Source organism: Mesoplodon densirostris, chromosome 1 (genome assembly GCF_025265405.1).
Source record: "Mesoplodon densirostris isolate mMesDen1 chromosome 1, mMesDen1 primary haplotype, whole genome shotgun sequence".
NCBI classification, from domain to species: domain Eukaryota; kingdom Metazoa; phylum Chordata; class Mammalia; order Artiodactyla; family Ziphiidae; genus Mesoplodon; species Mesoplodon densirostris.
In genome coordinates, this window is record NC_082661.1 from 114,673,353 (window position 1) to 114,817,531 (window position 144,179).

Genomic DNA, 144,179 nt, shown 5'->3' on the forward strand with positions numbered 1-144,179 from the left:
ACCCAGGCAAAGTTGTGAAGACATTCAATTTCTCCTCACTTTATCAATAACCTATCATTTCAACCTAATATTTACAGAATGTCTACTTCATGCAAAGCATTAACACTAGGCATTGGGGAATATTCAAGACAGTTTCCTCTTCTTAATTTAAATTCGAGTTGGATAGATAAAACACAACACACAGAAAGAGAAGTACAAATTCCAGGCAGTGTATGTTAAGGGTTAAATACAGCTATTGAAGTTGGATCCTAAAGAGTGAAGCAAACTTGGAAAATGAATAGGAGAGAAAAGTAATAGGGAATCAGAATGTGAGTTCGATGGTATTGGGTGTGTAATGGAATTTCTCAATTTAAATAAAAAATAATAAAACCCAAAGCTACAGAGGAGAAAGCCCAGAGCAGGGACACCAAAACATGTCTCTCAAAGGAAACGTGGATAAAAATCAAGTAGAGACAAGTAGGAAGATAAGAACTGTGATTCCTAACAGAAAACAAACTACCAGCTGTTCAAGGTAGCTTACATAACTTTATTTGTATTTCTCGCTGATGTTTTTTACAGCCAACAGGTCAAACTGGCAGTCATTATGGGCACTTGCCTGAGAAGTTGGTTATTTCTGAACATCTACCGTGTTCAGAATTGTGCTCTATACTGCTGACATTTCCCCCGGGGTAGCATATAACTTAGAAAACAACAACACACAAAATTGGCAGATAAGCCGCAGTGGCTGAAGTCCAAGTTAGACTCACTGGATGGGGGCTCCGGGCTGGACTCAGTCCAGCTATACTGAACCCATTTCCCCCGGCATTTTATTTACACCCAAAGGTGTGGCAAAAAAAAAACCACCGGGATGCCTCCAAGTCAGCTTCTCTTTTATTGCACTGTATGTACTGTTTGGACTCTAACCCAAGGCAGACAAGGAAGCAGACCTTGAGAAATACCTGGCACTGACCCCGCTGAGCCGGGCGACCAGGGAAGGTCACAGACGGCCCCTCTGGCCACGTGGGCCCCTCTCGGCCATCGCCGGGTCGAGGCGGGGCCTGTGCGACGTCCACACCGGCCCTGGAGGATGGGGACACGCGGGCCGAGGGAGCAGAAGGTCTCTCCTTCTCTCTTCCCCATTTCCCGGCCCCCCAACCCCGGCGGCGGGGCAGAGGCGGCCAGATGCACCCGGAAATTTTGGAAGCACACACTTTACCCCCTCCCTCTCTGCTCGTTTCGCAGCAAGCCGCTGGAGGTTCGAGTCCCTGAGGCCGTGCAGGGGGCCCCGCCAGAGGAGCGGCCAGCACCGGACCAGCCACTAGGCCAGCGGATCCGCGAGCGCGCCCCGCACTCAGACGCAAGGCCGACGGCGACGCCAAGGGCGCGCGAACCCGGAAATGGAGGCGGACTGACTCCTCTCACTTCCCGTTTTCGCCCGCGCACGCGCGGCTGGGAACTCGGACAACGCGCCGCGGACGGAGAACAGCCTCCTGCGCCGAGCGTCCGCGACGCCAGTCCCGGGGTGAGTCGGAGGGCGGTCGCGGCGGTGGGCTCGCCGGCTGAGGAGGGGATGCGGTGTTTCTGGCCCCGTGTCAGAGTCAGACGGGCGGGACCGGCTCTGGTAGCCCCGTCGCGGGTCCTCACCGCGGAGCGTCGGGCTGGGCGGCGGGCAGTTCCCCGCGCGCTGCGCCCCAGGGACGAGGGATGGTCGGGAGTCGCGGCCCTCGGGCAGCCGGCGCTGTTCCCGAGGGAAGCCCTGCTGTCGACCACCGCCTCGCCCGGTGCTGTCTTCGCACCTGCTACCTCCCCGCCCGGGAGCGAGCGCCGCCTTCGCGCAGTGGAATCCGGGGACGTTTCCTTCCTGGTGTTTTAAATGACGGGTTCTTTAAATTTAATGACAGACCTCCGTGGCCCTCCCGGGCTCTGAACATCCTCTTGAGATGCAGAGTCATTTACTGCAGTGTGAAACGTTAGGAAACGTTTGTCCTCTGAATTGCAACAGTATCGTGATGGCTTCTTGGGAAGCGAACGAAGAGTTAATAACAGCAGGACCCGTGCCTGTGGATGTTTCTGGGAATGATTGGTTTCACGCGGGCCCGTGGCTGAAATTAGGTCACTCTCTACTAACGATGTAAATTATGAATGTGGCTATGGCATCTCTGTGTCCTTTGTTTTTGCTCTTGTTGATGCTTCCCGAGTTTGATGGAGCAAAACAGTTTTGAGGTTTTGACTAATGTGTAAGTTAATAGATGGGGTTACATTTATAAACCAAGAGGGATGCAGGGCTTTTTTTTTTCCAGCTTTATTCGGGTATATGTGACAAATAGAAATTGTATACATTTAGCGCATAAAACTTGATGTTTTGATTACACCCACTTATTTTCTTAGCAGATCTTAGATCAAAAATTAGGGGGACCAAAAATAAAATTAGGGGGACCAGGCTGAGTACTCTGATTAGGGTGTCACAAGGTGAAGTTCAGGTGTTATCCAGTTTGGGCTCTATTCTCTGGGGAAGAATCAACTTACGGGATACTTTAGTTTGTTTTCCAAGTTTGTTTCCTTCTTGCAGTTTCCGTGTGTGCCCACCCGCACTCCATCGAAATGCCACCAACAATGTGTTGAATCCTTCTCAGGCTTCAAATCTCTGTTTTCTTCTGCTACCGCATCTCTCTAGCTTCTTTGTTTATTAAGGGCTCATGTAATTACGTTGGGCCCACCAGTTAATCCAGGACAATCGCCCTATCTTGACATCAGCTGATGTTAATTACACCTGCAAAATCCCTCTTGTGAGCCCATCTGACATTGTTCAAAATAAAGTAATGAGGGGCTTCCCTGGTGGCGCAGTGGTTGAGAGTCCGCCTGCCGATGCAGGGGACACGGGTTTGTGCCCTGGTCCGGGAGGGTCCCACATGCCACGGAGCGGCTGGGCCCGTGAGCCATGGCCTCTGAGCCTGCGTGTCTGGAGCCTGTGCTCCTTAGCGGGAGGGGCCACAGCAGTGAGAGGCCCGAGTACTGCAAAACAAAACAAAACAAAAAGAGTAATGCCTGTCAAAGGCCACTATCAAGTCTCTTTCAGACACCCAAGGACTGAAAAATTACTGAAGACAAAAAGTTACAGATTCTCAGAAAAACCACATCCTATAGAAACACAGCAAGCCCGAATACAACTGTGGGCCAAAATAGATGTGAACCCACCTACTCTTTCCTGTACTTTGCCCTTTGAAACCCGTTAAAAGACTCAGACCGCCACCCTTCAGGGCCGATGCCACTCTATGTGTCTGGCCCCTTTCCTCCCTTGGAAAGTGAATAAAAACTTTCTTTTCTTCCCACGTTAATACTTCTGTGAATTCTTTCACAACCTGCATCTGCTCAGCTAACACCTCTTGCTGTAACTTAACCACTCAGTTTATGTCACATCCAGGGTTGGAGATGCAGTTTTTTCTTAATAGAGAAAAAGTAATAGATGTGATCAGTGCGTATTGCCCTTTGGTATAATGACAGAATTGGAGGAAGTAAAATGTCAGAAGCTTGAGTTTCATTTCTCTTTTGGTTCTGCTTAGTCTTCAAGTCTTCCCTGGAGCTGTTATATGTAGTATTGATGGGTACTTTTACCTTTAAAGGTTTTATCTTTTATCTTTTTTTTAGCCACATGGAAATTAACATTTGAGGCATTGGATTTTTTTTTTCCTTTTGACTTGTTTAATTTGGAGGAGGAAGAGCAATCCCTTCTACTAATAACAATAGATAAAACTTATAAAGCACGTACTATTCCATTGCTTTATTAATTCATTTAATCCGCAGACAAACCTGTGAGGTGAATACTGTTATTCTCATTATACAGATGAGAAAAGTTAAATGAATATCTCAGATAGCTGTACAGGAGTATTTGCTATTATTTGGTTTAATATTTTAATAGCAAGTTGTTGTTTTTGTTTTTTTTGGCTGCGCCGCCTGGCTTGCGGGATCCCTGTACCCCGACCAGGGATTGAACACGAACCACAGCAGTGAAACCACTAGGCCACCAGGGAACTCCCAGTAATAAGTATTTTTAATAAATTTTCCAAATTAGAAGTTTTCTACTGATGTAGTTTTAAAATCAATATTTCCTGTACTCATAATCCAAAATTATTTAGTAAAGTACATTAGATAAGAACTGGAGTCAGATCTTTGTTATAGCATCCTGTTATTTGGTAAATATCAGTAAAATAATTTATGTACTTAAAAATAGTTATGAAGAAAAATGGTGCTTATTTTTCTTTCCCTCTATTTTGATTTTACACAGGTCAAGTGCCTCAGTTTCAATCTGGGAATTCTTTAAATGAAACTTGTTTAAAATCTTAGACCATACCCAAAAGAGAGACCCCAGTCAGCAATAAGGTGGAAAAGAATGATGTTGTCCTTAAACAATCTACAGAATGTCGTCTGTAACCCGGTAAGTGATTTCTATAAAATCACTTTTTGCCTGTGGCAGGGTTGAGAGCAAGTCCAACTGGATAGTAATCATCCACTGCTGGCGGGTAGGGGCAGAAGTAAACTTCAGTAAACATAAAGCACCTGCTGTGTGGTGGGACTGCAGTGGGCCCTCACTGAAAACCAGATCCAGCCCTTGGAGCTCCACAGATGCTTAAGTTCCCTAGTCAGCCCTCCTCGGTACCCGAGGTTCTGCATCTGAGGATTCAACCAGCTGCCCATCAGGTGGTGTGTGTTTATTGAAAAAAAATCTGAGTATAAGTGGATTCAAACCTGCGCAGTTCAAACCTGTGTTGTTCAATCATCAACTGTATAAGACGATGAGACGTGTTATGAATGGAGGACAGTGGAGGGAAGGCTCAGACCTTCATAAGACATAATTTTCAGGGGAAAATGGATTTCTTTGTCTACACATTTTAATTTTCTTTTTTAATTAGACCTGTTCATGAGAAGTTAATTTCTCAGCTTTTCCCTCTGCCTTTCAAATCCTGCTTGGTAGTTGAGCAGAGGAATGTCAAAAGCCAGTGGTGAGATGGAGAATGAGAAAAACTAATGGTCATGTCCCAGCCTCAGGCTGGTCCAGGAACCCCTGAATGTAATTGCTGGAAATTTCAGTGTATGTCCTGGGAAGTAATGAACTTGTTCAGTTTCATGTGGTGTGAGAATCTTTAGAAATGTCTAGTTTCCATATGTCTGAAGCTGAATCCTGAATTTGGGTCTGAGATAAAGTTGCTGCTGTTTTTTTTTTTTTCTTTCTTTCTTGTAAACCCTTTATAGGAGATTCTTGGTAAGGCTTCAAGTAAGGCTTTAAACCAGTCTTATTAGTGTAAGTGGATTCAATTTTTTGTTATTTACTTTGTAGCTGTAGCTCTTTTTTCTTTTCCCTAAGGTTTACTGTCATTGTGCAGGAATGAGGCTTAGAAGAAATAGCCTTCAATTGTAGTATGTTTAAAAAGGAAGACTTGCTGAATTTGAAGTCAGCTAGACATTTAAAATAATTTTGCACATCTTAAGAGTTAAAAACATCTCAAAGTTGTAGACTGACTTTCTGCGAAGATTAAAAAAAAAAAAAAAAGGCTGCCTGTCAAGGGGGACTGAAGTAATGTTGGTGCAAGCCAGGAGGGATGGATGGTCGGGTTAATGCCCTTCAGCTCTGCTCTTCATCACAGAGATGTCTTATTTGAACATTATTTAGAAAATAATTCTATAGCTTAAAATTCCTGCATGTTTTGGTATTAGAGTGTAATGACGATTCCTGTAATTTCTGGGGTTAGCACCCTCAACTACAGAGTTTAAACAAAAATCAGCTGACGTTTCATTTCCTGAGGACAGGGGCCTGCAGAAGTAGTGCTGCTTTCGAGCAGTAGCTGCATTCAGGGCTCCTGGTGGCCTTGTGCTGTTCTGAGGATAGGTCATGATAACTTTACAAAGTAAATATTTTGTTGCATTCTGGTTATTTTGTTAGTGATCAGTTCAACAACAGGGAAGTGTTTATTGAGTTTCTGCTATACTCTTTATTAAGCCTTGTGAAGACAGGGAACTGCCATCTTTCTGTTTTTATTTCTTAATGTTTCCAAAGTTTTGGTCCACATTTATTGCCTCTTATACCGTAAAATGTTAAATTTTAGTTTGTATAACCCTGAATACTATTCATTAATATCAGTAAAAATCTTAGCTTTAGGGCACTTTTTTATTTTGAGAGCATGAAGTACAGAATGTGTCAATGATAAAGCTGAAGGCTCTTGCAAAATGATTTTTTAAATGAAATGCATAAAGTCTTTTTGAATAATATAGTATGCTCTATTTACTTATGTGATGTCAAAAGTGTAACTATTAAAAAAAGTGTAACTATTTTAACAATTTATTCCAAATACAAAAACAAACTGGATTACTTTGAGGATGTTGAATAGCATTCACAATGGCTTTGTTTTAGTTTGGTTTGGGGCAGCTGCCAACCAGGTAAAACAGTGTTATTAAAATAAATTCAATAAAAATGACTTAAAAATATATTTTAAAAATTGTGGTGGACAGAACGGTACGCGGGCCTCTCACTGTTGTGGCCTCTCCCGTTGCGGAGCACAGGCTCCGGACGCGCAGGCTCAGGGCTATGGCTCACGGGCCCAGCCGCTCCGCGGCACGTGGGATCCTCCCGGACCGGGGCACGAACCCGTCTCCCCTGCATCAGCAGGCGGACTGTCAACCACTGCGCCACCAGGGAAGCCCTCTGTCAGTATTAACTCTTGGAAAAGATAAATTGTATAACTGGCCTGTGTAATTTTTTCCTACTTAGTATATTTCATTGACTAGTTCAGTTGATAGAATTCCAAGACTTAAAAAAGTCTGGCTCACTTTTCTTTTCCTTTTTAAAAAAAAATTAATTAATTTTATTTTATTTTTGGGTGTGGTGGGTCTTTGTTACTGCTCATGGGCTTTCTCCAGTTGTGGCGAGTGGGGGCTACTCTTCGTTGCAGAACACGGGCTTCTCATTGTGGTGGCTTCTCTTGTTGTGGAGCACGGGCTCTAGGTGCATGGACTTCAGTAGTTGTGATGCGCGGGCTCAGTAGTTGTGGCTCATGGGCTCTAGAGTGCAGGCTCAGTAGTTGTGGCGCACAGGCTTAGTTGCTCCGCGGCATGTGGGGTCTTCCTGGACCAGGGCTCGAACCTGTGTCCCCCTGCATTGGCAGGTGGATTCTTAACCACTGCACCACCAGAGGAGCCCGGCTCAGTTTTCTTTCCGCTCAAATTGAGTGAATAATTTGGAAGACGGTATCTTCATACCAGAAATGCCCTCAGTGAAATCTCTTGTTTGGCAACTCAATATCTGCTTAAATATTTTATTATTGCTGTTTATAGAGTTAAAACGTGATTAAGTGTTAGTTAAGAAGTTATTTAGAAATTAAACGGATTGGTTGTCACTCCTAGTTAACAAACCACTTATTAACATTAATCCCACCTGGCCCTGAAAAGCTCATCGGTTCCAATTTCCTTCAGAACCTTACTTCCACACTGATCCTTTTTCCTTAGTATTCTAAGTACCTCCATTTCTACCTTGCAGTTTAACCTTACAACAGAAAACAATAAAATCTTTTCTTTTTAACCTCTGAAGGTCCTTCCCGGTCTTTGTTCCCTTGTTCTTCTTTTGCTGACTTCCCTTTTTTGTTTTTTTAATATTTAATTAATTTATTAATTTATTAATTTATTTATATTTTTGGCTGTGTCGGGTCTTAGTTGCAGCACGTGGGATCTTTTGTTGTGGTGCGTGGGCTTCTCTCTAGTTGTGACTAGAGTTGTGCGGGTTTTCTCTCTCTAATTGTGGGGGCGCAGGCTCCAGAGCGTGTGGGCCTTGTAGTTTGTGGCACTCGGGCTTAGTTGCTTGCCCCACGGCATGTGGGATCTTAGCTCCCCTACCAGGGATCGAACCCGCGTGCCCTGCCTCAGGAGCCGGATTCTTTACCACTGGACCACCAGGGAAGTCCCTGACCTCCATCTTGAGAGAGTCAGTTTCTGCTGCTTTAATTTCCTCACCATGGCTCTGCCCTCTGATTTTTTTTTTCTGAATCCTAATTCTTTTTTTATTCTAATTTTATATTGGAGTATGGTTGATTTACAATGTTCTTTTAGTTTCAGGTATACAGCACAGTGAGTCAGTTATACATATACATATATCTATTCTTTTTCAGATTCTTTTCCCACATAGGTTATTACAGAATATTGAGTAGAGTTCCCTGTGCTCTACAGTAGGTCCTTGTTGATTATCTATTTTATATACAATAGTGTGTATCTATTAATCCCAAGCTCCTAATTTATCCCTCCCCGCCCTCTGATTTTTTTTTTTTTTTTTTTTTTTTGCCGTACGCGGGCCTCTCACTGTTGTGGCCTCTCCCGTTGCGGAGCACAGGCTCCGGACGCGCAGGCCCAGCGGCCATGGCTCACGGGCCCAGCCGCTCCGCGGCATATGGGATCCTCCCAGACCGGGGCACGAACCCGTATCCCCTGCATCGGCAGTCGGACTCTCAACCACTGCGCCACCAGGGAGGCCCCTCTGATTTTTTACTGTCTTAATTTCTTTACCAATCTTGTCTTCAGTGTCTGTCTTTATTTCTCTGATGTCTTTACTGACCAGAATATGAATACAGTTTGCTTACAGTCTGCGTACAGTCTGCGTACAGTTCTGCCCTTTCACCCAGGGTGAATCTCCCGCCCTCTTAGATGCCCTGCCAGCCCTTGAAGACTGTGAGTTCAAAATGAAACTCCCATCTTCCTTCCCAAACCACCTTCCGTTTTGTGGTTTTCCATTTCTCTCAGTGTCCTTCCACGCTGTCAAGCCCCTAACAGTTTGAAGATAATCTGTCTTTAAATTTTTAAATTAATTGATGTCATCAAACTCAGTGGCTTTTCCTTTTTTATTATTATTTTAAAGGTATAAAGAAAATATGTGTAAATCATTTTTAAAAATTCAAGCAGTATTTAAGGGTCTCATTAAAACATGAATTTTCCTTCTACCTGGTGCTCAGTTGCCCTCCCTAAAGGCAATCATTTCCTCCCAGATTTTTGTATATCCATCCTGAGAATATGTGTGTTGTGTGTGTATGTGTTGTGTGTGTCACCTTTTGTATACCGTTTCCTTACATGCATGTATCATACTGTATAAACTGCTATACCCTGCTTTTGTTCATTTAACACATTTTGCAGATAACAGCATATTTAGAGTTTACTCACTTATTTTTAATGGCTGCATAATTTGTCCACTGTATGGATGTACTGTAACTTATTTAACCAGTCCCCTGTTAAAGAGCTATTTCCTTTTATGATTGTATCCAGTGCTGTGCTGTACATCCTTATAGATGTATCTTTCTTCGCATGTGCTAGTATTTTACAGGATAAATCTGTAGAAGTGGAATCAATGGATCAGAGGGTATGATATCCATTTTAGTATCATTTTGGAGGCAGCGGGGGGATCTTCCTTACTTTTCCATGTTAAAGACATTGACAGTCCTCCCGTTTTTGAAATCGACTTCCTTGATACGCCTGCCCTCTCTGATGGATCCTTCTCTCTTCTTTCTCTTCTCACCCCCTGCATTGAGGTCTCCCACACACCCTCAGTTTTGATGATTCACTAGCATAGAGTCACACCCATGGCTATGATATATCTCAGTGAAAGGATGTAAAGCAGAATCACAAAGGGAAAAGGCACGTGGGGCGAAGTCCAGGGGGAACCAGTGCAGGATTTCAAGGGTATTCTGCCAGTGGAGTCACACATGATGGACTTAAATCTCCCAGCAACTAGTTATGACAGCATGTGTGAAATGTTCTTTACCAGGGAAGCTCATTAGGGACTCACTGCCCAGGGTTTTTATCAAGGGCTTGGTGTGTAGATAACGTCTGCCTAGCACATACCCAAACTCCAGACTCTAAACAGGAAAGCAGGTTTTTAGCATAAACCATAGTGTTTGCACAGTTTAGGTGGGTAACCCACCCTTCTGACCTAGGGTGGTGGGTGCTCTCTCCAAATCCAAGTTCCTAGACAGCAGCCATGGGCCAGCCTTGGACGGAGGCCTTTCAAAGAGAGCAGCCAGGTCTGCTGTGTTAACTCTTTCTGCACACCCCCTAATCTGACAGCCTTTGAGGCTTTGCTCCTGACTTTTCCTCTCTCGGTTTATCTAGTAGCTCTCATTTTACTGAGTACTCATCTCTACTCTGACTTCTGAGTCTTGGCCATTCACTTACTGTTGGTCCCGAGTGTTCCACTCCTTTCAGTATGTTCCCTCGTAGATGTCCTGCCAGCCCTTTACACTAAAAGTATTCCAAGCCAAACTCAGCATCTCCCCTCTGAAATCTTTCTTTTCCAGTGTTACCATTGTAGGTGGTGGCCCGGGATAGACAGCTTCCTTTGAAATAGCTCGTGTTTATCTCCTGCCTCCCCTTCCCCCTCAGTGTCTGCCACCATCAGCCTGGATTATGTCCTTATCTCCTTGTTCCAGGCTTCCCGGAAGGAGTCAGTCTCACAAATAATCCCCTGCCCTCCAGTGAATTTTACCCCCACTGGATTGTTGTTCCCAACCCCCACTTTCCTTATGTCCTTCCGAAATCTGACCCTGACTCTGTCTGTCTTTAATTGCTCCCTTACTATTTACTGGCTCCCAGATACGTTTTGTCTTTTCCTGCCTCTCTGCTTTTGTAAACGGACATTTCTCCCTGAACTGGCTTCCTTCTCCTCTCTGCCTAACCATATTCTTCCCAGCTCAAATCATACCTCCTTCATAAACTTTGGCCACCTCAGTTATTATTCTTTATACATTTTTCTGAAGCATTTATTCGACACATACTTACGGCCCCATTTTTGTGGATGTTGAATTGGTCAGGGTTTGTGGTTGTGAAGACGGAAGCCAACCCCTAATTTAAGCAGGAAAGGAATTTATTAAGTGATACCTATCCGCAGGCGGGACTGAAGAACCAGGCTTGTCACCTACAGCATCGCAGACAACAGCCAAAATCAGGCTGCAGGGCTGTTCTCACTAAGAGACGTCTGTCGCCACCACTGAACAAACGTGGTGCTTCTTGCGCTGGCAACACCACCGGTGCCACTGATGCCTCTGACCCCAGATGTAGCTGCCGCCCCCTGGCCAGAGTGAATACTGCATGATTGTGGCTGCTGCTTGTCACGAGTTCTAACTCAGAGCCTGAGCTGGGGGTCCTGGTGGACAGATCTTCATCGTATGCTCTCGCCACAGTTCAGATGAGGTCTCATGTTTATAAGGTAGAGGATCTTCCAGCTGTGGAAGGAGATTCCAATTTGAACCGCTAAACAGTATCACATTTACACTCTAATCATCTTTCCATAGGTATCTGACTTCTTCCCAACTGTATCGGCTCCTCCCGGATGGACAGGACTCATGCTTCTTTCCACCTGCAGGCTACCTTAACATGACCCTGGTATAGAGCAGACATTTAATGAGTGACATAAAAAAGGCAAAGCAGTATGAATCAGCTAGGATGTTTGGGCAGGTAACACCAAACCTAACTAGGGCTTAAGATTATGGTATTGTCCCTAGTGTGTTCAGATCTGTACTTTATTGTTTTACATCAATTATTTTTGAAACATCAAAGCCTCAAAGCTTGGAGGTGCCTAGAAAACCACCCTTCTCCCTTTAATCAGGAGCAATGTTTGTGAGTAAGTGAGCGGGCTGTCGGGCATTTCTTTTGTTCACATGGTCCAAAAAAGTTGAGTATTGTTGATATGTTAGGGTACTTTCCTAAGTAGACAGCGTTAATATGGACAATTGAACAGCAAATGGCCCAAGTTTGCAGCGCAGTTGTTTCTCAGACTGGAACAACTCATTAACAGTTGTAACAATCTATTAGCAGTGATGGGAATAGATGGTTGGGCTCAAAAAATTCTTTGCACTTTGCTGTACAGCAGACGTGGGCACAGCATTGTAAATCAACTATACTTCAATTAAAAAAAAACTCTTACCCTAAAATTAAATATAAAATAAAAAAATCTGAGGTTATAAACATTATAAGCACTTATTATATAAATCTGGAAAATATACAACTATATGAAGAAGAAAATTAAAATGTCATCCCTCAAGAAAAGTGCTGTAACATTTTTGGCTTATTTCTTTTTTTTTTAACATCTTTATTGGAGTATAATTGCTTTACAGTGGTGTTAGTTTCTGCTTTATAACAAAGTGAATCAGTTATACATAAACATATGTTCCCATATCTCTTCCCTCTTGCATCTCCCTCCTTCCCACCCTCCCTATCCCACCCCTCTAGGTGGACACAAAGCACTGAGCTGATCTCCCTGTGCTATGCGGCTGCTTCCCACTAGCTATCTATTTTACGTTTGGTAGTGTATATATGTCCGTGCCACTCTCTCCGTTTGTCACAGCTTACCCTTCCCCCTCCCCATATCCTCAAGTCCATTCTCTAGTAGGTGTGTGTCTTTATTCCCATCTTGCCCCTAGGTTCTTCATGACCTTTTTTTTTTTTTCTTAGATTCAATATATATGTGTTAGCATATGGTATTTGTTTTTCTCTTTCTGACTTACTTCATTCTGTATGACACACTCTAGGTACATTCACCTCACTACAAATAACTCAATTTCGTTTCCTTTTATGGCTGAGTAATATTCCATTGTATATATGTGCCACATCTTCTTTATCCATTCATATGTTGATGGACACTTAGGTTGCTTCCATGTCCTGGCTATTGTAAATAGAGCTGCAGTGAACATTTTGGTACATGACTCTTTTTGAGTTATGGTTTTCTCAGTGTATATGCCCAGTAGTGGGATTGCTTGGTCGTATGGTAGTTCTATTTGTAATTTTTTTAAGGAACCTCCATACTGTTCTCCATAGTGGCTGTATCAATTTACATTCCCAATAACAGTGCAAGAGTGTTCCCTTTTCTCCACACCCTCTCCAGCATTTATTGTTTCTAGATTTTTTTTTTTTTTTTTTGCGGTATGCGGGCCTCTCATTGTTGTGGCCTCCCCCGTTGCGGAGCACAGGCTCCGGACGCGCAGGCTCCGGATGCGCAGGCTCAGCGGCCATGGCTCACGGGCCCAGCCGCTCCGCGGCATATGGGATCCTCCCAGACCGGGGCACGAACCCGTATCCCCTGCATCGGCAGGCGGACTCTCAACCACTTGCGCCACCAGGGAGGCCCTAGATTTTTTGATAATGGCCGGTGTGAGATGATACCTCATTGTAGTTTTGATTTGCATTTCTCTAATGATTAATGATGTTGAGCATTCTTTCATGTGTTTTTTGGCAATCTGTATATCTTCTTTGGAGAAATGGCTGTTTGGGTCTTCTGCCCATTATTGGATTGGGTTGTTTGTTTTTTTGATATTGAGCTGCATGAGCTGCTTGTAAATTTTGGAGATTAATCCATTGTCAGTTGCTTCATTTGCAAATATTTTCTCCCATTCTGAGGGCTGTCTTTTCATCTTGTTTATGGTTTCCTTTGCTGTGCAAAGGCTTTTAAGTTTCATTAGGTCCCATTTGTTTATTTTTGTTTTTATTTCCATTTCTCTAGGAGGTGGGTCAAAAAGGACCTTGCTGTGATTTATGTCATAGAGTGTTCTGCCTATGTTTTCCTCTAAGAGTTTGATAGTGTCTGGCCTTACATTTAGGTCTTTAATCCATTTTGAGTTTATTTTTGTGTATGGTGTTAGGGAGTGTTCTAATTTCATACTTTTACATGTACCTGTCCAGTTTTCCCAGCACCACTTATTGAAGAGGCTGTCTTTTCTCCACTGTATATTCTTGCCTCCTTTATCAAAGATAAGGTGCCCATGTGTGCGTGGGTTTATCTCTGGGCTTTCTATCCTGTTCCATTGATCTACATTTCTGTTTTTGTGCCAGTACCATACTGTCTTGATTACTGTAGCTTGGTAGTATAGTCTGAAGTCAGGGAGCCTGATTCCTCCAGCTCCATTTTTCGTTCTCCAGATTGCTTTGGCTATTCGGGGTCTTTTGTGTTTCCATACAAATTGTGAAATTTTTTGTTCCAGTTCTGTGAAAAATGCCATTGGTAGTTTGATAAGGGATTGCATTAAATCTGTAGATTGCTTTGGGTAGTATAGTCATTTTCACAATGTTGATTCTTCCAATCCAAGAACATGGTATCTCTCTCCATCTATTTGTATCATCTTTAATTTCTTTCATCAGTGTCTTATAATTTTCTGCATACAGGTCTTTTGTCTCCTTAGATAGTTTTTTTCCTAGATATTTTATTCTTCTTGTTGCAGTGGTAAATGGGAGTGTTTTCTTAATTTCACTTTCAGAGTTTTCATCATTAGTGTATAGGAATGCAAGAGATTTCTATGCATTAATTTTGTATCCTGCTACTTTACCAAATTCATTGATTAGCTCTAGTAGTTTTCTGGTAGCATCTTTAGGATTCTCTATGTATAGTATCATGTCATCTGCAAACAGTGACAGCTTTACTTCTTCTTTTCCAATTTGGATTCCTTTTATTTCTTTTTCTTCTCTGATTGCTGTGGCTAGAACTTCCAAAACTATGTTGAATAATAGTGAGTGAGAGTGGGCAACCTTGTCTTTTTCCTGATCTTAGTGGAAATGGTTTCAGTTTTTCACCATTGAGGATGATGTTGGCTGTGGGTTTGTCATATATGGCCTTTATTATGTTGAGGAAAGTTCCCTCTATGCCTACTTTCTGGAGGGTTTGAATCATAAATGGGTGTTGAATTTTGTCAAAAGCTTTTTCTGCATTGATGGAGATGATCATATGGTTTATTTCCTTCAATTTCTTAATATGGTGTATCACATTGATTGATTTGTGTATATTGAAGAATCCTTGCATTCCTGGAATATACCCCACTTGATCATGGTGTATGATCCTTTTAATATGCTGTTGGATTCTGTTTTCTAGTATTTTGTTGAGGATTTTTGCATCTACGTTCATCAGTGATATTGGCCTGTAGTTTTCTTTCTTTGTGACATCTTTGTCTGGTTTTGGTATCAGGGTGATGGTGGCCTTGTAGAATGAGTTTGGGAGTGTTCCTCCCTCTGCTATATTTTGGAAGAGTTTGAGAAGGATAGATGTTAGCTCTTCTCTAAATGGTTGATAGAATTCGCCTGTGAAGCCATCTGGTCCTGGGCTTTTGTTTGATGGAAGATTTTTAATCACAGTTTCAATTTCAGTGCTTGTGATTGGTCTGTTCATATTATCTATTTCTTCCTGGTTCAGTCTCGGCAGGTTGTGAATTTCTAAGAATTTGTCCATTTCTTCCTGGTTGTATCCTACTGTCCATTTTATTGGCATAGAGTTGCTTGTAGTAATCTCTCATGATCCTTTTCATTCCTGCACTGTCAGTTGTTTCTTCTCCTTTTTCATTTCTAATTCTGTTGATTTGAGTCTTCTCCCTTTTTTCTTGATGAGTCTGGCTAATGGTTTATCAGTTTTGTTTATCTTCTCAAAGAACCAGCTTTTAGTTTTATTGATCTTTGCTATTGTTTCCATCATTTCTTTTTCATTTATTTCTGATCTGATCTTTATGATTTCTTTCCTTCCGCTAACTTTGGGGTTTTTTCCTTCTTCTTTCTCTAATTGCTTTAGGTGCAAGTTCAGGTTGTTTATTTGTTTCTTAAGGTAGGATTGTATTGCTATAAACTTCCCTCTTCGAACTGCTTTTGCTGCATCCCATAGGTTTTGGTTTGTCGTGTCTCCATCGTCATTTGTTTCTAGGTATTTTATTTCCTCTTTGATTTCTTCAGTGATCACTTGGTTATTAAGTAGTGTATTGTTTAGCCTACATGTGTTTGTATTTTTTACAGATCTTTTCCTGTAACTGATATCTAGTCTCATAGCATTGTGGTTGGAAAAGATACTTTATACGATTTCAGTTTTCTTAAATTTACCAAGGCTTGATTTGTGACCCAAGATATGATCTATCCTGGAGAATGTTGCATCAGCACTTGAGAAGAATGTGTATTCTGTTGTTTTTGGATGGAATGTCCTATAAATATCAATTAAGTCCATCTTGTTTAATGTATCATTTAAAGCTTGTGTTTCCTTATTTATTTTCATTTTGGATGATCTGTCCATTGGTGAAAGTGGGGTGTTAAAGCCCCCTACTATGAGTGTGTTACTGTTGATTTCCCCTTTTATGGCTGTTAGTATTTGCCTTATGTATTGAGGTGCTCCTATGTTGGGTGCATAAATATTTACAATTGTTATATCTTCTTCTTGGATTGATCCCTTGATCATTATGTAGTGTCCTTCTTTGTCTCTTGTAATAGTCTTTATTTTAAAGTCTATTTTGTCTGATATGAGAATTGCTACTTCAGCTTTCTTTTGGTTTCCATTTGCATGGAATATCTTTTTCCATCCCCTCACTTTCAGTCTGTATGTGTCCCTAGGTCTGAAGTGGGTCTCTTGTAGACAGCATATATAGAGGTCTTGTTTTTGTATCCATTCAGCGAGTCTGTGTCTTTTGGTGGGAGCATTTAATCCATTTACATATAAGGTAATTATCGATATGTATGTTCCTATTCCCATTGTCTTAATTGTTTTGGGTTTGTTATTGTAGGTCTTTTTCTTCTCTTGTGTTTCCTGCCTAGAGAAGTTTCTTTCGCATTTGTTGTAAAGCTGGTTTGGTGGTGCTGAACTCTCTCAGCTTTTGCTTGTCTGTAAAGGTTTTAATTTCTCCATGAAACCTGAATGAGATCCTTGCTGGGTAGAGTAATCTTGGTTGTAGGTTTTTCTCCTTCATCACTTTAAATATGTCCTGCCACTCCCTTCTGGCTTGCAGAGTTTCTGCTGAAAGATCAGCTGTTAACCTTATGGTGATTCCCTTGTGTGTTATTTGTTGTTTTTTCCTTGCTGCTTTTAATATGTTTTCTTTGTATTTTATTTTTGATAGTTCAATTAATATGCGTCTTGCCATGTTTCTCCTTGGATTTATCCTGTATAGGACTCTCTGCTTCCTGGACTTGATTAACTATTTCCTTTCCCATATTAGGGAAGTTTTCAACTATAATCTCTTCAAATATTTTCTCAGTCCCTTTCTTTTTCTCTTCTTCTTCTGGGACTCCTATAATTCGAATGTTGGTGCGTTTAAGGTTGTCCCAGAGGTCTGTGAGACTGTCCTCAGTTCTTTTTATTCTTTTTTCTTTCTTCTGCTCTGCAGTAGTTATTTCCACTATTTTATCTTCCAGGTCACTTATCCGTTCTTCTGCCTCAGTTATTCTGCTATTGATCCCTTCTAGAGAATTTTTAATTTCATTTATTGTGTTGTTCATCATTGTTTGTTTGCTCTTTAGTTCTTCTAGGTCCTTGTTAAACACTTCTTGTATTTTCTCTATTCTATTTCCAAGATTTTGGATCATCTTTACTATCATTATTGTGAATTCTTTTTCAGGTAGACTGCCTATTTCCTCTTCATTTATTAGGTCTGGTGGATTTTTACCTTGCTCCTTCATCTGCTGTGTGTTTTTCTGTCTTCTCATTTTGCCTAGCTTACTGTGTTTGGGGTCTCCTTTTCACAGGCTGCAGGTTCATAGTTCCCGTTGTTTTTGGTGTCTGTCCCAAGTGGCTAAGGTTGGTTCAGTGGGTTGTGTAGGCTTCCTGGTGGAGGGGACTAGTGCCTGTGTTCTGGTGGATGAGGCTGGTTCTTGTCTTTCTGGTGGGCAGGTCTAAGTGTGGTGGTGCGTTTTGGGGTGTCTGTGGCCTTATTATGATTTTAGGCAGCCTCTCTGCTAATGGATGGAGCTATGTTCCTGTCTTGCTAGTTGTTTGGCATAGGGTGTCCAGCACTGTAGCTTGCCGGTCGTTGAGCGAAGCTGGGTCTTGGCGTTGAGACGGAGATCTCTGGGAGATTTTCGCTGTTTGATATTACGTGGAGCTGGGAAACCTCTTGTGGACCAGTGTCCTGAATTTGGCTCTCCTACCTCAGAGGCACAGCACTGACTCCTGGCTGCAGCGCCAAGTGCCTGTCATCCACGCGGCTTAGAATAAAAGGGAGAAAAAATAGAAAGAAAGAAAGAGGATAAAATAAAGTTATTAAAATAAAAAATAATTATTAAGAAAAAAATTTTTAAGTAAAAAACAAAAAAATGGACGGATAGAACCCTAGCACAAATGGTGAAAGCAAAAGCTGTACAGACAAAATCATACACAGAAGCATACACATACACACTCACAAAAAGAGAAAAAGGGGGAAAGATAATATATCTTTGCTCCCAAAGTCCACCTCCTCAATTTGGGATGATTTGTTGTCTATTCAGGTATTCCACAGATGCAGGGCACATCAAGTTGATTGTGGAGATTTAATCTGCTGCTCCTGAGGCTGCTGAGAGAAATACCCCTTTCTCTTCTTTTTTGCACAGCTCCCGGGGTTCAGCTTTGGATTTGGACCTGCCTCTGCGTGTAGGTCGCCTGAGGGCATCTGTTCGTCACTCACACAGGACGGGGTTAAAGGAACAGCTGCTTCGGGGGCTCTGGCTCACTCAGGCCGGGGGAAGGGAGGGGTACAGATGTGGGGCGAGCCTGTGGCGGCAGAGGCCAGTGTGATGTTGCACCAGCCTGAGGCGCGCCGTGCGCTCTCCCAGGGAAGTTGTCCCTGGATCACGTGACCCTGGCAGTGGCGGGCTGCACAGGCTCCTGGGAAGGGCCGTGTGGATAGTGACCTGTGCTTGCTCACAGGCTTCTTGGTGGTTGCAGCAGCAGCCTTAGCGTCCCATGCCCGTCTCGGGGGTCCACGCTGATAGCCGCGGCTCACGCCCGTCTCTGGAGCTCCTTTATGCAGCGCTTATAATCCCTTCTCCTGGCGCACCAGGAAACAAAGAGGGAAGAAAAAGTCTCTTGCCTCTTCGGCATCTCCAGACCTTTTCCCGGACTCCCTCCCGGCTAGCTGTGGCGCACTAGCCCCCTTCAGGCTGTGTTCACGCTGCCAACCCCAGTCCTCTCCCTGGGATCCGACCTCCGAAGCTGGAGCCTCAGCTCCCAGCCCCTGCTCGCCCCGGCGGGTGAGCAGAGAAGCCTCTCGGGCTGGTGAGTGCTGGTCGGCACCGATCCTCTGTGCGGGAATCTCTCCGCTTTGCCCTCCGCTCCCCTGTTGCTGTGCTCTCCTCCACGGCTCCGAAGCTCCCCGCTCCACCACCCGCAGTCTCCGCCCATGAAGGGGCTTCCTAGTGTGTGGAAACCTTTCCTTCTTCACAGCTCCCTCCCACTGGTGCAGGTCCCGTCCCTATTCTTTTGTCTCTGTTTTTTCTTTTTTCTTTTGCCCTACCCAGGTACCTGGGGGAGTTTCTTGCCTTTTGGGAGGTCTGAGGTCTTCTGCCAGCGTTCAGTAGGTGTTCTGTAGGAGCAGTTCCACATGTAGATGTATTTCTGATGTATCTGTGGGGAGGAAGGTGATCTCTGCGTCTTACTCTTCCACCATCTTGAAGGTCCCTTTTGGCTTATTTCTTTACAGTGTTTTCTTTTTCCCTTTTAATGTTTATTATTAACTTGGTTAAGACCATACTGTATGGGGTTTTGTAGGCCACTTTCTCATCGATAATTATATCACTGACATTTTTGTGTTATTAAATAATCTGCATAAATACAAGTTGAACATATAAAAAAATCTGAAGTTACAAAAACTGTTCTCATTTTATTAAGAGATTTACAAAATGGAACATGCTATTTATTCTTGGGCTGTGGCCAAGAGGAGTAATTGCTTCCACATTCTCTATACACAAAAACCATCCACTCTGAGGTGCAGCTGTAGCCGTGCTCTATACATCTATTATGTTTTTCGTTTTTTGGTCTGATAAGCTCTGTTCATGTCCCCCATGCTGCCCTCTGCAGTTGCCGTGACAGAAGATGACAACTGGATTTGGTGATTTCTTGTCTTATTGCTTAAGGCAGCAGCACTCCATTCAGCAGCCACTTAGTTGCTGCTCCTTTGCACATGTGAGGCCTACATGTGAGGCCTGCCAGAGCCCAGTTTCTGGGCTGGTGAGAGCTCATTCATTCACCAAGTGATTATTGATCATCTCTTGACCTCTGTCCTGGGGGTGGAAAGGTGATGACCCAGTCCTGCCCCATGCAGCTCGCAGTGTAGGCATATGTTTGCAAATGAACAGAGTACAGTGCCGTGATTGACCCTCAGAGGGCGGCTAACTCAGTTGGCCCAGGGAGTCTGAGCAAGGCTCCACAGAGGAGATTGTGCTTGAGCTGAGATTTTCAGCCGATGAGCCACTGATTTACAACTACTTTTATACAACCTCTCTTATTTCTTTCTTCTTGACAATCAGAGCTACCTTGGATCAATTTTAGCATAGATGTAACCCGGGTGAGCTTGGTATAAGGCATGGTGGTGTCTGGCCTGCTTGGTGCGGTCAGAGGCTCCCAGGGGGAAGAGGGAGGTGGTTGTGGTGCAGGAGATGCAGCCACATAGCCAGTGGCCTGGGAGGATGGTGGAGCACCTGGGAGGAGGGTGGAGCACCTGGGAGGATGGTGGAGCATCTGGGGGAGGGTGGAGCATCTGGGGGAGGGGAGTGACAAGATCTGATCATGTCAGGCCCCAGACAAAGAGGCTGGCTTCCAGGTGAGAAGGGGGAGAGGGGGAGGCCCGAATCCTGTGTGGGACCACCAGTCGGGTCCCAGGCCTGCACCCTGCCCCAGGCAGGGTATGGAGGTGCTGTGTCTTGAGAGATCCACAGGCACCCATAGCGCGTCCATCAGATCATGCAGGTCTCTGGTTCCTGGCAGTGCCCTGTGGGGTGCAGCTTGGAAGCCCAGCGGGGAAGGCGAGGCACGCAACCACAGTTGCAGCAGAGTGGCGGAATTTGGAGCACCCTCTGCAGGCAGTAAGTGCTTGTCATTATCTCTGTCAGCACTGGCCTAGGGCCTGGTCTCTTCTGGATCCTGCTGTTGGGGTCAGTGGAACTTCAGGAAAGACGGAGGGGTGGGGCATGGCATTTCACAGAACCCTCAGCCACATAAAAAGTACTGTGAATAATATGTGTCTTTTCCTAAAGAACTCAGAGTGGTGTGCAGGTGTTGCAAGTCTCCTAGCCTGTTGTTGTTCTGGTGTAGCTGTTTGAATGGTGAGGAGGACCTGGAAAATGCTAGGGTCTGAGCAGACTTGTGTGCAGCCTTTTTTTTTTTTTTTAATTTTTATTGGAGTATAGTTGCTTTACAATGTTGTGTTAGTTTCTGCTGTACAGCAAAGTGAATCAGTTATACATATACATATATCTCCTCCTTTTTGGATTTCCTTCCCATTTAGGTCACCACAGAGCACTGAGTAGAATTCCCTGTGCTATACAGTAGGTTCTCATTAGTTATCTATTTTATACAGAGTAGTGTATATGTGTCAATCCCCTCGTCCCAATTCATCCCACCCCCGCTTTCCCCCTGGTATCCATATGTCTGTTCTCTACGTCTGTGTCTCTATTTCTGCTTTGCAAATGAGTTCATCTGTATTGTTTTTCTAGATTCCACATATAAGCGATACTATACATTTGTTTTTCTCTTTCTGACTTACTTCACTCTGTATGACAGTCTCTAGGTCTAGCCACGTCTCTGCAAATAGCACAGTTTTGTTCCTTTTTATGGCTGAGTAATATTTATGTGCAGCCTTTAAGAATGTAGTCTTTTGATTTTGTAAATGAACATTTGTTAAAATTATTTTTTTTCCTAGATAATCCCCTATGTTGGGACCATTTCTGAGCAGCTGGAGCCTGGAACTTTGATTGTACTACGTGGGCATGTTCCTAGTGACTCAGACAGGTAAAGTCATTCTGTTAGATGAGAAAAGAACAAGAATAAACTTGTTGTGATTGTGGGACAAAAAAAAATCATGAGGGAGAGACCATTTGGATACTTGGAGGCCTGATTTTGCTTTTATAGCACCCCTGGCCAAGGTGCTGAGGAAATTGGAATGAAAAACTGAAATACAGGTTATTTGGATTTTTTGTTGCTGTAAGTCTGATTTTAGTATAAAGAATTAGAGATACGGTTAATGAAGGGAACTGTGGTCAGATGACAGGGACAGAGTCTAGTTACAGTGTCCCACACCATCTCTTAAGACCTGTTCTGGGTGGTTTTATCTAATGCTTGCTTTGGGTAAAGTCTGGACGAGGCTGTATCAGCTAGAGTTGGGCTTGGCTCTATGTGGTGGATACCGGAACAACAGTGGTTTAAATAAGATGTGAACGTGACATCTAAAGGGGACAGTCCAGAGGGCTGAAGGGCATGCCAGCGAGCTGCTGGAGGAGTGGGCCTCTTCACGCTCTCACCCTGCCATCCCAGGGTGAGGTCCTCTTTCTCATGGTTCCTGGAAGCTAGGACTCTGGTCCTCACGTTGTGTTTGGGTAGCTGCCTGGGACCATGTGCTATTTGGGGGGAAGGGGTGGGGGGTGGACAGAAGGCAGATGCCAACTGACTTTTGAGACCGTTTCCAGGAGTTTTCCTTGCACACTTCACTTCTACCCCATTGGCAGAGCTTGGGGCACCTGGGTGAACCCACCTGCGGGGGGACTGGGCAATGTGGGTGCTTGTGGTGGACCGCCACCAAAAGCATGTGAGTGAACAGAGGATCCGTCAGCTGTCACTCGGCCTGCGTTTCTGCGCTGCCGGGCCTGTGAGGCCGCCTTCCTTCCTGAGTCCTCACGTGGCCTGTGTTTCTTCCCCTCCTCAGGTTCCAGGTGGACTTACAGTGTGGCAGCAGTGTGCAACCTCGAGCAGACGTGGCCTTTCATTTCAATCCACGGTTCAGAAGGGCCAACTGCATTGTCTGCAACACTCTGAAAAATGAGAAGTGGGGCTGGGAAGAGATCACCTATGACATGCCTTTCAAGAAAGAAAAGTCTTTTGAGATCGTGATCATGGTGCTGAAAGACAAATTCCAGGCAGGTTTTGGAGAACGGGTTAGATCCTTATTTGTGAGAATAAGCACGAGGGAAGCTTTTCACATGAGTGAACTCACCCTTGCATGTTCTAAATCCAGAGGAAGAGTTTGCCTTTATCATGTTCCTCTAGAGGAGGGCCCATCGGGGACCTTGCTGTGAGTGGGGCACAGCCAGCGTCCCTGCCGGGGTCGCCGTGCCGATGGAGGGTGGGGCCAGCGCAGCCGGCTTCTGTTAGCTCATTGCGCCTTGCAGGGCTGAGCTTCCTTCTGACCTGGCACAGCCTTACACTCAGGATGGGAAAGTAACCCCGGGCAGCAGGACCAGCAGGGTTGGGGAGTCTGAACTGACAGACAGATGGGATCCCGGCATAGGAGTTGGGGTTTGTAAAGTTGCGTCCTGCCGCGGCCTAGTCATGTAGGATCTTGAGATCCTAGACCCAGAGGAGCTTGTAGCAACCCCGCTGCGTGTCGTCAGTGCTCCCTCGGGTGTGTGTGGTCCTGAGGCGCCTCCACCCCCTGGCCCGCGAGCCTGCGGAGGACTTGATGGCTCAGGTGGAGACTCCCCACCTGAGGTGCAGACCCCACTGACCCTCAGAGCCTGCTCCCACCAGCACTTCTCCCCTAAACCTCCTGTCTCCCCTCATCCCTCCTCTGGCCATTGGAGTACTTGGGTCTGTATCGTTCTTTTTAATGCTTGTCCGTGCTCTTGAGCTTTGGTTTTTTCCTGTTTCTTTTGCCTGCCAATGGGATTTTCAGCTCCTTGAGATCAGAGACTGTACTGTGTTCGGTGTGTCTTCCCAACACTCCTACAAGTACTGACATCTGGCGGGAGAGGGAGGCGCCCCGTGCACTGGTACCCGCTAAAATGCATTTATTAACTGTTTTATTCGGCGGGGGGGGGGGGCCTGTCTTCTGTATTTGTCCAGGTGGCTGTCAATGGAAAACATACCCTGATCTACGCCCACAGGATCAGCCTAGAGAAGATTGACACCCTGGGCATTTATGGCAAAGTTATCATTCACTCCGTGGGTTTCAGCTTCAGCTCGGTCAGTGCCCTTCCATTGGGGGCGGCAGGGGGTCTTTGGTGATGTTTTCTTGAAAACTGTGTAAATATGTTCCTTGTTAGTGTGTTAATTTCTTGGAAGTAAATCTTTCAGACTAGTAGGATGCTAATCATTGACCAGGGCTTGCTTGTCCGTAGGATCTCAAATCTAGCATGGTTCCAACAAAAACCCAAAACAGCAACAACAAAACAAACAGCCTTTACAGCTGGAGAGGGGTTGTTTCCTTGATACAGGAGCATAGTGGAGCAGTTCGCTAGGATTGTTTCCTAGAAGTGGGATGTCAAAGGGTACCTGCGTTTTAAGTTAGGGTTGAAATTGCTAACCTGCCCTCCAAAGAGAGTAAAACAAAGTAGTCTCAAGATCTGTATTCATTTGCTCACATTCTTTTTTTTTTTTTTTTTTTTTTTTGTGGTATGCGGGCCTCTCACTGCTGCGGCCTCTCCCGTTGCGGAGCACAGGCTCTGGACATGCAGGCCCAGCAGCCATGGCTCATGGGACCAGCCGCTCCACGGCATGTGGGATCCTCCCGGACCGGGGCACGAACCTGCGTCCCCTGCATCGGCAGGCGGACTCTCAACCACTGTGCCACCAGGGAAGCCCCTGCACATTCTTCTTGACATTAGTTCTGATTTTAACATTTGCCAGCTTGATAGAGGGGAGAAGGATGCTAATGTTCATGCATTTTTGGATCATAATTTTCTGTCATATTTTCATGTTTAATACCATTTATAATTTTTTTGGATATGTCAAGCAGGTTATATTTAGAATTCTGATGGATGTTAAATATTAATCTGAACTTTTCTTCAGGATTTAAGAAGTAGCCAAGCATCTACTCTGGAATGGACAGAGATAAGTGAAGAAAATGTAAATATTAAATCTCTTCATGAACCACCAGTTTAAAAATGTTTTTTTAGTTGCCATGTAAATTAGGTGGCAGGCAGGCTGAGTTTTTTTAAAAAAACTATGTTTTTAATATGAAAACTAAAGTTTTTAGTAATTAATAGGCTGGAAGTAATCGTTTGAAAATTGAGGCGTATACTTCAGGGTGCCGGGTGCTGTAAGTTTTGCTGTTTAGACTCTCAGTGGATCTGACCACTACGCACCAATCTTCTGTACAAAGAACTCTCTGAACTGCTGAATAGGGCTGTCAGGAGGTGTTTATAAACAGTGAGCACAGCCAGTGCATGGGCAAATGAACTTCCACGTGTATCTTCTCCCCCTGTGGAAACAACTGTGGTTCAGACATTTTTTGCTATTATTAGTGTGGAGAAAGTGAGGCCTTACTGATCTCAGCACATTCCTAGACAGACTAGAATCTCAGCATTTGGGGAGCACCCTGGGAAGAACAAGGAAAATGTGTTCGAAGCCCACATGTGGCCTTCGGGAAATGCTCAGCTTGTGGTGGAGGTTACAGGATTCAGATGAACAGGACAGTCAGTCTATTCCCAGCCTGAGTGGCACTCTGCAGCTCCAAAGCACTCGGTCAGAGAGCACTGGCCACCTGCATGTCCCCGCCCACCCCCGGAGTGGAGCAGGCACCAGCAGCCCAGGCCCTGGGAGGTACAGCCAGTAAGATCCAACTGCTCATGTTATAAAATGTATTTCCTCCCTGTCAAAAGTCTTTATTTTGTCTTTCTCTTCCAATAGGTACAAAAGTCTGGCGTGTCACAGTTTGTAAGTATTTCTGCTATAACATGTGGAACCTTTTATAAGATTGCCCAGGAAATGAATAGTTGAAGCCTTGGAAGACAGGTTCATTCATTCCATACCTTATTGCAGAACTGTTTCCTACAGCCTAGTAATAGAGGAGACATTTCTAAAATCGTCCCCAGAACTGTCTACACCAAGAGCAAAGGTTCGCCGGCCAATCATACTTTGACTTGCTCCAAAATACTACCTATCGACTGTTTGTCAAAGGTTTGAAGAGCCAAAATTTTCTTAATTCTAACAAGTTAAGTGTTAGTTAGCTGATATGTGTAACCGCTACCCTCAGTACAAGCCCAAAGCAGCCACTCTGTGTTTGCACTGGTGTCCTGGACGGCTATCAGTCAACCGGATGTCAGGTCCCTGAGCCATTAGTGTGTGTTTCTGTAACTCCCCCTACCTCAGCCGCTTCCCCTCCAGGCTGAAGGCAGCGCACGCTTCAGGCCAGCCGAGGTGACTTTCTCAGAGGGCATTTCACTCAGGCAGAGGATGTCAGGTCCCTCCCCACATCCATTCATTTCATTGTCTGAAAAATGGAGTGTTTGCTGTGAGCCAGGGACCCAGCTGGGATCAAGGCAGACTTGGTCTGTCCCTTCATGGGGTTCACGGCCTTTAAACATTTCCCAGTGTCTTTCAGCAGTTTTCCCTCAAGATCCCTTTTTGCAGGCTTCCTGATGCTAACTGGGGTTTCTTTGCAGACTCTGCCATTCGTAGCGAGGTTGAGCTCCTCAATGGGCCCTGGACGGACTGTCGTCATAAAAGGAGAAGTAAATACAAACGCCAAAGGGTCAGTATCAGTAAGTGGCCGTAATAATGCAGCAGCTGCTGCGTGTCTCTCTTACAGCTGTAACCCTGTCAACAATCTCGTGAGGTGTAAGTCGGGCTAATGTCATAAGCTTCATTTGAAAAGTGAGACTGTTAAAGCCAGAGGAAGTTGGACTGCTGACAAGTAGTTGGTGGCACCTAGGCTTTTTGTGGCCAGACAGGAGGGTGGCATTTTTGTCCACGAGGCCCACCCTTGTAGAACTGCAGGGCAGCTCTGTGAGAGCAGATCACTTTTATTAGGGCTCGTTCCTTTTGCCATGGGTCTTATAAGATTCCTGCTTTTAGAACCTTTTCCAGAGGTGTTCAGAGTTCTGAAAGCTTGAAATGAGAGCTATTTCCTAGCAAGTAGTACACTTTGAAGAAGAACAGGGCACTTGTAAATGCTGAAAGACTTCCTGCTTGGAAGGACCCTATTCTTGAAGCAGACGTGATCCTTTGGGTCACTTGCTCTAACCGTTTAATTTCTTCCTGTAGCCTTAAACGTGGCTTTTAAAGTTCTTCGTATTTCTATTTTGCAAATAACATACTTATACCAACAGTATGCTGACTCGGAATTTTAAATGTCACCTCATCGGCATTCCTGGGTCCTTGTGTGTACATGTTTTGTGTAATCAGTTTAATTCTGATTGTTGAAATTGCAGAAACTGGACTCCTCTCTTCTACTTGGCTAATTAGTTTTTTAAAATTCTCTCAAAAGCTTTGCTGTTGATCTACTATCAGGAAAATCCAAGGATATTGCTCTCCACCTGAACCCACGCCTGAATGTTAAAGCATTTGTAAGAAATTCTTTTCTTCAGGAGTCCTGGGGAGAAGAAGAGAGAAATATTACCTGTTTCCCTTTTAGTCCTGGGATGTACTTTGAGGTGAGATGATTATCTTTTTTGAAAATAGGACAGGAAAAAGAATCCTGCGGGCAGGGGTAAGATGCAAGATAAATGGTCCATTTAAATTGAGTCCAACTTAATATGTGGCAATTGTGTGTGGCTTTTGTTTATTTGGAGATTTTGAATGCCGTCTTTTATAACGCAGATGATCAGCATAAACGGCCAAGCCAGTCGAGTGCCATGTTATTTGCGTTGGAATTATCTGACGTTTGTTTTCATAATGACCATTTCTGTGTAGCCCTATATTAGTTAATAGGAATTTCAACAGGAACCTTGTCTCAGGGCGGGAGTAGCGTGTTTAATCCTAAGTAGTCATGAGGAGGTAGGAGCCACGAGACTGCCGGTGCTATCCATCGTCTCGGTGACACACAGCTTAGGTGGCAGTACTCTCTTCCAGGCAGTCCTGTTTGTATATATTCAAAGAAAGACACATTTAGACCACCGGGACTTGAAGGCATGTAGTCCTGAGCCCCCGGAGATGCAAATATTCTAACACAGCCTCTCCCCAGATGTGCTTCTGGGTAGCCTCGCCATGTGGATGCTGCATGGTAGCGGCTGGGTGCCCTCACCAGCTTACGTGACTCACTGCTCATGTGGTCATTTAGGGTCACTGATTTCGGTCATGCTCCCCCAGCATTTTAAACTGTCACATGCTCTGGACCGTTGGAGCTCGCAAGACTCCTCAGAGTTGTTAGAAGCGTGAACATCAGGCTGAATAGAAGGTGGTGACTTGGCATTAATATTTATTCATAAGTTCCTGTCTAATGCAGTGCCCTGGTTTGGGGAGTGACAGACAGGAGCGAGCTCATCACAGGTTCCCTGGAAGTGGTGGGTACTCGTTTGGAATTCAGAAGGAGGTGTGGGGGTAAAGGTAATCTGGGTTTTCCAGATTTGGGGGATGATACAGACAAGTCACTGGAGGTGGGAAGGGCAGCACAGGGGTTGCTGACCAGGCGGCAGTCGGGGTGTGAAGGGTGACGTGGGTTCACTGGAGGGAGAGGTGGCTGCTCGGCAGGAAGCTGATCCTTGTGGTTGGTGACTGGAAACTCGTGACCTGTTTTTTGACCTACTTGAGGCCCAAGTTTGGGACTACTGTATTAAAATAAAAGAGGAAAACAACACATTCTCTTAAATAATCTTTTCCTTTTGTTAGTTTTCTACTTCAGGAGGAAGAGTAGTTGTCCTCATGTTGGATCATTGTTGTCAATTTTTTGGTAGAGATAGCTTTTTTCCAATAGCTTTAAACTCCTGCCTTTTTAATAGGCTTTCATTTGAGATTCTCAGATCTTTGCATTAAAGCCATTGCTCTGCTTTTAAATAGTATCTTCTGTTCCTTGGCATTTCAGATTCACTTATTAGTTCCAGCTGGAATCATTTAAAAAGTATCTTTCGGTTTTGTAATTTCATCTGTGAGCTCTTTATCAAATTCATGTTTTTAGGAGCTGTTCAGGTGGTTGAGGGATCTTGGTGTTCCACGTTTTCATGTATGTACTTTTCTTTTCTTTGTTTTGCAACAGTGTGTCCACTAGGCTGCCTGCCATTTCTCTTCCATTTGTAACATAAGGTGCTGGCTCTGCACTTGCTCTGACTTAGTCTAGAGAACTCTTTTCCCACTGCATCCGTCTAATGCCAGTTTGTTTTCCCTTCTGAGCATGAGGCTGTGTGTTTTGTGTTCTCTTGAGATTTTGTTAAATGTCTATCACCAAAGGTCCCTTCCACCTGGTTGAAACTGGGATTTCCACCATTGTTGTGGGCATATAATCCCCAGTTATGGCTATTTTCCCCAGTTCTCTGTATAGCCCTGCCACCTTCATCTGTGTCAGTTATTGCTGTTATCCATGGAATTTCTCCCTCTTCCTAATCTCCCCCAGCAGCCATTTCCACTAGTCCTAGCAAAAGAAATAAGACACTCAGTTGGCTGCTTTGCAGATCCAGATTTTGTGCCTCAGTCTGGCCTCCGGGGATGGAGGTGGGGAGTGCCGAGGAGAGCACAGTGTGGGTTCACCCAACTGGCCTGTGCAGTGTGGGTGGGAAACAAATGGTAGTCAGTGGCCAGACTGGCACCGGGAACGTGGTAGCAGAAGTAAGAGGTTTAGGTGTACGAGCGATTTAAAAGGATAGCAGTTAACTCTGAAGGGCTAACACCAGTGAGGACTCTGAACTGAATCTCTGCCAAAACTCACAGGTTCATAGAACACTGAGCTTTGAAGAGCTTTGGAGAAACAGACACGAGGTGCTGAGCTGGGATGGGAATCAGGGTCACCAAGCAGCTCTGCAATCCCTAGCAAGTGCCCTAAACTTCTGAGATTTCATATTGTCTGAGTTGCCCAAGACCCTAGAGTTTGAGGCAGCAAAGTGAGGATCCGAGCCCCTTGGTTCCCAGCCTGTGACTGGGAACCAGCTCTTCTGTGAACGAGTGTCACAGTCAGCCATTTTCTCCTTCCCAAGTGCCGGCGAGGAGGGTGGCTTGCCACTTCCCCAGGAGCACGGGGCAGGAGAGGGCGCATGCAGAGGACAGGAAGCCAGCAGGCCCTGGGGAGTGTGAGGGTCCAGGCACGTGAGAGTCACTTCCCGGAGTGGGACAAGGCAGAAAGTGCCACTACAGATACACGTTAGTCAGGTCCTGGAAACTGCAGCAGGGAGTCGGCGGTGGCAGGCTGGGAGAGGAAACCAAATGGTTTACTTTTTGACACGCCTGTTCGTGTGCAGGAAGGAAACTCTTAAGCCCAGGGGCACCACTAATGTTGTGTATACTTTCCTTCCAGATGATAATTTATTGTGATGTTAGAGAATTCAAGGTTGCAGTAAACGGTGTACACAGCCTGGAGTACAGACACAGATTTAAAGACCTGAGTCATATCGACACGCTGCAAATCGACGGCGATATCCACTTACTGGAAGTAAGGAGCTGGTAGCTGACAGGTGTGCTACAAACACTGAAATACACATGACTTCTGTAACACTGCCCTTGTTAAAATGCATCTTACTCTCATGATATGGTTTATATATGTTGTTAAAATGAGCTGAAGTCCTACTGGGTGTCCTCAGTCCATGTCACGCAGTGAGGCTTCGTCAAGCAAAAAGTGAGGCCATTTGAGGCAACAGCAGCTTATAGCCATTCTTAAAATAGGCCTTTCTGCTCTCCTGCACCCTGGCCGCCTCCTTTTTAAACCTACTTCACATTCAACAAGTGTTTACTAAGAGCCTGCTGTAACACAGTAGCCACCCTGCACGGAGCGCTTGCCTTTTGCCAGCACTGTGCTGGGAGCTGGGAGGACACAGTGGGGCACGTACGTTCCCTGTTCTGTTCAGCTCAGAACCTTCCGTGCTTTGCCACTGTGCCATTGTTTCTCCTCCATGCACTACGTAAACTCACCAGGCACTTAGAAGAATTATTCTATTAGATCATCACCTAAGGACACTATAGGCGACACCACTCTTCCTCCAGCACTGCCCTTCATACCCAGTGTTTGATCGTATCCTGTAATTGAGAGGATTGATGTTGACCTACATCTGGCAGTTTTCTTTAGCATAATAGCTAGCTCTTCTAGCTGTAAGCATTACCAAATAATTATCATTATGAGGTCTGAACACAGCACAAGATAGAGGCAAAAAACAAAGCAGAACGAACAAAACCAAATGGTGCTGAAATTAACTTGATGTCAGTCTCCAGGCCACTGATCTTCTGTACCAGTAACTGCTTATTTTAGAATATTGGAATTCAGGGTGACTCAGAGGTCTCCTCTGCACATACTCTATAGAAAGCTTAAGGTAGACGAGAGATGGATTCAATTTGTAAAATGTTTGCAGGTAACAAAGCAATGCCAAGATTAGACGTGATGACTGATCATAGAACAGGCCCATCCGAGACCAGTGAAGTAGAGAGAGGCCGTGTGTGTCTGTTGCTTGTCCGCACGCAGACCAGCACTGCCTCTCCTCTTCTAAGACGAGCCCGTCACCGTTAGTGACTGAGATCAAAACGCTGTTCTCCCTTCAGTGATTAAAATCAAACCTGTATCAGCAAGTTAAACTGTTGTTGCATTTCTGTAATTTTTTGTTATTCTTTGAAGTGAGTTGGCAGAAGTTCTTTGTAGAATCCTTACAGGTCAGATCTTGTCACAGGGAATTTCAAAGCCTTGGGAGTGGGAAGGTAAAAAGCTAGATCAGTCAGATCATTTTATATTAAATCACTGGGCTGAATTCTGCCAGGATTTGGGAATATTTTCACAACAGCTTTTGGTTAGGTATTATCTGTATCCCTATAGTGGAAGAAATACTATTACCAGTCTTACTTTTAAAAAGTACTCAGTGTAGAAACTTCTAGCACTTAATTCTTTTCCACCTTTTCATATTAATTTATTATGCTCAGTCTTGCCAAGCTAAAACAAACAAAAAAACACTGGTGGAGGAGAGGATGTTGGGAAAGCTGTAGAAGGCAAGAAGGATCTAGTATCCCCCAAGGGGTTTTTTTCCTCTGGAAAAGAACATCAGAGGGCCTGGCAGATGGTGGAAACTGTGGACCACTTAGGAAAAAAGAAAAGCCCACTTACCTTGTTTCCTGTAAGTCTTAAACATAGTTCATTTTCATTTTATGTGGATGATACTAAAAAGTCAGACCATTTCTTTGACAGAATAAATACAAAATCTTAAGATTTTTTTTGAAAAGACGCTATTAGCATTTATTAATGAATCCTGTTGAGATGTTTCATAAAGAGAAACACGCATTCCTAGCAAGCTCTGTCTCCAAACTGCACATCAGCCTTTCGCTTGTCACAATTCCACACTAAGTTTCTGTATTAAATTAGATCAAGGGCTTTCAGACTTGATTTTGAACACCAATGGAACAGTGCTTAGATGCCTTAAATTTTAAAAAGGGATAAATAAATAAATAAAATGCCTTAAACAAAATAAAGGCAGATTTGTTTACTTTTATTTGGGCCCTCACTTTGCAGCTTCATCATGACATAGTATAGAGATTAGAGAACTTCAAAGCTTTGAAAAAAAATCTGTTGTTTACTTTTTTCCTCATAAAAGTAATCCTTGTTTAACCACCAATAGAAATGTGAGCATTTCTAACCCTGAAGGGGCTCCTCCTTACCACCTGGTGTTTCTGAGCCCTCCTTATTTCTGGGAGCAGTCAGGTGTGGCTGTGTTATAAACAGCCTACTGCCTCCACCCCCCCGACCCCCAAAAGACTGAAGGATAAAGGAGAGACGATCATAGTCCAGAGTAGAAAATGCATTCCAGAACTACTCCCCTCCATGAGCACAAGCAAAAATTAAGACTGAAATGTCATCTACCCAAAATGAAAAGTAAAAGTCCAAATGGCTTTACAGTTGAAACCATTCTTGTTGGGTGCTGAATAACTCTCATTTTCTTGAAGTAAAGAGCTGCTTTGAGTGAAATCTCTGACACGGATACCACGTACAAAAGATAGTCCTTTACCAGGAAAGTTAAGGCTTTACAGTCTAAGTGGGGGTTAGCTTTGGGTGCTAAAATTAATCATGTATGTAATGGTAATAACATCACTCAGAAAAGACCATAATCGATGGTCTTAATTAAACAAACAGCAGTCTGTATAAAAATACCATGTATCATTCACTCTTTCTGTATATTCTGTACAACTGGCAGGAGAGGCTTATGTGGTAGCACAAACCAGGTGGGAAGTCCAAGTAGGTGTTAACGGCACCAAAAATAATATGGTCCTAAACACCCAAAATAAAAATATGAAAAAGTAAGTCTGACCTCTGAACAGTATGAAATACCAGAAACCAAGGTTTTAGAAGTAGCTCTGGAGCGGCTCTCCCAGGATAGTTTCCAGCTGCTGAACAGTCTTCTGGCACTGATGCTCCACCTCTTCACATTCATCTAAAAACAAAATCAAAATGAGTCAATCTTCCTGCCTCAGTTCTCAGAGCCTGGTTCTTCACATCTCGCATTCACTGGCCATCGGTCAGAAGAGAGAAATGATGCACAGTACTGAGGCGGAAGGCATCCTGGAAACCCCTCCTCTGCCTTCCTCCTTCCTGCCTTCTCTCCCTTCTTTCGGTCTAGGACTTGGGAAGCAGAATAAGACAGACCCCAAGAGAGTGGTGCACAAATGAAAATTCCAGATGCCTAGCGATGCCACTCTTTTTAGTAGTTCACACAGCCCCTCTCCCATGGAGGGAGGAAACAAAGGTGCAGGCACCTGGTTTTGGATCAGCAGTGAATCGCTAACGTGAAGGCATCTGTCTGCTCGCCTCCATCACCTCGCTGATAAGCTGCACTGTTATTTCTTCGGCTGCGTGGTGGCACAGTGTTCGTTCTGCCGTTGGTGCAGAACTGCACAAACCTGGACTTAAACCCCAGTTCCAGCTGCTGTCACACATTTTTATCAGCTAGATTACTTAATCTCTTAAAGCCTCTAGTTTTTTCCTTTATAAAAGGGGGATAACAGCATCATCCACATAGAGCACAGAGTAAGTGCTGGTCATGAACAGGCAGCCACCCCATTGCAGCCTTAGTGGCACTGGATGTTTTAGTATAATAACCCTGTATCTGTGGACCAAAATACTCAATCATAGACATGCATGAGGTTAAAGAAAAACAATATCATAGTCTGCACTGTCAGCAAAAAGCACAAAAGTAAAGACAGATTATGCTATAAACAAATCTCAAATGACAATGAGGCAGCCCCTGCGCAGAGTGCTGGAGACACGAGCTCATCACAGGCTAATATCCACGTGTGCATTCTCATTGGGCACATTCCCACAGAAGTTCACTCTATTTCTCAATAGTTTGGGAATTACCTTCCATCAATTCAGCTAAGAAAGGAATGGATTCTGGTAACAAGACGATATAATTCTCTCTTAGTTTTTCAGCCAGTGCCAGCACTGTAATCAGAGCAGCAAATCGAACCTGAAAGGGATAAAAAAGGTGAAGAATAATTTAAAAAAAACAAAAACTAGTATTCTTGGTATTACTTTATGATCTAACTAGAGATGAGCTCTGAATTTTAAACTGTTAACCTCACGTGAGTTTATTTCACTTTCTGGCCAACTTTCATCTTGGAATACCAGTTTGTTTAACAATTTGGGATCCGTCTATAATAGGGGCAACCTTATAAATCAGCGCTTTTCAATCTGTGTTCTAGAACTACAAGCCTTTCATGTGAATGTCTTTTTATAACATTTTTCTTAAACCAGTAAAAATGCCACCTGCAAATTCAAGTGTGTCATCAAATGTGACTGCACTGGAGCCACCGGCTGGCCTGGCCGCTGGTGATGCTGACCTGGCAGGACCGCGTCCCTGGCCACTGCAGGCAGGACTCCCGTCCTCAGGACCCTGACTGGGGTCACCGTGTGGTTGTGTGAGGGACCAGGCGCCGGCTCTAGCCGCACCCTCACCTCAGCCTGACTAAAAAACACACTCATTGTGTCATAAATGTCCTAGTTTTGGAACTTAAAAGATTGGAGTGTTGCTCACATGACTTGTCTATGACAAGGAATGCAACCAGTTGTTTGTTTCGTTAGTGATTCACTTTGAAACAAAAGCTATGTTAGTCTTCTTTCTGGTTTTGGGCAATTCTGGTAAATAATATTTGGATAGAGCAAAGTGAGTTGTTAAAAAAACGTTTGTTACTGCCTATGTTCAATCAGGATTTTCTTGATACTGTACAATCAAAACAACATATTATAAAACAACAAATTTAATGCTGCAACTTTGTAAGATCCTACAATTTAAAATTTGGGGGTTCCCTTCCATATATCTGTGAAGAAGAGTTAGCATAAGAAGAAGAAAAATATATTTTGTTAATTACATTTTACTTCCAAGATCTTTCAAACCAATCTAGAAAAAGAAAACCTTGGGCACTTTGATCCTTTCATGTGTAAAAAGGAAACTGAACTAGAAAAAATTAAAGTAATAACATTAATCTGAAAAAAAAATAAAATTTTGGGGTTCATCGAAACAGCCTCATTGTTTTCATTACTTCCTAATAAAGAAATGCTGTGAATTTCAACTAATAAATTTATTAACAAAATTCTGCTTCAGTCTGTTTGATCCACTGAGGTTCTAGTGTGATAATTAGCTTGAGGAATGGCGATTCATTGCTAGAACAGTTTGAAAACTTCCAAACTTCCGCTCATCCTCCCACCCCCACGTTAATGGGCATCAACCGCTAGCCCTTACCGTGCGTTACTCCACCAAGTCCTAAGCCTGAGATCGATACACAACAGGGATAATACTCTGCTCTAACTCAAAGGAATGTTCTGTAGACAAAGCATGCTGTCTCTGGGAGCACACTGACATTTAAATGGTGCATAAGAAACATGAGGAATTCAAGTCCTTTCAATATGTAAAAGTGTAAAGTATTTTAGTGCTCGTGTCTAGCACACCATGGGGGTGGGGGAGGACTGCCATCATTATTTACAAATGGCCTGTAAGTGAAAACCAAGTTTCTCAGCCCCAACCTTCTGCCTGACACAGCCGAACCCTGGTGCTAGAAGACACGCAGCAGTGCTGACCGGTGAGGCCCCAGGGAGAGCGCACAGCATCCCTGCTGGCACTGCGGCTCCTAACCTTGGGTGAGGAGTCCCTCATCTTCAGCAGGATCTGGTAGTTCAGTGGTTTCCAAAGCGAGTCGTCTGCCATGGCCACTGAGAACTGTGCAAGGCACGGGATCAGGTGCTTCGTCACCCGTTCCTGGAACTTCTCTTCTCCTCCAAGCCTGTTTTCCAGCTGTTAACAGTGAGACAAGGACTGAGCAACGGGTCTCACTGCTGTTTGAGAAAATACTCGATGTATATAGTACTTTACTACCCTTCCTGATATCAGCAGGCTCAAAAACCAAGGTGCTGTTTATTCTCAAAAACCAGGTACTGTTTGCTCTCGAGAGAGAGAGAGAGAAAGAGAGCAAATTTATTACCTTATAAAAACTTAAATGGAATCACAGCCCTTAGCATCATCCCTTTCCCCCTGCAGAACCTCTGAGAGGAGGGCAGCCAGACCCTGACACATTCTCAATGAACCCAGTTTTTAAGAATTAAAAACTTAACTAATATACCTTACATCATATCTCTTACTTGAAAAAATTTAAAGTAAAACTCGGTAAATGCCACTACAAAGATAAGTGATTAATACATCCATGAAAAATGAGAAGTCAACTTTGAAATAAAAATTTCATGAAAAGGAAAAAAACACCAGCAAACTGTGGTTCTGGTTGATATAAACCCTGCAGGCATGTAACACTGATGGCTTCCTTATCTTTTAACAGAAGATGATTCACTGGTTACCTGATCCACCAGGGGCATCATCAAGGCTTCTGCTCTCTCTCTACTTAGAAAATGCTGGGTGTCAAAGAGGAAGATTTTATATAAACAGTTCAGAATAAACTGCAGTAGCAAGCAGCACTTTTCAGGGTCACTTTCAGAGTCAAAAAACGCTTCATCTGTAGATAGGGGAGAGAAAATAATGGAAACAAAAATAACAAAAAAAGCTGAATTTCACAATTTAATCTCCAATGTTTAACTTCAAATCGCTATTAATAGAACTATAACCAGAAAGTTATTTCTAAAATGATCTAGAAATCACAATCAGGATGAAGGCAGAGCACAAATTAAATGGACGATCTCTCGGGGGAGTGATTTGTTCTTTCACAGTTGTTAAGATTCCTGGTTATTAAGATTGCTTAGTTTGGCAAGTGGACTGCTTATTAGCATTAAAAAATAATCCAATCGGGCTTCCCTGGTGGCGCAGTGGTTGAGAGTCTGCCTGCCAATGCAGGGGACACGGGTTCGTGCCCCGGTCCGGGAGGATCCCACATGCTGCGGAGCGGCTGGGCCCGTGAGCCGTGGCCGCTGAGCCTGCGCGTCTGGTGCCTGTGCTCCGCAACGGGAGAGGCCACAACAGTGAGAGGCCCGCGTATCGCAAAAAAAAACCCCAAAAAACAAAAAAACAATCTTAATGTTTTAGAGTTACTTCCCAACACAGGACTGCCCATTTATTCTTCCTCCCAAGTGAGTCAATTAATAACATGCTAAAACGCTTCAGTGTCTGGCAACTGACTATAAAGAATTCACCTTCCTTATATGTACTGCATCTTGTGTAAGGTGCACAGAGCAAGTGTGCCAACTGACCTGGAGTCAGCTACCTACCTGTTTTGGAGATGTTCACCTGGTTCAAGGTGTCAGCGAAAGGCTTCACTAAGTGGCCAGCAAACAGGGTAAAAAGCCCTTTCAGTTTTTCAGCAATGCAATCTGCCAAGTTGTAAAATGTCAACAGTCTGTCCTTTGGGGCATCCTCTGTTTTAGCCCAATCAAACAGCTAAAAAGACAAAGTAGCATTAGTTTCTTCTTCAGATCTTATAACTGATACGTGAGTAAAAGGAGAAGTAGAGGAAAAGAGCTCACCTTGAAGAACAGGGGTCTGAATGTGACCTCAGAAAGTTTTACAACCATGGCCATGAGACAGTCAATGATGTAATTTTCCGTTTTTCCAATTTCCTCCAGATCATTCTGAAAACAGAAGAGCTGATTTGTTAGCCAGAGTAGTGACATCTAGCCCTCACTTTGGCAAGTACAACAGGTCTGAGTCAGGTGAGAAGTTTAGGACGGGGGGTCGGGGTGGGGGAAACACGCCTACCTCAGAGTGCTGGGCGCGGAAGTCCAGGGCCTCCAGGAAGAACGTGGTGAGCTGGGGCTGGTGGGAGGCGAGCTCCTCCTTCCTCATCACCCCAATGTGCTCACGCAAGACACTCATAAATGGGCCCATGAGATTCTGAAAACACAGTCAAGAGACACGCCAATTGTTAATATTCCTCTAGTTCATTAATGCATTTATAATGGAATTAAACCACCATATTCTTCTTTAAGTGAAAATCTAAACATTTCAGTACCACATCTCCCTCCTCCAAAGTCTAATACCCAGTACGATCTAACCTTCCAGTTCTTCTCAATCTGCTTGTATGTCTTGTTGATGGCTGGCAGTAAGACTCGGGGTGACAGCGTGGTAGCCAGGGTCTTTTTAAGGGATGTGAGATGGACATTAGCCTGGGAGGCAGGAGCTATTTCACTAGTGATTTTCTCCAAGTGAATCACCTGTAGGAATATAACAACAACCATCAAGGCCACCATGGGTCCTCGCCGGGAGCATCTGTCTACACACTTACAGAAAGTCCTGGTAAGGATGGAAAAGCCAGTCCAAACGCTGGTGACTGGGAAAGCTCAGTGCACTCACTATCAACACAGGATTCCTTTTAATGCCAACCCCGAATGTTAAAATAAAATAAATAAAAATAAATATTTATTTGTAGTATTTAATATAAATTAAATAGATAAAAATGGACAGATGCCTCTTTCCAAGAGGGAGTCAGGGATGCAGGCAGATGGTGGAAGGCAGGACACAGAGCACCCAGAACGACGATCTTAGAGAACAGGAATCCGGGGCCCATGAGGAGAGAGAGTCACGTTCTCCTTTGCTAAAGAATCTAGAAAGCTCCTCAGATGCAGAGGTCCCTTTCTATAAGAAGTCTACCTTCAAGGCCTGGCTGGAGAGTATGTGGATCGGTTAAGTCATCTGCATCACGGCACTTAAGGCTCCTAACCTCGTGAACGGCCAGTGATCAATGCAACAGCATGGGGTGGGGCGGGAGGCCACTCTCGGGCATTTGCATTCCGTCGGAAATGCCACCAGCCCACCGTCTGGACTGCAACACAGGCATTCCGCTCGGACAGATGCCTCAGGGATAAGAAACCTTCACGTGAGGAACTAAGTGGGCATGCCTGTTTCTACAAGAAGCTCTACCAGACCAAGGCCAAGGAGCTCACGGGGGGGAAAGCAATAAAATACATCCTGCAAAGTCAAAAAAGAGAAGAGCCTCATGACAAAGTGACACCCATACCAACGTCACGACTGAACAGGAGGGATGATGGCAGTGAAAAAGGGACACATTCACTAAAAACAAGCACCTCTTTTCAGAAATAAGAATCTTCCTGCCAAACGCAAAACGTCAAGCACAAATAAAATGATCAAATCTGTAAGCTTTCCCCTTCCCCCCCTGCAGTCACCAGCTCACCTGCAACAAGACACCTTCCAGGTAGGGGCTGATGAAGTGCGGCAGGGTCTCAGCCACCTTCTGCAGGGCCACCAGGGCGCTGAGCAGGTAGACCTCGCCCGAGGCCAGGTCGCGGGTGCGCCTCATGGTTGTCAGCAATGGCGGCATCAGGCTGGAAAGAAAGGGCACAAGTTTCTTTGAGGAGAACGGAGCAGAAGTCACTCTGAAAAAATCCAAAGGACCGTGTCCGTTACATCTCTGACGTCCCACAAAACGTCTACACGGTTTATGTGACCGAGAGCGAGAGCTCTCCCAGTGCCCACAGTACTGACACAACGTCACCTTAAAGCATAACGCCACCTTGCAGTTTAACACTTGCTGCGTGTCGGGCAAGAAAGCCCTGCACGCACTGCCCCGCGGGCATCCTGTGAGGTTGGCGCTACCTCGGTTTGTAGACGGCAGAGCTCTAACAGGCTGCGTAACCCTGGCGAGCTGGCGAGGCTGCACGCTGGCAAACACCAGAGCCAACGAGAGAGCCAGGAGCGGCCACTTCTGGCGCGGCCAGCACCTCGCAGCTGTGGCCCAACCGGCTGGGCCCCTCTACGAAGCAGCGTTGTCACCTACTGCTTCCGAGGGACGCTGGTCAAAGGGGAGCAAAAACTGGGGGACAATACGCATCAGGTAAACGAGAATGGTATTATTTTCCAGTTGGAAGAAAAGGTCACTTCTCTAACTAATTTTATGAAACTTCTACTGACACTCGGGAAAAAGTCACGAAGGTTTTTCTTTTCCAGCTGATACCAGAAACCTCGTGCGGTGGTCTTGTGTCCGGTCCCCTCGACATACCTGGGGAGCTGAGGGATGGCCAGGGCTTCCAGCGTGGAGATCACCTCGGCCACACACAGCAGGGCACCCCCCAGGACGTTCTTCTCCTCCTTTGTTCCTAGAGCAATCAGCCTCACGGCGGTGTTCAGCACAGGGACAAAAGGCTCTGGATTTTCTGCACCAAAATTCTTGCATAAAAGCTTTAAGGTGTATAAAGCTGTCTGTCTGTTTATTGGTTGTTCTTCTAATGTCTTTCTTTTATGCTTCACCATGGCCACAAGGACTGGGACCAGTTCCAGGAAATGGTAAACCTGAAAAAGACAGCCAAACTTCCCAAATAATTAAAGCCGCAAACAAGATGCTAGTCCTTTTCTCCATTTTTACTGCTTGAGACTGCCTAAATGGAGATCAGACCAAGACGTCCTACGCCACACGATTAAACACAAGCGACCTTTTCTCCATCTGCTTTATTTACCAATAAATGGACGCATGTGCTTGCGACCAATTCTGTATTTACATAAAGCACCCTACCCGTGTGGAGTGAAAGAGGATTAGAATTGTGCTAGTTAAGGCAACATATGGTCCGTATTAAGCAAGAATACTGCTAGGGTGCAGTTCCACTCTAAGAGCTCTTATAACACGTATATACATGGCTCCTATCAGAATTAGCATCACATTTTAAACACACACACATCACAGCACTGTATTTGGATAATAATATACTTATTTAAATTGTACCACTGGAGAAACTTCAAGCAGTTAAATGCAGCTCTGATAAAGCAAAGAATGGGAAATGGGTCTGTAGCACAGTCTTGACTTACAATTTTCTTCTTCCAGGAAGTTTTCTGCTGCAGTTTGTTGTTCAAAAGATCCAAAGCTTTCCGGCGAACAGACGGCAGTGGGTTCTCCAGCAGCCCTCTGATCACAGGGATGAAGGTTTCTGTGGGCAGCAAGGCATTGACCTACACAGCAGTTTTACATTTAACAAAAAAGGAAAATAAAAAATACAAAAGGAAGATGACTCATTTAAGACAGACTTCCATTCGCTGCACACCTTCTAGGTACGAGGCATTTTCACTCACTATCTAGTTGTTGCACTAACCTTTTAGGGAGGCATTACTAACCACGTTTATCAAACAAACAACAACAAAAGGATGCTCACGCTAAGTGAACTGCTCAATGCCATGGAGCTAAGCAATTCAGCTAGATCTTAAACAGTGGTCTTGGCCAGTGATTTTACTGATGAACTAGAAACTCCTCTGAATAGGTATCTTTTATTCCACTTGAATAAAGTGAACATTATATAGCAGGACTTGAATCAATATTTAAAGCATCATATTTATTGAGGCACATATTCTCATAATTGGTAGGGAAACAACTGTTTTCCAGATAAAATGATCTCCAGTCATCAAGAGATTCTTTTCCAAGAAAAATCTGGGCTGCTTTCTGTTAAGCTATTGCTAAGTTTACTCTTAAAGTAAAACTTTCTGTTAAATAACTTTATAATGACATTGAACAGCAACAAAACACAGAAGACAGGGAGAAATAAACACCCACCTTGTCCAGCATGTCATAAGCTTTACTGAGGAGTGCTCGCCAAAACTTCCCAGTGAGCTTGTCCGCGTTTCTTTCCATGGACTGTGCTACAGCATTAATGTAGCCAAGAACCATTTCTAGCAACCTGAAACACAGGAGACCCATAAGAGAGTCTTGTGTACTATTCTTCCAGCTTTTTGATTAAAAGTTTGAAATTATTTCCAAATACGAATTTTAAAAAGTAACATACCTCTGTTCAAGGCCTGTCAACACCTGAGGACCGCCACTTTCAACTACCTAATTTTTAAAGAAGGCATCATTAGAACAATGTGACAGCCGATGATGAAAAATCATTTGAAGTGCAACGAAACATCGGAGACCGACCAACTCACTCCCCAGTGTTTTCTGACATTACAATTTAATCAGGTCCAGATCACCCCTGTCATACTGTAATAACTCCATTTCCCTTAATTTAATTAGTCCTTTCACTTATTTTGATTACATTCTGTAGATATTCATACTATCTGTAAAGTACTACAAGGATTCAGAAAAATACAGCAAACGATTAACACCTATTAGTTTTCTGAAGTGCTAGTCTTTCATTAGCCCATATCTAATTTTAAGATATTAAACTTAAGGACACAGCTGTAGTCCCCTCTGTATCGTTCCCTAATCCCAATCTCCTTCCACCCCAAGCCCCACAAACTTGAATCTGTGGCTGACTGTTATCAAAGAGTAGGTATCAGCCGGCAACATGCTTTCTTGATTATATTAGACTGTTGAGATCTATCTATGGTAACTTATGTTGTTCTAGTTCATTCATTTTAAATGCACACAGTATTCCTCTCCATGTACCACGACTTATTTATTCATTCCCCTCTCTTGGTAGATATTTAGTTTTATGGCCCTTTTTTCCCCCTTTAGTAACAGTGCTAAAAAAGAACTTTTCTCCTTGAGCATCTAGGCAAGTTTTCGTAGAGAAAGGAAACTGCCAGACAGCAGGGGTGAGCATCTTCACTTTGAATGGACACTGCCCTGCACTTTCTGAAGTGGCTGTACCAACTCCTGCTACCCATCACTGTACAGAAATGACTGTGTCCCCCCAGCTTTGCCGCTTCTTGTATTAACAACTTTAAACTTCCTGCCAGTTTGATAACAGCATGGAGGTATCCTCTATAATCTGAATTTTCCTTCTTACTAGGGAGGTTGTTCCGTCACATTGGCCATTTGTGATTCCTCTTCAATGAATTCATATTCTTTGCCAGTTGTTCTAATGGAAACGGATGCTTCTTGATTTATAAATATTTATAAATAGCAATACCCTTCTTTTAGTCTGTGGCTTTCTTTTCATTTTGTTTATGGTGGCTTTTGGTTGAAGTTCTTAAGAAATTCTTTTCCACCCTCCAGTTACAACGATGTTTTTCCCTTGGTTTTCTTCTCAACGTGCTAAGTACTTCTCTTCACACTGAAGTTTTTAATCCACCTAAAACTGTCTTTTGTTTATATATGAGATCAGTCTTTCTTCCCCTCACTTGGAAAACAAACCGTGCCAGCTCTAGTTCTTGGACATTTTTCTCTCCCCACTGCCATGTGGTGCTACCAGCCATGGAGCACGTTTCTTACATCGCATGGGTGTGTCTGCCTGATGTCCAGTCACACTGATCCACCCACGTGCTTGGGAAGCACCACCATCCTCGGCAAGCCTGCTTGACACAGAGCAATGTCTACACTGATCACTCTCAAGTGAGCTTGCTGAGCTAATTACCAGTTCTACAAGTTCATCAATTCTCTTTTTTTCTGATTCTTACACTTCTTTTGCTGAGTAGGAATAGTGACAGAGGGCACCTTTGTTCCAGACTTTAACAGGCACATGTTAATGTCTCATCATGAAGTGTGCTGTAAACCACAGGCTTCTGACGGATGTCTTTATCAGGCCGAGGAGTTCTGTCCATCTCACAATGGTGAGGATTATTTTTCTGAAATCACGAATAAGCGCTGGATTCACTAAATTCTTTCTCTAAATATTTCAATGATCATAGGTTTCCCCCTGGATCTGTTCATGCATTGTATCAGAAACAGAATACAGATATTTGCATGCTCAGCCATTCTTACGTTCCTGGTCATGACCCTGGATCCTCCTTTCTGTTTCTTTATTTCTTCATTTTGTTTCTGTATTTCCTTCTTTCTCTCTCTAGTTTAAAGTTTAGCACACAAACAGAAAGGTGCACAAATCATGTGTGTAGAGTTCACTATACTTGGGTAAAGAAACAGCATGTTATCAGCACCTCAGAATCCCTCTCCTACTTGACCCTGCCCTTTCCTCCTTCCCAAAGACAGACACTGTCATTACGTCTAAAACCACAGGTGTGTTCTGCCTGTTTCTGAACTTCATACAACCGGAATCACAGGATGCACTCCTGTGTCTGCCTTCTCTCCTTTGATGTTATGCTGATGAGAGTCACCAGATGGCTGTGTGTCACTGAGGTTCACCCACGTCCAGCTATGACGAGACGCTCTGTCCACTCCACTGATGATGGACACTTGGGTTGTGGCCAGTTCTGGGCACCATGAACAATGCTACCACAAACATTCTTGTCGATGTCTTTTGGTGCACATGTTCACACACTTCTGCGGGTATACACCACTTGAGAACAGAACTGCTGAGCCACAGGGTTCACGTATATACAGTCTTAGTAGATCGTGCCCAATGGGTGTTCATGTTGAGGTGAAGGGCACTATCTGTTTCTATTACAGGCATGCCTCACGTTTTCATGAGAGACTTGCCAAGCTGTTTTTACTAGCCTAAAACACAGTTCCTTCAGAAAAAGCAAACACATTTAAAGAACATCTCACCTTTCTGATAAAATTATTGGAAGCCAGGAGCTGAGACATGAAGGACACTGACAAAAACTTAAAATGCCGCAGCTGCTTGCTAGTGTGAGCATCTATGTTAAAAACCTGGAGCATTTCTTCTTGTGATTCGCTCTTGTAAGATACTGATATGGGAAGGGTTTCTGAAAAAGAGCAACAAAACAAGTGTCCTCACTCATCTTCGACCTGATTCTTTGGTATATAGGTACAGACATAATGAGCAGGGTAATTTGAATTTGAATTCAAATTTGAATCCCACATTCAAATGCATACAATTTTTAGAGAGAAATTTGTTACTCTGTTATACACATAATATACAATATGTATGTTATTATACATATGCACGTGTATATATAATTTGTTATACCCAGTTCTTCCTCTTCTAAACCAGTGAAAGATAGGAGTATATTTACCAAGAAAGTACCCAAACAGCCCTGAGAATAGAGTATGTAAGACAAATCCAAACAAACAAAAAACAAACAAATAGAAAACAAAGATACTGCAAAAGGAGTCTGAACTGGCTCCATGCCCCATTTCCAAAGCTGCAGAGACATTTACTTTCATGGCCCACAACAGGCTAAAGGAGGGTCATCCCTTGCCTTCAACATTTAACTCTAAAAGCTGCAGATGTCTGTCCTAAAACTCTGTAGAATCCCACATTCAAATGTATCAAATATGAAAGGGGTTGGGGTGCCATGGCTGGTGGTCCGTGGTGGGCCACTTAAAAACCACCGTCCTAGAGAGTGACTCAGAATGAAGGCTTCGTCCTCAGCACGTCACCACACACAGCTCACCGGCGCCTCGCAGCTCTGTCCCTCCCAAACCCGGCCAAGCAGGGCAGACAAAGTAAATGACCGGTCACCCAGACAACAGTCCCTGTGGAGTCTTCAGACCCTGTTTTTTTTTTTTTTTTGGGTACGCGGGCCTCTCACTGTTGTGGCCTCTCCCGTTGCAGAGCTCAGGCTCTGGACACGCAGGCTCAGCAGCCATGGCTCACGGGCCCAGCCGCTCCGCGGCATGTGGGATCCTCCCGGACCGGGGCACGAACCCGTGTCCCCTGCATCGGCAGGCGGACTCTCAGCCACAGCACCACCAGGGAAGCCCAGACCCTGCTTTCCAATGTACCTCACTGTTCTGCTCCAAAGGGCGGAGAACTAAGAACAGTCAACACGCCAGCCCTTTCTTAAGCCAACCTCATTGGTGCTGCAATTAGTGGAATTTTCTTCGAGACCCCTACGTGGTAAAATTTTCAGATTTAGTTACCACTGCTGTGGTACCTGTTTTGTTTTTCTTCTTATAAAGGTCTTCACGGGAACTCCCTGGTGGGCCAGCCGTTAGGACTCTGCGCTTTCACTGTCGTGGCCCAGGTTCAATCCCTGGTTGGGGAACTAAGATCCCTCAAGCCACACGGCATGGACAAAAAAAAAAAAAGCTTCACATTTTAAGGGGAAACTAAGATACAGCTAGTAAGATGCTGCTAACTTGCTATCACTTTACCATCAATTCATCCCAGACACTTGGAACACTCCACAGCCCACACATCAGCACAGAGGCACGGAGGTCTGAAAGCCAACATGTGAGGAACAGCAAGCAGAAATCCCACTTACTGTTTTCCATAAACATTTGAGAAGGTAACAACTGTATGCCCGAATAAAAATTACTAACTTACTTAAAAAAAAATCCTTCTAGGGCTTCCCTGATGGCGCAGTGGTTGAGAGTCCGCCTGCCGATGCAGGGGACACGGGTTTGTGCCTGCCCCGGTCCGGGAAGATCCCACATGTCGCGGAGCGGCTGGGCCCGTGAGCCTTAGCCGCTGAGCCTGCACGTCCGGAGCCTGTGCTCCGCAATGGGAGAGGCCACAACAGTGAGAGGCCCGCGTACCGCAAAAAAAAAAAAAAAATCCTTTTAAAGACGCACCATGGGTTCTGAAGACAAGCTGCGTTACCTTCTGCCTCTCTCAAGCTTCCAGATTAAACAGTAATTAACATCGGACTTAATGCCCACCTTCTTTTTCCTCTGGCAGCTTCATTAAGTACTCAAGGATATTCATCAAGCTTTGGATCTGATGCTGGACACTAAATTCACAACAGACTGAAATCCAAAATTCAGTGTCTGCCTCTAAAATAGCATCCTGTGTAGAGGAGAGAAATAGGTCATAAACTGTACCACTCAAATTTATGTTACTTAGTAAGTACAAATAAGGGAAACGTTTTAAAAATACTTCTTAGCACACAAAGCCACTCCACGCTGTTCCTTATGGTCACGTGTATGACCAGAGGAATCAGGTACTGAGCTTCCTACATAAAAAAGCCAATTTATGAGAATTATGAGGCATAATTCCAGGATAAACTGCATTATGATATCTGGCAGAAATGAACATATTACTTTACTTGGAGTAGGTTCTAGATCTATTCCTGGATCCCACGTCTAAGAAGCCATTTAAAAACAGCCCTGGACGTGTAACTTCTGCCCTCATCTCTCTTCAAAACAGGGCTCTTCAAAACTGTCACCTGCATCTCACTGACTTCAGTGACACCGACCCTCGTCCCCTGCCCCCTAAAATGCCTTCAAAACCATGTTCAAGAGACAGTTTAATTCCTGTACAGCTATACTCTTTGGGGCTTAATTAAAATACACCCACCCAGCACGGCACCAGCCTAGTTTCTTAGAAAAGTCAAGTCACCCTCAGGAGAAGCCCTGTTGCTCCTGAGGGTATTCAGTGCCTCAGGCTCTGGAAGCAATTTCAAAGAATGCTAGAAACACCGTTAAAAGCCCTTCTGAGCACACACTGTTAAGTAGTGCACACTAAGCATCACCAGCCTCACGTTTCAAGTGGAAAGTAACACAAAATCTGTGTGAAACACCCCCTTTTCCTGTCGCTGCGTCCTACGCTCTGACCTTTTCTCCGAAGGCAGCCACCAGCACTGTTTTAGTGACATACTGTTCAAAGAGCAGGAGGAGGAGAACCCAGAGGAATCTCTCTGCGCCCAGTGTGCCAACAAGCTGGACGAGGACAGGCAGGCGCCTGTGCTCGGGCACGTGGGGCAGCGCGTCCACGAACACGTTCATGATCTTGACCACGATGTCCTCCACGTTCCTCGTGACTTCTGCAGAGTCGCCACCATCAGACTGCAGGACAGCAAGCAGGGACAGTGAGTAGAAGCAAATAACCCTACGTGAGACAAGCTATAAGTAGACACGAAAAGGCCTTCAGATGTGCCCCCAAAAGCTTATCAAAGGAATTCTAATAATCAAAGCCCAATCGGTAAGTATTCAAGGAGTATATAGATTATGTCCTGGGCACTCTGTGGCCCTGAGGGGACTACAAAGTGCAAGGCATGAGCACTTCCCCAAAGGAGATGTATCACCTCCACGAGACACAGTACACTTGTGAAAGGGTAACAGGAGGCACTAGATGGCAGATGCCAGAGACGGGCCCTGAGAGCAAGGCTGCTCTCGGGCCGCCCTGCAAAAACCAAGCAGGATTTGAGTTGGGCCTCGAGAAGAACGGTTTAATCTGAAAAGCGGAGTGTGGCAAGGCCATCAGCTCCCAGCTGCTTTCAGAATAAAGTTCAAACCACCTGGTATGGGCGCTCAGAAGATAACAGCCTAATGGATGAAATGATGAAGGAACAGACACCTGCATGAATGGCTAGCCCGGTGCCCCTACTTCCACCCGCTTCGGCTCTCCACGTCCCTCACACACACTGCGCACGCCACCCCCAGGCCGGGACTGCCTGCCCTTTCAGGGGGCAAATCCTATCTCCTCTTCAGACCCATTCGAAGTCCACTCCTTAATAAAGTCTGTGTGGTCATCCTGGCCCACGTGGACCTTCCCCTAACCTGAACTCTTCAGTGTTTATCAAATTCCACTGGCATATACCATATTAATGCGTATCGTTATTTTCCTTTTTATAGACGTCTCCTGTAGTGGCTAACTTGCTGGACAGAGAATACCAACCTTATACCGAGATTAAAAGGAGGAGGTGCTGGGTATGGTCATCGCTGAAATGGTCAACAGCACGAGGAAAGACAGTGACAACAGTTGGGGTAAACAGAAAACGCAAGTGGACAGCCAGGCCCATTCATGTTCAAGGCTACTTTTTAGTTTCAAAGTCTTCACTCCTTGCCGAGACTAGTCTGGCAGAGACCAGGTCTCACTCATCTCTGCGTACTGAGCTCTCAAGGGAATGCTTCGTAAATGTTTGTTGAATTGTATGTTAACACATTTGCTCTAAAACTTCCTATTTCATCGACTTACACAGGGGTCTTATCAAACTGACGCAATGTCCTGAGATACACAGTAAATGTAAATTCACTTTGTCAGAGGAATGTTAAGGCGCTTGTATAGTTATACCCTGGCAGTACAGCAGAACCAGCTCGGCATGTTTATAGGTATTTCTGGAAAAGACATTATTTCCAAGATTACTCCTTAGCTTCACCACTCTAAAATTTAAGGGGCATAAATACCTGAGCATTTCAGAAAGGCTTTTCATGTCATGTATTTACCACTACTTGAATTTCATGCTATGTAAAATCTTAAAAATCAGAAAAATAACACCAATGATGGTGGAAAGACAGCTTACCTGCAAAAGTGCTGGAATTACCATTTTCACTGTCTTGTTAATAACCTGAAAACTGTAAGTATCATCTAGACGCATCACATTGGCTCCCATAAATGTAAAAATAGACATGATATTGTGTAGAACTTTATCCTGAAAGAAAACACATTTTTCAATATTTTCCATTTTAAGCACATCAAGTACCAAGATTCATTAAACTCAGCAATAAAAAGAAATAACTCAAATTAAAAATAGGCAAAGAATTTGCAAAGACATTTCTCCACAAATAAACAAACGGTCAATAAGCACATGAAAGATGATCAACATCAGTTATTAAGAAAATGCAAAATCCAAATCAGAAGACACCACTTCATACCCACTAGGATGACTATAATAAAAAAGACAGTAACAGCTGTGAGGGAGTGGGAACATAGAACCCTCAGACACTGCTTGGTGGGTACAAAATGGTACAGACGCTCTGGCAAATGGTCTGACAGTTTCTCAGAAAGTTAAGTTGGCATATGACCCAGCAATTCCACTCCTATTGAAAATACTGAAAACATGTTCACACAAAATCTCCTATACGAGCGTTCACAACAGCGTAATTGTTAACAGCCAAAAAGTGGAAACAACTTAAATGTCCATCAACTAATGATAAACAAAATGTGGTATACACGTACAATGGTATATTATCCAGCCATAAAAAGAATACTGATTCAAGCTTCAAAACCGATGAACCTTGGAAACATTACATGAAGTGCAAAACAGACACAAAAAAGGCCACGTATTATAAGATTCCATTTACAGGAAACGTCTAGGATAGAGAAGGTAGATCAGGGTTGCTGGTGGTAAAGGAAACAGGCAGCGAATGCTAATGCATACGGGGTTTCTTTCTGGGGCTGATGAAAACGTTTAGGAAGTACATAATGGTGATGATTGTACAATTCTGTGAATAAAGTGAAACCACTGTACACTTTAAATGGGTGGCATTTAACTATATATTCATATGGCATATGAACTATATTTCAATAAAAACAAAAGAAAAATATCAATGATTCTTAATTTTTTCTGGATTATCAACCCCTTTGAGATCTACTGACTCTACACCAAGGGGGAAAAAAATCCATACACATTAAATCTTGCATATGATTTTAGTAGATTAAGAGACCCGCTAAAGGTCATGGAGAACCAACTCCAGGTTAAGTACATCTGACCTAAATCCCCTACATGAAAATAATTTCAATCTCTTCAAAAATATTTAAATGACGTATTTCTATAAGGAACACGATTTCTTTAAGTGAGGTACTTTATAATCAAATTAATTTTAAGTCACTGGTTGAAAGCTGTGTGAGGATTACCTGAGGATTCACGGGACTTTTTTCCAAATAACACTAATACCACCACTTATTGGATAGCTACATTGCACCTAGCACTGTGCTAAGTGCTAACAATAAATTATCCAATCCCATTCTCACAACAATCCTACAAAGAAGGTTACTATTATTCTCCACTTCACAAAAAGGGGAACCAAAGCTTAGCAGGATCAACCAGCTTACTGTCTCAGCTATTAAAGAAGCAGGGCCAAGAGTCCCATCAGCGCTATAAGATCCAAAATGTCCACTGAATTCAGAACAGTGCAGGCCTACGCATTTCCACAGAAAAAAAAATATCTGCGTAAGTCTTAAATTAACACTTACAGGAAATATTCCAGCAACAGTACCCAAAAGTAAAAGGGCATGGTGATGGGTCTGAGGCATCTCGGAAACGCGGATGCACTGAACTATCAATTCCACGTTGAACTTCTCCTCATCGAGAACATCTACAGGGCGAGAAATAAAATATCTCTAAGTGGTAGGCACATTCATACTCAGAGTAGATAAACCTTCCCCCCTTTCCTTCCAACAAAGTACACACCTTTTGGTATTTTGCCGCCATCTAGAGAGAGTTTTTGGCAGATGTTAAGCAAACAACTTAGAATTAACTGTTTGGTGTATTCCATACTTCCCTGCTCCGGTGGCAAAGGCTCTAAACACCTTCAGGATGCCCGGAAGAGAAATGATGGGAAATGAAAGAGTTGTACAATTTCAGTGCTGCATTAATGACCACTGTCCAGAACACATATTAAATAAACATTTAATTTAAAATAAAACATTAACATTAAACATTTAATGTTAATAAAATATTAACATTAAACATCAAGTCTAGAGCCTGCACTCTAAAGCCCACGAGCCACAACTACTGAGCCCGCATGCCACAACTACTGAAGCTCACGTGCCTAGAGCCCCTGCGTGCCACATCTACAGAAAGCCTGCGAGCAGCAACCAAGACCAAACGCAGCCAAAAATAAATAAATAAACTTATTAAAAAACCCAAAAAACATCAAGTGTATAAACATGATGTAAGATTTCTAACTCTGATTCTTCTAGTGCAGGCAGGCGCTTATGTCACATTACCTCTCCTCTCTATTGCACCTTCCATCAACCTATTTTAAATCTCCTTAGAGGACAACCTTGAGAATTACTTTCCTTTTGGACGAGAGCACACATCCGCGATGCAATGCATACACTATAGCTATCTAATAACGCACACCTACCGAAAAAATATAGCGGGCGTCACACTATATCTTTAAATACAAGTAATGATGCCCCCGGGGACATGGTGTTGAAAGTGAGGAAGGAAAGTAGGCTGGAGAAAGCACTCATTTATTACGTAATACAGGATGAGGGTTAGTTTCGGGCCCTGGCAACGGGTTCCTATAACCATTCTTTAAATCTTTCAACTACAGTATTCAACTTGCTCTATTTTACAGACTAGCTAAGCAAGAAGAGAATGTGAAAAGAGAATGTTAAATAAAATAAGATGGGCAAGAATTAGAATCTCATTCTCTCACAGATCAAAGGCAAGTGTCATTACCTTGAGAGTAGGTTAAAAAGAGTCGGTATCAATATCTGAGGACTTTTGAGTTTCTTTTTGTGCTGCAGTAATTCTAGGATGAGGGTTGCTCTTTGCCAGTAAGAACCTCCAACTTCCTGAACAGATTCTAGATCTTGTGATTTTCTGGGAAACAGACAAGACAAAAAGTTAGAAGAGCAAACATTATCAACGCTAATAAGTAAAAATTACTGTATCCGATTATGCCCAATTGATGGCTATCAAAAAATCACAATGGTTCCAAAACATCCAAGGCCTGGGGGACAACAATGTTCTCACTGCATTCATAGCTCTTACTTCTGCTGCATTTTCTGCCTCCTTGTTTGCTGAATTGTGCCTAAGGACTTAGTTTTATCTGGTGGCTCCAGTTCTATTCTGACTTGTTCAGCATTAACGGAAATCTGCAATATGAAGGAAGAATGGGTGATAACAGGATTCCATGGGTTAAAATTAGAGCAGTTTACGTTGATTCAAACAGATACAACGAACATGTTTCTGTCCACTTTGTCCCCCTACAACCCTACAGCCCAGCCCAATCCCCAAAGACAAACATCATTGACAATTTTTTATGTATTCTTTGGGGAATTTTCCATATACCAACAGCTCTATAAAGATTAAACACAGACACATACACACACACACACACACTCTCTCTCTCTCTCTCTCTCTCTCTCTCACAGAGGAGCATATTATGTACACTGCTCTGTGCCTTAATTTGTTCCACTTAACTCATCTAGAAACCTAAGTAATTATGTTAAAATTCTGAAAACTGCAGAATCTGGATACTAAGACTTTACCACACTATTATCTATTTTTGTGAAAGTACTTTCCTAAAAAAGCACAACAAAGCAAAACACTGAGTAACTAGGTGGTTATTCTGATCTACAGCTAGGTTTCAATATACATATAAACCAATGAGCAGATTCTCAGTTCCATTCTATATGTCATTAAACGGCTACTGAAATCAAGCAGAACAGTCCATGACCAGCTGAACATGAAGCCGCCGTTCACTCCTGTTCTTGCATAAGAGGGAGATCCTCCCTAATGAGTAAGATCCAACCTAACATACACCCTACGTGTTCAAGACTATAATTATTTCATACAATAAAAATAATGATGAAGACTTATAACGTTGATTTTGCACTTCTCTGTGACCTCCTTTTCCATGATTCTGGTTGATGGGAACATCTGACTTCCTAAAAGCATTACAAAATGGAGGAAGCTTAAACATGGTGTTACTTGGAAGAGAGTAAACATCAATAAACAAATGGCAGGAAGTTTGCAACTCACCCCTTTAAAAACACTGCTAACAGTCTGAGCACAATGCGAGTTTCTACAGCTCACCAATAAATCAAACAATGTGCACAAAAGCTTCTGCTGAACCTTTTCATCTGAAATAGCTGCAAAAAATGGCTTCGTAATCTAGAGGCAGAAAAAAGGCAACTGAGATAAATGAACAAACTTCAATTCCAAACATGATCTTTCTATCATTCTCTTTTACAATGTGAAATTGGTCTCCATTTTGTCAGTTTAAATGACTCATGTACATCATTCAGTTTTGCAAAATGGGTCAAATATATTATATTCCTTTAAGATATGCCCAGTCTATTTTCTTGAAGTAAAACATTACAGATTTTTGAAAGCCTGAACGTGCTTTAGTTTCTGATAGAAATCACTGACCTTTTCGAGGGCTGTAATCTGAACGGTTGGCATTCCTGTGCAAAGTTCCTTTGTTGTGTGCAGAGCTTTTATAAATATATCTAGACTCTTCGGGTCCTTATGTAAAAGGGAAGCTGAATACTCATTATATTTTCCCAGAATGAGATGCAGAGCAATGACCTCATCTTTCAGGACAACTGTGGGTTCCTTCTGGATCTTTTCTAACAGTTGCTCAATCATAGGCAACAGCTGAGAAAGCACCATCTAAAATAAAGTTTGGAAAATTTATTAGTAAATAGTTATCTATATGGATACAAGTTTTTGCTTGCTGTACAAAGATATCCAAAGATATGCTGCAAGACTGGAAGCTTAGCCTGGAGAAAAAAACCCAATAAAATAATGACCTCTTAAGACACAGGGATAGCTATTAATCCAACTAAAGCACCCAGGTCCCCTCTGACAGTTCAGTCTATAACAGTCAAAAGCTCCAAACCCTTTAGAGATGACAGGAAAAATAATCTGTGAGCATCCTAACACTTTCTGAAAACAGGAAATACAAACTAAAGTTTTGGATTATAAAAATAAATTTTAGTTTTTCTACACTACATTTCCAATGCTGTGCAATTAATATTAATTCAAATTATGTATCTGAAGTCTTTAATAACTCAACCAGGAGTCAGCAAATTATGGCTTGCAGGCCAAGTCCAGAGGATCATCTGTTTTTGTCAATTTTGTTTACTGAAACACAGGCATGTTCATTTGTTTACATACTGTCTGAGGCTGCTTTCGCAATACAATGGCAGAGCTAAGTGGCTGCAACACATTCTGTATGGCCCACAGAGCCTAAAATATTTACTACTTAGTTTTTTACAGACCAAGACTGTCAATTCCTTGTTTATACCAGGGAGGACACAGAGCTGATAAAGGCCATCTGTTTGCTTACAACAGGACAATATAATCAAATGGCTTTTACTCCATTTGATCCCTCTTTTAGTTCTTCAAGTTGAAGTCAGTCCAAGAACGGTAAGGTCCACGGGCATTTTTGGAACACGAGGATGAGAAGCAGTTTTTCTGTACCAGCACAAAGCACCAAACAAACATGTGATTCACAACCTCTTCCTTTTGAATCATAGGCTTCCTTGACAACATAATGAAAGCTTTGGATTCTCCCCACAGAAAAATGTACAGCCACATACATTTTAAAAATGAGTAAATGATTTTGGAATGTGCATAGACTTTTATGTTCAAATATATTATTTTGTGGAGGATTTTCACCTGAAGAACAAACAAAAACTAACAATTTTTCAGCAGTGCATCGCCAGAGTTTTTCCCTGTGTAACTGTAAAATTCATTTAAAATCACATCAATGATGAGACAGGGATAACACACAATTTTAAAATGGAAAGAAACTCACTAATATTTGCTTTTTGTATCCTGTATTTTTCTCCACCTCAACTCTTCCCCCTCCCAAATTAATAAAATGTTCACGTCTGAGTGTATATATGCAACTCTCACAAAGTCTTACACACACATGAGCAGTTACAATAATCTTTAGTAACATCACATGGATTGGACAGCCCACTTAAATTGCACATACCTCACTGCTGACTTCCTGAAGTACTTTCATCAAATCTTTTGCAACATAAGATGGGCAACTATATACACAATAAAGTAGGTTTTTCAAAGTTTCAGACAACTTCTGATGAGATTTCAGCTTCTTTTCTCTCTGTAGTTCCTCAAATAAAGTAGCCAAATCCTAGTATACAAGAAAAAGAAAACCGGATTGGAAAAAAAAAAAGTTACATGTACTACTTATGGAAGATTCTTTCCCAAATGATGTGACGCTGCTCATGGTTTTCAATACCCTTAATAGGAAAGGGTGTCACTACCTATCAGGTAGCTTACTATCAAAAGCTAAACACTGGCCTTTTAGCCAGTAAAAAGATAGCAGAAATGAAACATGGCATTGTTATCTTTTTAAAATGGGGGAAGAAAGATGTGCAGACATTGACATATCAATTTCTAAATTCAATGACTTAGTCAATAAAAATCCCTGCAGGGCTTCCCTGGTGGCGCAATGGTTGAGAGTCCATCTGCCGATGCAGGGGACGCGGGTTCGTGCCACAGTCTGGGAAGATCCCACATGCCACGGAGCAGCTAGGCCCGTAAGCCATGGCCGCTGAGCCTGCACGTCCGGAGCCTGTGCTCCGCAAAGGGAGAGGCCACAACAGTGAGAGGCCCGCGTACCACAAAAAAAAAAAAAAAAAAAAAAAAAATCCCTGCAAAGCGGAGTGTCAAGAAAGGAGAAAAAGGTTCATGTGTCCACATGGGCATACACACTCTCAATCTTCTTTGCTACTGAGTTTACCTGAGCAACACAGGTGGCATCTGAGGTGATCTCCTCTGCTTTAGGAACCACATGATCTATGACCAGATGAAACTGGGATGCCACTCCGCTGAGGGCCTGGAGACAATGAATGGCAGCCCTACGTACTTCTTTTATGGGGCTTCCCAGATTAATGAGTAGAGATGTCACCACTAAAACCAAAGGGAAAAAAATTTAAGTAACGATTCAAAACATTGAAACAGTATAGAACTTCAATAGTACCAAAGGGTGCATGATGCAAGTTTACCTCTCAACTCAAACTCCCTCTCTGAAGACCAGTCACTGTTTAATTATTTGCTTTCTATTCTAGAGAAGTGTTAGACATTTTCTGTTATATTCTTTTGAAAACACACAAATGAGACCACAGCATACATATCCTGTTCTGCACCAATGGCTATCACATCTCAATGTATATTGGAAGGGTTTTCCATATAAGTACATACATATCTACATTAAATATCCTTTCAAAACTGTATACAAATGCTCCATTGTATTTTACTTTACTGGTTACTCTATTTTACCTTACTGGTAAAAGTTTAGATTGTTTCTAGTCTTTTGGCATTAAAACTGCTGCAACAAACACCCTGTACATACATCCTTGCACAAGAGTGCAGAGGAAGTAACCCATTTGTGCATGATACTTTGCAGATATTTTGTCCTGAACAGATGTTTGTTTTCACTTTCTTTTTGATGCGGAAATTTTATAGCTTTATAGAAGAATTTTTCTTCTAGTTTTACATGCTGCTTTGAAAGGTGCTCCCCACTCTAAAAGAGTTTTAAAAGTATCTACCTCTAGTATTCTACATTTTCTTCTAACACTGAAACGAAGTTTTTTTTTAATGTGAAATCTTTAGTTCAGGTGAAATTTTTGTCTAAGGAATAAGGTTGGAGTCAAGCTTCTTTAATGTTTGCAAATGGCTAGCAGATGTCCTGTTTAACAGTCAACCTAAGAACCCCACAGATCTGGGATGTCAGCTTTGTCATTCATACATCTCATCCGTATCTGAAATGTATCCATTTTTGCCAACTATACTTCTAGAACCATGTCCAATAAAAATGACGAATTTAAAAAAAAATAAAAAAATAAAAATAAATAAATTAAAATGATGAATTTAACAGGAATGCTTTTGTTTCGCCAATTACGTGGCAAAAATACTAGCTTTTGACTTGAGAAGTATTTTCATCATGTTACTCCTACTCTGCTGTCACTTAATTAGGAGTAATTACTGATTTTTATCTCATGCCTTTTCAGATCTTTGGACATGATTATATGGGTTTTCTCTAGCCAATTATATAATAGAATACCTTGTTTTGAACCAACTTTGTATTTTTGGAATGAACTCTGGGGAAATGTTTATTTTCTAAAATAATGTTGCTGGACCCAGCAAGTATTTTATTTAGAATTTTTGCATCATTATTAAATACAGCCATCGCCTTTTATCTGTAAGGATGTTGTGCTGGTTTTAGACAAAGAATCTGGAAGCTTTCCTTGGTTCTATGCCCTGCCCACTTCAATAACATTGAAATAACCGGCTTCAAGGACCTGGTAGAAATCAAGTGAATCAGGGTTTTTTGAAGAAAAGTCTCCAGGATAAAGAGACATCTAAATTCCTTTTATGGTAATTAGTTATTTAAGCTTTATTCCATACTATTTACTGGGGCAAATTTTGGTGATTTTCATCTTACTAGAAATGATCCATTCTACATACACTACTTCTGGAATGCTAAGAAAGAGTGTGACAAGCTTTCATACTCTTCCAAGCAGATCATATGAAAGCTGGAAATCCTTCCTGGTCTCCATGACATTAATTTATAAAGTAAAGCCAAAAATGAACAGCTGAGAAGTTGAATGCATCAGGCCAAGACATCTGTTTGCTAAAATTCCCAGTAGAGTGGGGCAGAGCTTTCAGAAAAAGCCAAATTCAAAAACAAAGTACTAACTACTATGGTTACTATGTTCAAGTAAGTTACTGGAACCCAAGGGGGGTTAAACTACATTATTTAAGCAATCAGCTGTTAAGTATGTCCTTCCACTTAAAAATCTATGTGACTACATTCTCCCAAATAATTTTTTTCACATTTGAAATAGCATATTTTACATAAAAGCTGAAAAAAATACTTGAGTTTTGCTTTTAAACATGTAGATAAACTTACTATATTGATAAGGCGTAACAAACCAACAGCAGCCTCCAGCTTACAAACATTAAACTCTTATTCATTTAGCAAAGATTTGCTCTATGCAAGCCTGAGCTGGAATACATATTTGCACAGAAAGTAAAAAAACTGGTTAGATTCCCAAGCCACTGACAGAAAGTTAACTCATAAAATTACATTAATATTGCAAACCCTTTTTCTTTTGCACAGCATAATATTTTCTTGTAAATGTATGAAAACAAATACCAGCCAACACTTCCTAGACTCCTAAGGGAAAAGGTATGGCTAGAAGCTCACTGTGGATTCACAGTGGAGTGCTCTGAGGACAGGTGCAATGAGGAAGCAGCCCTTTACTTGAGGCCCTGGGGGACTCTAGTGGTCCTTGAGCTTCCATGAAGAACAGAGTGCATCTCTCCTGTTTTCAGTGGAGTAACTGTGACATACCTAGGCAGCATAAATGCAAAAGTACTTCAGGAAGTGGGGAGATGACAGAAGGCGAGACAGCAGGAGTAGGAAGGGAGCCCGTCTTGCAGCAATACCAGAGGAAAAGTTAGGTCCTTTGGTCATGCTACGTACAAAGAGGCATATATTCCTCAGAAGCCACTGCCTTTGATGCCAAAGGATAGCACATTTCACACCTAATTAGAAAATCTAACTACTTATGACTTCGTATTTTTCAAAACTCGTAAGTTTAACAGTAGACAACTATTTTAATAAACTATGGTATATCCACACAAAATATTCTGCAGACATTTAAAAAATACATATAATTCTATATTTATTAATATAGAAAGATGCTTACAATGTATTCATTCAAAAAGTTTAAAAAATGCCCAGGACATATACCCTGAGAAAACCATAATTCAAAAAGAGTCATGGGGCCTCCCTGGTGGCGCAAGTGGTTGAGAGTCCGCCTGCCGATGCAGGGGATACGGGTTCGTGCCCCGGTCTGGGAGGATCCCATATGCCGCGGAGCGGCTGGGCCCGTGAGCCATGGCCGCTGAGCCTGCGCGTCCGGAGCCTGCGCGTCCGGAGCCTGTGCTCCGCAACGGGGGAGGCCACAACAGTGAGAGGCCCGCATACCGCAAAAAAAAAAAAAAAAAAGAGTCATGTACCACAATGTTCACTGCAGCACTATTTACAATAGCCAGGACATGGAAACAACCTAAGTGTCCATCAAAAGATGAATGGAGGGCCTCCCTGGTGGCGCAGTGGTTGAGAGTCTGCCTGCCGATGCAGGGGACACGGGTTCGTGCCCCGATCCCGGAGGATCCCACATGCCGCGGAGCGGCTGGGCCCGCGAGCCATGGCCGCGGAGCCTGTGTGTCCGGAGCCTGTGCTCCGCGATGGGAGAGGCCACAGCAGTGAGAGGCCTGCGTACAGCAAAAAAAAAAAAAAAAGATGAATGGATAAAGAAGATGTGGCACATATATATAATGGAATACTCAGCCATAAAAAGAAACAAAATTGAGTTATTTGTAGTGAGGTGGATGGACCTAGAGTCTGTCATACAGAGTGAAGTAAGTCAGAAAGAGAAAAACAAATACCGTATGCTAACACATATATATGGAATCTAAAACACAAAAAGAAAAGGTTCTGATGAACCTAAGGGCAGGACAGGAATAAAGACACAGACGTAGAGAATGGAGTTGAGGACACGGGGAGGGGGAAGGGTAAGCTGGGACAAAGTGAGAGAGTAGCACTGACATATATACACTACCAAATGTAAACTAGATAGCTAGTGGGAAGCAGCTGCATGGCACAGGGAGATCAGCTCGGTGCTTTGTGAGCACCTAGAGGGGTGGGATAGGGAGGGTGGGAGGGAGATGCAAGAGGGAAGGGATATGGGAACAGATGTACATGTATAACTGATTCACTCTGTTATAAAGCAGAAACTAATACACCATTGTGAAGCAATTATACTCCAATAAAGTTGTAAAAAAAAAAAAAAAAGTAAATCCACCTAAAAAAGGGACTGCAATATTTCAGTAAGTAGTGGAGAAAAAATTACATTCATGGGATTTTATTGTATAAGTAAAACTTAAAATTGTATATCTATCTCACATATAACAAAATTTTGGTTACAACTGTAATTATGTGCTCTTTCAAGGAGCTAATAAAAGATAAATATTGAGAAATTGTTCTGGGGAAAATGTACGATCATTCACTTTGCTTTCATAGAACATTTATAACAAGTGATTTGGGAATAAAAAACTTAATCAAGAGCATGTTCAGGGCTTTCCTGGTGGCGCAGTGGTTGAGAGTCCACCTGCCGATGCAGGGGACACGGGTTCGTGCCCCAGTCCGGGAAGATCCCACGTGCCGCAGAGCGGCTGGGCCCGTGAGCCATGGCTGCTGAGCCTGTGTGTCTGGAGCCTGTGCTCCGCAACAGGAGAGGCCACAACAGTGAGAGGCCCGCGTACCGCAAAAAAAAAAAAAAAAAAGAGCATGTTCAAATTCTTCACAGGCCACTCTCATTCCTCTGATACTTAAATGATTCCATCATCCTCATCAACTTTCTCATCTTCAATCACTATAGGGTCTAATTCTGATAGATCCTCTTATTTGTCAATAGCTTTGCAAGTCAATCCACTTCTCAACAGCATGTTTATCAACTTCAGGAAATTCTGCATCTTTTGCAAAATTTACAATTTACTTTATAAAAACAGAAGTTTTATTTTTGGGTGTTTCATTAGTGAGCGCCCAACCTGAAAATTACTTTATACCTGATAAAAGAGATAAATCCAGGAGGGTTGCTTGAATGGAGACCAATTTAATAATTAATCAGTTGAATGCTGAATTGTATTACGATGGTTTGGCTTCCCTAGACAGCCCAGTTACTATTCAAAAAATGAACAAGATGGATATTAAAAACCCATGATTAACCACCTGCCATTTTAATTATCTGTTTTGGTGAGATTTTGCCATTGATGTTTAGAACTTAAAAGCAATACTTAGAAGTAACCAAAACAGTCTACAAATACACAAAAATACATATGCACACAAATACATACATACATAGACAGAAAGAGTGTGCACCCACACTAATAAAAAAATAAAAAGAAATTCTCCAAACTACAACCTTCACACACCACACGTGGAGAAAGCATTACCATCAGGTCACGACGGAACAGAACGCTGCTACTTGTAGTACCTGGAGAAGATGCGGATGCCAGCTGATGTTTACACTGAGCTTTCTGAGAAGAGAGCATTGCACAGCCCGCATAAAGAGCTTGAGTCTGCAGCACTGTTGTCACCCTGCAGTTAAGTGGATTTGAAAGGCTAGAACCATAGGTCCATAAAACAGAAAAGAACTTGAATAACTGGAAAACATCTTCTAGATGTACCTAAATTAAAAACAAAACACAGTGAAGTTTAATTTTTACTCACATAAGCTGGTCCCAAATCCTCTTTCCACTAGTGTATAATTACAGAAAACAATTTATTGCAACGTTTTGCTTTCTCTAGTCACTTAAAATTATTCTCTGCTTGGTACTTTAACCGACTGGGAAGGGTGTGCAAGAATTCAGACGACTCACTATCATTTTGCACTAGAACACATTTAACAACAATGGAAAGGATGAGGTTGCCAAGCAGAAAACCAAGACAAAAGTGATGTCGGGAAGCCTCTACGGAAGTACCGTGAGGGTGGGGTGAGCAGTGTCAACTGCGTCAAATGCTGTCGAGAGGGCAAGTAAGACAAGAGCGAAGAACTGACCACTGGGCGTGGCCGCACGGAGGTCACGGTGCCGTGATGCAATCTCTTCACTGAGCGACTGCATATCCTAAATCACCTCTCTGAACTGCAGTTTCTCGTTGGTAATGACAGTAGTCAACTCAACATATCTGGCCATCGTGATTATTAAACACCTGAGCAGGCCTAACACATGAGGAGGCCGGCAGCAATGTCAGTCTCCGTTCAACCTACCGACGGGTGTCACGAATCAGCACTGCTTTACAGGGTCTGCATCCATCACCACATGCTCGTCACTGTCTAAAAGTCTACTTTCATGTTCATTAAAAACTGTCATAACTCAAAGATCTACAACATCTTCTTCAAGGGGAGAGTCTGCCTGAAAAAGGTGAGCTAGTACCTTCATAAAAAGTTTCATCAGAACCCGAAAATGGACCGTGTCAGCACCATTGAGAACCATCTCGAAGAGCCCGATGAGCAAACACAAGTAGTCTCTGCTGTCTTCTTTCAGCTGTTCAGGATTCCACCAGGTATTGTCTACGGGGATGTGAAGAGAAGGAGAAACGGTGCATAAATTTATGCGAATACACCGCTGGGAACTTCTCATTCAAGACAAAGAACAAGTTGCGGAATCAATAACTCAGTTTTCCACAGTATCACATTCAAAAGATTCACAGCTTGTCCTACCTTTAGGAAAAGATTTAGGAGCCTTTAGTGCATGAATAAAATTTTTCAGTGAAAACACGAGTAAAACTGAGTCCTCCACAGCAATCCTCCGGGCAGTCTTGAGCTGTTCTACATAATGTGCCCACAGCTCCAATGGTATCCCTCTGTCCATCATCAGCTCAAAATTCCATTCTGAGGGGATCTCCTAAAATGTTAAAGGAAGTAAAAATAGCACAAGTTTAAAGGGGTTCTGAACATGGGTTATACAGATGGACTGCAATGGCTATATGACTGGGTAATTTGCAAAATTTTGTCTACATGTATATTTGGGTGGGGAGAGGAATAATAGTTTTAATCAGATTTTTAAAGAGATCTAACCATCACTATTCACAAGACACAAATAAGTTCATCATGGCTTCATTTTATCTATGTTTTCTTAAAACACCGTCCCTAAAAACAAATGTTATTCATATAATTTATCCTTGTCAAATAAAGGGTAGGCACGTTTCTAAACAGAAAAATAAGGTACTGGATTTCCAAGAGATCCTTAAAGGGACTTTTCTCATTTCATACTTTTACTGCTTAACTGAAGAAGGTACATGGTCAAATCCCCAAACTTGCAGATGATTCTAAACAAGAAGCAAAACGTTAAGGTGTTTAGATATTACACTACAAGCGCCAAAAGCAAGCATGAGAAATGGTGCAGGAAAACAACGAACGAGACTCCATAAAGGTGAGCGCAGAATAATAACTTGGTAGTAAAATAACCCAAAGCCAGACTTTCAAGATAATGTCTCTAGTGAGGGATTTCATTGGCTCAAAGTGCTGCTACCGCCGAAAAGATGCTCGGGCCTCTCAGAAAGGGCATCAAATATAAAACCACCTGTTATCTACATGTGTATAAAACACTCGATTTGGCCACACTTTACCACTGAGAACAAATACAGTCCAGGTCACCACAGTTTCAAAAAAATAAAGAAGTTAGGAAGGGCTCATCTGGGTATGTGGGTGTGTATGTATGTATTTATTTGCCACACTATGTGGCTTGCAGGATCTTAGTTCCCCGACCAGAGATCAAACCTGGGCCCTGGCAGTAAAAGAGTGCTGAGTCCTAACCACTGGACTGCCAGGGAATTCCCTGGGTTACTTTTTAAAATATGAAGATTCAGTCTCTTAAAGTTTACATAAATTTAGCTATAATGGCTATGACCAGAACTTATAAAATCCTGAGAGTATAAGTGAACGTCAAAAAGATGGGATTTGTTGAGCATCTCCTACAACAAGGAACCCTCTGAAGTCTGGAGAACAAATAAAAACAAGACACTATTAAATACAAGACACTATTCTATGGCAGATATTAAAAGAAATAATCTATAACCCCAAGGTGTGGTGTTTGGTAAAAATATCAAAAACTGAAACATGTTCCTTAGTAAGACTGTCAAAGATAATAGTATGCTGGCAAAATCCAAATTAAAATAATACAAAAGATCTATTCTAGTAAACAACAGAATGAAACAATACTTTATTCAAGCACTAATATATCTAGTGAATTCCTCACCACTAGATATAGTTAAGTATAGCTTGGATAATTACCAATAAAGATGATACAGGGGAGAGTCAACTATCAGACACAAACACCACAAATGTGAAATTCCATGATTCAATTAAATTTCTTGCAAAAGGAAGACAGCACCTAACCCACTATCTACTGCTACCCAAGGCTGCCTCACATTTCACCCCTAGAATCCAAAGACTCAGCATCTCAGCCCCCGATTTTCGGTTCTGCTGTGATTAACAAGCCAGGCAGTCACTTTTCTTCTAACATTCAACTTTCCAGAGAGTTTGCACTCCTTACCACTGTAGTTACGACACTTTCGAGCTTCTTTATTTTTTTCTGCAACAAACTGAAGACTCTTGTCGCAAATGGAAAATGAGTTTCTTTTAAAGACGAACAGCAGGAGACAAGTACAGCCATGATCACGTGAAAAGTCACTTTCTGCTTCAGGCTAAAGGACTCCTTTTCTCCAACACTTATTAAATCCTCCACCTTGAAAAACAGACAGACTCCGTGAATGGTAGCTCTTGGTTTGCATAAGAACAATTTTTTTCTACCTCTGCCAATCTAGGTATCATGTATTTCATATTTAGAGTGAAGTGATAAATACAAAACCTTAAAAAAGTAGTAAGCATTGATTTCTGGGTAACCAGAAAAATAAGTAATTTCAGAAATTATAACGAACACAACTGCACTTGCCAACTGGATGTTTTTATGCCCTTAAAAGATTTACTAAGGCAAAAGAAAATTTCTCCTCTTTTAGATTATATTTTGCTATTTTAACAAAAAATATGACTTTAATATTTTACATGAGAGGAAAAAAGGTTAAAAAGTAGACATTATATTCCTACTGGTCCAATATACAACCAGGATGAAATAAATTACATAAAATGTTAAGGATTTCAGACAATCTGCAAAATATATACTAAACACTGTGTTTTTAAAACAAAGTACTCAAGAATGGAAAAGTTATTTTAAAAAAAGAAGAAGAATCTAGTAAAGCAAACACTGAGAATCCAATAAGATTATGAGAAGGAAACCCAGGGGGTTGACTTTGACAACATACCTACCATCTTTAACATTGAAGAGGGATCCCCTGAATTTATATTGTTAGCCAGCAACTCAATCATCTTCTGACTTGCTACACCAATTAGTTCTCCGGACTTTGTGCTTTTAATCACATTTTCAAGAGCTGTTTAAAAAAAAAAAAAAAGAATTGAACACCAGAGGGCCCTTATGTTACTAACACTCACCTAAATATCATGTCAAGTAAAGAATGTAGGCAAAAGTTTTACAATTTTCCTATGAAGGTTTGCTTTTTATTTTTCTTTTCATAAAATTACAAATTCTTCAGTGGGTCACTGTCCTTTTCACTGTATACTTGCCATATTAGCAAAAATTTTAAAATATCTTGCTGGAATGTAACACAATGAACAATTTCAAATAACAATCACTGCCAATTTTTAATTATGGTTATCTTTTTTTAAAGTGTCACCTGCTCACTTTTTCTAAAAAACAACTGAATTTCTTACCTTCTTTCCAGCCTCTTAATAAAGGATGCAGAGAGCAAATTCCTGATTTTGATAAATATATAGCCATTTTCATCTCAGCAGATTCCATATCATCATTGTTGATGACCATAAATGGCAGCAGGTGCACCACCACCTGATTCGACAACTGATCATTTTCACTCAGTATCTCTGCTTTAATTAGTATGTCTGCTGCTATCTCAAGCACATTGTACCTAAAAGATACATAAACACATTTAGTTGAGACACATTAGAGACTTCAGTTCAGCAAAAACTCGTTACATTTTTCCAGCTCAACTGACACCATCCTGGTCTCTTTACCAAACACATTATTGAGAAACATCAAAATATCACTTAAAATCCATGCTAAGGGCTTCCCTGGTGGTGCAGTGGTTGAGAGTCCGCCTGCCAATGCAGGGGACACGGGTTCGTACCCCGGTCCGGGAAGATCCCACATGCCACGGAGCAGCTGGGCCCGTAACATAAAACATATCACACTATACATCTCAACTCCACTAGAAATCAGAGATTCACTCATTAGTTCAAAAAATATTATCTGAACATATACTATATCCTAAGAACTAAATAGGACACAAAAACCTGTAAGACATGCTCTCATCCTCTAAGGAGCTTAGTCACTTTTCCATGCAAAAAGCTTAGGTGCCAAAAATGAAATAACAAAAGCTCATCAAAACATTACAGAAGGTATCATGTGCCTCTGAGCCTATTTTTTACTTAATATATTTGTAATTGTTTTAATTATAAAGTGTAATATATTATCCTTGTAAAATAGAAATACATTATATGAAGTAAAAAATTAAAGCTCCTTCCCATCCTACTTCCCAGATCTCAGTATTATATCATACATTATACACTTCTTTTTCCATTTTATTAAGAAAAATTTCAAACATAGAGAATATTACAACAAATCCATACAAACCCAAATAAAAGTGAACTTGATATAAGAATTTCAGGCACTTCCCTGGTGGCGCAGTGGTTAAGAATCCACCTGCCAATGCAGGGGACACGGGTTCAATCCCTGTTCCGGGAAGATCCCACATGCCATGAAGCAACTAAGCCTGTACGCCACAGCTACTAAGCCTGCGCTCTAGAGCCCGCGAGCCACAATGAGTGAGTCCGTGCGCCCAGAGCCCGTGCTCCGCAACAAAACAAGCCACTGCAATGAGAAGCCCGCTCGCCGCAACTAGAGAAAGCCTGCACCCATCAACGAAGACCCAACGCAGGCAAATATAAATAAATAAATAAATAAATATGTTTATTAAAAAGAAAAGAATTTCATTAATTTATTTGTATAAGGAGATACAAATACATACCATGCCCTATTTTTTGAAAGTTCTGCTCTTTGAAAGAGATTCAGGAGATTTGAAACTGTCACTTCTGAACTAAACTGTTGTTTGAAAATCTAGAGAGAAAAAAATACCCATAAGTAAATCTTTGCTTGCTTCAAATATGGTGCTTGTTAAACAAACTTTAAAAAATTATGAATTATAAAGAATTTATCTCCCAACAATTCCAGCATAATTTAAAAGTTCTGAGAGCAATTTCGCAAAAGTGCCATTCAGGATCCAATTTCCCAGGATCCCTACGTATTTACTACTGATAAAAATTCACAAAGCACTTTTCCTTTTTAAAAGAACTTCCAAATATATAAAGTTGTATAATCTAATTACTCCCATGTGCTTTCCCCAACCAGGCTTAAGTCTGTGCTCTCAACAGAACAAATTTCCAGTGAAAGAATAATTTCCAAATATGCTGCTGCCTAGAGCAGAGATTCATGTGAGAAGGGTAAGTAAATATTTACAAACAAAACATGCATGTCAATGAACAACAAATTCACTCACCTCAAATGCACTTATAGCTGACAAGACAACATCTATGCTATCATCACCTAATCGGGTTAAAATAGCTTCTTTAATGAAAGACTCATCGATACTCTCCTGAGCAATAGAAAAAAATATTAATTTTTTTAGTTGTTTAATTTAGTTGTTTAATTTAGTTGTTGCTAAAACCTCTGAAGACTTTACATTAGAAAGGAAGTATGGTTTTGTGAAAAGCACTCCAGAATTCCAGTTAAGGAACACAGGTTCTGCTGCCCTGGATGCGAATTCAAAACTAAGCACACTTGCGTTGAACTAGGCAAGCTCTAGAAGTCCTTCTTAGATGAATAATTGTTTGGTACAAAATCTTTCCAGTTTCCATTGAAAATATAATAAGATGTGCAATTAAAATACAATTTTTGCATTAATGAGCTCATCTTGTTAAAATGAGAACCTAGATTTTGGGAGAGCACAAACTAAAGAACCAGAATGTCTAAGTTTAAATCCCAGTTCCACCACTTACTAGCTGTGCGACCTTGAGCAAGTTACTTAACCTTCCTAGGTCTCATTATTCTCATCTATAAAATAGGGCTAATAATAATACCTACCTCAAAGGGTTGTTACAGGATCAAAAAATACATATCAATACTTAAAACAGTGCTTTAGACATAGTAAGCAGTGTTAAAAGTTAGCTTTTAATTTTCAAGGTTTTTACAAGGATGATGACACGTGCTGATGACAGTGAAGTCTGCCCCCAAAAGTTCATATTTTTCTTTTAAGTAACAAAAGAAAATAAAGCATAAAATCATTCACAATAACAGAAAAATAAGACTGCTAACCAAACTGAATATACCTCTACCTGTAGGTGGTGAAAAAAAAAACAAGTAAATAATCCCACAGAAAATAATGTAGGTCAGAAGGTTGGGAGACAAAAAGTAAAATCCCTAAAATTCACAAAACTGAAGTCCAAGTTTAATGCCAAATGCCAAAATTTTCTCAAAAGCTCACAAGTAGCCAAATAGCTCAATCTGGAATTCGAGAACAGAACAGAACCTATGTCCATACATTAACAGAGAAGGGAAAAGGAAATCAAAGCATGCAAAGACAGACATTAACTGCAATTACAATACTAAAGCCTGTACGTTGAATGTATACATTGCCCTTCACTGAAAAAACTAACAAATCCAGAGGAGGACAGGGTAGGACGGGATTAAGAGTAAAACCAGGAAGGATAAGAATGGTTTCAAGAATATTAGGAGATTCCAGGAATCTCGCTTTTTATTCTAGGCACTGAAATCTTCCTATTACAACAAAGAACAGTATTCACTGAGTTTAATTATCCAACAAATCAATGAGACAAACCTACCAGCGATTTATGAAAGAAACACAATTTGTACCAGATCAGAAATGAATTAAGCCAAGCAATATTTTTCAAATTTGAATACATCTACCATTTTAAAAATGAAGTATAACTCTTCAAAAATATAAGAGAAAATATTTTAAAAATATTTTTTAAATTACCAATTGAAAAGCAAAAAAACTAAAGAAAAAACAGTAAAATTCAAAATTAAATAAACTTAACGTGGTAATTATGATTAGCTGAAATTAAATTCTACTTGTAATATGAATCTGGTTTTAATGGCCATGACACAAGTTTAGAGTTCAGTGTGTTTATATTACTATGTGCTATGGAGAAACTAAACTCTGGTAGCATTTTTCTCTAGTCTAGAAATTTTCCAAATATGCAAACGGTAGTACATGAGATGATTTTAGATGTTAACAGATGAACATTCTTATTTCAAACTGTATTACCTACAGTAAAATGTACATACAATTAGCACTTCAAACGCATGATTTAAAAGCTACGTGAAATAGATGAAGAGAATAAAGAAGTATAAACTACTAGGTATAAATTAAGTTACAAGGATGTAATGCATAGCACAGGGAATATAGTCAATATTTTGTATTTACTTTGTATGAAGTATAATCTATAAAAATATTGAATTACTATGTTGTACACTTGAAATATTGAAAATCAACCATAACTCAATTTAAAAAAAAGAAAGCTATGTGAAAAAAATGAGTCCATTTAAAAGAAACTAAAGAAAAATTTAAAAAAATAATAACATCAGTGGTCAGCTAATATAGCAAAAAATTTGCTTGAATGACTAAAGTTTGGAAAATACTGCTCTATCTGAATCACTGCAATGTCTTTGTAAAATATCACTTTGTTATAAAGGCTTTATTTACAAATTAAGTCAGCTTCTGTACTTACTATTAGGAGCCACCAAAATTTTAAAGCCAAATGCAACTGGCAGGTACCGAAATCATGAACAGGGCTCCAAAAGCTATCATTCTGATGTCCCCAAATACACTCATGTTAAACTTAAGACTATCAAATTCAAATTTCAAAACTAAAAAATTCTCAGATAATTTATGACCCTCTGTAAATTAATCTATAAATCCCAGGTTGAAAAACTCTCAACTAAAGCTAACCTAATCATCTGCAACGTGGAAACATATACAGGTTAAAATGGTGGCTTCTGGCATGTATGGTCCTAAATCTTTGTCCAATGAATGCCCATATTCTTTATTAGGCTTATCTCTATAATTAAACAGTATTGATTCTAGGTGGTAAATTCAATTTCTTATTCTAGAATTACACTGCTCATCATAAGGGTAAAAACATCACAAATGAAGGCTATCTGACACAAACCTTTGATGTTGTCATGACATTTTTCAGATGATTAATGGCCAGAAGTCTCACCGGAGCAAGTGGATGATTCAGACTGAGCATCAAGGAGGTATCAGAATCTGCTAAAAACTACAGGATTCAGCACAATTACCACATGATCTCACCATTCAATCTGAGGAGCACATGATCAAGAAGAACCAGAGAAAACCACCCCGAGCTGCCCAACTTATTCAATAACAACCATCTAATTTCAGAAACCAAAAAGTACACCAAACTGAAAGTAAAAAGTAAAGCAAAATCTTTGTCTCCAGAACATAGTATGAGTAACAGCAGATAAAAATTTGTTTTGTGAATGTTGTGATTTCATGTATACTTGTGTCTACATGTAGGTTTAAATTAGTGAAGTAATTCTATGCAGTAATTTTGTATTCTTTATGTATATCTGATTCCAAGGTGAAAAGCACCTAAGATAAATCACTGTATTAGCGCCTAAATGAAAATATAAATCAAAAAAATTGATCACTGAAGAGAATGCGATTCATCTAAATGATGTTAACAGTGACACTCAAATTAGTGACAACTTTATTTATGTATTGATAACTAGACTACAAAGGAAGTCTATCAACATATGGTTTTGGAAATGAAATACCATTAAAGACGAAAGTCTAATTATGGAAGAGAAAAACCCAAACAACCATATTTCTCTTCCTAACATTTATTTTCAAGGCTAATTATAAGAACTACTTAAATGTCTAACTTCTAGTATAAAGACTTAGGGTGAATCACCAGAACATTTCTTAAGTTCTAACATAATCATGAAACAAAATCCACTTCCCTTTTCCTAATCAATGACTTAAATAGCCACACGTGGCTGGTGGGTACTGCACTTGAAAGATAAGGGTACAGGAGAAAGATAAGAAACACTAGAAACCTAAGTTAGGCCATGTTTTGGTGATTGTTAATGAGCATCATATAAAAAATTTCCAAACAATGCTTTTCCAGAAATAAGTATCAGGTTCACAGTTATCTAAAAATTACTGTACTTAATTCCTTAATTACTTAATTCCTGCCTCAGAGTCTTACTTCAGCTAACTAGGCAAACTGTATAAAATCTTCTCTCTCTATGAAACTTCCCAAACAGAAGTAAAGTAGCAAATTTCCTTCCGGAGCTCTTCAACTAACCACACAAATACCCGTAAGTGTCATAATTCCCCTGAAAAAAAAGTTACCTGATACTTTCCACCACTTGTAGAAAGAGAGATAAATTGGTGGAAAAGCTCCTGTTTTTTTAGGTCTGTAATTTCCTTTAGGCGTTCCTCTAATACGGCATCTAATGTTTTGGGATATCTGGGATGAAATTAAAGAGTTAGTTCATTATTCTTAACAAAGTTATTAACCCCACACACTATATATGTATAAAAGAAAAAAATATAATTTTTTAAATTACTGAGATTGAGACTTAAATTTTTGACAAATGGAATACGTAAAACCAAATGATATTGATCAAGTTTGTTACTATGACTCTTTCAACAACAAAAAGTCTATATAAAAAAATTATACTCTCCATAGTCCCCACACAACCCCTATTTTCCCTTATATTTCAAATATATTTAAATCCTATAATTGTCCCTTCCTGAAAAGTAGAAAAGAAGAACAGTACCCTTACAATTCATTCACTATATTAAGTTGTGACTTGTGAATCATCTCTTTATAAAACAAGAGGTACACATTAAGAAGGGCACAAACACACACACAACTCACCTGCTTTCTACAAGTCTGATAAGTGGAAGAAACTGCTCATTAAGCAAAGATACTTTATTAGAATCGATTTCTTCCTGTGAGCTATATGAAATATACTCCTCAAAAAGAAGGCTGCAGAACAAAACAAATACCACAGACATGAGTTACTATTTATTGAATACCTACTACGTTCTAGGTGCTTTAGAAATATTCTCTGTCAGACCTCTACAAGATAGAAATTAGACTCATTTTACAGATACAAAAGCTCAGACTAAGAAGTCTTATAATTTGCCTGAGGTCAAACAAGAACAGCAACAAGAGGCAATGCTCAGTGAGCCCTATTGAGCCATAAAAAGTAGAGCAGGTTTTCCACCCGTCTGACTCCAGAGCCAAGCTCTCAACAGTACTTTGCATAGTTAACCTCATTGGATTCACAAGCCAACCATGGCAGCAAGAGACACAAATGACACGCCCACCAGGTAGGTACCTGCCCAACGACACACAACGGCAAACCGAGGTCCACGCAGCCTGTCAGAACTTACTATTCTACTAGCCGGAGGCGCTAAGATTTAAACCTACATCCGACCACCACGACTACATTCTGTTCAATGCATCGAGCTGCCCTTCAAATAAGAAAAGAAAACGGGAGGCCGAACTATCTTTACTTCATGCCAACCCTCAATATTAAGTTTCTAATTGATATTTACTGATTACCAACTGTGATGTATTGTTTCAGGCATTTTGGTCCACTTAGTACTAGGGAATTTTAAACCACCACAAATTACATGTAGTATAACCCAAATTTAGTTTCACTATTAACTTTCCATGACCACATAGAAGCACTAAAGACAAACAAGAGAAATTACCTTTTCTGTTGCCACAATTATTGGATTAAGTACTTATAATTAGATGAAATGGCATAGACAAAGCAGGAAATACATTATAAAGGGATACTGGAAAACTGTTAGCCAACCCTGAAAAGAATATTAAGCCACAAAAATACAAATCAAAAGCATGTCAAAAGTAACAGCTTACCTAGCCAACAAATGGTCTAAGTTGTTCTTCAGGTATATATTTGTAAGTATGGCTTCTAAGAGTCTCCTATAGATTTGACCGTCCATCTCTTCAGTTTCTTCTCCTTAGCATATATAACAAATTAAAATTGATTGGGGAAAACTTTTCCCGCATGGGTATGCTATTAAGTTTTTTTACAGCAGAAAATCTTTCTACAGGAATAACTTTAAAACATATATATAATGACATCCAGCTTTTTACCTATTTTCAAAAGTGTACTTCACCTGTTTAGTCATTTATATCTTTTCAAACCACTTTTGTATACATCACCCTCATTTATCCTTTACCTGAAATTCTCTATATTTTTTTAAAAACAAGTACTATCATGACTCTCTCGTGAACGAAACAGAAGTCCAAAGAATATAGTCTTTCCCCAGGCCATACTACAAGCGGTGAAGTTGGGACCTGAATCTACATCTTAATAAACCATCCTGAATACAGGCTAAACTTCATCTCAAAGCGTCCTTACAGAACCAAGAGTGGTCATCTTCCATCCCACATTTATGAATGAACGTGAGCCCTGGCTTTATTACTCATCACCATCAGAACAGGAAAAGTACACTTTCATTCGTGCTAGTCATGTTTCTGAAACTCACGTTTAAACTGAGATGGAGTTAAGCAAATCCTGTTTTCCAGTAAATGGATATAACTTTAGAAATGACTTTCTTAGTATGTCTTTCTTAGTCCAGTAGCAACACTACCAAGTATTTCTTCCTTGTCTTTCTATATTTATTGAAGGGTGAAAAACGTATAATGCAAATAATCACCTTCTAGTAACTTTTGGGCTTTTTTTAAATTTGGATTTTCATGCATGAGATTTTCTTGATCTTATATTTTCAATGACTCAAGGGAGAAAAACTGTTTTGGCAACTGGATATTTACTGTAAATGAATCACTAAAGTTCATTAAATACCTAAATGAGAAGGGAAAGTTTTACTGAGTAATGTGTTTTGTTTTAAAATAATTCCAGTCTTTTTCATGTAGAGACTGTGTGAGAACACATATTAAAAAAAAAAACAAAACACTGAGCATATAACTCATTTAACAAGGATTTCCTTTAAGCCTGCTCCCCACCTCAAATGTTTCTCTATTCAGAAAAATAGATACATTACACAAAAACAATTAGCAGAAACTCTAAATATCTTAAAGATATTAACAAGGATGTGGTTCCTATTTTAAGAGAATCGCATCTGAGAAAGGAAGTTTCTGGACACAACATGTAAAACCACATACCTGTAACATGATTAACAATGGAGACAACCAGATGGGGAAGCATGTAACGCAGAAGAGGACTGATGTCGTATGTTTCAGAAATCCCGTGAAGTAGTGTAACAAGATCAGGAACAGTACATAAGTGTGGAAACGGCCTTTGAAGAAGCAAGACATAAGATGTTGACTTCACAAGTTAGACAATGAATGGTAATTTTTAAAAATAGTGTAATATTTATCTTATGAAAAAAAGTATTCAAAATAACTTCATTCACTTGTAATTAATATCACTGTCAATTCAATTATACGTACTTTTTCCCCAGGCTCTCTGGCTTCTGTCTCTGCAGGAGCACTATCAAGCAACCCAATCCATCCTTGATCAGAGAGGGAATTCTGGTCAGTGTTTTGATGATCTGTGAAGCCAAGGAATTGACGAAGGTATCTTCCAAGGTCACTTTCACTGAAATCTGACATATTATCATGTACGTTGCAGCTCTGTAATCTGGTAAAGATGATTTCAATCCCTAAATATATTTTAAAATATAAGGAAAAAATGACAAACCGTGTTATTTTATCCTACTTAAAATGTTACTTTACTTTGACAAATTGGAAACGTCATAAATTAGAGATTAATACAACCTAACACACACTGAGAATCAACACTCCTCAGAAGTGAAAAATCAAGATGTTGGCCCCTTTTCCTGAGGGGACATGGAAATGAGACAAGTCTCTTGAATAACAGAAGTGATCTCAGAAGGCCTCCCAACTCAAACCTCCACACATCCTAACAGGAGCCAAGGAGTCTTCTTTTAAATGAAAACATCCACCTGTGTAAAGGAGATTTCAATCAGGAACAAAACAGTGCCTGATTAAAGACAGTAATTTTGGGACACTGGTGGGAAGCAAAGCAGTTCCTCCATCGGGAATCTGGGACAGTGGGAGGCAATGAGGCACTTGGGGAGAAGAAACACTGAGAAGCAGAAGTCAATGCAAACAGAATGGTAAGAGAGCCTCTGCTCTGAAGAGATTTTCTAATCCATTCTCTTTCCACTGAGGTAACATGACTGCTAAGAAAACAGATCTGGGAGAAGATGGCAGGGCCAAACAGCCAACATTCATCCCTAAGGAGCCCTAAGATCCCACTCTGGTAAGTTTTTAAGAAGTCATATTTTTTACCTATAAATTAAATCTCATTAAACATCTGAAATAAGTTGTCAATGTAAAAACATTAATGTCTAAGTGAAATTTTCAAAAGCCAAGAAAATTCCTTCAGGTACAAAATAATCTACTTTACACGAGTGGGGCCAACCTTTTGAACATACGGGAACAGCTTGGCGACTATATTGTCGGATAAGTCCTCGGCGGTGACCAGAGCAGACACGATGGTAGAAGCGTAGAAAGTTAAGAGCACCCTCAACTGAGCTGAGCTCCCAGGATACTCAGCAAAAACCTGGGGAAAAAAACCACAAACCACACACAGTTTTAAGAGTGAAAGGCCCATCAGATGAAAGTATGAAAATATTTACAGCTCTCCTCAACTACTTCAGGCTGACACTTTAATTTTCCCATATGTAACATTACATAAACACGTCTAATAGTTCTAATAGTTCAATTAAATATGACAAGAATGAACAACCTTCCTGACATTTTTAGACTGTGTCTTTGTTTAAACAGTCACTGTAAATAGAATCTGGCAAGGAAGAGAATAATTTATTTTTGTAGAAAAACAGCTTTGGTGATGAAAGACTGATCAAGCTGCTCATGCTCCAAAACAGCAGATCCTTTAAGAAAAGGGCACTTCTTCAAAGTCCCACTGTTACTAGAGAAGGCCTTCAATTGTTTTCTTTATGAAGAGGAAGCAACCTTCTAATGGAATTATATGTTCATGAAACAATTTACTACTCACCTTCACAGATTTTGTCACCAGACTACAAATGAAATCCATGAATCCAAGATCTTTGTAGCAGTGGGTAACCAAAGTTCCTTTAGCTAAGGGCACTCCAGATTGCTATTACAGATGGAAAGAACCAGCTATTACTTAGGACATTCATCAACTCATCATTATTTTTAAAGTACCTACCAAAGTAACAGCTTCAAACTGCTGCAGTTCATAAATATGAAGTAGTCTTTCCTTATCGCTGTTGGTAAAGATGAAATTAACACATAAAATTGTGCAAACTTTAGAAATTCAAGAGAAGGCCAAGCAATGAGTGTGGATGTACTCCATGAAAAACGTTTACTTATCACGTGTTGCGTTTTGATATGTATTTATCTAAATCTGGATTCTCTAGATTCTTAGTAACTCTACTGGTTAAATTTGGCTTTTGAGCCAACGTGCTATGGATCTGTCACTGCTTCACAATAACACTAGTAATAGAAACAGAGGAACACGGTCAACTTCTACTGCGCTTCCCACTGCCTAGCACTGTGCATGGCATGTATTAGTGCTCAATAAATTTTGAATAAATCAATGAAAAAATAATTTGAAGTGAAATTTAATAGGTATGGGGGTTTGGATACCTGAAACAAGTGTGCCTAGAGAACAGCAGCGTCTGGGTGTAGACTATAAGGGGAAAAATAATTTTGATGTTATTAGCAGAGTGAACGTTGAGTAGTTGGATTAAGAAGCTTTATTCTAGGTTGGCCTTCTCTTCTTGAACATTCTTTAAGTTCAAGTGCTTTACATTCAAACACTTAAATTTTTCTTCTAATTAAAAATTCCCATTCCCTTTCTTTTTACTAATTCTGACCATGGACCTCCTGTCATCACCCATCAAGTTAACTCATTCCACAGGCCCAGCCTGTTTACCTACTTTCATCCCCATCTGCCCTCCTGCTGGCCTGAATCGCCGTGCTCAACATTCAGTAAATTTCTTGCTAACAACATACATCTACTTTCCTCTACTATAGATGCAAACAAAGTGATAATGGCAAGTCAGGTGTTTTACTACAAAATCATGCTATCTGATCTCAGCCAGAGCTATCCTGTAAGACAACTGTACTATTATTCATCTGTAAATTAATTTTCTAGCATCTTCTTCACAACTTTAATAACTTCTGAAGTCCTTCAAGTTATCCTTATCCCTTTAATTTTTGTAAGTATTTTATGCATCTTCACCTCTAACTTGTTTTAAGCTTCTCAGTTCCAAAATTTAAAATGCCAGACAGCATGGTATAGTGGAAAGACAAGCTTTATAATCAGATCTGGATTCAAATCCCAACTCTGCCACTTCAGAGTTACATGAACTTTGGCAAGTAACTTAATTCTCTGAACCTGTCCTCATCTGTAAAAATAGAATTTTGTGAGAATCCAAGATAATAAAATACAAATTGCCTATCTTGATATCAGGTACTAAATGAAGGCCAGCTATTATTCATAACAGTTTCAACTGGAAGTTAGGAAATAAAAGTGATGGAGGTAATACTTGGTCTACCCTCAGGAGCACCAAAGACTTAATTTTTTCCAAATTATACCTTTAATGAAGGTTTGCAATGATTATAGATACGTGTCATTCAACAATCATACCTTAATTGGCAATAACCAGAACCACTTGTGCTTTGAATTATTAATTTTTAGAAGCTGTATAACCCGCACAAATATTCTTGTCTCGTGGTATGGGAGAACACAGGCAATGAGGCTATCCTGATTATAAAGATGGATATGGAACCTGGGGGAAAAAAAGCAAACAATTCTAACTGACACAAAACTTATAAGCGTGTATTTCCTTACGTGTCCAAACGGTGTTATCAATGAGCTAAACCCACTTAAAGCAACCATACAACTATAAGCAAGGTAGAGCACACTTAAAGCATAGGCATGAAAGTACTCAACAGGGTTTGCCAATTCTCATGCAGTAGCATTTTAAAATATTCACTATCAAAACTGACATCCATTCACCGTCTCTCAACTTTTTTTAAAATCCATTATTACATTAACGTGACTTTGGGATCACTGCAGTCAAACCAACAGAAAACCAAACTGGTCAAGTAGGCAGCAACACTCAGCTTCTCTCCATGCTCCAAAGTTCACCTCCCACAGCTTAGTTTCCTCACCTCACCTAACTATCATAATCCTAAAACCAGAAGACTAATTATAAAGAAAATCATATTACCTTCTCTGAATAAAAAAAAAGATCAAATTACAACCATATTTAATTTGTCCATGAACTTTACAAAACTTGGTATTGGTCATGCCACCCTAATAACATAAGACAGATTTATTAATTCTGTCAGATCCATTACATCCTGTCTAGCCTTTAAGATCTAGCTCAAATGCATTCTTTTTCAAGATGCTTTTCTTAATTCTCCCAGCCAAGTGATCCCTCTTACATCTGTCTAAACTCTCCTATCCTTTCACCTGTACCTTTCTTACAGCACCACACCCCTTGACTTTTATTAGTTCTATAATATGGCTTTAGTACTAGCCAAGACATCACTTTCTCCATGAAACTTTCCTCAACTACTTCAGGCAGCACCACGTGCCCCAAACTCTGTATACGCCATTATTGTGGCATTTCTTTCAAAACAGTAAGAAAGGGCAGCCTATTCATCCTTGTATTGAACTTAATGTTTGCTAAATAAATAAGTTACATGAATAAATAAATGCAAAACCAAACGCAAAAAGTACTCCTTACAGTAATGATCTATTTGGGGTAAATTAAATGCTAGAAGACAGAGGGAAATAGTACAGGTTTGATTTTTTTTTTTTGTCTGATGAATCTAATGATACGATAATGAGAAGACCCAGGTTACACTTGTTTTCTCAATGATTCACTGGCTTCCCTTACCCCCAAGCCTCTAATTAATGAAGTGGAAGCCTTTCTACTTTTAAAACATACATAGGAGAAAAAATTAAAATGTGTCAACTATGATGTAATACCAATGTAATACAAATAAATGAGAAAATAAACTGAATAAACTTACTGAGACAATTTCCAAAGTAGAGTAAAGATCAGACCTTGGAAACAAAATTTGCATCTCTGCTTACCAGTCATGTGACTCAGCCAACTTAACTCTTCTACACCTGTCGTCTCAACTGTAAAATGGGGATAAGAGAAGCATCTCCCCACAGGAATGTCGTGAGTGCTGAGATAATGCACACAAAGTGCTTACCACAAGGCCTGGTGTACAAATGTTCAATACATATTAGCTATTATCGTTTTTCTTAAGTTATGGTATTTTAGAGAATACTCTTACCCTGTTCCCAAACCATTTTTTTGTTATTTTGGCAAGAAGTTCAATAACACCCTTTGCCCCAAATATGCAGTAACAATTTGTAACAGCAAACTGACACAAGCCCCTCAGAACTAATGAGGCTAGACTATTTACTCAAGATCTTCAGTAGTTCTACTTCTCAGTATCAACAGAAATGAGGTCAACAGTAGAAGGGCATGCTTACCTCACCCAATACAGATCGTATTAAACTCTTAATACACCTGATTTTTCTTTCAACTTTAAACTTTAAATTTAAAAAGATCAATGTTATTAGCCCATAATTATTTCCATAATTCCATTTGCTACCTGTGGATCAACCACTCCAGACACTTCTGTGCCGGCTTCAGCAGGAAGTAAGGAGACAGGTGGATAAGAAATAATGAAATGTTTTCATCCAGCTGTTTGTTCACTGCTTTGGTCTGAACGCTCCGCTCCAAGGTTTTTGCTAGCTGGCTGAACAACGGTGATTCAAAACGCTCAAAGGAAGGATCGATACCAAGCAGCTCTTCCAGGCCAGTGCATCCTAGAAAAAGGCCACTTTATTTAAAGTCTTGGCGAGCAAACCCATCTCACCCCTCTTTTACAGTGTTACTTTCGCCTAAAACTCTATGAATTCTTTTAGCATATATAATCTGTAATACAGTCCCAAATATAGATTTCTAGTTTCCAACATAGAGAATAAATCTCATCTCACCAACGAGGAGAACCGAAAATACCTTCTGGCAGGGGGCCTTTTTTCTTTTTTCAATACAATACAATTTCAATACAATAATTAGGCCAGTCCTAGGAAGACTCCTCCCCTACCCTCCAGCCACAGCCTCCCGCCCCTTTTGACTGTTCCTCCTCTCTACAGCTTAGATGACCCCCCAACCTTGTTTATCACCTGTGACATTCAGATGCCGCTGCCTATATACATTTCACGCATCTAGCGCATGGCTTTTTGTTATTCTCTTTCCCCTTAACAACGTAAGTCAGCTGAGCAAGTTAAAAACCGCTAAGGAAGAGGGCGGGTGAGAAAAGAAAACAAGAAAATACACCAACATCCAGGAAACACACGCTTCCCAGAGCTTTCCTAAGTCAAAGGGTAGCTCACCAATGGCAAAGGCGGTGTCCCTGTCAATGGTGGCCGCTTCCTTGGGGTCAAACAACAAAGAGGCAACTTCATCTCTATATAAGAGGCTGGGATCACTTTGAGGGAGGGCGAGTCGTTGGAGCTGCTGGGCTAAGGACGTCATCTTTCAGGCCAGCGGATTTCTAAACACACAGGCTAAGAAACATAACCCCGTGAGAAGCCTCTACAAAATTAAAAGGTGGCTTAACGGTAAGCAGCAAATGCCTCACGTACAAGCAACTTTCCTCCGTACTCAACGCGGCCGCGGACACATCACCTGCTGCCCAGGGACTCGCGGACGCCGGAGGTGCAAACACTAAGGCAACAGCGGTAACAGATAATTACAGCCCCGGGGACTGCGCCGAACGTTTCTCAGCCCCGACTCCGCGGAGACTCGAAAACCCACGGACACCTTACGCTCCCCTGTACACCACCCCGACCCACAGCTCCTACTCACCCGGAGCTCGACTTGGGGCAGGACTCAGAAGCCAACGAATCTTCACAGCAGCTCCCACGTGTTACCAATAAGTCCAGCTCTCTCCCGGAAATGTGGAGCACTCCTCGGGCGAATTTCCGGTTTCAGGCACTACGGCAAGTGAAGAGGTACAAGCTTGCCGGAATGAGAAAAGGAGACTCCGCCCCCAGGCGGCGAAGCCCCGCCCCTCCGCCGAGCGGGACTTAAGGCTCGGGATCTGCTGTCCGCTAGCTGGGAGCTAGTGGTCTGTTTTTGGCTTGTGGCTGGAAGTTTCAGTTTCTGGGCGGGCCTTTTGTGTGCTTTAAGGTTCTGTAGCCGGAATCATTCATTCAACATATACGTATCCAGCTTTTACTAGGTACCGGCAGCATCGCGCAGTGGTTAAAACTGTGAGCGGGCTTCCCTGGTGGCGCGCAGTGGTTGAGAGTCCGCCTGCCGATGCAGGGCACACGGGTTCGTGCCCCGGTCCGGGAAGATCCCACATGCCGCGGAGCGGCTGGGCCCGTGAGCCATGACCGCTGAGTCTGCGCGTCGGGAGCCTGTGCTCCGCAACGGGAGGGGCCACGGCAGTGAGAGGCCCGCGTACCGCAAACAAAACAAAACAAAACAAAACAAACAAAACTGTGAGCTGTGAAGTCACAGCCCGGGTTCGTATACCCGCGCTAACGCCTTTGGGCGGTGTGAGCTACACCGAATTCTCATCTCTCTGTTTCTTACCTCCTCTATAAAACGAAAAGAAGCTGAGAATTTCAGGCGATGAGCTACTGATCGCGGTGTGAGCCGCTCCACAAATTCTGGACACAACCGTCCTGGGGCTTGGGGGCCATCCCTTCCTCCACTTTGCATTCTTGGAGGCCACGCATTGTTTTTTGTTTGTTGGTTGGTTGGTGTAAACTAACCCTGGTGAGAAGTAATTTACAAACGAAATCACACACTTCAGTTTAGCAATTCGATGAGTTTTAACAAAAGAATAAGCAGGTAACACTATCTCCCCATTCAAGACATAGAAAGTTTCCATCGCCCCTAAAAAGTTCCCTCTTGCCCCTTTGCTGTGATGCCCACCCCACTGCCGGCATCAGGTAACCATTGGTCTTCTTGGTGTCACTATAGATCGATGTTGCTGACGAGTGTCCCATATGGATATACCACATTCTGTTCCCAAAGCAGCGGTATGTGCCCAAATGGAGTGAACTGGCCTCTCCAAGAAGCTGCACAGGACACAGGAGTGAAACTGGATATCCTACCTATCTTTTGTGGATGCATTCGTTTCTCTTAGGATGTGGAGCTCTTCGATGCCAGGGTATCAGTCTTCTTCCTTGGAGACTGTTGGAAACAGTTACAGTTTGGGGGGCTCACTTCTATACTCCGTGCCGATCTCTCCCTTTTGTGAACACAATCTTCTGTTGTGCTTTGCTTTAACAGCATTTAAAACAACCAAAAAAATCTTTTCAGTTATTTCTACAGAGAGTTTTGCATGGGGTGTTGACTGCCTTGTGTGGTTTTTCAAGTTCTGGTGGTATCTCTTTCATCCTTAACAACAGATCTCTCAAAGGAATTTTTTTTTCTTTACAAAAGCAGTCAGTTTGGGGAGAAGTGAAAGTAGTGAGAAATGAAAATCAGGCCTATTTTTATCCACAAAGACATATTTGATTTTTTGCCTAAAAAAATCCTCATATTTTTAAAAGCTTCATCAAAGTGAAAATAAATGGAAAGTTACCACAAGTATTTGGTTCAACCATTTTTATGTCAGTTCCAATGGTGTATGGGCCCGTCTGAATTTTACTTTAGAAGCAAACTAGCAGGGCTTCCCTGGTGGCACAGTGGTTAAGAATCCACCTGCCAATGCGGGGGACACGGGCCCGAGCCCTGGTCGGAGAAGATCCCGCGTGCCACAGAGCAACTAAGCCCGTGCGTCACAACTACTGAGCCTGCGCTCTAGAGCCCGCGAGCCACAACTACTGAGCCCGCGTTCCGCAACTACTGAAGCCTGCACGCCTAGAGCCCGTGCTCTGCAACAAGAGAAGCCACCACAATGAGAAGCCCGCGCACCGCAACAAAGGGTGGACCCCGCTCGCCGCAACTAGAGAAAGCCCACGCACAGCAACGAAGACCCAACACAGCCAAAAATAAATAAATATATTTTTAAAAAAAGAAGTAAACTAGCAAAGTAAAAAGAACAAGTCAGAGATCCATAAATGTAATATGCGTTTCAAAAAGCTTTGATTTAAAAAAATATGCCATGATCTTGAGTTACATCTTTTTCTCCAGAATTTCTCTAGAATTCTCATCTAATTTCTCCAGAATTTAAAAAGAATTCTTTTGATATATTCCTGATTGTTTTCTGATTATCACCTCCTCAGTTTTTGTGATTATAAGCCTGTCTCCCGGTTTGATTATTCAGCCGAGGACCAGAGCAAGCGTCCTTTCTCAGTTGTTACTTGAATTTAAAATATTGGTTATAGATCATCTGTAGCTCTGCAATTCCTCCTATCTTATCATCCTTTTAATGCCTTGTGCCATCTTACATTCATTAAATCCAAAATTTTAGTTGTAGTGATACATATTTCTTGATGCAAGTGTAAACATTGTTTTCAGAGACAGTATTTTAACCATGCATTCTTACATCTTATGGAGGATGTCATATGGCAGAGGGATGATTCTACTCCTTGTTTCAATCACTGTTCATAGCAAGGACACTACCCCAAAAAAGCAAATTCATAAGTGATTTGAATGAATGAGTTCTTTTTAAAAGGATTTTTAAAAAGGACTTTTAAAAAGCCCTTCCTCACCCCACTCCCCTTTAATCCAGAGCATGGATACTTTGATTCATTCCATGTGTACTTTATACTAGGCTAGGCATATGGTGGTGAACAAGACAGGTAAGTTCTCTACTCTTGTGGAGCTTACATCCCACCAGGAAGAGACAGATAAAAGGCAAACAGATAAATCAGAAAACCATCAGGCAATGTAATAAGGGGTCTGATGACAATAATACAAAGCCATATGATAGGGGTCACAGAGGGAGGTCATCATTAGTCTGAGTGGTTGGAGAAGGACCCTCTGAGGAGGGAACATTTATGCTAAGACCTGAGTGACAATTCTTGATAAAGTGGAGATATCTCAGCTAGGGTTGATCTTGACATTTAATCCAATCACAAGAGGGCTAATTTCTGCCCATCAAATACACCAAGCTTGTATTTTCCTCATGTCACTTATGGCTACCTGAAATGATCTGATTTGTTTGCATACCTATTTATTTCTTGTATCCCCTCACTAGAATACTGCCTCCATATAGGCTGGCATGGAGCCTGCCCCTATGATATTGGAGCCAGGGCAAGGAATCAGAAGGACACACACCTGTCAGTCTAAATACTTAAGAGTTATAAATCAACCTAGCACACTGTTACCTCGGATATGTTAAAACCTCCAATTTTGACAAGTAAACAATTATAATGATAAAATGAAAATGTTTTCATACGGCTGAAAGACAGCAAAATACAAAAGATGGCAGCATTTACTTACCATTGTAACTGTCTGCGTACAATATTGATTGGCTGATGATTGTGGATGAGTAATAAAGATATGTAGAGCTAATACATATCCTGTATATTTAGCCCATAAAATTTTCCCTTCATTTCAGCAAAATTACCAATTATGTTGTTTAATCCAGACTTGCACTATTTGTGTTCTATTGGCAAAAATGATCAGAGATTAAAAATATAATTTAATTACATTCAAAGTGTACAAAATTTGAATATATTTTCATAAAATATAAATTATGTAAAAATCAATACATTATATTTATTTTTCACTTGTTTTCAAGAGAATTATCTTCAAGAATGCAAAAGTACAGATTATAATGACAACATTTTAAATAAAATTAAATTAAGTTAAAGTTTTTTTTTAATTTTTTGGAAAATTTTATAACCTTATTTCAATAAAATATTTTCATAAAAAATTATTCACAAGTTTATTAATCCATGTCCTTCTAGTTGCCAGTGTAAAGAATCAGTATTACCCTTCATTCATGTTATATCTATATCTACCTATTTTTAAATGTAAGAGTCATATGAATTGTTCAATATGGTTAAAGGATCCTCAGCAACCACATCCAATTTTTGAAAACATGTAGTACAGTAATTCCTGAGTACCTCCAGAACCATAAATTGGAAAACAAAAGGAAACAAGATGGGCTTCCCTGGTGGCGCAGTGATTGAGAGTCCGCCTGCCGATGCAAGGGACACGGGGTCGTGCCCCAGTCCGGGCGGATCCCACATTCCGCGGAGCGGCTGGGCCCGTGAGCCATGGCCGCTGAGCCTGCGCGTCCGGAGCCTGTGCTCCGCAACGAGAGAGGCCACAGTAGTGAGAGGCCCGCGTACCGCGAAAAAAAAAAAAAGGAAACAAGAAATTACATCTTTGGAACTACTTAGAAATAATACTTTTTTTTTTTTTTTTTTTTTTTTTTTTTTTGCGGTACGCGGGCCTCTCACTACTGTGGCCTCTCTCGTTGCGGAGCACAGGCTCCGGACGCGCAGGCTCAGCGGCCATGGCTCACGGGCCCAGCCGCTCCGCGGAATGTGGGATCCGCCCGGACCGGGGCACGACCCCGTGTCCCCTGCATCGGCAGGCGGACTCTCAATCACTGCGCCACCAGGGAAGCCCAGAAATAATACTTTACTATGCAAAAATCTAATGTTTACATGCAGTCTGAAAGGAAGATTGTGACAAGTTCATCAATTTATCCTTTCTCTTATCTAAGCACTTCCAGATTCAAATCATCCCCCTGCTCTGAAGCAGTGTCCAGAAACAGTACAATCCACAAACCAGAACATTCAAACAGGCTTTTTTCTTTTATTTGAGGACACAGGTTAAGAGACCTGTTTCCCTGAAATTTAAATACAAAAATCAGAGACTGGAGGTTCAGAGTTATAGGATGTGCAGTCCTAAGTGGCAGTTTTTGAGGGACAGGCTTCCACATTAAAAAAAAAACTTATTTCTTATGTATTTGTGATATCCATGTGCAGACCTTATGCTGGTCCAAGGATGGTGTTGAAGACAGGACTTTCTCAAATTTATGGCTGAATCCCTGCTACACAGTAAAGTGCATGGTATATGGTTGACAATAAATATTTATGAGATGAACAAATGAATGAATGAATGTAAATGTGTGTAAGCTCTATCTGTATCTCCTTCCTGTTCAAGAAATATGTATCAGAATGCAAGTAAGAGTAGCATTGTTACAGGAATAACTTAGAATTATTCTAACTATAATAAAAGTAAACCATTCAGAAAATTCAAAATTGTATTTTTAGCAGACTATTTGCATCATATATTACAACTGATGGCATACTGTCTCCTTGAAAATGTATCTATTGATGACAAACCAAGTAAGATGTACCTAATTAGCACTGTAAATGCAGCATGTGAAATCTACATTTTAGTCAAGTACAACAAATACATGACTAGTTCAATGACTGAGAAGTTAAGAATTTGTTTCTTCATGTTGTGTCCCAAACAAAGTAATCTACATTATTATGAGGTTGAGCACTGTGGTCTTGCCATCCAAAATTGCAATAATTTTTCTGGTTATTTTGAAAGCCATTGGTAGGGAGCTGGGAGTTGAAAGAAATGGTTTGGAAATCAACCAGAGCAACTGGTATATCTTCAGGAACCAGCAGATGGCACCAGAGCATTTTACTGACCCCGGAGTGCATTCAGCTATACCTCCATGTACCTTCCGTGGAGCAGCAGTTTTCAAACTTTTTAAATTTGAAAATTATGTACAACCATATAAAAATTGGTTCATTAACTCTTCCATATATTATAACATGTAATAAAAATAATGTTTTTCAACATTATTTTAGAGAACCACGGGACTTTAAAATGTTTATATTTTCTTAGCTAATGAGAAGCACTCAAAGTCATCTGTTTGATAAGTACACTAAAGCCTGAATCCCCCCCGCCCCTGACCCAGCCCCATCCTAACTTAAATCCCATTGAATATTTGCCACTGGAAAGATTTTTTTTTGTTGGTTAGGGTAATGGTGAAGTAGAGGACCAAGAAAGCCAGCAAAGTGGAATTAATAGGGTTATCAGAAAATCCAGGAAACTTTGGGTGGTGCTGGTGGGGGAAGGACTTGGCTCTACGTGAGCTGGACTTGAAGAAGAATGTGGGGCAGAGAGAGGAGTTTTGGGGATAAATTGAAGAGCAGTTTCCTGTGTGAGATGATATTAGATAGACAAGAAGTAAATAGAAAAAATAAAAATCTTTTGCTTTGTGTTACATTCGGATTCTTCCTTTGGTGTTTTTTTGTTTTGTTTTGTTTTTTTGCCGTATGCCGGTCTCTCACTGTTGTGACCTCTCCCGTTGTGGAGCACAGGCTCCGGACGCGCAGGCTCAGCGGTCATGGCTCACGGGCCCAGCCGCTCCGCGGCATGTGGGATCCTCCTGGACCGGGGCACGACCCCGTGTCCCCTGCATCGGCAGGCAGACTCTCAACCACTGTGCCACCATGGAAGCCCTCCTTTGGTATTTTTAAAAGGATTCTATGAAGATTTCAATTTATTTTCAGTTCAACTTGGGATCCAGACTAATATTTCTTGTAGTGTAACACTACGCTATAGCTAGTTTCATGACCATTTTATGGAATTATTTAAGTATTGTAAATAAAGTGACAAAAATACCATTATTTCCTAGTGACATGATTATATACCTAGAAAAGTCAAGGGTTCAGTTCTAAAAACTACTGGATATAGTATGGAATATGGGAAGCCAGATCAGTGCAAATATATACACACAGACACACAGGCATACATGTGGTGTCAAGAACATTTTATCTGTAATTGTAGGAAAACAAATTGACAAAATAAAGGTCAATTTCCAATAGCAAACACATACACAGAAGTACCTGAGAGAAAACATATTCACAAGATCTTTGTGAAGAAACTATAAAAACCTTCAGGAAATTAAAATGAAAGATTTGAATGAGTGGTGAAGATTGATAGCTATATTAAGCTCCTGGATAGGAAGACAAATATTATATAAAATTTCTGTGGGCCATCCTCAAGTTAATTTCCATATTTAATTCAGTCTTAAGAAAAATCCCAGAATGGTTTTTTAAATTTGACAAAATGCCTCTTAAACGGATATAAAAGAATAACAGAATAAAATTAAAAATTCACAGAGGAACACTTAATGGAAAAGTATAATAGGGAAGATTAGCATGCATTATCACATATTAAAAATATATGACAGGGTTTCCCTGGTGGCGCAGTGGTTGAGAGTCTGCCTGCCGATGCAGGGGACACGGGTTCCTGTCCCGGCCCGGGAAGATCCCACATGCCGCGGAGCGGCTGGGCCCGTGAGCCATGGCCGCTGAGCCTGCGCGTCTGGAGCCTGTGCTCCGCAACGGGAGAGGCCACAGCAGTGAGAGGCCCGCGTACCGACAAAAAAAAAAAAAGACAAAGCACCTGCCAGTAAAAGAGCATAGCTCTGGGGCAAAATTAGACAAATAGATCCTCAGTACCCAAGAGCTGATCCAGAAATAAACCCCAATTTAAGTGAGTGTTTAAAATAGTGCAATGTAAATATCAACAACAATCAGGGAAGAAAATTTTCACTAATTAATGTTGGGGTAAATAATTTGGATGGAGTAAAAAAAAATTCAAAATAGATATGCACTTCAACCCATAAGAGAGAATGGATTCCAGATACCTAAAGAAGTTATAGTTCTGAACTGAATGGAGTAACAGGTACCATTTTTACACTCTCACTGGAAACAACCAAAACGAGGACAAAATATATGAAACAATGGTTTTCAAGACACTGTACATCAGGCAACTAAGCTGCCAGTGATCCTAGAAAGACATGACATAAACGAAGTGAGCCCCATGGTTGCCCCAGTTTACTGCCTTGGGAGAGTCTCCTGGCTGCAGCCCAAGAAGAGGAAACCCAGGCAGAACACAACGGACCCTCTGAGTTGAAGAAATGGAGCTAAGAGTCCAGGGAGGATAAGGTGGCTGGAGTTTGTGGGTCAGAGTATGAAGAAAGAACCTCAGAGAGGGCTCTGAAGGTATGCAAAGGGTCCACCTCAGGTAATGGTCAGCACTTGCTTGTGAGGAAGCTATCTCAAGCTGAGGAAAGAGTCATCTGAAAGGATCAGAGGGAACAATATCTGTATTCACCAGGAATGAAATTCTATCCAATCATGAGGCTTTTGTCTCACTCATGTCACCAGTGAGATGAAAGTCTCATGACTGGGTAGAATTCATGGAAAGATCTTGCCTCAGAAGTGGGGGATAATTGCCCCTAACTGACCACTGCTCCAATCCCACCTAACATCTTAACAGCAAGACATGGAAGATGAAACTGTTTCCAAGTAACCTAACCGCATTCCAGAGCAAACTCAAGCATGTCTAAAGGAAAACAAAAATAGCCAGCACCCAACAAGGTAAATTTCACAATGTCTGACATGCAACAAAAAAAAATTATGCAAAAAAAGGAAGAAAACACAACATGCAGTGAGGAGAAACATCAATTGAAACAGACACAGAACTAACACAGGTGTTAGAATTAGTAGACAAGGACAATAAACAATTGTTATAACTATATTCTGTATGTTCAATAAGTTAAAAGAGACATGGGATATTAGAAAGAAAAAAAAAGACCTACACTGAACTACTCGAGAAGGAAACTACAACGTGTGAGATGAAAAATACACTGCATGGGTATAATGGCAAAGTAGATACCACAGAAGAAAAGATTAGTGAACTTGAAAGCATAGCAATAGAAACTATTCAAATGAAACACCCAGGGAAAAGAAAATATTTTTAAAAAATGAACAAAGCATCAGTAAACTATGGGACAACTTCAATTGGACAATGTGTTTGTAATTGGAGTCCCCAAAGGAAGGGAGCAGGCAGAAAAAACATTTGAAGAGATAATGGCTGGACATTTTCCAAACTGATGAACAATGATGAATCCATAGATCCAGGAAGCTCAATAAACACCCACACAAGAAACAAGAAGAAAACGACACCAAGTCTCATCATAATCAAATGCCAAAAATTTAAATAAAAACTTAAATATTAGAAAACCCAGAAAATAATGGAATTGCGTATTTATCAATTTGGGGGATGTCATGAGAGAGGACTTCCTAGAAGTTGCAGAAAACAATTATTGAGGAAAAGGTCAGCAGGTATAACTACATATAAATGACGTATTTAAGTAGTTCTGCTTTTTAAAATAACATGTAAACAAACTAAACAACTTTTAAAAGACAATCAACAGAGTGAGAAAACAGCAAACATAGAAGATAAAAGATATTATATATGTATATATGTATGCATATAACACATAGCTCATAATAATAATGAGAAAAACACTAAGGTTTCAATAGACAAACAGCCAAAAATCATAAACAAATGATTCACACACACAAAATCCAATTATTAAATTTACAGGAAAATGTTGAACTCTGTTAGAAAGCAAACAATATAGATTAGAATAATGCACCAAATATCTACTAAATTAGCGAACTTTTTTTTACAAAGTAATATTGTTTATTCCTGGAAAAAGCAGATTTTTAATTTATATTTTCATGCATTACCAGTGATACTATAAAGTGGTGTCACCCTTTCAGAAGCAATCTGGAGATATGCATCAGGAATTCAAAGTATGTTTGGACCCATTAACTTCCTAATTCCATATCTGGAAGTCTGTAACAATCCAACATTCCACAGCTGTAAACAGACTGTTGTCACTTTATTGTGTGGAACGGTAGATTTTAAAAAGCATAATTATATATAATTAAATATACACTTAATATAAGTATAAAATTTAAATTATAAACTTAAAACTATAATTTGATAGTTTTAAACAAAAATAATCAAAGATCAATTAAAAATGAAAAATATGATCAAAGGTCTTTCTCTAATTTATCTATACATACAAACCATTTTTACATGTCATTTTCCATTTTAAGTCAGCCTCTAATATTTGAACCTTAATTAATATAGTTAACATTTTTCTTCATAAATAACTCCATATAATTGATTAGAGAATATCTATTAACAAGTATTTAAATAAAAATGGACATTTTGTGATATGCTATTTTTTTCCAGTTTGATTGAGAAATAATTGACCTACCACCACACTAGGTTCAGCTAAAATCCATCTTCTCATGTAGACAGATACAGTAAAAGGAAAAGAAAGAAAAAAGGAAAAATTTTTCTTCTTATGATGAGAACTCAGGATTTATTCTCTTAATTTTCCTATATATCATATAGCAGTGCTAACTATAGTCACCATGTTGTACATTACAACCTTAGTACTTATTTATTTTATAACCAGAAGTTTACACCTTATGCTATTCTTTTTTAAAGGCTTTTCTTTAGCCTGGGAACAAACAGCATACTTTGAAAAAGACATTCCATTCTGGGAATCGGATTTCTATTACAGAAGGAGTAATGAAGTGAATTAACTCCATTTAATATACTTATAAAGACACTGAGAAATTTTTCAGTATGTATCTCAGAGGACCTTTCTGTAAAAGTTATTATACTTATAAAAATTTTAAGCTATCAGCATAATTGCAGACATTAAGGAATTGAAGGCCTTAGATTAAAGGGTGAGGTATTTATGTATAGGCAGTTATTACTTTGTACTGTCAGATAGGTAGAGGGGGAATCTATTCCATTAAAGCTCCAAAATTGGTCACGTCAAAATTCTTTTAACATTTTAAAGGTTGGGGATGGTGGTATACCTTTAAAAAATTAATTGGATGAACACTAACAAAGCAAATTGTATTTTACTTCACACATGTGGTTAGTTTTGTGTTTTCATTGAATGTGCTTTCAAACAGCTCAAAAGATCACAGAATCTTTAGGGAACCATGGCTATTGTACAAGAAGTACATCAAAGAAGACTGTAAAAATAACAGAATGAAATCTTTCTCATACTTCCTTCTCCCAATAATAAGGAGACTAGGATCACTATGCCACAGACGTGATTCATTCGGACTTTGCATGAGTTATAAGTGTAGTTTATATGACAATGCTTTCTTGGAACTTATTCCATGATCGGCAATAAAATGAGTCTCCAAATACACTCAGATTTGCCACTATGTCATTCAATTCAAGTCAATTCAATGAACACTAATTACGTCTGTACAGTATGCCCGGCACTTTGATAAATGCTGGAAAGATGACCGATACACAGAGCCTATATTTACCCAGAAAGAGGCGTTAGCAGAGTCTAGTACAGAAAGCAGCCATTGAAAATAACCTTTGCTATCTGTTTAACAGGCACGAGACCAGACACTGAGGGCACAAAGGGGGTCAGCTTTCCCTGGGGAGTTCATCTTCCCAGAGAAGGTGACATTTGAGCTGCATCTTGAAACGCTGAATAGAAACAAACAAGGGGATGACATGCCGGGGGACAAGTCATTCTGGGTAGTGGGTCCACCTGTGAAAAGGCATGGAGATACAGAATAGAGAGTTCAGAGAACTGCCAGGCTGACACACCCCGAACGTGGGTGGGGTATGGTAGAAGGAAAAAGGTGAGGAAGGAAGTGGGATCGGGAGACCAAGATCAGATACGGAAGATGCTCTAAGCCAAATCTTCTATAAGGCAGGGACGTTGTAGGTTGGGTCAAAGGAGTTAAGGCTGGTGGCAGAGAGGCCAGTAGGAGGTGATTATAATAGTTCAGTCCTGGGGTTATGTTAACATTTTAATAAATTTCCCTACAGGGACTTCCTGGTTAAGAATCACCTTCCAATGCAGGGGACTGAAGTTCAACCCCTGGTCCGGGAACTCAGATCCCACATGCTGCGGGACAACTAAACCCGCACACAGCAACTACTGAGCCCGTGGGCCACAGCTAGAGAGCCCAGGTGCCGCAACTACAGAGCCCACGCACTCTGGAGCCTGTGCAATGCAACTAAGACCCAACTCAGCCAAAAATAAATAAATAATAATTTTTTTTTTTGGTACGCGGGCCTCTCACTGTTGTGGCCTTTCCCGTTGCGGAGCACAGGCTCCGGAGGCGCAGGCTCAGCGGCCATGGCTCACAGGCCCAGCCGCTCCGCGGCATGTAGGATCTTCCCGGACCGGGGCACGAACCCATGTCCCCTGCATCGGCAGGCGGACTCTCAACCACTGCGCCACCAGGGAAGCCCTAAAATATTTTTTTAAAAATTCCCTATAGGTGCCATTTAGAAATTATTTCCTCCATTTTTATAGTATGATTGATTGAAAATTTGAAAGGTAAAAGTTTTAAAACTGCACAAGGATTTTATGTAATAAAAAGAGCTACCAGAAAGGAAAGCATTAAACAAAAACCAATGGTAATTAAGACGTAAGCCTTTACCGACTTTCGGAGCTGGAGAGAAACTCAGGAGTACCTTAAATCTAGGAGACAGCTTCCAAATTGCTACTTAAAAGACGCCGTAACTCTTAATAGAGCAATTGAGTGCCAAAGCCAGAAGGGCACATCAATCAAACTAACCTTCCCCTGGGTAGATTTTCCATTGCTCTGTCATAATCTTTTTTCCCCCCTAGGGCTAACTGAAAGTTTTATTAGCATTAGCCTAATATCTACATATCTAAAGTTTAGCCAGAAAGAAGACATTAACAGAGATAGTTTCATCAGTAGAATTATTACCAATAGTTACAGAGCCCCTGTCAAATGCTAGATCTTAAGTACCGAGCTTTTGTCCTTGGTTTATTTATAACATACAGTATTGAAGGAAGGATTATATATTTTTAGCCTTTTTGTTACTTTTTTTTTGGTACTGTTTCCTCCCTTTTAGTTAAAATTGCTGAAAATAGCAACAATTGTCTTCGTTCACTTCAGATGAGATTGTCAGGTCCCATATCTCTAAATAGATGTCCAACCTCCTCCGGAACCCTCAGCAGAAACTCTCAGGACTGTGCATTATAGTTTTGCAGCTGGGTCAGGAAGGGCCCGGAAAAGTCCATTATGATGACAGACATTTATGTCTTTAGGGAAAGCAATTATGTTTCCCACCTAATTCCACATGTAACATTTTAGAACCCAGATGTCCTTAGACATCATGCAATCCAACTCTTCCTTTTATAGATTAAGGAAGTTTCAATAAGGTTCCATTTTCACTGATCAGGCTGGCAGAATATAAGAAGATATGTGATATTTAATGTTGGTTAAAGTGTGCAGGGGGAATTAGGGGAAACATCAAATGGTATGATTTTGGAGCGCAGCTTCTCACCACCTACACAAACTTAAAATATATATACCTTTTGGCTCATTTTTAAAAAGCTATCCTAAAGGAACCTAATACATACACATGAGAATATATGTTCCAATGTGCTTGTTTCATGATTTTTTATTTTTATTTTTTACTTCTTGGCCACGCCACTAGGCACACAAGATCCTAGTTCTCCAACCAGGGATCAAACCCACACCTCCTGCAGTGGAAGCATGGAGCCTTAACCATTGGACCGTCAGGGAAGTCCCTGTTTCATGACTTTCCAATGGTGAAAATTTGGGGTCAAAGTAAATGTCCATCAGTAATGGAAACTGTTTCACCAATTAGGGTATCTCTGTACCACGAAATATAAGACTGCAGTTGGAATGTCCACGATACAGTATTAAGTGGAAAAAGTAAATTATAAGACTATATAGAGTTTGAGCCTATTTTTATTTAAAAAATATATTTAACTGCTTATAAAGAAATGTATAGAGTGACGTACACCAAATTTTAAACAGTGGTTATACCATGGAGTAGACTCAGAGAGTGAGGCAAAGTACATTCTTACTTTACATACTTAAATGTTGCTTAAAAATTTTACAATAAGCATGCATTATTTTTGTCTTTTCCTTTTTCGGAAGAAAAATCTGAGCCTCAGATAAGTGAAGTAACTTGTTCAAATCACTCAAATGGTTAGTGAAAATGACAGGATGAGAACCAGGTTTTCTAATCCCAATCAGACACTTTTTCCTCCTACAGCAAGGCCTTGAGAGACTTTACCTGAACATCTAGCTTCCCACAGACCTAGTCAGATCTCATATTTCTTAAGAAAGTAGGTAAAATGTGTGGTTGCCTGCTTTTATCAAGGCAAATAAATTTTTGGGTCTCTTAAACAACAATATATCCTTCTCAAAAATTTTTTCTCTATGTACTATTGTAATCATCATGGAAATATTCATTGATGGTTACCATATTTTACTTAGATGAGCAGTTCTGATCATTTCCCTAACCATTAGCCCACAAAGACAGGATCAAAATTAACCTGGATATTATTTCATAGTTGAACAGAAGACCCAGACTTTCCAACAGAGCTCAAAAGTTTATTCTCAAACTACAGAAGTATTTGCTATCATGCTTCCTCATCTGTCCTTAGAATATCTTCTGCAGTCTTACTAACTATTGTTGTTATTTTTAGCTGCATTTTGGTATTCATGATGGATGGCACCATTAAGTAAAATAAAATATATGAAATCTTTGTTTAAAATCTACAGCAATAGTAGCTTTTTCCGTATGTTTAATTTTTAATTTACTTTTAGTGATTAAAGATTTCCCAGTGTGGGGTTAGAATTTTCAAACTTTAGGAATGGCCATAATTATTGGGCTGATCTTTTTCCCAATTAATAGATGAAGAGAAACATCTGAAAGTAATTCAAGGGTAATTACCTGTTTAATTGAATATTTAATTATGTTGGAAAATGTCTCTATGCTAAATAAAAAAAGATACCAAAAGTGTGTATCTCAAATTATCCCTACTCAGTAAACATGTCTTTTGTCTTGTTTTGTTTTGTTTTGTTTTTGTGGTATGCGGGCCTCTCACTGTTGTGGCCTCTCCTGTTGCAGAGCACAGGCTCTGGATGCACAGGCTCAGCGGCCATGGCTCCCTGGCCCAGCCGTTCCGCAGCATGTGGGATCCTCCCAGACCGGGGCACAAACCCGCCTCCCCTGCATTGGCAGGCAGACTCTCAACCACTGCGCCACCAGGGAAGCCCCCCTGCTGATACTTTAATTGCAGGTTTGTGAGATGCTGAAGCAGATGACCCAGCCTGGCTGTGCCTGGACTTCTGACCCACAGAAAGTGTGAGACAATAAATGTGTTGTTTTAAACCATTGTTTGCAGTAATATTGGTACCTAGCAATGATTACTGATACACAGTTCAATAATGTCCTGAGTCATCACTGATCCTGAGGCTAGGAAATAAAAAGAAACTGAGAACAGAAAGATTTTGTCTGTGATCCTCAATGGGACTGTCCACCTACCTTGTTCTATACTGTCAAGCCATAGGAGGAGAGACAGCTTCAGCTTTTATTACACAAAGGGAACTATCAACTTAGGCAATCTAATATCAGACCAGAGCCCAATAAGTTAACAAAGAAAAATACATCTTATTTCAGAAGAATTGCCAAAAAGAGGAGTTTAAGTCAGAACTAACAAAACACATTTTTCTGAAGATGACAGCCAACATCTTGAATTTTAAAAAAGTAATAAAAGAAGTCTCACTTCCAGTACTGGTATAGTACCTAAGACGGACTAATTTTTTTGCTGATAAAAATCATTACATGGGGCTTCCCTGGTGGCGCAGTGGTTGAGAGTCCACCTGCCGATGCAGGGGACACGGGTTCGTGCCCCAGTCCGGGAGGATCCCACATGCCGCACAGCGGCTGGGCCCGTGAGCCATGGCCACTGAGCCTGTGCGTCCAGAGCCTGTGCTCTGCAACAGGAGAGGCCACAACAGTGAGAGGCCCCCGTACCACACACACACACAAAAAAATCATTACATCTTCATGAAATATTTTTTAAAAACCTAATAATTTAAGGGACTAGAGAATGACCCATAGCAGGCAGACACTGCAGAGAACTTGATCCTTGAATAATGAGCCGTCTACCAGTAAGATCTCTTAATGTGACCTCAGCCCATTTTCTTATTTATTAATTCTCTGCAAGAAGCCAGCCAGGCACTGCTGAACCTCTGTGTCTGGAGTTTGTTAATCCTGCCCTATGTCCTGGCCTTTCCTTGAATCTTCTTGTCCCTGTGGGCTCAGGATCTCAGTGTTCCTCACTTACCCCCAGCCAAACCCTTGATCCAGTAGTGCAGCCTCTAGCCCTTCCCTTTCCATGGCTCATTTTTCCTTTTTTTCTCAGGGCTGCGGCATGCTTTTCCTAACGACTCCCAAATTACAACCATCCTTCTTATCTACACACAAGGTGAACTTGGCCTCTGAACATCACCATACCAAATTGGTGTAGTCTTATGCGTATTGTAAGTTAATGACCTATAAAGCTCTACTTACCCCTTACATTTCTTTGGCTTCTTCTCCTATTTCTCTCTTCTTTTCTCTCTCAATTTCAGCCACATTTGCCTCTTTGATGCTCGCTGCTTTTCCAATGCAAGAGACACACTTCCACCTCAGGGCCTCTGCACTTGCTGTTTCCTCTGCCTTAAGTGTTCTTCCCCCAGATATCTCCATGGCTCTTTCCCTTTTTTCAGGTCTTTGCTCAAATATCACTCTTTTGGTGAGCCCTTACCTGGAAATTCCATCTACAACTATCAACCCAACTCCTCTGTCATGACACGCCTACCTCCCCTTAGCACTTATTACCTAACATGCTAAATGTTTTACTTATTTAGCTTGTTTGCTATCTGTTGCTCCATCTAAAATATGTGTCGTGTATGCATGGATTTGTGTCTGGTTTTTTTTCTTTTGTTACTTCTGTAGAGTTTGGAACAGTGACTGACACATGTCAATCATTACTTGTTGAATTTCTCAACTTGGCTTAAAAGTTTCATTTTCTCATAGTGTAACTTCTCCCATAGATTGGTAGGCTGGTACTAAGTTGCAGAGGTGTCTTGATGATCCACAATTATGGTTTTAATATTTCAGTTCCTTTTGGCTAGAAGTATTGATACTTGATCCTAAGTGACTAAGGCAGAAGGAAATAGAATATCTAAGGCTTCCCCAATGGACAAAGTCATGGGTTCCAAAGTTCATTTATAAGTCAATTGTTTGGACATCCTCAACTTATTTTCAGAACACGATTGGGCACAGCTAGTTAACTGCAGGGAGTCTGAGAAGACTGGAAAATACCAGAATTTGGAACCAGATCTGCCCACTGGGATGGGGCAGGCCCCGAAAGGACAGGAACAGGTGCATTGCACTCCGAGGGTGTTCGATGCAGCCAGCAGGAGACATTGTCCTGAAGGCAATGGCACAGGCAGCAGTTAGGTTAGAGAGAACCCAGAGAAATGGGGGGACCCCACTGGGAAGTTGAGTTTAGCAATTAGCCATCTAGGAGTAGTGATACTTAAAAGACAAGTTTATTGAAAAACACCACTAAGATAGTGCAAAGGTAGGCCAAAGATTAGAGAGAAAACATTTGCCATATGCATATCTGACAAATGGCTCATATGCAGAATATTTAGGGAACGGCTTCAAATCAAAAGGAAAAGATAGACAACCCAATAGAAAAATGGACAGAAGTCTTTAACAGTCATTTCAAAAAAGACAGTCTCTAAATGTGTAATAAATATATGGATATGTTCTAGCATCGATTATAAACAGTCAAACTAAAGCCACGGTGAGATTATACTACACATCCACCAGAATGGCTAACACTGGGAAGACTGGAAATAGAATGGTATTAGAAAAAAAACAGATACATAGATCAGTGGAACAGAATTGACAACCCAGAAATAAATCTACACATATATTATCAATTAATTTATGACAAAAGAGACAAGAACGTACAATAGGGAAGGGGCAGTCTCTTCAATAAATGGTCTTGGGAAAACTGTACAGCTACACACAGAAGAATAAAACTGGACCACTCTCTTACACCACACACAAAAAGTAACTCATAATGATTTAAAGACTTGGACATAAGGCCTGAAACTATAAAATTCCTAGAAGAAAACATAGTCAGTAAGCTCCTTGACATCAGCCTTGGTAATGATTTTTTGGATTTGACACCAAAAGCAAAGGAGACAAAAGCAAAAATAAATAAGTGGGACTATATCAAACTAAAAAATTTCTGCACAGCAAAGGAATCCAGCAACAAAATGAAAAAGCAGCCTACCAAATGGGAGAAAATATTTGCAAAGTATATATCTGATAAGGGGTTAATATCTAAAAGAGATAAAGAACTCACACAACTCAGTAGTAAAAAAAAAACCAGTCCAAATTAAAAATGGGCAGAGGATCTAAATAGACACTTTCCCAAAGAAGACATACAAATGGCCAACACGTATATGAAAATGTGCTCAGAGTCAGAAAGAGAAAGACAAATAACATATGATATCACTTACATGTGGAATCTAAAATATGACACAAATGAACTTATCTATGAAACAGAATCAGGAACATAGAGAATAGACTGGTGATTGCCAAGGGGGAGAGGGTGGGGGAGGAAATAATTGGGAGTTTGGGGTTAGCAGATGCAAACTGTTATTATATATATATATATATATATATAGAGAGAGAGAGAGAGAATGGATAAACAACAGGTCCTACTGTATAGCACAGGGACCTATATTCAATATCCTGTGATAAACCATAATGGAAAAGAATATGAAAAAGAATGTATATATATGCATAACTGAGTCACTGTGCTGTACAGCAGTAATTAACACAACATTGTAATTCAACTCTACTTTAATAAAAACTAAATGTACAAAAAGAGAGAAAAGGTGCTCAGCATCACTAAGCATCAGGAAAATGAAAATCAAAACCACAATGAGGGCTTCCCTGGTGGCGTAGTGGTTGAGAGTCCGCCTGCTGATGCAGGGGACATGGGTTCATGCCCCGGTCCGGGAAGATCCCACATGCCGTAGAGCGGCTAGGCCCGTGAGCCATGGCCGCTGAGCCTGCGCGTCCGGAGCCTGTGCTCTGCAACGGGAGAGGCCACAACAGTGAGAGGCCCGCGTACCAAAAAAAAAAAAAAAACACACAATGAGCTATCACGTCACACCTGTTAGAATGGCTATTATAAAAAAGACAAGAAATAACAAGTGTTGGCAAGGACGTGGAGAAAATGGAACCCTTGTGTGCTGTCAATGGGAACGTAAATTGGTGCAGCCACTATGGAAAACAGTATAGACATTCCTCAAAAAATTAAAAATAGAACTACCAAATGATCCAGCAAATCCGCTTCTGGGTATTTATCCAAAGAAAACAAAAACCTTAACTTGAAAAGATACATGCACCCCAATGTTCACTGCAGCATGATTTACACCAGCCAAGATAAGGAAACAACCTAAAAGACCATTAATGGATAAGTGGATAAAGAAAAATGTGCTATATATTATGGTGTAAAGTATATTTTATATATTTTTATTTTATTACTCATAAAAATATTATGCAATATTACTCAGCCATAAAAAGAGAAGGAAATCTTGCCATTTGCAACAGCATGGATGGATTCTGAGGGCATTATGCTAAGTGAAGTAAGTCAGACAGAGAAGACAAATACTATATGATCTTGCTTATATGTGGAATCTGAAAACAAACAAACAACTGAACTCATAGATAGATTGGTGGTTGCCAGAGATGGAGGTGGGAGGGTGGGAGGATGGGAGAAATGGGTGAAGGGAGTCAAGAGGTACAAACTTCCAGTTATAAAATGAGTAAGCCCTGGGGATGCAATGTACAGCATGGTGTCTATAGTTAATAAGGGAATTGGCTAGTCTCTGCTCCAGCATGTTAGGGCTGGGAAGCCTTGAAGGCAGGGGGGACTTGCGGTTGCCTTAACTCACACCCTGGTGGTTGATGCTGGTTGGTGGCTGGGACCTCAGTGGGGCTGGACCTCATACCTGGGGAGATCTCTCCACGTGATCCCTCTGCCAGGGCTGGTCTGGGCTTCCTCACAACACGGCTAAGGATCCCAAGAGAACCAGGCAGAAGCTGTATCACTTTTTTCCTTGTGGTAAAAAACATATAACATAAAATTGACTATCTTAACTGCTTAAAAAAAAAAAGAGAGCGAACCACTTCCCTGGCGGTCCAGTGGTTAAGACTCTGAGCTTCCACGGCAGGGGGTGTGGGTTCAATTCCTGGTTAGGGAGCTAAGATCCCACATGCCACACAGCATGGCCAAAAAAACCAACCAAACAAACAAACAAAAAACACCTGTTCTCTTTTCAAGCAAAAGTTAGAGGAGATATTTCTCCATTTGTTGGGTTGGAAAATAAAACTATTTCTTATTTTCAGCATCTCCAGCCCCTTTGAATATTGGCAGATGAGGAGGAAATGACATTCTGGGACTTCCTGTCTCCACACTTAAAAAGGCACTGTGGCTTCTGCTTTCACCCTCTTGGGACCCAGTTGCCTAAAAAGGAGTTCAAGATAGACCACTAAATGATGAGAAACCACATGGATGGCAAAAGGCCCAGCCAGTCCCCAGCCATCCAGCTTCACTGGTTGCAGTGTGCGGTCCCTAACATACAGTTAAGGAAGACTTCTTTGTGGTTCCAGCCCCAGGGGAGTCCCCAGCTGAGCACAGCTGCATGTGGGACCTCAGCCAATACCTCATGGAACAGAGCCAAGTCATCCCCAAGGAGCCCTGCCTAGACTGCAAAATCAGGAGCAAATAAATGGTGGTGTTTGCTTCAAGACACTAAGGGTTCAGGTGGTTTTCATGCAGAAGGAGATAGCTGAAATACCTAGCCCTAGGCAGCACACAGATGGTATGACATTTTCATATTCCTTACCCCAGTGCACAAGGTCCTAAAAGATCTGTTCCTCTGCCTGCTGTTCTTACTTCCTCTGGTATTACTCCCTGTGCTAGTTAGCTGGGGCTGCTATAACAAAATACCACAGTCTGGGAGGCTTAAACAACAGAAATTAATTTACTCACAGTTGCGGAGGCTGGAAGTTCAAGGTCAAGGTTCAGTTTCCGGTGAGGATGCTTCCTGGCTTGCAGACGGCCACCTTCTCACTGTGTCCTCACACGACAGAGAGATAAAACACATGAGCGCTCTGCTTTCTCTTCTTATGAGGGCACTGATGCCATCACGAGGGCCCCACTCTCATGACCTCATCTAACCCTAATTACCTCCCAAAGACCCCACCTCCAAATACCATCATAAAGGGAGTTAGGGACTCAACATAGGAATCTTGGGAGGATGTAACTCAGTCCACGGCATTCCCTCTCTCATTTTTTCTCCATCAGCACTAAGTTTTCAGTTTCTCAAACATGACACACTCATTCCTACTTTGGGCTGTGTAACTGCTGTTCCCTGTCTGAAATGTTGTGCCATCCAGACCTTCACCGTTTCCTTCTTATCATTCACCTCAGAGAAAATGTCACTAATATTTCCTCAGCATGGCCTTCCCTGACCACCCAGTTGTAAAGTATGCCTCCTGGCCACTCCATCACATCACCCTGTACTGTTTCATTCACAGAACTGAAGTCTCTCTGAAATGATTCTATTTGTTTTACTTGTTTCTTTGCCCATTTCCCCCCATGTGATGACCACGACGATGGGCAGCTTACCTGTCACTTTTATGGCTGTTTCTCTGATGTCTGGAATAGTTCCCAGCATGTGGTAGGTGTAAATTTTAATCTAATGAATAATCTACAATACACCTACATTGTCAAACTTTTTTTTTAAGATTTATTATTTATTTATTTAATTTATTTTTGGCTGCATCAGGTCTTAGTTGTGGCACACGGGATCTTTGTTGAGGTATGCGGGATCTTTCATTGCGGCATGTGGGCTTCTCTCTATTTGTGGTGTGCAGGTTTTCTTTCTCTAGTTGTGGCACGCAGGCTCCATGGTGCGTGGGCTCTGTAGTTTGCAGCACGCAGGCTCTCTAGTTGAGGCACACGAGCTCAGTAGTTGTGGTGCGCAAGCTCAGTAGGTGTGGCGCATGGGCTTAGTTGCCCCACGGCAGGTGGGATCTTAGTTCCCTGACCAGGGATCGAACCCGCATCCCCTGCATTGTAAGGCACATTCTTTACCACTGGACCACTAGGGAAGTCCCTGTCAAACTATTAATAAGTGTATCATATATTTGACTCTGTTCATCAAACACACATTAGTTTATCACACACTAGTTCATTGGGAGTTGAAGATGGATCAGATATGTTCCTTGACCTTCCAAACACTCCCCCTGGTTGCATAGGGTGTCTGGAGAAGGGCAGAACATAAACAAAAATTTTAACACAATGTGATAAACACTCTAATAGAAGTGTACACGAGAAGGGTGGAAATCCAGGTTAGGGAGCAATGAATTTTGTCTGGAGAAGCAGGTTATGGAGAACACCAGACAGGACATTTTAGTTGCTCCTTGAAGAACAAGTAGCAAATGGTAAGGAGGGGAAGGGCAACATTCCATGCAAAAGAAAGAGTGTGAACAAAAATACAAGTGATACCACTTGGCTTGATGCGGGGAGGGTGCAGGAAGGAGGGAGGGCATCAGTTATGGCTAGAGTGAGGAGCAGAACTAGGTTATAAAAGGCCCGTGGTTCAGGGCTTCCCCGGTGGCGCCGTGGTTGAGAGTCCGCCTGCCGATGCAGGGGACACAGGTTCGTGCCCCGGTCCGGGAGGATCCCACATGCCACGGAGCGGCTGGGCCCGTGAGCCATGGCCGCTGAGCCTGCGCGTCCGGAGCCTGTGCTCCGCAACGGGAGAGGCCACAGCAGTGAGAGGCCCACGTACCGCAAAAAAAAAAAAAAAAAAAGGCCCGTGGATCATAATGAAATCTATACTTTGTCCTGCAGGCATTGGGGAAATGAGAGGAAACCCCACTTTGACAGAGACCTAATTCTGAATGTCAGGAACTTACATCTCCTCCGCTGCAGTCCTAGAAATGGATTGAGAACCTCCCAGGTGTACACCACTAGCAAGGATCTCATGGCCCGGGGCAGAAGTTACTGAGCCTCGGAAGCTAGGAAGCAGTGGGGAACAAGGATTGGGGACCCTAAGGAGGAAGGGACTATGGCAGGAGATGTGGGAGCAGAGAAGGGCTGGGGGCAGACTGGACAAGGGTGGCAGGCAGAGGGCCCTGTGGGTGCTGAGTAACGGTGTGGTCCAGGGGGTCAGGGGCTGTGAGGGACAGCACTGTGCCCCAACCTCCTGGGGTCAATCTTTTCCCATCTTCCTCTCATTCTTCTCACCGTGGACACGTGGCAGGCATGAGGTGGTGGGGAGGAGAGGGAGGTGCAGTGGCAAGACGTGGGTGAGAGCCTTTCCTTTCCACATTCAATACCAGGGACTAGTGTTGGGGAGAGAGGAACAGAGGGAGTGGGGTGAGGAGGAGGCGGTGGAGAGGGAAGCTCTCCCCGCCTTTCCTCCACAAAAGGTCCTATTTTCTATTTTTATCTACCTATCTACCTATCTATCTATCATCTATCTATCTATTTTTGGCTGTGTTGGGTCTTTGTTGCTGCGCGCGGTCTTTTCTCTAGTTGCGGCGAGCGGGGGCTACTCTTCGATGCGGTGCACGGGCTTCTCATTCTGGTGGCTTCTCTTGTTGCGGAGCACGGGCTCTAGGCGCATGGGCTTCAGTAGTTGTGGCACGTGGGCTCAGCAGTTGTGGCTCGCAGGCTCTAGAGTGCAGGCTCAGTAGTTGTGGCGCACGGGCTTAGTTGCTCCGCGGCATGTGGGATCTTCCTGAACCAGGGCTCAAACCCGTGTCCCCTGCAGTGGCAGGCGGATTCTTAACCACTGCATCACCAGGGATGTCCGGTCCTATTTTCAACAGATACTCACAGTAGAACCAGGAGAGGAGTTGGGGGCAGGGTTGTCATGTGGGAGACATGGCTAACCTCAGACATGGTGTGATGCAGCGATGATTCTGCAATGGCAAAGGAATTGGGCAAAGAGAGGCAAAGCATGTGTGTGTGTGTGCGCACATGCACACACACCTCCAGGGTTATGAAGTGAGGGAGACGGAATCTCTGGAATCACCTAGTTGGGGAGGTGGGTGGGAGGGAAAGGGGCAGGTACAAGGGGCAGCATAGATTAATGTCATGCTGTCAGGGACCGGCAGCCCAGGGCCAGAGCCACCTAGCAGATGGGAAGGCACATGACCTGGCTCCGTGGTTCTACTGCTGTGGCTTCGGAGGTTCTTGCCAAGAACTTCTTGATGCACTCCCACAGGACTGGTACTGGCCTTCAGTGGAAAGAACTGCTCCCCTACAGCAGGACCAAGAGGGTGTAAATTAGAGAAAACTATGCTAGTCATTCGCTGGTCAGTTGCTTTTTTTTTTTTTTTCACTAAGAAGCTTAGAAGACATATTACAAATTTGCTTTTAAGCCTTTTCACCAAACTCCTAGACTAGTTCCACTTCTATGCACTGTTTTCCTAAAACAGCACAAAAAAGATTTTGGATCGCAAAAGTTGCCTTCTCCACCAAGACCTCATTCCATTACTATTAGAAGTAACTGTTTAAACTTAAATTTTAATGGAGTCAGTTTAATTATTGAAACCTCATAAATGAACAGTATTTAGATAAATATAATATGTATATATATTTTAAAGTCAAAGTATAAGAACTATGTGGTTATACAATACCAGTACTTTTTCATAGAATTGAAACATAAGGGCCTCCCTGGTGGCGCAGTGGTTGAGAGTCCGCCTGCCGATGCAGGGGATACGGGTTCGTGCCCCGGTCTGGGAGGATCCCATATGCCGCGGAGCGGCTGGGCCCGTGGGCCATGGCCGCTGGGCCTGCGCGTCCGGAGCCTGTGCTCCGCAGCGGGAGAGGCCACGACAGTGAGAGGCCCGCATACCGCAAAAAAAAGAAAAGAGAATTGAAACATAAAAGCTGAATATATACATATAAAGGAATATATATACGAATATATATTCATATATATGAATATATATATTCACATATATATTCATATATATATATATATATGAATCACTGAATCACTTTGTTGTACACCTGAAACTAACATAACATTGTAAATTAACTATACTTCAATTTAAAAAATGGTTAAAAAAAGACAGATGGAGAAAGAGCAAAAACCTCAAAAATAAAAGATATCATCCATTCAATTATGTAAGGAATATACATAAGCTTATAAATAGGGTTTATTAATTTTCTGAGCATTATATTTCACGGTTTGTTTTGTTATACCAGCAACTAATATCTATTAAAAAGAAGGTTCTGGAATCTTACCCTGGCTTCCAGAATTCTTGGGGAAAATTTTTCTAGAAGCGTTATTTCTGTGCATCCTCCATTAAAATAGCCCTGCTCACATGTGTATGGTTCATTTGTTTGTGTACAACCTACTTGATGGAAGGTGCTGTGGCCACTACTCTGAGATGTCAGATATATAAGTATATACTTATATGTGTACATGCAGAATAACACTTTATGCATATGTCCTCTCCTGCTGGCTTGTGATCCTCTTTAGGGCAGGTTCCATGTCTGCTTTATCTTTGTATATTTGTCTGATTTTTTAGGACAGTGCCTTGACCATAATTAGGACTAATTAGGTGTTTGCTGCCTGCTGGACAAAAATGGTAAAGATGACCACAGAAAAGATGGGTTTGGACAAGTTTGGCTAAAACATACCCTTTAAGTGAGTAAACTCTATCCTCTTCCATCAAATGGTGATGAACTAAAGCTTTATTTTATTTTCTCCTTAACGGGTGGGTTCGTTAGACAGGATACTTGAAGCAGGGAATAACAGGCAGTGTCATTACATTCTCTGTCCACGATGGCGTCACACACACTGGGCTCCAGTCCATTCAGCTTTATAGCACTGGCTGTGAATATCCTCTGAGGTTAAGATACCGTTCAGGCATCCTGCGTCATCACTTTCCATTCCTTCCGGCGCCTGGAGTCCCATTTTAGCTGCGGGGATCATGCAGTGTGTCTATCACGTCACTTGCAGAGATAACAGGACTGTTTTGCGTCTACTGTCCAGTGCCCCCAATCCAACACCCCGTGTCATGTACCGTGTGTGTGATTTAGAAGAAGGGCATCTGAGCAGAAGGCTTTGCCTGCAGCAAACTTTTCAAAAAGAAAGTGTGAGACATAGAGAACAAACTTATGGTTACCAAAGGGGTAGAGGGGGGAGGGATAAATTAGGAGAGTGGGATTAGCAGATATACACTACTAAATATAAAACAGATAAACAACAAGGTCCTACTGTATAGCACAGGGAACTATATTCAATATCTTGTAATAAACTATAATGGAAGTATATAGTTATAAGATATATATATAACTGAATCACTGTGCTGTACACCTGAAACGAACACAACATTGTAAATCAACTATACTTCAATAAAAAAAATAAATACAAAAAAAAGTGTGAGCAAGGCAATTTCTCAGTGTTCAGCAACAAATTCAGTCCAAATACCTAGGTAGCTGTAACCCACATCACCTTTTCCCTACAATAAGAGACAGTAGTGTAAAAAGTCCCCCTCTGAGCAGCCAGGGCTCCAACTGTCCTTCAAATCCTCCTGAAATTCCGTCAAGATTACCATCCCATGGGTAGCGGCAGGGATTTTTAGAAACCTATTTTTCCACCCGGGAATATCTCTTTAGGACAATCACTTTCATTTCATTGCTTTTCAGTTCCAGACGCAGAAACGTAAAGAGGGAAATCCAGAAATAAAATCGGAGGGACAAAGAAAGCAAGCAATGGAACAAAATACTTTCTGAGAGTTACATGGACTTTGTGGAATTTCCTTTCTTAATAATCCTCAGGATCATCAAAAATAGGTCCCGGCTGCCCTTTTGGGTCCTGCAAAGTTCTCGGTCTTGTACCCCTCCTAAATTGAACACCAAGCTGGGCAGGTGGGAGCCCTCAAGGCAGGGGTCCCTTACAGAGCAGCTGCACAGAAGCTTCAGGAGTTCAGGGTTGCCAGCACTCCCTTAGCTGGTTGCCAGGTTTCCAGAGTGCTAGAATAGTAAACAGTTGTTTCTCAGAAACAGAGATGGGGTTATCCACAGCCTCACAGGCTAAATTTAAATTTAATGAAGCTCTTTCCTAACAACCCGTATCAGTGATTTTCAGCCAGGCTGGTGGTGAGACAAGATCTATCTCCAGGGGGTTGGGGGAAGGAACCAGCACGTGTACTTTGAGAAAGTTCCCCAGGTGACTCTGTATCCCACCTGCAAATCCCAATGCCTCTTCAGAAAACCACTGGCACAGATCTTGGATGCTGGTGGAGAGCCTCTCTAGCTTTTTCTGCAATTTGCCCACAATGCTCCTGACATTTCGGAGTTAACTCCTGAAGCACTTAAGGAAGATGACCTAAGCCTCCCTCCCCCATTGCTGCCCTGTGAACTTTCTCACACTTAGGAGAGCGTAGCTAAGGAGGCTGAATAGCATACAGAGAATGAGGTGGGTATAATTCAATATTGACAACAGTTGACTGAATGTCTTAGGTTTGTTCCTTGGAGCTGCCGAAGATTTCAAATGGAAATTTGGATGTCATCAATCACGTCTTCCATAATCCCTGCAGAACAGGGATGGTTGCACAGCCTGGAGCCAAGGGCTGACGGTGGAGGCAGATGCATCCTTCTACTGTCCCATCTCAGACACATCTTCCTGCTTCATATCCTTCTCTCATGCCACGAGCTTGGGAGGGAAGCTTCCTTCTTGCAGAGATGCCCGGGAAGAAGGAAAGCACAGGCAACATTTATTTGACCCGTGACTGAAAAGACTCTATGACTTTCTGAATCCAAATGCATACTAGGGAAACCAAAATGAGCCTGTATTTACAAAATGCCGGTCGTTTTCTGTTTGGTAAGCCACGAAGAGCTGCACATAATCGTGGGGAAGACTGTTCCTTGGTTCTGAGGCTAACACTTGAATTGACCATTTAGTTATGCAAATAAAAGGCAAAGCCGCAAATTGGAAAATGAGACCATGGCAGACATCCCTCGATGGCTAACCCAGGGCTTCCCAACTAAAGACCACATCTATGCTGTACTGGTTCTCAAAGTGGTCCTGGGACCCTTTCAGGGGGTCTGTGAAGCTGGAACTATTTCTTCCAACACAAAGACAGTACTTGCCTTTGCCACTCCCATCCCTTCACGAGCGTACAGTCACATTTTCTTGACGTTATATGACATGTGATAATGAAACATTGCAGGAGCCGATAGGAGAATCCAGCTGTCTTCTATTAAGATACATAATAAATAGATGTGCAAAAAAAGCAAAACAATGCTACTGTACCCACCCATTTTTTTTTCTTTTTTTGTTTGGAAAATAGAGTTATGGGGCTTCCCTGGTGGCGCAGTGGTTAAGAATCCGCCTGCCAATGCAGGGGACACGGGTTCAAGCCCTGGCTTTTGAAGATCCCACATGCCACGAAGCAACTAAGCCCGTGCGCCACAACTACTGAGCCTGCGCTCTAGAGCCTGAGAGCCACAACTACTGAGCTCCCGTGCCACAACTACTGAAGCCCGCACACCTAGAGCCCACGCTCCACAACAAGAGAAGCCACCGCAATGAGAAGCCCGCGCACCACAACGAAGAGTAGCCCCAGCTCGCCGCAACTAGAGAAAGCCCGCACACAGCAACAAAGAACCAAAACAGCCAAAAATAAAAACAAATAAATAAATTAATTAAAAGAAAAAAAATCATTAAAAAAAGAGTTATGTTTCATAAAAATATATTCTTTTTTTTAAGATGTTGGGGGTAGGAGTTTCTTAATATATTTATTTATTTTTGCTGTGTTGGGTCTTCGTTTCTGTGCAAGGGCTTTCTCTAGTTGTGGCAAGCGGGGGCCACTCTTCATCGTGGTGCGCGGGCCTCTCACTATCACGGCCTCTCTTGTTTCGGAGCACAGGCTCCAGATGTGCAGGCTCAGTCGTTGTGGCTTACGAGCCCAGTTGCTCCACGGCATGTGGGATCCTCCCAAACCAGGGCTCGAACCCATGTCCCCTGCATTAGCAGGAAGATTCTCAACCACTGCGCCACCAGGGAAGCCCATAAAAATATATTATTTGTGTGAAACCTATATTATGGGTTTGTTATTGTTATTCTAAAATGAATTAAGAAATATTCTTAAAATTTCTGATTTTTCTTTTTAAAATTATTATTGTGATAAAATATATATCACAATTTAACATTTTAGCTGTTTTAAGTGTGCAAGTTCAGTGGCATTAAGTACATTCATATTATTGTACAACCATCACCACTATCCATACTCAGAACTTTTTCATCATCCCAAAATAAACTCTGTCCCCATGAAACAATAACTTGCCAATATCCCTTTCTCCCAGTCCCTGGTAACCACTATTCAACTTTGTTTCCATAAATTTGACTATACCAGGTACCTCATGTAAGTGGAATCATACAGTGTTTGTCATTTTCTGTCTGGCTTCCATCACTTAACGTTTTCAAGATTCATCTGTGTTGCATCAGAATTTCATTCCTTTTTAAGGCTGAATAATATTCCAGTGTAAGTACATACCACAGAATTTCTCAGTTTTTATATCTGCTATGGTAAATATTGAGAGAGATAAGCCACATAAATAAAAGCTCTTTATGGTTCCACTATAGAAAGTGGGGAAAACAAACAGGAAACAGATATTTGCTTTCCTGGCTTACCTTGCATCTAGTGGCCATGTGTCTGAGTTCTCGCCAATGAGACCTAAAAGTAGGTGAGAGTTGTTTCTGAGAAAGCTTCTGCTTCCTCCCAAAAGGTCCACGTAGGAGACAAGGACATGCTGACATGACCCTGTCCTCTCCCTCTTGCCTAGAATGCCTGGGCTGAGGCAGCTGTATTGCAACTGTGAGGGGCCACACACATGGCCTTTTGGATGACAGCATGGGAAAACTGGCTGCTCAACATGCAAGATCCTGCATGCTGCATGGCACGGCCTAAAAAAAAAAAAAATCTAGGCACTAGGTAGAACTGACGTTTCCATGTAATTTGGTATTGGAAAAAGGAAATATGATAGAAAGAAAAAAATCACTGGACAAAGAAAGAAGATTAAGGGGTTTCTTTTAGCTTAATAATAAGAGACAGACTAAAAGCTAATTCCCAAAGCTATGGGAATATTCTTTTGTCCATAAGGATTACGGTAAGTAACAGGAAAAATGGAACTTGAATACTTATTTTATTGTAGTTAAAGACAGCACTGAAGGAGAAGGAGGAAGGCGAAGAGGAGGAGGAAGAGAAGAAAAAGAGTAAGAAGAACAAGAAGAAAAGGGTAAGAGGAAGCAACAAGCAGAAGCAGAAATGATGCATCTAATGTGTAGTAAAATTACATTTTAAATATAACTAGTAATATATGGTAATATGCTATATATATGTACATTCACAATCAGTATGTAATTATAAATATAATTTCCTAGATCATTTGGCATTTATGTCTAATTAGAAAATATTTTATAATATGTATAATTACATGTATAATAATAGCTTTCCTGAATTTATGGAATTACTAAGAAATGCAATTATACAGAGATGTCGTTTCAGCATACTATTGGAATGCACATGAATGTGTGACTAAGCAAAGTGAATGTTTTCTCTTTCCAATCTGCTTTTCATCATTTGATTAAATGAGGTGACATGAGCAATGCACACTGCATTGTGTTGGCACATAGTACATACTTCATAAATTTTAGCTGTTTATGTTCTAATCTTGGGATTAACCAATCAATATGCATTTCCTGAATGGCTCAGTTTCTACTGTACACTTCAGATTTGGAGGATGAAAAAGCCAATTCATAATCTATAAGGTTATTATTATTTTTTACAATTTACTTATTTTATTTATTTTATTTTTGGCTGTGATGGGTCTTCGTTGCTGTGCACGGGCTTTCTCTAGTTGCGGCGAGCGAGGGCTACTCTTGATTGTGGTGCGTGGGCTCCTCATTGTGGTGGCTTCTCTTGTTGTGGAGCATGGGCTCTAGGCATGCAGGCTTTAGTAGTTGTGGCACACAGGCTTCAGTAGTTGTGGCGCACGGGTTTAGTTGCTCCGCGGCATGTGGGATCTTCCTGGACCAGGGCTCGAACCCATGTCCCCTGCATTGGTAGGTGGATTCTGTGCCACAAGGGAAGCCCTACAAGGTTATTTACAATCTACCTTCTGCTTTTAGAAGTGATTCCTTCATCTTCAATGTTCTTGTAGCATTTTGCTTATACCTCTAGTGTGGTTTTTCATTTTTATTTTTGTATTATTTTTTTTTTGCATGTGTATCTCCTCTATTTGACTCTAAATTCCTTGAAGTCAAGCGTACAGCACCATTACCTGTGATTTGCACATAGGAATAACTCAATAAATGTTTTTTGAACATAAAAATTTGATTTACTGAGTCAAACTTTATAGATGACTTTTGATATGCTTTTTTCATGCCACATGTACAATGTCCTAAAAGAATATAGTTACCGGGCTTCCCTGGTGGCACAGTGGTTGAGAGTCTGCCTGCCAATGTAGGGGACACGGGTTTGAGCCCTGGTCTGGGAGGATCCCACATGCCGCGGAGCAACTAGGCCCATGAGCCACAATTGCTGAGCCTGTGCGTCTGGAGTCTGTGCTCCGCAACAAGACAGGCCGCGATAGTGAGAGGCCCGCACACTGTGATGAAGAGTGGCCCCTGCTTGCCGCAACTGGGGAAAGCCCTCGTGTAGAAACGAAGACCCAACACAGCCATAAATAAATTAATTAATTAAAATAAAAGAATATAGTTACCAAATTACAAGTTTTCTTCTGATAGTTATTCATAAGGTAAGGATACACAAGTGCAAGATTTTCATTTATAGTTGAAAGTGTAAATCTTGACAAAAGGGTGAGATCACGATTGAATTAAGTTTAAAAAAAATTTTGGTGGGGAGGGATAAATTAGGAGTTTGGGATTAACAGATACAAACTACTATATATAAAATCGATAAACAACAAGGACTCACTCTATAGCACAGTGAGCTATTATCCAATATCTTGTAAGAACATATAATGGAAAAGAATCTGAAAAAGAATACATATAAAGAATATATATATATATATATATATATATATATATATATATATATGAATCACTTTGCTGTACACCTGAAACTAACACAACATTGTAAATCAACTATACTTCAATTAAAAAAACAATAACAAACTTTGGTACGCTTATACCATGGAATAACAATACAGCAATTAGAAAAGAATGCAGAATATCTACATGGCCTGGTGTAAAAGACCTCTAAGACATGCCATTAAGCAATACTCCTTCTAAGCATCCCTCTTTGTGTTCAGAGTAGTCCACTCTTCTAGTGACACAGGCTCACCTCCCTTTGTCTCCTCACATCTAGAGTCACGTAGTCCTTTCTTCAGATCTGCCATCTTAATTCCAATCCATAGCACGGCACTCAGGTTGAAGTACTACAGTCTGTTGGTTTCTAGTTTCTTCCTGTTCTGCTAGTCCATAGCGGGTCTTCCTAAGATGTGACTTCACATGTATCACATCCTTCGCCCACCCATATTTTTTTTCAGAAGGCTGCATTTAACAGGTTTAGCCAGCAGTCAAGACTTTGCATAATTTCACCGCTACCTAAACTGGGGTTTTAATATTATCTCCCACTATCTACTTGAGTTGTTTTCTAGACAAACTCAATTAGGTTTTGCTCCCAACAGTCTACCCTCGTTCCTGGGATTCTAGGGACCACACTGTCCTCCTCCCTGTTGAGTGCTGTAAGAGGGCATTAGACCCCGATTCAGAGCATCTGGTCTCTGTTCTCCATTCTGTCATTTACTAGCAGTGATGTTGGCTGGCAAATCCAAGTCCTTGGATTCTACTGCCTCACCTGTGAGATAGACAGATGATTTTCACCTTGCCAACCTCTCCAGGTTGCTATGAGGAGTAATTGACCTATGTCTGCAGGGGTTTTAAAAAGTGTAAATAACAATACAGTGGTAAGATTTAATAGCTAATAAAAATGCAGACTAATAAGAAAATGAGGAGCAATTGAGCTATGTCTACAGTGTAAACAACAATACAAATGTAAGATTTAATAACTAATAAAAATGTAGGGGTTTTAAAAAGTATAAATAACAATTGTAAGATATGAAATCTAATAAACTAATAAAAGTGTCTTCAACAAAAAATTTCTCAGCTTTTAATAATCACTTTCTTATGGTCAATGTACCTGATTTAGCTGCCTCATGGTGTGTTTATTTTTTGTAAATATCTTCTCTCCCCAACTAAATTTTAGCCTTGTATGGAAGAAAATACACTGTGTCCTCTTTGTAAATCCCAACATGTAACACAATCCCTGCATGCAAGGAATGCTCCATCAATTGGGTACTTGTCCCTACCATAACCATTAACAGCCTCCCCTTTCACTTTCAGATGTATCCCAGTTTGGACAACAAATTTTCTGGTCACTCTATGAATAAGTGATTGTGGATGGTGATCATGGTGCAGAAGCATCCTTCATGCTGTGTTTTATCTGGCTTCTTTTTCCAATCTTCCTTTCCTTTCTCCATGTCACAGACAGATTTTTTTTTTTTTTTTTTTTGCTGTATGCGGGCCTCTCACCGCTGTGGCCTCTCCCGTTGCGGAGCACAGGCTCCGGATGCACAGGCCCAGCGGCCATGGCTCACAGGCCCAGCCGCTCCGCGGCATATGGGATCCTCCCAGACCGGGGCACGAACCCGTATCCCCTGCATCGGCAGGCGGACTCTCAACCACTGCGCCACCAGGGAGGCCCCACAGACAGATTTTTGATGTTTGTTTTTGAAAACAAAACCAAAGCCTTCATTAGCGGTTCTTTCACATAGAAATATAGAATTGTAATTTTCCTTTCAAGTCCAGCAGTATGTTAGGATGAGAGAATCATCTCCTGGAAAGCTGTATGCAAAATATGGTTGTTCTCTTTTCGGCTTAGCTGATGGAGACAAGGGCAGAAGCAGGTTGGCACAGAGGCAACCCGGAACAAACTTGATATTCTTCAAGTAGCCTGAGCTAACCCTCTGAGCCTGAATGTAAGCACAGTGTAAAATCAGCAGGTGACACAATAAGACAGCAATTAATTCTCTGATATTTTAAAACATCATTATAATGACTGGCACAAGGAAGATGTGTTTTCGGATGTCGATTTTCATTGGTATCAAAGAGACCAAGAAATTAAAATTCTATTTAGTCCCTAAGCAGTCATTTAAGATGTGATCCACTCAAGCAATGTGATTTGAGGATTTAGAGTCTGGTTTCAATTCCTCTGAAAATAGCAGACATTGCTTTGATCTGAATTTAGCATGGCCCTTTTGGCAATAGGCACAATTTGTGAGAAATCTCTGTTTGGCAGTGGTGGAAGCCATTTTATCCTCCATGTGCAGAGGGCTGCCTTTGAGTTGGGTACCTGTGTGAGTCTAAGAACGCTTAATGTGAGAAGTGCACTCAGTTCAGACTTGGAGGAGACGAAACTGTTACAGGACGGGAGGATTCAGAATTGACTCTTGTGGCCAGATTTCCCCTCCTGGAGTATGTATATTTTTGGTATAAGCAATGTTATGGTAGTGTTCAGTATGCTTAGATACATTTTGAAAAGCACAAAGTTTCAGAGGTGAGTGGTATGTTCAATTAACCCTGTGCTCCAGAATAAAAGCCAACTCTTTGCTGGAACCAAGATAATATCTTGTTGGTTTGGAAGATAAATCTTACCCCAGGTACCAGCATGCTGATATAAATGTAAATCCTCTTGTAACTCGGTTTGATTGAATTTTGATTCTGGCTTCTATTTTTGGTCACCTTCTTCTGGAAAATGTCTTATGTGCCCCACAAACATCATGTAAGACCCACATTCTGAGGTGGATCTCAACCTATGCTCCTGCAAAAACTCTGTTGCTCCAATGCTGAAATCAAGTGTCCTGCTGGTAAATTCAAAGAATGGTAACTGTTTCTTAACTTTCAGAAAATGATTATTTAATGGATAGGATTTTCTCAACTTCAAATTATTTTTTTTCCCTACTTTTCTTCACACTTAAGAACTTGGGTGGACCAAAGACAAAATGAATAAAAATTTAGCAAATAAATAAAAACTCACTCATTTCCTGTTTTCCTTTTTTAATATTGATTGTTGCAATTTTATATGCATCTATTAAATAGAGTTATCCTTTCTTTTAGTCAAATTATCTTGGTTTTCGTGAAGGATCTGAATATATCAGTATGTATCAGAGCCTAGCACAGTGCAGACACTCAATAAATGTTTGTTGAGGGCCTCCCTGGTGGCGCAGTGGTTGAGAGTCCGCCTGCCGATGCAGGGGATACGGGTTTGTGCCCCGGTCTGGGAGGATCCCATATGCCGCGGAGCGGCTGGGCCCGTGAGCCATGGCCACTGAGCCTGCGCGTCCGGAGCCTGTGCTCCGCAAAGGGAGGGGCCACAACAGTGAGAGGCCCGCGTACAGCAAAAAAAAATAAAAAATAAAAAAAAAAAATAAATAAATAAATAAATAAATGTTTGTTGAATGTCTGATTATGGGATGAATACATCATGGTCTTCCCGGAAAGCACCATGGGATTCTGCAAAGAGTATCCTGTCTCCTGAAGAAGTTGGTGAAATCACCCACCAATCAAAGGCAAGATACTGTTCTAGGCCCCTGGAGAGACAAAGAAGAGCTAGATAGTTTCCACCCTTTGGAGAATTGTTAAACTTTGGCAAAGTTTGATTGGTAAAACATGGCAAGAACACAGATTACTGTACTACCAGATAAAGAAAGATGGACCTAGAGATTATCATACTAAATGAAGTACGTCGGAAAGAGAAAGACAAATACGGTATGATATCACTTATATGTGGAATCTAAAATATGGCACAGATGAATTTATCTACGAAACAGAAACACACTCAGGGACATAGAGAACAGATTTGTAGTTGCCAAGGGGGGAGGGGCCGGGGAGGGAACCACTGGGAGTTTGGGATTAGCAGATGCAAACTATTGTATATAGGAAGGATAAACAACAAGGTCCTACTGTATAGCATGGAGAACCATGTTCAATATCCTGTGATAAAACATAATGGAAAAGAATATGAAAAAAAAAGATTTGTTTATAAACCATACAATTGAATCTAAAAGAGATATTTAAATGTTCCTATGCACTTGTCTGGACTATGAAAATTCCTGAACTGTGGAAAATTATTATAATATTTCTCCTTCAAAAGGAAAAAGAAAAAAGAAAGATGGGTGTCAGAAGAGGTATTTTTCAATGGCAGAGTGAATAATTATATCTGATTGGAGATGATCAGAATAGATTTCACGGTGGTTCTAGTACTTAATCTGCACCTGGAAGGACAAACTGGATGTTGTTGAGTGAACTTAAGATGTGTAGAATGAAATGCAGGGGCAAAAGCAAAAAGTGAGGAAGCATCAAGGGCAGATCCAGCAAACCTTGAGTTCTATTTTGTGTGTGTGAAGTAGAGTGAATTGGGACCCTTCTGTGTGGAAAGTCCTACAGGCCTGGGTAGGGGTTATAGTTATTTAGGAAAGCAATGGAAACCACAGGAAGGTTTTGAATGGGGAAGGTGAGGTGACCAGAGCTGTTCTTTAGGAAGGTCAGTATGTATGGAATGGATTTGTTCCCCCCAGGAAGCAGGTATGATCATACAACCATCCAGCGAAGAAATGATGATTAATAGCAAAGCTATGTTCTTTTGAGTTCTTTTTTTTTTTTTGCAGTACGCGGGCTTCTCACTGTTGTGGCCTCTCCCGTTGCGGAGCACAGGCTCCGGACGCGCAGGCTCAGCGGCCATGGCTCATGGGCCCAGCCGCTCCGCGGCATGTGGGATCTTCCCGGACCAGGGCACAAACCTGTGTCCCCTGCATCGGCAGGCGGACTCTCAACCACTGCGCCACCAGGGAAGCCCTCTTTTGAGTTCTTATCACAAGGCCATACCAAGGTCAATAGGCAATAAGTATTAATTCTTGACAATGATCTGTACTGTTACCCGCAAGGAGATAATAGCTAACAGACCTGTTTAACATCCCCACGACTTTGGATCCTTAGAAATGGCCTTTGTTTAAAGTCTGGGTAAGTTGTGTTGGCCCAACTGCAAGGAGTGCCACGCACTTCAGAGCACCACAAATTTACATGGTGATGACGACAAGAAGCTGTAAAATGTCCTTAAGAAGGGGATCCTTTTTCTAAATTGCACAGTCTCCTGTATGCAAAAAGTGGGGTGGTGGGTACATGATCCTTCAGAGGAAAAGACGCTTAAATTTCTTGGTATTTTTAGAGGGGCTGCTCCACGTTTGCTGAAAGCTAACTAGTGCCTTTCATTTCTAGTTTGCTAACATCCTATCATCCCAGAAACTCTTTACTAACCCTGGTAACTCAAACACCGGCTGAATCACTCCATTCTTAGTGAGCGTGTCCTGTCCTCTTCCTACCACTTTGAGACCAAGAATCTTTCTCAGTCAGTCCAAGAAAATCTTAATTTAGGCAATGGCTATTCCAATCTCCCATGCTTTTTGTCCTCTTGCCAAAACTTGTGTAGGTTATCTGCTTCTAGCAGTTAAATGCCAGTTACCCTAGAGAAGCAAAAGAAACAGATTTTGGCTCTATACTTCCCTACACTGTTGACATGCACAGTAATAGGACTGTATAAAACACAAATGCTATTATTAGCTCTGACCCCCTGCCTCCCCTTCCCCCAAAAAATAAATAAATAAAACCCAAGTCAAGAGGTATTCCAGGGTAGACATAAAAAAGGAAGTGGATGTCTTCATTTTATTAATCCAACCTTGATCCAGTCAGTTGGCTTGGCCATGTAGTTGGTCTCACTTGGGTATTTTCAGGTCAGGTCCCTAAAGGATCTCTCCTCTTAGGGGTAAGATAATGTGGCAGCCCAGTCTCAGAGACAGGCTGGACAGACAGCACTTGCCTGTTATGATTCAAAGGGTGAAGTCCTCCACCCTCAAAAAAATATGTCTATTTATAGAATAATATTGCTTTCTCCCTGTAAGTACAGTTACCCTTGAACAACACAGACAGTGAGGGGTGCCCACGCTCTACTACAGTTGAAAAATCCACATATAATTTATAGTTGGTCCTCTGTATAGGCAGTTCCTCCATGTCTGTGGTTCCTCTGTATCCTTGGTTCTGAATCCTTGGATTCAACCAAGCATGGGTCTGGACCATGTAGTACTTTAGTATTTACTACTGAAAAAAATCCATGTATAAGTGACCCACGCAGTTCAAACACATGTTGTTCAAAGATCAACTGTATTCACCTTCTGAAACGTAGGCATTCCTGCTACAACCTGTTAAGGCTTTTCTGCCGGGGGCAGTGAGGAAGGCCCAGCCCATCTGGTGCACAGAGGAGAGGAAGGAGCAAAAGAAGGGGGAGGTGGCTTCCCTGGTGGTGCAGTGGTTGAGAGTCTGCCTGCCAATGCAGGGGACAAGGGCTCGTGCCCCAGTCTGGGAAGATCCCACATGCCGCGGAGCAGCTGGGCCCGTGAGCCATGGCCGCTGAGCCTGCGCGTCCACAACAGTGAGAGGCCCGCATACCGCAGAAAAAAAAAAAGAAGGGGGAGGATAAGACTGGACCTCACCTTGCCCCAGTTTTGCCAAGGGCTTGCCCACTTATGCACGTGGATTAGCAGACTGGCAAAATGCCTGTAACTAGAAGAATAATTTTTCAATAAGCCTGTTTCTTGGGGTGTAGAAGCAGCTGAAAAGTTCTCAGTGGTTTTGTAAGATGCCTTTTCCAAATGACATTTGTTCATTACCCAAAGTTTATTTGTAAAACCAAAACTATGAACAGGACCGGCTATGTAATGTATGGGGCCCAATGCAAAATGAAAATGCAAGGCCTCTTGTTCGAAAATTTAAAATTTCCAGTGGTTGGTGAGAGCAGAACATTAAACCAAGCACGAGAGCTTCTGAGGGGAGGCGGGGAGCCTGGGGTGCGCCCAGGTTGTGTGCCCATGAAGAGGCTTTATTCACCAACTCTCCTTGGAGCAGTTTTCTCCACTGCCGAAATCTAGTGTTCTCAGGGGTGAGGTCCCTAGAAAGTGGCGTCAGTGACATCCAGGAACTTGTTGGACATGCCCATCTTGGGCTCCTGTCTGTGATTTAATCAACCTTCCAGGTGATTCTGTCTCATATTCAAGTTTGAGAACCACTGCCACGTGATGGAATTCGATGTTTAAAATGAGGGATCTCGGTAAGTCAGACGGAGAAGGACAAATACTATATGATATCACTTCTATGTGGAATCCAAAATATAAAACAAACTAGCGAATATAACAGAAAAGAAACAGACTCACAGATACACAGAACAAACTAGTGGTTACCAGTGAGGAGAGGGAAGGGGGAAGGGTCAAGGTAGGGGTAAGGGACTGAAAGGTACGAACTATTATGTATAAAATAAATAAGCTATGAGGGTATATTGTACAACACAGGGAATATAGGCAATATTTTGTAATAACTATAAATGGAGCATAACCTTTAAAAATTATAAACCACTATGTTGTACACCTGTATAATATTGTACATCAACTATACTTCCATAAAAAAATAAAAATAATAAAATGAAATAAAATACAATACCATGTAAAATTAAAATAAAATGATGGATTTCAGAATGGAAGCAATCTTAGGGATCATGTGGCCTTACTATCTTGTACTGAGGAAATGAAGGGCAGGGTAAAGCAGAACGAGGCCTAGAGTTCGTGGTTAACTCTTTACTCATCCGCTGAATAATTTTTAGAGCACCAAATGCTCTACGGTTCATCACTCATGGTCACCTTCCCAGTCAAGCCAGCTCATATCCCAATTTTAAAGATGAGGAAATCAAAATGCCAAAAGTGTTCAATGAGCCGATGAGTGGAGCTGGGATTAAAACTCTGAGTTCTTAAATCTCCTGCCCACTGTCCTCTGCTCGGCCTACAGGTAACATGATACAGGTGAGCTAAGCGGCTAGCCACTCTCCACCAGCATCAAAACACAACACACACACACAAAAAAAAAAAAAAACAACACCAACCAACAGAGCCCCATGGGCCCAGCAAATGTGCAGCTCAGAGTGGCTCAGTTCAGTGTCATGACAAGGACTGATGGGGAACTTGGCTGTTTTGAAGAAGCTGGTATTTGTGCTTCACACTGTGTGTACTCGTGGATCTCAGCACTGGCACAGAAGTGAGTCTTGGAGTTTTCTACCCTAGTCTAAGCAGCCAGCAGGAGAGGGATGCAGCCGAAGTCCTCTGCACTCAAAGGTTCTTCAGGAGGCCTGTAATACCCTCTTCTGTATCCTCAGGTCTGTCCCTTGCATTCCTGGCATTCAGTCACTTTGAAAGCTTTGGCCCCAGCTTATCATTTTTTCCATTCTTAGGCCAAGGCTATTTGTAGTTTCTCCACCTGTCACCATGTGTGTTAGGCTGCAAAGGGCGAGTGCAGCTTCATGAATCACACGATCCCAGCTCAAGCTCATTTAGAACACCATGCTTTCTTTGAACGTTCCATTTGAGGGCCACTTTATGAATCTTCACAGCTTTTCAGCTGTGCCATTTCACTTGGGTTGGGTGGTACATATTGAGTTAGGTATATATGAAGTTAGTTTCATTTAGGGTCTGAACTATTTCCCATTTTTAAATGAGAAATCTTTGACTTACTAACTGCAAAATATGCTCATGATTAAAAAAGCTATTGTACAAGTCCAAACCATATAGAAGTTATAAAAGGATTATTGCAGAAGAAATACCAATGGAAAGGAAGCAGAAAAACATAGTGGAATACAAAGTAAGAAGAACACAATTTTCAGAGCGCAATTTATAGTGTGAATGGAAAATAGCCACCAATGCAATAATTAAAAATGGGAAATTATGGAGAGTATTAATCAAAAAAGAAAATAGAATGTATCACAGATCTAAATGAAAAACTCCTGGAAGATAACACAGAAAAAATCAAGGTGACCTTGGTTTGGTGGTGAGTTTTAAATACAACACCAAAAGTGTTACCTATGAAAGGAAGAAATAAGTTAACATAGAAAACAAACATGGTTACCAAAGGGGAAGGGGGAAAGGGATAAATTAGGAGTTTGGGTTTAACATATACACATTACTATATGTAAAACAGATAACCAGCAGGACCTACTGTAGAGCACAGGGAACTATATTCAATACTTTGTAATAACCTATAAGGGAAAAGAATCTGAAAAAGAATATATATATATATATCTGAATCACTGTGCTGTATATCTGAAACTAACACAATATTGTAAATTAAGTTCAATAAAAAAATTTTTTTAAAGAAATAAGTTGGACTTCATTAACATTAAAAAAAAAACCTTCTGGGGCTTCCCTGGTGGCGCAGTGGTTGAGAATCTGCCTGCCAATGCAGAGGACACGGGTTTGAGCCCTGGTCCGGTAAGATCCCACATGCCACAGAGCAACTAACCTGTGCGCCACAACTGCTGCAGCCCGCGTGCCTAGAGCCCGTGCTCCACAACAGGAGAAGCCACTGCAACGAGAAGCCCGCGCACTGCAATGAAGAGTAGCCCCCGCTCGCCGCCAACTAGAGAAAGCCCGCGCATAGCAACAAAGACTCAACGCAGCCAAAAATAAAATAAATAAATAAAATAATTTTAAAAAAACATCTGTTTTGTTTAAGTTACTATTAAAAGAATGAAAAGGCAAGCCACACACTGGGAGAAAATATTTGCAAAAGAGATCTCTCATAAAAGACCGTTATCCAAAATATACAAAGAACTCTTAAAACTCAACAATAAGATCTGAACAGATACCTTAAGAAACAAGATATACAGATGGCAAATAAGTGTATGAAAATATGTTTTATATCATATTGTCATTAGGGAATTGCAAATTAAAACAATAATGAGATACCACTACATACCTGTTAAAATGGCTAACATCTAAAGCACTGACAACCCAAATGCTGGTGAGAATGTGGAGCAACAAGAACTCTCATCATTGCTGCTGGGAATGCAACATGGTGCAGCCACTTTGGAAGACAGTTGGAGTTTCTTACAAAACTAAACATACTCTTACCATATGATCCAGCAGTAGTGTTTACTATTTACCCAACAATTTAAAAACTTATGTCCATATGAAAACCTGCATATGAGTGTTTGTAGCAGTTTTATTCATAATTGCCAAAAGTTGGAAGCAACCAAGACATCCTTCAGAAGGTGAATGAATAAACAAATTATGGTACATTCAGATAGTGGAATATTATTCAGTGATAAAAAAAATGAGCTATCAAGGCATAAAAAGACATGGAGAAAGTATAAAAGCATGTTACTAAGTGAAAGAGGCCAGTCTGAAAAGGCTACGTCCTATATGACTATTTATGACATTCTGGAAAAGGCAAAAGTATTGAGATAGTAAAAAGATCAGTGGTTGACAGGGATTTGGGGGGAGAAGGCAATAAATAGGTGGAGCACAGGGTATTTTTAGGTCAGTGAAACTATTCAGTATTACTCTGTAATGATGGACACAAGTCATTATACACATCTTTCAAGATCCAAAGACTGAAGTACCAAGTATGAACCCTAATATAAATGATGTACTTTAGTTACTAATAACATATTAATGTTGGTGCATCAATTGCAACAAATGTACCACACCAATTGCAAGATGGGAGGGAGGGAGATGCATGAGGGAAGGGATGTGGGAACAGATGTATATGTATGACTGATTCACTTTGTTATAAAGCAGAAACTAATAAAAAAAAAGATGTTTTTATTAGGGGATACTAGTATTAATAGGGGAAATAGGTGAGGGAGTAGATGGGAACACTCTGTACTTTCAGCTCAATTTTTCTGTAAACTTAAAACTGCTCAAAAAATGTCTATTAATTAAAAGATTATATAAACTTACAATAGAACAAAGGATTAACCAAGCCTGAAGTGCCTACCTCTGGATTTCTTGTTATGTGGGGCTACACATTTTCCTTGTTTAAGTGACTTCTAGTCAAATTTCTATTACTAGTAGCCCAAAGTGCCCCAACATAAAGTTTTTGTTTGTTTTTGGTGGTGTTTTAGAATTATGCCTTTTACACCACTCTGTATTGCTTTAACACATTCATTCTCAATGAAGGTGTGAAAAAAATCTTACTCTTTTTATGTGTAAAGCACAGATATACATACAGTGTCTAAACAGATTTAAAGATTTTCTCTCGTATTTTAATTTCATGCAAAAGGGACAGGTTTAGGGGGAAAAAGACCAAAAAAGACTCCTGGGGGTATAATAATGAAAAAAGTGGTTGAGAAGCTCTGCTTTCACAGAAAAGACTGGAAATTTAGATAGCAGCATGATGTACTGAAAAGAACATTTAATTTGGTGTCAGAACACCAGCTATATGACCTCCATAAAGACACCTAAATCCTCTGGTCACATTTTCTCTGTCTAAAATATGGGATTGCACTGATGATCTCTAAAGGTGTATTCAAGTTCCAACAGTCTATAATTTAAAAAAATTTTTTACAAATGTGACATTTTCTAGCATTAGGATACAGTGTTATCGAAAGCAATCTCAGTGCTAACAGCACCATGTAACCTTACAGTGAAGGAAACAATAGAAAAATAAAATCATGTTGTCTGCACTGGAATTGATAACTGTTTTTAGTTTTCTGTCTACAGGAGCCTCTTCAAGATGAGCACTGACTAGAAAACTTAACTTTATCTTGCTGATGGAGATAGGGCTCTGAGAGCCAATTGCAACTGGTCCAAGGGTGATTGATGTGCGACAGGGCTGTTGCCAAGGTATGTGACAGCTCGCCTCTCTTCCCACTTCCACCCTCCCCCCGCCCCCAAACACACAGACAGAGACACAGTCACGCGCACATCCTTTTGCCTCAACTGATATGCAGTTAGAGACTGTGCTTTCTGATGAAGGTAGAAAAAAGAGGGAGCAGGAATCAAAAAGAGAAGGGAAAGGATGGACCAGCTTCCGTTTATAAATTCAGGTGTGTGCAGGGGACTGAATGGGAGAATGAAGCCTGGGAGAATGAAGCCTGGAAGTTGAAAGAACTCTTCAAGAACAGAGCCTCTGCGTGCAAGCAGAGCTGTGTGGTATTACAGATGAGAAGGCTGGAAAGGAAGCCCATCCCCTGGCCTCTGCGCAGAATCCAACAGTGCTCTGACATCCCAAGTCCTGGAAGCACTGGGGCTCGGAGGTCGGTGGTCCACAGATGGGCAATCAGTGAAAGTGTCTTTCAGGGCCATTCCACCAGCCAAGAGGCCAAGGAAAGGCAGGCCTGGCACTGGGAGGAAGTGAAGGTAACAAATTGCTTTATGAGCACTTGACAATCACTCTTTAAATTCTCCAAAAACTGCTGGGAGATGTTTTGAGGGGGGCTGAGACCCTGTTGTTATGCATATGAATGCTGTTGAGTCAGTCAGTACGTGGGTTAAGAATGATACCCTGAAATGGTACAGATGAACCTATTTGCAAAGCAGAACCAGAGACACAGATGTAGAGAACAAACATATGGACACCAAGGGGAGAAATGGGGGTGTGGAATGAATTGGGAGATTGGAATTGACATATATACACTACTATGTATAAAACAGATAACTAATAAGTGCCTGCTGTATAGCACAGGGAACTCTACTCAGTGTTCTGTGGTGACTAAATGGGAAGAAAATCCAAAAAAGAGGGAATATATATACACATATAGCTGATCCACTTCGCTGTAGAGCAGAAACTAACACAACATTGTAAAGCAACTATATCCCAATTAAGAAAAAATAAATAAAGGCCATGTAAGGAGAAAAAAAAAAGAATGAAAGAATGATACCCTGTTTAATGGGTCCAGAGCTTTAATTTGGGAAGATGAAAACCTTCTAGAGGTGGATAGTAGTGACGGGTACACAACAAAGTGAATGTAATTTGTGCCATTGAAATGTATACTTAAAAATAGTTAAAACAGTAAATTTTAAGTTTTAACACAATAAAAAAAAGTCCTGCAGAAATGCTGTCAATCATCTTGTATTGCTAGAGCCTTCTTTTTAAATAAAATTAATAAAACAGATGTAAGACAATCACTTTGCTGTAGACCTGAAACATTGTAAATCACCTATACTTCAATTAAATAATTAATAAAACAGAGGTCTGGGAAAGGAAAATTTGATTAATATTTCTGGGACTTTCTCCTCTGTAAAAATGATCTCCAATTTCCTCCAAGCTTGAAGATACCAAGCTTCATAATTCTGTGACTTAATTTGACAGGGATGTTTGCAAAACAGGAAGGTTGGATGGATAATGAAGCAAAAATGAAATGGATAAAGCATTTTCTTTTTTTTTTTTTTTTTTTTTTTTTTTGCGGTACGCGGGCCTCTCACTGTTGTGGCCTCTCCCATTGCGGAGCACAGGCTCCGGACACACAGGCTCCGCGGCCATGGCTCGCGGGCCCAGCCGCTCCGTGGCACGTGGGATCCTCCGGGATCGGGGCACGAACCCGTGTCCCCTGCATCGGCAGGCGGACTCTCAACCACTGCGCCACCAGGGAGGCCCCGGATAAAGCATTTTCTGCTTTATCATTTCAAGGTGGGCTCAGCTCAGCTGTAGTTCTAAATGTCTCCACAGTCTATTGATAGAAGCAGACTTCCAGGAAATGAGACACAATTGTGAAGGGGCGAGTTTTTCTCTCTTGCCATTTGTGGTACTTTCTGCCCTTTCTGGGCAGCACTGCTGAACTCTCTCATACCCCCCGACACCCTCCCTCTCCCTCTCAGCAGATGTCCTTGCTTCCTCCACTTCATTGGTGACTCTAAAAAGCCATCAGACAGAAGCGCCTCATCTTCCGGGGACCATGCCCACAGCCACCCAGTATCTGTGCACGTCTTCACCATCCCCCCACCCTGGGAGCCCCTGCCTCATCCTTATGTGCTCCGATCCCGTTCCCTTCCATTTCACACACACCTTCCTCCCTATTTCTCATTTCTTCCTCGAATGCTTCCTCTCCTGCTCTCTTCTGGATTGTTTCCCTCCACATTCAAATTTGCTCTAATATGTTCTACTTTTCTGTTTTCCCTTCTTTTTTCTTGCCTTTTTATGGATAAAATGTTTTCTTTTTTCTCAATCCAATTTTTCCCCTTTACTACTTTGAAAGTTATACACCATATTTCTATTCTGTTAGCAGTTAGGTGGGAATTACAACATGATAAATGCTAACTTCTAAAGTTATACAACATCTTTAACTTCCTCCTGGACCATGCAAGGACTGTAGACCACTGTAATGCTGAGCACCTGTTCCTGATTTATATGCTATTGTCCTCATGCCTTTAAATATACATGACAGGGACTTCCCTGGTTGCCCAGTGGTTAAGAATCCTCCTGCCAGTTCAGGGGACATGGGTTCGAGCCCTGGTCCAGGAAGATCCCACATGCCGCAGAGCAACTAAGCCTGTGCACCACAACTACTGAGCCTGCTCTCTAGAGCCTGCGAGCCACAACTACTGAGCCCACACGCCACAACTACTGAAGCCCATGTGCCTAGAGCCTGTGCTCCGCAACAAGAGAAGCCACCGCAATGAGAATCCACCGCAATGAGAAGCCTGTGCACCGCAATGAAGAGTAGCCCCCGCTTGCCACAACTAGAGAAAGCCCGCACGCAGCAACGAAGACCCAATGCAACCAAAAAATAAAATAAAAATAAAATTTTTTAAAAATGTAAGAAAAATAAATACACATGACATAAAAATGTATAGCAAAACATATATGACATAAACTTTACCATTTTAACCATTTTTAAGTGTACAGCTCAGAGGCATTAGGTACAATCACATTGCTGTGCAACCATCACCAGCATCCGTCTCCAGACACTTTTCATCTTGCAAAACTGAAATTCTATACTCATTAAACAATAACTCTCCATTCCCTCCTCCCCCAGTCCCTAGCAACTACCATCCTACTTTCTGTCTCTATGAATTTAACTCCTCTAGGTACCTCATATAAATGGAATTATACAATATTTGTCCTTTTGTGTCTGGCTTATTGAACTCAGCATTAAGTCCTCAAGGTCACCTATGTTGTAGCATGTGTCAGAATTTCCTTCCTTTCTAAGGATGAAATATATATGTGTATATATTTCACACTTTGCTTATCCATTCATCTGTCCATAGACACTTGGGTTGCTTCCATCTCTTGGCTATTGTGAACAGTACTGCTATAAACATGGATGTACAAGTATCTCTTTGAATCTTTGCTTTCAAGTTTTGGGGTTATATACTGGATTCAGGGTAATTCTATATCACTGGATCATATAGTAATTCTATATTTAATTACTTGAGGAAACTCCACACTGTTTCCCACAGTGGCTGGACCATTTTAAATTCTCACCAACACTGCACAAGAGTTCCAATTTCTCCACATCCTTACCAACACATTATTTTCCACATGCGGGGTGGCAGATTTGGTTTCCTTTTTTTTTTTTTTTTTTTGCAGTATGTGGGCCTCTCACTGTTGTGGCCTCTCCTGTTGTGGAGCACAGGCTCCGGACACGCAGGCTCAGTGGCCATGGCTCACGGGCCCAGCCGCTCCGCGGTATGTGGGATCTTCCCGGACTGGGGCACGAACACGTGTCCCCTGCATTGGCAGGCAGACTCTCAACCACTGAGCCACCAGGGAAGCCCTGGTTTCCTTTTAAGTAACATGATGCCTCCATATTCAAATTTTGTAAAACATTATTGATGGAAAACACTGTAGATGATGAAGTCCTCATTTCTTTGTGGGATTTTTCAAGAACATACCTCTGTGTTCATGCAGGTAGTCTGAGTGCTCTGACACTGATTTCCCTCATGAGGTTGGGGCTTTGTAAGATCAAGTGACTTTTGGGTAATAAAGGGAAAATGAAATTGTGTTCCAGTTACCTGTGTGTTCTTTAGGGCAGGAGATGGCTCACTTTGACTGTAAAGGGCTAGATAGTAAATATTTTAGGCCTTGTTGGCTATATATTGTCTCTGTTGCAACCAGTCAACTTATTGTATTTATAATAATATAATGATTGTGCTTACACTTTGTACTTATAATAATACTCCATCATATGTGTATTCTATCTTGATTTGTTTTGAATTTTATTTTTTTATACAGCAGTTTCTTATTAGTTATCCATTTTATACATATTACTGTATATATGTCAATCCCAATCTCCTAATTCATCACACCACCCCCCATCTTGATTTTTTAACCATCAAGACATTACTATTTCTATTTCACACAGTTAAAAAAATTTTTTTTTGTTTATTTTTGGCTGTGTTGTGTCTTCGTTTCTCCACACGGGCTTTCTCTAGTTGTGGCGAGTGGGGGCTTCTCTTGTTGTGGAGCATGGACTCTAGGCGTGTGGGCTTCAGTAGTTGTGGCACTCGGGCTCTAGAGCACAGGCTCAGTAGTTGTGGCACAGGGGCTTAGCTGCTCTGCAACATGTGGGATCTTCCCGGACCAGGGCTCGAAACTGTGTCTCCTGCATTGGCAGGTGGGCTCTCAAACACGGCACCACCAGGGAAGCCCTGGCTTCCATTGTTGATGTTGTAGTTGTGAATCTACTTGTTGTTTCTTTGTGGTAAACTAACTGGGTTTTCTAATTGACTAGCATCTCTTTCTCTTTGTTGCTCTGCGGTTAACCATGAGAGGTCTAGGGATGGATTTCTTTTCATTTATCCTGCTTGAAATTCAATACATTTCCAGCATCTTTCACCAGTTGGGACAACCTCATGTAACGACTTCTTTGAAAGTTGCCTCCTCCCTCCTATTCTCTACTTTGTCCTCCTGCAACTCCTACTGGTAGTACTTTAGACTGCCTCACACTCTCCATATTTTTTAAACTTTCTTTCATATTTTCCATCTCCTTTTCTCTATGCTGCCTTCTGGGTTTTTTTTTCCCCCACATCAATCTCTAAGTTATTTATTTTCTCTTCAGAATATCTGGATTCATTTTCTATTGCTGCCATAACAAACTACCACAAACTTTGTGGCTCCAAGCAACACATTTTTTTTTTTTTTTTTGCGGTATGCAGGCCTCTCACTGTTGTGGCCTCTACCGTTGCGGAGCACAGTCTCCGGATGCGCAGGCTCAGCGGCCATGGCTCACGGGCCCAGCCGCTCTGCGGCATGTGGGATCTTCCCGGACCGGGGCACAAACCCATGTCCCCTGCATCGGCAGGCGGACTCGCAACCACTGAGCCACCAGGGAAGTCCCAAGCAACACAATTTTATTGTCTCACCAATCAGTCAGAAATCCACTGAGCTTGGTTGGTTTTCTCTGCCCAACTCCCATAAGGCTGAAATCAAGAACTTCGCAGGACTGTGTTCCTTTCTGGAGGCTCCAGGGGAGAATCTGTTTCCAGCCCATTCAGGTTGTTGGTAGTACTGAGTTCCCTGTGGCTGCAGGACTGATGTCTCCATTTTCTGGCTGGCTGGTAATCAGGATTGTTCTCAGCTTCTAGAGGCTGCCCTCAGCCCTTGGCTTATGGTCCCCTTCTGTCTTCCAAGCAAGCAACAGTGGGCTGAGTCTTTCTGACCCTTCTGATGTCTCTCTGACTTCAGCTGGGAAATGTTCTCCACTATAAAAGGCTTGTTACCATAAAAAAGAATGAAATAATGCCATTTGCAACAACATGGATGGACCTAGAGATTACCATACTAAGTGGAGTAAGTAAGACAGAGAAGGACCAATATTATAGGATATCACTTATATGGGGAATCTAAAAAATAATACAAATGAATCTATTTACAAAACAGAAACAGAGGACTTCCCTGGTGGCACAGTGGTTAAGAATCCGCCTACTAATGCAAGGGACACAGATACCAGCCCTGGTCCGGGAAGATCCCACATGCCATGGAGCAACTAAGCCCGTGTGCCACAACTGCTGAACCTGTGGTCTAGAGCCCATGAACCGCAACTACTGAAGCCCGTGTGCCTAGAGCCCTTGCTCCGCAGCGAGGAGCCACCACAATGAGAAGCCTGCGCTCCACAACGAAGAGTAGCCCCTGCTCACCGCAACTAGAGAAAGTCCACGCACAGAAACAAAGACCTAATGCAGCCATAAATAAATAAATAAATAAACAAACAAATAAACAAAACAAAACAGAAACAGACTCACACATTGAAAACAAAGTTTTGGTTACCAAAGGGGAAAGGGGGAGGGAGGGAGGGATAAATTAGTAGTATGGGATTAACAGACACACACTACCATATATAAAACAGATAAGCAACAAGGATTTTCTGTAAAACACAGCGAACAATATTCAGTATCTTGTAATAACCTAGGGTGGAAAATAATCTGAAAAAAAAATATATGTATATAACTGCATCACTTTGTTGTAAACCTGACACTGACACAGTATTGTAAATCAACTACACTTCAATAAAGAAAATTAATTAAGTTGAATTAAAGGCTTGTTACTGAACCAGGTTCATTTACCTGACGCACAGCAAGCTGAACGCCGAGATGCCAAGGTCTGCATCAGAGAAAAGGTTTATTCACGAGGCAACCAAGCGAGGAGAAAGGAGAACAAATATCAAATTGTCCTCCGCCATGGCACAGAGCTCAGGATATTGATGGGATAAGGAGCAGGATGGGCCAAGGCGGCGGGGGCCTGTGGCAAGGTGAATGTAAATAAGAAAAAGGTGAGGTAATCATGGTTTTGCGCAGGCGCAACTAAGCTACAGGCATCTTCACAGGACACGTGTTCAGAAATTTGGGCATTAGCATGATCTGAGCGTGGAGCTTCCAGCCCTCTGTTGTCAAAAGGTCATGGAGCGGGGCTTCCCTGGTGGCGCAGTGGTTGAGAGTCCGCCTGCCGATGCAGGGGACACGGGTTCGTGCCCCCGTCCAAGAAGATCCCACATGCCGCGGAGCGGCTGGGCCCGTGAGCCATGGCCGCTGGGCCTGCCCGTTCGCAACGGGAGAGGCCGCGACAGTGAGAGGCGCCCCCCCCTCCCAAAAAAAAGGTCATGGAGCGGACACTCGCGCATGCCAGGTTGGGGGGTCGGTGGTCCTAACCAGTTAACTGGCTCAAGCTCCAACTGGACACAGCTGACTCCAGGTTCCTAAAAATCAGCTCAGGCAAACATCTTATTGTTTCTGCCACGTGACGCTTGGAGGACAGGGAAGTCTTTTGTAGCAACAATTAAAGCGAGCTTGATCGGTAAAGGCAGGTCACAGGTGTAAGAGATCTCGCTGATGACTGATTGCCCTCAGTTTCAAGCTCCCATGATCCATAACCTTAGTTACATCTGCAAAATCCCTTTTGTCGTGTAACATAACATTGTCACAGGTTCTAAGGACTGAGGTATAGACATTTGAGGGGAAGGATATTATTTGATTTACCAAAGTATACTTTCAGTTGTGTTTAATCTGTTGTTAAATTCCTTTGGGTTTCGTTTTTTTGGGGGGAGGAAGGTGTTTGGCATGTGGGATCTTATTTACCCAACCAGGGATCAAACCTGCACCCCCTGCAGTGGAGGCAGGGAGTTTTTAACCATTGGACCGCCAGGGAAGTTCCTCCTTTGGGTTTTAATTTTCCATTATTGTAGGCTTATTTTTTTAAGTTTTAATTTATTTCATTATTTTGCAGTATTTAAAATTATTTTACAGTCCTTTATATCTTCTTCATGTTTTTAATTATCTTTTATTTCTTTAAACACAGGAAGCATATTTTATTTTATATTCTGATTTTGTTCATTCCAATATCTGAAATGTTAGTCTGATTTTGATCCCTAATTTTTCCCTGCAGATTTTTTTTTCTGCCTTCCTTCCTTCGGTGTTTTGGGAGTTTCGAACATGAGCTCAGAATCCTTCGAAGCTGATTGATGGGAATTTTTCAACCCCAGTGTTTAAGGTTTCTGGTCTTCCAGACAGCATTTGGATTTACTTCTACCAGGAGACTGTGGGCACTAGCGATTGATAGCCCTTTATATTTTGTTTTGTTTTGTTTTGCTTTGTTTAAAATATATTAAGGCATCATTAACATAATGTATACACATTTAAAATGTATAATTCAATAAAGCTGACATATGTATACACCTGTAAAACCATCACCACAGTCAAGATAATGAACCCCTCTAAAAGTTTTCTTGTGCCCTTTGTAATATCTCATTTCTGCCCTTCCTCACCCCCACGCAAACACTGATCTGCTTTCTGTCTCCATAGTTTGCATTTTCTAGAATTTCACAGAATTTCATAGAAGTGGAATCATGCAATATGTACTCTTTTTTTTTGGTCTGGCTTCTTTCACTTGGCATAATTACTTTGAAATTTAGCCATATTATTATGTGGATGAAGTGTTCATTTCTTTTTATGACTGAATAGTATTCTCTGGTATGTATATTAGTTTCCTGGGGCTTCTGCAACAAATTACCACAAACCGAATGGCTTAAAACAACAGAAATGTATTCTTCCCACAGTTCTGGAGGCTAAAAGTCTGAAATCCAGGGAGACCACTCTTTTTACACGGGCTCTAGGAGAGAAACTATTCCTTGCCTTTTCCAGCTCCTGGGGAAAGTCTCCATTCCTTTACTTGTGATTGCATCACAATCTCTGCCTCTGTGGTCACAGTGCCTCCGCCTCTTCTGTTTGTCTTCTCTTCCTCTTGTCACTCTTATCATGTCACTTATGGTGGTATTTAAGGCTCATCTGGATAATCCAGGATTATCTTTTCTTCACAAAATTCTTAACTGAATCATAAAAACAAAGACCCTTTTCCCAAATAAGGTAACATTCAGAGGTTTCAGGCATTGGACTTGGGTGTCTTTGGGGGGCAATTTTTCAGCCTACCGCAGAATGGATATGCCACAATTCTTTTATCTGCTCACCTGTTGATGGACATTTAGTTTATTTTCAGCTTTTTGGCTACTACAAATACTGTAAGGACATTCATGTATAAGTCTTTGTATGTACATATGCTTTCATATCTCTTGGGCAGATATCGAGGAGTGGATTGATTGGAAGATATGGTAGGCATATATTTAACTTTTAAAGAAACGTCCAAACCGTTTTTCATCAGCAATGTCTGAGAGTTCTGTTTCTTCCATATCCTGGCCAACACTTGGTATAGTAAGTCTTTTTATTTTATTTATTTTATTTTATTTTATTTTATTTTATTTTGCTGTATGTGGGCCTCTCACTGTTGTGGCCTCTCCCATTGCGGAGCACAGGCTCCGGACACGCAGGCCCAGCGGCCATGGCTCACAGGCCCAGCCGCTCCGCGGCACACGGGATCCTCCCGGGCCGGGGCACGAACCCGTGTCCCCTGCATCAGCAGGCGGACTCTCAACCACTGCGCCACCAGGGAAGCCCTAGTAAGTCTTTTTAATTCCAGCCATTCTAACACGCATGTGATGTTATCTCATTATGCTTCTGATGTGCATTTCCATAGCAACCACTGATGTTGTGCATATTTTATGGTGCTTAGTTGCCTATATATATATATATATATTTTTTTTTTTTTTGCGGTATGCGGGCCTCTCACCGTTGTGGCCTCCCCCATTGCGGAGCACAGGCTCCGGACGTGCAGGCTCCGGACGTGCAGGCTCAGCGGCCATGGCTCACGGGCCCAGCCGCTCCGCGGCATATGGGATCCTCCCAGACCGGGGCACGAACCCGTATCCCCTGCATCGGCAGGCGGACTCTCAACCACTTGCGCCACCAGGGAGGCCCTAGTTGCCTATATTTTTATTGGTGAAGTGTCTGTTTAAATATTTTGCCCATTTTTTATGGGATTGCTGGTATACCTAAATATGGGTATTTTACCGATAGGATTTGTAAATATTTTCTCTCCTGTGTAATTTGTCTTTTCATTCTCTTACCAGTATCTTTTGAAAAACAGAATTTCCTAATTTTGAGGAAGCCCAATTTGTCAATTTTTTCCTTTCATGGATAATGCTTTTGGTGTCATATCTAATATAATAATGCCAGCTCATTAATGCATTTACAAAGATGTTTTTTTTTTTTTTGCTGTACGCGGGCCTCTCACTGTTGTGGCCTCCCCCATTGCGGAGCACAGGCTCCGGACGCACAGGCCCAGCAGCCATGGCTCACGGGCCCAGCCTCTCCGCGGCATGTGGGATCTTCCCAGACCGGGGCACGAACCCGTATTCCCTGCATCGGCAGGCGGACTCTCAACCACTGCGCCACCAGGGAAGCCCTACAAAGATGTTTTAAAATATTACGTCCTGGGGCCTCCCTGGTGGCGCAGTGGTTAAGAGTCCGCCTGCCGATGCAGGGAATACGGGTTCGTGCCCCGGTCTGGGAGGATCCCATATGCCGCGGAGCGGCTGGGCCCGTGAGCCATGGCCGCTGGGCCTGCGCATCCGGAGCCTGTGCTCCGCAACGGGAGAGGCCACAACAGTGAGAGGCCCGCATACAGCAAAAAAAAAAAAAAAAAAAAAAAAAAAAAAAAAAATATTACGTCCTGTCTCTTAATTGATTTATTGTATTGAACTTCTTTCAATCCCAGGCTCCCATTAGAAAAATTTTGACATTTCCCGGATAAGATAATGAAGAGGATGGAAGAAGCCTTCCCATCATTTCATAAACCTCACTGTGCAGGTAATTACCTCTCTCTATAAACAAAACTCATCCTATCAACTTCTCGAAGGTACTTTGTTCTACTATCAATAGAGTCAGGATTATCCCCCCCCCTTTTTTTTTGTGGTATGCGGGACTCTCACTATTGTGGCCTCTCCCGTTGTGGAGCACAGGCTCCGGACACGCAGGCTCAGCGGCCATGGCTCACGGGCCCAGCCACTCCGCGGCATGTGGGATCTTCCTGGACCGGGGCATGAACCCATGTCCCCTGCATTGGCAGGCGGACCCTCAACCACTGCGCCACCAGGGAAGCCCTATCCCCTTTCTTAAAAGTTGCTTCTCTATAATAAACGTTTACAAAGTTCTTTTGCATATATTATTTCATTTGCTCTTCATAATACCCCTGATGAAGTATGCAAGGCAGGAATTATTCACATTTTACAGCTGGGGAAGCTGGAGCTTGGGGGATAATTTGTCCAGCATCACGCAAATAATAAGTAATAATTCTGGGCCTCGAATCTAAATTCTTAAGTCCTGATGATGTGAAATGTGAATTTTATCTGAACAGTAATTTGTTTATATATGCTTCTAATTTATGTTTTTTAAGTTTAAACACATTAAATGTAATGTTAATATAAATATGATATATAAATAACTAAAAATAAATAATATACATATAATGTTAATATAATTAGAGTGTTTGTGATCAACACTACAGCACAGAGTGTTTAAACACAGTGATTCTCAAACTCTAAGCCAGTAGTGGATCTTGTTAAAATGCAGAGTCTGATTCACAAGGTCTAGCCTAGGGTTTGACCCACAAGCTCTGCTGTATAATAAGCCCCCAGGTGTAGCTGAAGGTCTGCAGACAGACCACTCTTTGAGTAGCAAGTGTTTCACAATTTTTGCAAACCAGAACTTACGGTGTGAGGGGCAGTAAAGTGTGGTTAAAGTGTCCTGGACAAGCGACCAGGTAATTTTGGCTCTGATCTTAAAAAAGCCACTTGGGGACTTCCTTGGTGGTTCAGTTGTTAAGACTCTGTGCTACCAATGCAGTGGGCACGGGTTCAATCCCTGGTTGGGACGACAAAAAAAAAAAAGCCACTTGGCTGCTCCCCATAACCTTCCCCAGTGTGCGCCTCCCTAGCCCCGAGACCTTGGTGGCCATTTGACTGAGGCAGTGGCACGCCCCCCCCGAGTTCACACGGTGGTGCAGCACTGTGCACGCAGGCACAATTAAAATAAAAAACAACGAAAAGCCCAACCAACCAACCACAACGAAAAACCATTTTCAGGATGCTATCACTTAAAGTGATAGTAGAGATTTTATAACCCAGGTTTTTCTTTTTTACATGGATGGAAATCTAGCTCAGAGAGGTAACTAAAGCTGCCTGAGGTCTCAGAGCAGGACCAGAAGCTGGGTCAAACTGGCTTTAGTACCAGTTCTTTTCCTGCCACCACACATGGCCTCTCCAGACACCAGTGATGATTAGTCCTAGGGCAGGCCCCTAAATCCATCAGCCTCAGTAAGTATATCCTCACCTGTAAAATAAGAGGGTTAGACATGATCACTATGATCCCACTACCTCTAATACTCTCTGAAAGTTGTATCTCCTTTACTTCTCATGTTGGAAAAGAACAGAAGGACAAGAGATGGGTCCCCCCTCCTACTGTAGCAATTTAGACCTAAGGCAGTTAACCCAAGCACAAAGTGTTGTTTAAAATAAAATTTCAAGTGGGAATGTACTCTTTCCACTGTTAGAAGAAAGTCCCCTGATTCTCAGTCTCTGTCAAGTGAGAAAATTGTTTTGCCTTTTGCCTCGAAGCACTTGTGTTATTTTCAGCTGAGTTGCCTTAAGGACAAATTATTGGGTGGGCTTGGAACTTGGCTTCTTTTTTGTGACAAAGAGATAACAAAAACTCATCATCCTATTCCTTTATCATTGCCAGACCTCCCAGGAGGGAGCTTTAATAGCCGTTCTGTTGTGGTCTTCCTACATTTCCTCCACTGCTTGACTTTTTATTTTGTTTAAACTGTCAGGGTCCATTACTAGGGATTGGGAAAGAGACAGAGTGGAATTGGTCTTTAGAAGATGTATTTGAAGATTTCTTTTAGAAGAAGGAAATAAAAATTCCTAATGATTTTATAACTTTCTAGAAAAAAAGCATATCTGTACGAACATTCAGAAAAAGAAACCGTATTACTCAATCCCACATACAAAATAAAGAAAAAGGAGACTAAAATAGAATAGAAAGTTTTCTGGCTTTTTGCCAAAGAAAAACAGCTAGCCTTTTGGTATATGCGGTAGATTCATGCATCCTGATTAAATTCAAACCAACAATAGCTATTTTGAATCTCTACTAATGAAAGTAGGATGCCATTAAAAAAATGATTGTCAAATCAATGAGCAAATCTGCCCACAACTAGTTAATGCTGCAGTCAGGATTCAAACATAGATCTTTCTGATTTAAAACTCCTTAGCTATTGTGGTATACTGCTTTTCTCAAGGCAGTAATCTCAGTCTATCTCATTTTAACTGGTAGATTCTGATGCAAGCTAGGCAAATATCCTCTGATGCAATTTTTTTTATTTTACTTTTTTTAAAAATTAAAGTATATTTGATTTACAGAGTTGTGGCAATCTTTGCTGTGCAGCAAAGTGACTCAGTTACACACATACATTCTTTTTTTTTGTACTCTTTTCCATTATGGTTTATCACAGGGTATTGAATATAGTTCCCTGTGCTATTCAGTACGACCTTGTTGTTTATCCACTCTATATATAATAGTTTACATCTGCTCATCCCAAACTCCCAGCCCTTCCCTCCCCCTTCCCCTTGGCAACCACAAGTCTGTTCTCTATGTCTGTGAGTGTGTTTCTGTTTTGCAGATAGGTTCATTTGTGCCATATTTTAGATTCCTCTGTTTTCTGAATCAGCTCTGTGGCAGCCAAACAATCCGGACAAGGCAGGTCAGGAAGGTCACTCCTTTATTCAGCAAATATTTTTTGAGCAGGTTCTAAGTACCAAGGACCTGGGTAGGTGCTGGGGATACGAAGAAGAAAGCAAATTGCTCTTACCTTCAAGGAGCTCACAGACTAAAGGGGAGAGAATCACAAATGAAGGGCTGAACGGTAGAATCATTTAGTAGCTGTGATGGGAGTTTGTACAAATGCATGGGTGTAAAGGAAGATGGGACTCAGGTCTGATCAGGTGAGACAAGGCAGACTTTACAGAGGAGGTGGGGTTTGAGCTGAGATGTGAAAGTTGAGCAGGGCTTTTCCAGGTACCTAAGCTGGAGTCAGTATTTAGGAAGAAGGAAAAACACATGCAAAGGCATGGATGCCTGTTAGAGCCCTGACAGTGAGAATCTAACATGAGGTGGTGGGGTGGGGCAGAGCAGGAAGTAAGAGCAGACACATCACTCACTCGAGGGCTGCTGCGGGCCCTGAGGAGGGGCCTCGTGTACTGCACTGGACAGTGTAGACCTGGTCTATAAGACAGGGGGGAGCTACTGGAGAATTTACTAAGGGCTCATAATTGGATTATCATGTTAGAAAGATCCAAAATTCTGGCCCTGGCACCCTACAGAACCATAATCTGCATTAGAGAGCTTTTAAGGAATTATTCCAGCTATTACCCAAGTTCTATCAAAAATACGAAGTACGTAAAAGTCTTCGCCCACCTTTCTCACTTCCTTCTTCTCTTCCATCACTGTGTTCTGTCCTTTACCATCTAACATCCTACATCCCACCCACCCAGGCATTCCCATTTTCCAAAAGTCCAAATTAAACCTTGCTACCTAGAACCTAAACTCAAATTCACAAGACCATCTCAGACATTGCCTCAATAAAACAGTTGGCACAAATGGATATTTATGAACAGGTAGACTTACCACTGTGTGTCCTCTGGCCTTCTACCATCCCCCCACCAGGTGTGGGAGAATGCTGTCCTGGGGTGAACTTGGCTTGAGTGAATCCAGAAGGGCAATTCTGGCAGGGAGAGGGTCCCTTCTCTGGAGATTACCTATCAAAAATTGTAAATGTGCTCTTTGACCCAGAAATTCCATTTTTGTGAACCTACCCTACAGATACAGACAAATGTCCATGTGTAGGGGGTTGATTAAGGAAATTATGGAACATCTCTAAATGTTGATGTCTGTGATTTAGAAATGAAAAGCAAGTGGCAAAAGTGATTTCTTTTCTGGAAGAAAATTACATATGTCTATAAAATGTTTGTATTTAGAAGAAAACACTCCAAGCTCTTATCAGCAAACCTTGGCAAATGGGTAGGGGGTGGAAAGATGCGGGGACTTCGACTATTTATTTCATACCATTTTGTACTATTTGTATTTTTACAGGGAGTACATCACATTTATAATAAATGATAGCCTTTATTACTCCAGCTGTGTTCTCGCCAGCTCAGAGAACAATGCATCATCTAGAACTGAATATCACATCTATTAATCCAGTTTAACTTTGCATTTGATTTTTTGGTCCGCCTACAGTTGGCTTCTATTGAATTTGCTGTCAGTTAAGACACCTAGGTCTTTTTCACAGAACCAGAAAGCAGTGTGGGTAAAAAAACAAGATAAAATTCAGTCCAATTATTGTTACTTATTGTTAAGAACAGACTTAAAACAACATGAAATCCTTGGCATTTCCAACATTTATTCATGCATCAACCCACATTCTCTTTCCTATTGATGATGTTTACGGTTTCCTTGAGTTATCATGAGGTTCAGAGTCTCTTAAGAGAGTGAAAAAGGGCAGGTGGGTGGCGTGTGCAGGTAGGGCTATTTGACTGTGCTGGGGGTGTTTCAATTTGTTTGTTTTTTTATAAATGTACATTTTAAAATGTGATGCTTTTCTTTTTTTTTTTTTTGCGGTACGTGGGCCTCTCACTGTTGTGGCCTCTCCTGCTGAGGAGCACAGGCTCCGGACGCGCAGGCTCAGAGGCCATGGCTCATGGGCCCAGCCGCTCCGTGGCATGTGGGATCCTCCCGGACCGGGGCACGAACCCGTGTCCCCTGCATCGGCAGACAGACTCCCAACCACTGCGCCACCAGGGAAGCCCCCCAAAATGTGATGCTTTTCCATAATTTTTAAAAAATTTAAATAAGATTAAACTATATGAACGATTGTACAACTTCCTTTTTTTAATGTAACACTATCTTGGATGTGTTTCTATATCACTGCATGTAGATCATTCTTCCTAAAGGCAGCATTGTCTCAATAATGTTGATTTAACTTCTTGACAGTCAATCTTTTTTTAACTGAAGTATCATTGGTTTACAATGTTTTGTTAGTTTCTGGTGTACAGCAAAGTGATTCAGTTTTATATATGTGTGTGTGTGTGTGTGTATTCTTTTTCAAATTCTTTGAAATATTGAACTATTGAATATACTTCCCTGTGCTATACAGTAGGTCCTTGTTATTTATTTTATATATATGGTGTGTGTTTGTGAATCCCAAGCTCCTAATTTGTCCCTCCCCACCTTTCCCCTTTGGTAACCATAAGTTTGTTTTCTATAACTATGAGTCTGTTGTATAAATAAGTTATTTGTATCATATTTTAGATTCCACATATAAGGATATCCTATGATATTTGTCTTTCTCTTTCTGACTTCACTTAGTATGATCATCTCTAGGTCCATCCATGTTGCTGCAAATGACATTATTTCATTCTTTTTTATGGCTGAGTAATATTCCATTATGTATATACATATATATATATATACCACATCTTCTTTATCCATTCATCTGTCCTTGACCAATCTTTACATGTAGGTGGGAGGAGTTGGGGAGAAGGGGCCAAAGGAAGGGTAGAGATTTTATAAATTTTATTGTTTAAAAATGCTAACCATCTTCTGAGCCTTCAGCAAGTTGTAATTTTTTTGCTGGTGGAGGGTCTTGCCTTGATGTTGATGGGTGGTGGTTGCTGAGCCTGGGGTGGCAGTGGCAATTTCTTACGATAAGACAACAAGGAAGTTTGCCATCAATTGACTCTTCCTTCCATGAACAATTTCTCTGCAATGCTGTTTGATAGCATTTTACCCACAGTAGAACTTCTTTCAGAATTGGAGACAGTTCTTTCAAACCCTGCTGCTGCTCTATCAACTAAATTTGTGTAGTATTTAAATCCTTTGTTGTCATTTCAACAATTTTCATAGCATCTTCACCAGGAGTAGATTCCATCTCAACAAACCACTTTCTTTGCTCATCCGTAAGAAGCAACTCCTCATCTGTTAAAGTTTTATTGTGAGATTGCAGCAATTCAGTCACATCTTCAGGCTTCATGCCAAATTCTAGTTCTCTTCAATTACTTCCTCCACTGAAATCTTGAACCCCTCAGAGTCACCTATGAAGGCTGGAATCCACTTCTTCCAAAGTCCTTTTGTTGATATTTTGACCTCTTCCCATGAATTGTGAATGATCTTAATGGCATCTAGAATGGTGAATCCTTCTCAGAGGTTTTCAATTGACTTTGTCCGGATCCATCAGAGGAATCACTAACTATGGCAGCTATAGCCTTAAAAATATATTTCTTAAATAATAAGACTTGAAAATTGAAATTACTCTTTGATCAGTGGGATGCAGAATGGATGTTGTGTTAGCAGGCACGAAAACAACATTAATCTCGTTGTACATCTCCAGCAGAGCTCTTGCATGACCAGGTGCATTATCACTGAGCAGTAATGTTTTGAAAGGAATTTTTTTTTCCTGTGCAGTGCCTCAACAATGGGCTTAAAATGTTCAGTAAACCATGTTGTCAACAGGTGTGCTGTCATCCTGGCTTTATTGTTCCATTTATAGAGTCAGAGAAGATTTAGCATAATTCTTAAGGCCCCAGGATTTTTGGAATGGTAAATGAGCACTGGCTTCAGCTTAAAGTCATCAGCTGCATTAGCCTCTAACAAGAGAGTCAGCCTCTCCTTTGAAAATTTGAAGTGAGGTATCGACTTCTCCTCTCTTGCTATGAAGGTCCTAGGTGCTGTCTTCTTCCAATATAAGGCTGTTTCATCTACATGGAAAACCTATTGTTTAGTGTAGCCACCTTCATTAATTCTCTTAGCTAGATATTCTGGATAACTTGCAGCAGCTTCTAGATCAGCCCTTGCTGCTTCACCCCGTACTTTCATGTTATGGAGATGGCACCTGAGAAGAAGCTTCCTCACTTCTCTCAGCCATAGAATTGAAGAGTTAGGGCTTTGCTCTGGATTAGTCTTTGGCTTAAGGGAATGTTGTAGCTGGTTTGTTCTTTTATCCAGACCACTACAACTTTCTCAGTCTTAGCAATAAGGCTGTTTCACTTTCTCATCATTCGTGTGTTCACTGGGGCAGCACTTTTAATTTCCTCCGAGAACTTTTCCTTTGCGTTCACAACCTTTGCTCACTGCTTGGCACAAGATGCCTCGCTTTTAGCCTGTCTTGGCTTTTGACATGCCTCCCTCCCTAAGCTTAATCATTTCTAGCTTTTGATTTAAAATAAGAGATGTGCAACTCTTCCTTCCACTTGAACACACTTAGAGGCCACTGTTGGGTTTAAGTGGCCTGATTTCAATATTGTTGTGTCTCAGAGAATAGGAAGGCCCGAGGAGAGGGAGAGAGATGGGGAAATGGCCAGTCGGCAGAGTAGTCAGGAAACACACACAACATTTACTGATTAAATTTGCCATCCTGGGCACAGTTCATGGCACCTCAACACAATGACAACAGGAACATCAAAGATCACTGATCACAGATCAGCATAACAAATATAATAGTAATGAAAAAGTCTGAAATGTTTAATTACCAAAATGTGACACCAAGACATGAAGTGAGCAAATGCTGTCAGAAAAACATGGCACCAATAGACTTAGCTCAATGCAGGGTTGACACAAACCTTCAATTTGTAAAAAAAAAAAAAATGCAGTCTCTGCAAAGAGCAACAAAGCGAAGCACCAGAAAACAAGGTAAGCTGGTAGTATATCCTCTCAGGTGAATTATCTGTCAAAGCTATTTGACCATCTTTTTACTGGGTTGATTGTTTTCTTAGTGTTGCATGAAGAGAGTTTTAAAAATATATTTTGGATATAAGCTCTTTGTTGGATATGTGATTTGCAAATGTTTTTATTCTTTTTATACATAACCAGTTCAGTTTGCTAATATTTCATTGAGGACTTTTGTATCTAAGTTCATGAGGGAAACTGGTCTAGTTGGAAGAGACCAATTGGAATAGACTAATTAGAATAGTTTTCTCTCTCTCCCTTTTTTTTTGCACTTTGTCTGGTTTGGGTACCAAGATAATGCTGGCTTCATAAAATGAGTTGGGAAGTGTTCCTGCCTCTTCTATTATCTGGAAGAGAATGTGTAGGATTAGAGGTATTTCTTTTTTAAATTTTGTTAACATTTGCCAGTGAAGCCATTTGGATCAGGATATGTCTTAATACAGTTGATTTTTTGTATATTGATCTTGTATCCTGCAACTTTGATAAATTAACTTATTCTAGTAACTTTTTTGATGATCCCATTGGATTTTCTACATAGATGATCATCGTGAATAAATACAGTTTTACAGTTCCCTGGTGGTGCAATGGTTAAGAATCTGCCTGCCAATGCAGGGGACACGGGTTTGATCCCTGGTCCAGGAAGATCCCACATGCTGCAGAGCAACTAAGCCCATGCGCCACAACTACTGAGCCTGCGCTCTAGAGCCCGCGAGACACAATTACTGA

The 144,179-nt window shown here is 41.5% G+C and overlaps 2 protein-coding genes across 5 annotated transcripts; one reads left to right on the forward strand and one right to left on the reverse strand.

Moving 5' to 3' along the window:
* Window positions 1–1,412: 1,412 nt before the first annotated feature.
* Window positions 1,413–31,333, forward strand: LGALS8 (galectin 8). 4 transcript variants are annotated; one of them, XM_060108243.1, is made up of 11 exons: window positions 1,413–1,501; window positions 4,262–4,411; window positions 21,618–21,706; window positions 22,617–22,827; window positions 23,753–23,872; window positions 24,698–24,754; window positions 25,538–25,564; window positions 25,685–25,807; window positions 26,293–26,381; window positions 27,117–27,282; window positions 30,069–31,333. In XM_060108243.1, the coding sequence occupies exons 2-11, from the start codon at window positions 4,367–4,369 to the stop codon at window positions 30,216–30,218; spliced, it is 1,077 nt and encodes a 358-aa protein (XP_059964226.1). In that variant the 5' UTR covers window positions 1,413–1,501; window positions 4,262–4,366; the 3' UTR covers window positions 30,219–31,333. The 4 variants fall into 4 exon arrangements, with proteins under 4 accessions (XP_059964226.1, XP_059964200.1, XP_059964208.1 ...); XM_060108217.1 differs by lacking the exon at window positions 25,685–25,807 and having other exon boundaries at window positions 30,069–30,203; window positions 31,114–31,333; XM_060108225.1 differs by lacking the exon at window positions 25,685–25,807.
* A 628-nt stretch (window positions 31,334–31,961) lies between these two features.
* On the reverse strand, window positions 31,962–81,136 carry HEATR1 (HEAT repeat containing 1). Its single transcript, XM_060108204.1, has 45 exons — window positions 81,044–81,136; window positions 80,569–80,742; window positions 79,782–79,998; window positions 77,788–77,929; window positions 76,168–76,269; window positions 75,571–75,711; window positions 74,574–74,785; window positions 74,286–74,419; window positions 73,014–73,116; window positions 72,000–72,110; window positions 71,468–71,585; window positions 70,260–70,367; window positions 67,568–67,663; window positions 67,040–67,128; window positions 65,709–65,920; window positions 65,247–65,368; window positions 64,477–64,668; window positions 62,643–62,826; window positions 62,356–62,492; window positions 61,416–61,608; window positions 56,090–56,259; window positions 55,319–55,477; window positions 53,743–53,985; window positions 53,353–53,484; window positions 52,360–52,463; window positions 52,045–52,188; window positions 51,046–51,164; window positions 50,829–50,950; window positions 49,156–49,284; window positions 47,468–47,698; window positions 46,574–46,700; window positions 44,552–44,712; window positions 41,949–41,995; window positions 41,720–41,843; window positions 40,984–41,124; window positions 40,184–40,473; window positions 39,359–39,509; window positions 38,223–38,381; window positions 37,927–38,061; window positions 37,695–37,799; window positions 37,440–37,608; window positions 36,579–36,733; window positions 35,866–36,024; window positions 34,095–34,203; window positions 31,962–33,171 (listed from the first exon to the last, which is right to left on the reverse strand). Exons 2-45 carry the CDS (start codon window positions 80,708–80,710, stop codon window positions 33,083–33,085), a joined length of 6,429 nt encoding a protein of 2,142 aa, XP_059964187.1. The 5' UTR covers window positions 80,711–80,742; window positions 81,044–81,136; the 3' UTR covers window positions 31,962–33,082.
* Window positions 81,137–144,179: the final 63,043 nt, after the last annotated feature.

Coding starts and splice junctions, on each gene's coding strand:
- HEATR1 (XM_060108204.1), bottom strand. CDS start 80,710: ATGACGTCCTTAGCCCAGCAGCTCCAACGACTCGCCCTCCCTCAAAGT. Junction 44,713..46,573: donor GCTGCCAGAGGAAAAAGAAG/GTGGGCATTAAG, acceptor GCTCTTTTTCAG/AAACCCTTCCCATATCAGTA. Junction 41,125..41,719: donor CTTATGACATGCTGGACAAG/GTGGGTGTTTAT, acceptor ACTGCTGTGTAG/GTCAATGCCTTGCTGCCCAC.
- LGALS8 (XM_060108243.1), top strand. CDS start 4,367: ATGATGTTGTCCTTAAACAATCTACAGAATGTCGTCTGTAACCCG. Junction 23,873..24,697: donor TGGGTTTCAGCTTCAGCTCG/GTCAGTGCCCTT, acceptor ACTTTTCTTCAG/GATTTAAGAAGTAGCCAAGC. Junction 24,755..25,537: donor CAGAGATAAGTGAAGAAAAT/GTAAATATTAAA, acceptor CTCTTCCAATAG/GTACAAAAGTCTGGCGTGTC.